The sequence below is a fragment of the Phaenicophaeus curvirostris genome, chromosome 7 (assembly GCF_032191515.1).
Source record: "Phaenicophaeus curvirostris isolate KB17595 chromosome 7, BPBGC_Pcur_1.0, whole genome shotgun sequence".
In the NCBI taxonomy this organism is placed as follows: domain Eukaryota; kingdom Metazoa; phylum Chordata; class Aves; order Cuculiformes; family Cuculidae; genus Phaenicophaeus; species Phaenicophaeus curvirostris.
The window spans coordinates 32,871,251-33,015,429 of NC_091398.1; the positions used below are offsets into that span (position 1 = coordinate 32,871,251).

Here is a 144,179-nt window from a genome sequence, read left to right on the forward strand (position 1 = left end):
TGTGTGTACATAGTTGAGAGCATACAGAATTCTATTTCGCTTCCTTCAACCCTACCTTCCCCTGTGAATGTGCTGCTAATTACAGTTAACTATAATTAGTACCAATTAACTAAAATTCTTAGCAGTTGTATTCCTGCAAACCCATTGATGAAAGGGGCTCTCAGCAGCAAACAGGAAAGTAAGCAGTTAGGATTCGTGTGGACATTGGAAGTGGGGGATTCATGGAAAATTGCAGACCTGGCTGGTGCTTCCTAAGCGAGGGGTTTCAGGAGTGTGCTCAGAGTCTTGGCAGGGAAATGGGAGAGAGAAAATAGCATGAGAGGATTCCTGGCAACACAAAATGCAGGTATTAACTGTGAGGGAGGTTGTGGGGAGAAGAAAGGGTAGGTAGGTTTGATGTCTGCAGGGAGCTGTGGTCCTCACTGAGCCTTTTGAGTGACCAAAGAAAAAAGCCTGGGGCTTCCAGCGGGGAAAATCAAGGTAAAAATCTGAGTGGTTGTATATGGAATGGCTTTTGCATTTTCTACTGTAGTGCTGTAAATCATCCTGAAGCGATGTTAAAATAAGAATAGATTGTATGACATTATCCTCTCCTCAACTTTATATATACCTTTAATACAGGTATTTTAGCAGACTTGTGTACTTTCAGTAACTTGTATAATGGCAACAGTGTTTCCTGAACCACATAATGCACCCATGATTTTGCTATCTAGAAAGCTAAACCAAAATTCCAGTAGCTTGTTCCTTATATTTTCCTCCCTCTGTTCTGTATTGCGTTCAGGTATGGCAAGTAGTTATGCTTCTTTTTCCTATTTTGGTACAAAGCTGTCTCTGCACAGCTGGAGGGCCCCATCTCTTCTCAGCTTGTGACCAAGTGCCATGAAAATGGGGAAAATTGCAGGGAACTGGGAATGGACAGATAAGCAGTTTGTCTCTTCTTCAATTTACCATTTTTTGATATAGCATTCCGCCTCGGTTTTCTCAGTGTTGTCCTCATTTCTGCTTTCTCTCCCTTCATTTTCTGCTGTGCTTAGATATGCCTTTTGATATAAAGGGTGGGGGAAAATAGTGTTGATATTTTGCACTTTGTAAAATACCTGGGACATGGATAGCAAAGAAAACTGTAACAAAGCACAGATGTCAACACATACCATCCCTGCTGGCAGCTGACTGCCATAACTCTCACCTTTCCAGAGAAGTTGTTCTAGGCATCAGCCATCTCCTGTAGAAGGGAAGAGCACCGCAAACGCTTGGGAACAGCGTCCTGTGAATGAATCAGACCTCGTCTGTAACAACGTCAGCTTCTTTGTGGTGTCTGAATTCTGGATACAGAAGATACCGAGGGATGTGGCTGTATCCCTTTCGCAGGGGGCAGAGATGACAACGTTGGTGTCTCCTACAGTTCTTTGAACGATCTTCCTTATCAGGTCACCACAGAGAATTCTTCGTGTCCTGCAAATGTGGAACATCTGAGAATTCATTTCCTGACCCCAGCCTTGTATTACATTTGATGATACAACCCATGTAACAACTTATGCGTAGACAGTTTGATAAGGTTATGCCTTTTACTCAACATATATGTACTTTTTTATCTTTTGTTACATCAAACTGAGAAAGGATAGTGATAGGGTAAGAAGAGAAAAGATTTCCATTCATGTATGATAACTTGCACTTCCTAGCTCATTTGTAAGCATCTTCACAGTTTAACATACAGCTGCTTGGGAGCTCACAGACAGCAACGTGGGGTAAACAGGGAGCAGTGAGATGGGATTGGTGGTAAATTAAAGCAGGAGTTGGTTAGATGCCAACTGCAAGAAAGAATATGCACAAATGTCTGGCTGTTGCCAGAGCAGTCTCCTTTAATCAGCAAAAGGGAAAAAAAAAGGGCAACTTAGTGTGTTATACTAACCCCTTGGCCGTTAAGGCCTATTGGTGCCCTCAAGGTGCTGATGTAAAGTCAGGCAGTGGCAGAGAGGCAAGGGCAGACAGCTGGGAACCACGGAAAATGGGATGGAAAGGTCATTTTCCCCCAGAAGTGTCAAGTGCCAGTCTTCAAGTGGGCCCCAACATTCCTGCTTGATGCCCGTGATGTGACCTGGTGTCAGGGCACACATTTGTCATGTTACTTGACAGGGATCTGTTATGTCAGGTTTCATTGGACGTGAATGTTATAATTATGAATAATGGTATTAATAATGATAATAAGACGCTGGAGCTCCCAAACTCTAGCTATGGATCGGAACAGTATTGTGCTAGGTATAGCAAAACCCTTTCCATCCCCACTGGAACGCGAGATGAATAAAGTCACAAAAGCATGGGAATAGAATGGGAAAATAAAGGATTGTATCTCTTTACTTTTTATTTAGATTTACAAGTACATTTAGAAAAGCTTTTCAGGGTAGAACTTGGCAGAGAGCAGTTGAGAGCCTTTGGAAAAAGAGGATTTAGAGGATAAACATATAGAGCGAGGACCCTGTCTTTCATACAGCTCAGTCCCACAGACGTGAGTGGGCTTTTGATCTGGCTTGGACAGAGCAGATTTTCAGCTGATGATGACAATTGAGAGGATTTGGAATGACAGCAGCAAAGAAACACAAATGGGTGGTTAATTGTGTGACCCAGAGGGAGCACTGGAAGACATTAATGGGTATAAAGAGGCCATATTTCCATAAATGACCATTAGTCTTTTGCAAATGTTCCTTGAAATGTAAAGGAATGATTTTCTCTCTCCAATTAATCATCCTGGAAATCCTCCTTCGAGTAATCTTGAAAACACGAGAGAGGACTTAGTATCGGCAAATGTTGCCAGATGTACAAAATGGCAGAGTAATGTGTTGTATAAAATGATTTTGGGTGGCAGAAACTGGATAGAAAGCCAAGAATACTGCACCAACATTTGAGCTTTTCTGCGAGAGGCGTTCCCAGCCTCAGGAGGGAGCACTGGATAATTTATAGGTTAACATTTTCTTTTTATGTGAATAGCATTTTTTCTCATTTATAGTTAATTAGGTTAAGCATGCATGGGGAGTGAGGGAGGAAAGACTTTCAGAGAGAATCTAAACGATTAGTAATTTGAATGAAGTAAAAGAATCTGCTAAAAGATGTAGCTCTGGAATTAAATATTTTGCTGCAACAAGTATCAGGAATTTTAAAGGTTCTTACATTAATTATAGCAGCAGCATAAAAAGAGGTAGAGCGTATTTACAGGTTTGGCACATGGATTCTTTTCATAAGTAGCTGCTGTTTCATTTTACTAGGGGAGGAGAGGCTATTTGTCCCACCATTTAACAGGTTTATATCTTTTGCACACATTACTTGTCTCGGGGGTTTTGGCTCACAAACAGGGTCAGTTAAGGTGAACTACAAAGTAAAATGAACATTGACTTAACCACCGAGTTTCTTCAAATCTTTTTTTCCTGTATAAAATCCTCTTGACACTTCCTGGTTGGCTGAACATTTTTTTGGCAGATTCTGTGTGTCCAGCTACACGCAGGGAGGGGAACAGTTTCACTAAGACCCATCTACAAATGCTGCACCATAGCTAGACCCGGACAAACTTTTATGCAGACACTCAGAATGGTTCAGAGCATTCAAATCACCTGGGCTGCAGTCAGATCACTGGCATACAGCCTTGTCAAATCCAGTATGTTGGTGGCAAGGCTCACACAGTGTGCTGTCATCTCCCCTCTCCTGCCACAAGGGCTGCACATTGCTCCTTCGCAGCTCCGCACCGTGGGCGTTCTCCCCTCCTGGTGCCCCATCTGCCAGACACAACTGGCTGGTTTACCCCACACGACCTGTTCTTTGCTCCCTGCCGCTGGTGGGTGATCCAGCGCACAGCTGTCACACAGCTATCACATTCCAGGATACCTGTGATGAGCAAGATAGAATTTTACATGAAGGAATTAAAAAATTAATTCAGACGCATTTCCAATTGGAATGACTTCCACTGTATAATTTTTGAAAATGCTTAGAAGAGTTTTTAACTAATTTTCAGTTTCCTTTGCAGATTACCTTCAAGTGTTGGGTGGAGTTTTTAAATGCAGTAAGTTTAAATTTAAGCACAAGGGATCCAATGTGCAAGTTCTCCCAGCTGAAAAGCATACAGTACTTCCAAAAATCAGGCAGGACTTTGAGTTAGATACTAAATATAGATTTAACAATTTATTCTCTGACACCCAAATAATCCAAGAAGTGAATGATTTATGATTTCAAGAAATGAGTGATTACTTATAGGCCGTTTTTATTGCACATGAGCAGTTCCACATGGGGAATTATTCAAAGTAGTTTAATGTTTTTGCTGTGCCCATAAAAGCCAGTTTCTTTTTCTAGACAAAAAATAGCCTAAAGGAATTGAATGCTGAGCCCCAGTGAAAGTCAGGGAGAGATAAGCACCTAAATCCCTTATACCTTTTAGAAAATCCCTGTGTTTATTGGCTTACACCCAGCTGTAAGTTAAGCCCAAATGCTGCACCAGTGGTGCCACAGTGGTAGAGTCTGTAGTCCTGTCTATTAGGTGACTCAAAGGGAAATGCATCCTCCTGGGTTGTTTGGGATTGCACGAGCCGCATGCTTTTGTGTTTTTAAATATAAGAAAAAGCATGTGCCCACATTGTGTGTGGCTGTTTCATGTGTGCGATGTGGTCACAGGATGCCTGATTCCAGCCGTAAGTAGAGTGAAGCTCAGTGGAGCACAAAAAAACAGACCAGGGGATCATGTGCAGAGCCAGCCAGGAACAACTGAGCCCTGTACTGCAGTGCCCTGCGCTGTACTGTGCTGACATAACCACCTCTTAGAAGCAATTTGGGGTTCCTCAGACATGACACGTGGTGCAATGAGTTTAAATGCCTTGCTTTAGGTCACACAGTGAAGCAGTAGCAGATGTGTTAGAACAAGAGGTGCTCGACTCAGATCAGTCAGCTTTTGAACCACAGGGTTCTGTCACAAGCCAAAAGGAATGATTTCACACACACAAGGAGAAATATCTGAGAAAACAACAGTTCATCCAAGCTCTTGCTGAGCGTGGCTACTATTTTGGTAGAACAGCCAGTTCAGGACCAAAGCCCAGAAGTTTGATTTCAGTTCCTGGCTAACTATGTTTGTGCCTCTGGCAACTCCTGCAAGTTTTTCACTTCCCCGCCAGCCTGCAAAGCTGGTGCAGAAATGACTTACAGAGTGATTGTGAGAATTAGCTAATTGATCCTAGACAAAAACTCTGCCAGAGAGCTGCTCTGCCCTCAATGGAAGAGACTGTGGTGTGTGCTCTGTGCGGGGGTTATAGACTGCTCTTGCAGGGTAGGATTTAATTGCACAAGGGCTCATCTGTTCCTGCTGTGAGTATTGGGAGGTACTTTGACCTACCCTCTAACCCGTGTACTTGCCCCAGCAGCCCCACTGAGCAAACATATACTGAAGCTGTGACTTGTGCAGCAGGATGTGAGTTTAGGCATTTTGGGCATCATCCAGCTCCCACAGAGCTGCTCAAAGAAGAAACTATGTAGAACAGTGCTGAAGCAGTGAAGGAGGTCGTTGCTGCTGGCAGATCAGCACCAGATCCGGAGGGGCAGCATGAGCTCTGCCATACCTGATTGTTGCATCTGTACACTATGTCCACAGCTCTCCATGAAAGGATTCCAGCATAGCTTGAAAGCTAATAGGACTTGTCCCTCTGCCCACGTGTTGGTTACCACACATGGCAGGAAGGGCCATAGCAGAAGGATCCATGTGGGAAACCACAAGACAATTCATTTCCTAACATCCCTTCTGCTTAGAGAGTCAGGCCAGTTCACAGTGGGGCAGCTCTGGGTTTAGGCAGGTGGATTGTCTGCAGCTGCTGCTTTGTCTAGGCAGCATCCAAATGTCTTTCTCGGTCTGAGAGAAGGGAGGCGTAATACTTTGTCACTGGTAAACACTGCAATACTCAAGGTGAGGGATGAAGAAGGGGTGAGAAGGTTTGATGTGGCATCTCTTCTTTTCAAGACCAGGACCGTACCATCGTCAGGTGAAACACTTCTCCTTGGATCAGTTGGTTTTTCCCATCTTTGGGAAGGGTGCTTTCTCTTGCTCCTGAGCTGTGTCTTTTCTCCAGTCCTGTACCCAACCATCGGGGCAGTGGGAGCTGCTGGGGTACAGTAACATACTGCGTGGAGAACTGCATAGCTCTGCACAGCTTCAGCTTTTTCCTTGTGGTATCAAGTCTGGAGCCTGTGCCAGTGGATGTACCAGGATTTGGCTCATAGTAATGTTCCCTTGAGAAATAATGATTTCACTGGAAATTGCCAGTACGTTAAAAATGTAAGAAGGACAGCATTTTTCATGCAAACACTTGCTGTCAATATGGATAATGAGCTATCTGCTCCTATTTTCCTTCTTTTTGTGATGGAAGCAAAGAAGGAGAACTGGACTTCGCGCTGAATGGATGGTTGCGAGAAGGTTGTAGTATTCAGTCATTTGCGAGCAGCTTGCGGACACTGGGAGTAAAGGTTTGTTACATCTCTAATTTTTTTCTTCCTTTGGGCAAGTGGCCTGGCAGCCCGGCAGCTGATCCTATTTTTAAATTTAATTTTAATTGAATGCACTGCTAGAGATGCCTTAAATTGACTCTTTTTGTTTGAATTTCCTAAGGGAGTTTGCCCCAAGTCCTCTACTCTTGTGATAACTTATTCTGGCCAATGGAGCCAGTGTATTTATTGTATATCTCTCTGTCCCTTCTCCGGCTTCTGCTACCATGATCACTGCAGTTGCTGATGACTAGAAAATTACTCAAGTGTGAACTGTTTCACTGTCTGTCACTTTCCTCATTAGGCTAGTGAGAAAATGTATCTACGACTCTGTCACACACAGCCCTCATTAGGTTAGCAGCACATTGAGATCATTGCCTTTTTTAAAGATGGATGCAGGAAAATGGCTGGGTAGTTTGATGCTCCTCAGTAATAAGTAGAAGTAGCAAAACTAGGGCTCGGTGCACTGTCCTCTGAAATAATTGCATTGTTTGCAGAGCCTGATCAATAGAATGAAGTGTTACTGCTGGGGAAGTCAGGTGGCAGTGCATAATCCCACTTCTTACTCTGAGCGAAGGGGGCAGAAGATGCTTGAGGTAAGACTAATTCATTGTGCAAAAGAGATTTAAGACAAGAACACTATCCATTTTTGGCATCTGCCTCTTCTTGTGCCTGTTAAACTGCAGGAACTCTGTTGAAGGCGATGTATTTTCTTTTGTGTGTCAATATGAAAAAATTCAGGTCTATCAGCTATATCTCTAGCTGGTAGCAGCGAGGGCTAATTCCTACTTCAGCTCGTTCCCAATTCCTACTTTAAGCAGTTAGCCAAAGTAGCACTGATCAACGTAGACCTGTTTTAGCCATTCCCAGAAGGCTGGATGTAGACACTGTCACTGCCAGATTTCCATGCTGAGTTTCTGCTGGGAAAGATGTGCTAAATAACTGCGTGCCTTCTCTCTAACTACTGCTACTTTCTTTTTCGTTCACTGCTTCTTTTCCTAAGCAAAGAGTCCCTCTGCCTTCCACCTTGGCATTTTCCCTCAAGTTGGTCCTTTAAATCCTCTGTGCTCTAGAAAGACAGGCAGCTATTTTCATGCCTGGATTTCTCTATTTGAAGAAAGAGGGGAAAAAAAAAAAAAAGAGCAATAGTAGCTACTGTTGAGCTGTAATATACTCCAACTACCAGAGCAGCTACAGAATCCTATTTGCAGTAGGGCCAAAGTGTTGCATGGGGCCCCTGTATAGACAGGAACTGCAACTTGCTTTGCTGGAAATGGTGCTTCTGAAAACTGCAGTCCAGCCTAGTCTACTGTGGCTGTTACATGCTTGCTTTGGTGCATTCCACTGCTGCACCAGTTTGTTGCAGACAAATGGCCTCAAGTCCCATCAGAGTAGGTTTAGACTGGATATTAGGAAAAATTTCTTTACTGAAAAGAGTAGTGAAGCATTGGAACAAGCTGCTCAGAGAACTAGGGGCGTCACTGTCCCTGCAGGTGTTCAAAAAACATGTAGGTGTGGCACTTCGGGGCATAATTTTGTAGGCACAGTGGTGTTGGGATGACAGTTGGAGTGGATGATCGTAGAAGTCTTTTCCAACCTTAGTGATTCTATGATTCTATAGTCTAGCTCACCTACTTACTAAATGTTGTTGGTATTGGTAGGTGAAGGTTTGCATGTTATACCATGTATAAAATTGCTCAAAAAAGTCATTTTAGATGAGGAACTCCTTCTGTGCTTTCATTATAATGGATTTCTGCTGATATTTGCTTCTGTATAGTGGTCCCGAAGACCTGAAAGGTAGTTAACACAAGAACTTTTGCAACTGCTGAATCTTTATAGAAATGTGTAGGGCAATGTCGTATCGCCACATCAGACCTGCAGTGCTGATGATGCATCTCTGTTCTGCCACATAAATGTTCATTCATTAGCACTGGCGTAGAGGATCAGTGATGTACTGTAGTTGATTAGGTTCATAGCAGTTATGTATCCCCTAAGGATAAGATGATGAAAAACACGGCCTTTTTGCTTATTTAAAGTTGAAATCCAACTCCAAGTTAAATTGGATATCAAGTACTTGACTCGCTGTGCATATATTCTCTTCAATTCCATATACATATGATTCTTCTCATTATCTGCATTTACAAATTCAAAGGCAATTAGCCCTGAAATAGCTAGAAATGCAGAGAAAGAAATGTTTGAAATTTTATTTCCCAGAAAGTTCATATTTTCTTTTTCATTTAAGTGGAACTTTAATTTCTTTTGAAGAACAGAAGACAAATTAAAAAAACCCCAAAAACACTCCTGGGACTGGAGGCTGAAAAGGACAATTATCGTGAAATAAAATATTTACTTCATAGGCTGGTAATTCAAGTATTTTTTGAGAGGCTGAGTCTATGCTGGTCAGGAGAAAACAGCTGTTGATCTGTCATCCATGTGTCGAGACTGCAAGCATTGGGATGTCTGGGCTGTGGTATTTCGGTTCTTCTTTTCCTCTTAGCAGCTGAAGGTCAGGCTGTGTACAGTGCTGAGTACTTCTAGAAGCTAGTCTGGGTTGTCTGCTCGATATCAGCCTGTAATGTCACTGCAAAGCACCCTCTGGTGGGTCCAGCCCATTTCTGCTGTGGGTTGGTGGGCAGCTGCTTCCCTAGTCAGGGGTACCTGCGCAAGAGCACCTGTGTTCAGGTATGTGCTGAGTGGTTGTTAAGGAACAGGTGAGCTCAAGGGAGGGCTCAAACTCACATTTAAAACACAATCCAATTCCAAAGGAGCAGGTGTCCTCATAGTAAGAATGAGCAGACTGAGAAGAATCGGCTCTCTTAAAATCCAGTCACTGTGGAGCCATAGAATGGAAGCCAATTTCTTGGGTTTTGTTCCTTTATGTCAGAATCGCAGCACGTTGGTTAATAGGAAAGCTTGAGTTGTCACTGCAGTGCCCGGTTAGGAGGACAGCTCTGGGAACCTCTCTCCAGCTCCCTTGGCCATGGAAATATTCAGTGCACACCAGGCTCTACAACTTTACCCCCAAAACCAAGCAGTCTTGTTAGTGGCTCGTCCCTGCTCACCAGTGCAAATAACAGGCTCACTCCCTGTGTTAACTTCATAATTGCCTTCAGTTTGATATTAGCAATTAGATTTCCATTCTGCACAGAACTCTGCTTCAGACACACTAAGTTTTCAGGAAAATAATAGATTTACAACAATATTACTTGCTTCATCCAACTTGCTGGTTGTGCCTTATTAATGCCTAGGTACAAGACTGCGTTTTTTCTTCATTCTGACAGGGACTCCTGGAGCCTCAATGAGCAATTAGTATTAAAAAAAGCCATTCTGGTGAGACAGAATTAATACCAAAAAAAACCAAGCCCAAACCTGTATTATCTTCAACTTGTCTGGAATTTTGCATATTTTCTTATTCATTAAAGGATACATTATTAACTAACAGTCTTCCCCAAGATGCATATCAGCTATTAAAAAGAAAACCACCAAGACTAAGAGCTTTTTCTTAAAGTTTTCACAAGTTAAGTTTAATAATTTTCATTTAAAGTAAAAATATAATGTCATATTCCAAGAGATGAAGCAGCATCCTGTTTAACAGATAATGTTTTAAGAGTTGTTGGGTTTTGTTTGTGTGGATTGGAGGTGTTTTTTTTGTAGAATGACATTTTCATACAGAAATTTCTGAAAACACAGTTATCACAGGAATTTCCAATTGGATTTTCTAGGGACTGTTGGTGGCATCAGTTTGTTCTTCTTTTTATTAGAGCTGATGGGAGCCCAAACTAGATTATTGTTTTTTAACATCTGTAAACTATGCAATACGTTCTGTAATAGGGAAATAAATAACAGCAATGCATAGAGACGATGTAGTTAACATGGCCCAAACTAGTATCTCACTAATATGTATATAACCTGCTTTACAAAACCATACCTTAACGAGGCTAAGGGCTTAATTATTATTGATTAGTTTTGCCCACTGTTCCAATATCAGTCGTTATTGAAATAATCTCCATATCCCTCATTAAACATGCATCTGTTTCCATGGGAATGCAGTTTTAAATAAGAAGCGCTATTTGAATATTATTGGTTTCACTGGTTGTTCAGGCACTTGGTACTGTGGTCGCCCAATCTGTCATAGTTAATCAACTCTCATCTCTTAACACTGGCTGCAGTTATCAATGAGTTGAGGATTAATATTCTGGGCGAAGCAGATGATAAATCATTTGTATATAATTAGTGTACAGCAAGGTTACAGCTGACATGAATTTTTATCTTAATTATGAGAGAAATTTGTTCCATTAATTTAATTTAGTTTGCATGAGTGGCTAGACACCTAACAAAGTTAATCTTACACCTGTCATTACAACATTAAGGAGAGTCTCATTTTCAAGCTGTAGACACAGATACTCTAGCATATAAGGATAATGTTGCTCATTCTGATGTGAAAATAGATGATCGTAGACAGAAGATATAGAGCCGACTCTTTTTAAAGTCTTCCCAAAGGATTTATGTGCGAATATTACAGAGATTCAAATCTGGTTGCCGCTGTACTGAGTAGACTAATTTTCCTCCTATTTTCCTTCTGTACTTCATGAAAGAGGCAGGCAGTGCTTACAAACAAAGGGAAATTTTTTGTCTGCGTTTTTATAGATATATATTTTAATTACTTTAAGTACATACATATAGTTAACATGTGACAGTGCCATAGCACTGGTGTGACATGATATCTGCATTAATGGCAGTGGGTGAGGAAATATGTGATGCCTGCAATCCAGCATTCATAGTTATGTGGAAAAGAATTATTCATAACTTCATCTACTACACAAACGGCAATTATGCAGGCATTTCTGAGGTTTCAGCACACTGAGTAAACCTAAATTCTGTGTTAATTATCCAGGCAATTATCAAGTCGGATAAATCATACATGATTGATAGATAAGGTGGGGCTGTTTGGGTAACAGGATATGGTGTTAGTTATTTTGCTGGTAATTAACCAAGCACCTAAATGAAAGAAGACTATTTGTGGCATCCCTTATAAAAATGTTTATCTTTATAGATTTGTTGATTATAGTTATTTTATTCTGGTAGGATGACTTCAGAAAAAGAAAAGCCAATACCAGAGTCTTTTTACAGCTAATGAGATGAGACTGAATACAGCGGAGACAGAAATATAACTGAAAATTGCATTCTGCACTAGCTCAAGTCCAAATACATATTTGTAATACAAGCCACAGTCTCCTTCCCATTTGCAGCATAAAAATAGCCCTCAAACAGAAACATTAATTGAACAGTAACTCAGATTAATGTTTTGTAATATTAGTTCACAATTATTACGCTCAGCTAGGGTCAAGAAGTATATAGTTGGATATTCACAAAGAAATGACTGATTTAAAAACAAAGAGCTTTAATGGAATTCAATAGTGCTTTTCAGTCATTCCAGTTGGCATCTCTATTACCTGAAATGATTCACAGTCCATTATGGGAGCTTCCATGCTAATAGAATGTCTATCTTCTGTAATACAGACACATCAGGGCACTAACGGAGAATCTGTCACAATGAATTTCATCTAGATTTCACTTCATCTCTTCATGGACTGTAAAATTTGCTCTTGTACAATGCCTAAATTTACTGTGGGTAATTGAGAGAGATCTATAGATGCAGCACACGGTAAAAAGCGGTTTTCCAAAGATCTATTGTAAATTGTGCAGATTTGGTTCAGTTGGGGAAAGATTATGAAGTGCTGAACACCAGACTCTGCTAATTGAATGGTTTTGGTGAGCTCTAAAAATATTTTGAATGGATCACAGTGAATAGAAAAGTGAAAACAGCTGCCTGGTTAAAAGGTCTCTCACAGCTAGAAAGGCAATGAAAAAGCTTTTGAAATTTCAGAAACCCCAGAAAGAGGTGGGCAAACGAGTGAAAGCAGGCTCCATTACCCCTTGTAAGACTTATGGATCATATCAAGTAGATGTATGGTATTTTTGATCTGTCTTGTGTTTACATAGTGCAAACTGGGATATTACCCACTAAATCTGACTTCCTCTAGTTCTTTAGAAAATCCTCCTTAAGCAGCGCAGGCAACTCCATCTTATTTTTGAGACTGAGATTATTCATCCTCACTGAAAATGTTGCTGTTAAGTTCTATGCATGGACCGTTGATAAAAAAATAAAATAATGTTCAATGCTTGGCTCATTCCCCCCTTCCCCCCACAGCTGAGTACTTACTGCTCATGAAATAGATACGCTGAGCATTTTCAACCATTTCTTTCTTTTCTTTTTTTTTTTTTTTTACTTATACTTTTCCCCATTAAAAGTTAAAACAAAGTTATTGGTATCCTTACCGATCACAGACTTTAATATTTGTTAGCCAATTACAATTGTGATATATTCTATAGCTTTTTTCCCAAGCCACAAACAGAATAATAGCATCACGCTCCACTGCAAGTGAAGTGATCTCAGCCTTTACATTAGGAGAAAATCAGAATGGTATGACTGCAGTTCATTACTGAAATAGGTAACTGATGAACTGAAAAGACAAAGGGCATTGTTAAATGAAATGTCATTATTAGAGCTGCTCATGTTTAACAAATGTACTGTAAGTTAATTCAGTGGTGTTTTCTCCAAAGTTCTCTGTAGGATGTTCACCATTCATGCTTATGTTCTTTACATGTTCAGCGTATTTTTATTTTCTTTGTGGAAACAACGCTAACTAAACCTTAATGAAACACGAGTTACACCAACTTTTGTCCCATGTTCACCTCCAGAGCAACTGCTCACTCAGTAATCTCTGAATGATAAGCCTTTTAAAATATTTTTTAATGTTTATTGATATCATGTTTTAATAAATTCCTTGTTTTCTTGAAAGAAAATGGAAGGTAAATTCCCATTTTCATGGGAAAAAGAGTTAGCTTTTAGGCTCCAATTCAGCAATCTATGACTATGCAACAAAGCACTTTGGCACGTGTTTAGTGTCAGGACCTGGAGCGTCTGTTTTAATATGTTGCTGGATTGGGGCCTTAAAGCACAAGCAGAATCTTGGACCTCGTATTTTAAGAGCTGTGTAAAAGTGGTGCTCTTATATTAAATAAAAAACATATCATACTTTCAGCATCTGTGGGAAACTGTTTGCATTGCCCCTGAGGTGATAAAAATAATTTATGGACCTTAGTATTTTTCACAACAAGGAAATGACCTCAGCTTTGGCAATCTGAGGTAGGTAGTGAAGCTTTTCTGCTACACTTATGGATTTATTTGAGCTACATATTCTTCGACGTGTATTTTAGATTTATTGGCAGATACATAAGTCACAGTAAATAACCTAAAAAGCAGTTGATGCTCTGTGCATTTTGTGCATGGACTGATTGACAGATTAAGAAGGGCTGCTTCTTCACAACTGATTGAAACTTGTGCCCTTGCTTGTGATAAATATGTCTACTGGGGTGTAAAGCACATTTTTTAACCAAAAATTCCAATAAAACTGGAAGATTAAAAGCATATTCAGACTACAGTACATGTAAATATGAGGTTGAAAAGAAAATATGTAGTTATGCATGCTATGATAAGGGTAATGAACTGAGCAGCCCCACTGGCTTGATACATCTCTTTGGAACAGGGCTGCAAACTCCAGCTCTGTGTTGCAGAGTGTTAATGGTCTAAAAGAGAGGGACAAGAAGGGTTCCTCTCCTTCTGTTGACAATCAGATCAGCACTGTTAATAGCTGAGGACTTCTGCCAGATCTTGCTAATGTCTTGAAAGGGTTTGGAAAGGAAGATCCGGGCCTTGAGTGCTGTATGCAAGGCACTCTGTGTGCTCTGCATAATCATACAGGATTGAGTAATTACCTTGGTATGTGATGGAAGGAGAGTCATGCTGGGTTTCCTCAGGCAGGTCGAGCGCTGAGCAGTAAGTAAGAAAAATAGATACTGTATTTGATGGTCAAGCATCTGACTGCAAATCACAAACCCTGCAAGCCTGTTTTTTTCATGATACCGCTATGGAACTAAGATATTAGAGACATTAAGTAGACATCCCTAATATCTCTTCATCCCTTTTTAATTTAGGCAAGGAACTTAAAAGTTGCAATCAAGTATCTCTCTTAACATCTCCATCATTTGCTGCTGGAAATTGGAAAAAAAACCCACTATCTCCCATCCTTCCACCAGAGGTGAGATTAATTTAAAGTGTGAGTCAGGACTGTGAAAGTTTACTTTCAATCTCTTTGTTCTTGTGGCTTTAAACCACGATCTTATTAACCCTTTCATGCAGCTTTTTCAAGGTTAAAACAATTGACATTGTAAAAGTTTTTAAGCAAACCGTGGTGATATATCTTCATTCCCTCAGAGGTAGCACAAGATACAAAATAAAGAATAAAAGTTTACTCACTTGAAACTGAGCTTCATCCTCATCCGTTCAGATATGCATAGGTTTTATATATGGATGTAAGAAAGAAATGATAACAGATTCTAACTGTTCTACTGTTTCTATGACCTAAAACATCACAATCAAAATAAACATGGCTTGCATCACAAACAGCTATGGATGAGTTAATATTTTGTGCTGCCTGAATGTGCCACGGGTGATCTGTGCACTGGAAATGAACCTTGCACTGTCTGAATATGCACGGACCTCTATGAGCTCCATGCAGCAACACCAGCCAGCAGGCAAAACACATTTTCTCAATTTATAACCACCCATTTGTTTAACTCCACTGCCATCTGCTGTTAAGGAGAGGGACCTGTGCTGCCAGCCCGGGAATTATCTGTGATGAGCACAGGTAATTGCCATAGCACTTCTAACACTTCCACTATTTAATGTACTGTAAAAGACAGGAGGGGAATACTCGTGCGTAAGCTTTGTGTCCCACGGGACACTATGCTACCACTACCATTGCCAGGAGTTCTACCAGTACAGAAGATGTTGTGTTCCTACCAAACTAAGTGTTAAAATGTCCACTACATTGGAAGCAAACCTGGCCCCCAGCATAAACTGCTGTTGATACTCTCCTGTGCAGGCTTAAACCCTGCCCAAGGGAGCGTTTTATCACACCAAGGCTCCAGCAACACCAGCCCACGTAATGCCATCATTCTTTATACACGTTACCCCTTCAGCATCTTCTACTTTTGCTCTAGAGAAAAAGCCTTCCTCGTGTTCCTTCTCCTAGCACTATTGCCCTATGTTCCTTCAGACAGATCCTGGAAAATCCCATCTTTTTCCACCTAGCTTAAAAGAATCTAGAAGAACAGCTAGAAAAGCAATCAGTAATTATTGCATCTACCATTCTACACAGTGGAAGCATCAGCAGTTTATTAGGCAGAGAGGACTGGACCCACTTGTGATTCAGTGTGTCAGGTATTTCATTCCAGTCTAATTACTTCATGCTGGAATTTTCACTGTATTTAACAAATAGAAGTACACTCAGTATGGGTAATGGGCTGCATTCAGCAAAACAACAGGACTACATGTAAAGACTTTTAATTCAAAAAACAGAGTTTGATTATGGAAAAGATATTAAAAGTAGAAAATATTCTGTCACTGCTGGGTGCAGTTAGAGACAAGAAGACTGTAAAAGCATGACATTTTTTATTCTTTCCTATGTATGCTTATGAAGCTTTGTCTCAATGACTTAATTCTGTGGCCTAATTCAATATAAAGCTACAGAAAACTTTTCTTTGGCCTCACAGGCTTTGGCTTAGGCTGTCAGTAAAACTGTGTAAGCTAAGATGACATCTGAAGACCAACCTAAATATTTTGTTTAGATGGTTAATGTGATGGTCTTGAAAGGCAAATGATGATATGACACAGTTACATGCATTTATTACAAATAGCATTTTATACTCTGCAGTGTCAGGGATACGCTCTTGTAAGGAGCAGGTTACTGCTCTAATATCAACTCTTTTCCCATGGCAACACCTACAATCTCCTTGGTTTTCTGATTTTATTTTTTTTACTTACTAAAAGGCTTGATAATCCATATAGCTGTAGAAAAAAAGCAAGACACAGTCTATCTCCCCTTATGCTTCAGCAATAAAATTGCAGTTCAGTCCTGATCTCAAATTATCTCTTGTTATCAAAGCTAAGTTATGAACTATATGGCAGAAAAAAAATGAAGCGCGATTTTCAGATAGTGTATTAAGTGCAGACCTGGCAGTTAGAAAAATCTTATTTTGCTTTATAAATGGAGTGAATTTGATATGGAATTCAGTGAAAAAGTATCAGAATGGAACACCAACATGACAGTTCTCAAGCAGAACAACATCCTTTGGGGCAACCAGATTTGTATGGAAAAGTATTGGATTATATCTTAGCATCAGAGTGTGTTCACGTGGACAGAATATATTAACAGTCACGTCCAGATCACCTGAAATAACTCTGTATGAGCCATGGAACAAAATACTCTTAAAATGAAAAAGTTAAGTAAGGCACTTTAGCAAGAGGTTGGTCTAGAGTTGAACAAGGTCAAAGGACAAAGAAGCATGGGGTTTTCTTTCTGTTATTTCTCCATAAAATGTTGAAAACCATTGTCCTGATTAAAACTCCTTCACTATGCATTTCTTCTTTCCTTTGGTTTCTCCTATTCGAGCATTCACTCTTTCACACGAGCACCCAGCACATACGCAGGCAGAGTTTCAGTATACCAGAATCTCTTCAGAGCTGGCTTAGTAGCCCTGAAGAGAAGGACTTGGAGGTGATGGTGGATGAGAAGCTCAGCATGACCCAGCAATGTGTGCTTGCAGCCTAGAAAGCCAACCGTATCCTGGGCTGCATCAAAAGGAGTGTGAGTTTCGAGGGATATGATTCTTCCCCTCTACTCTCCTCACCTGGAGCCCTGCGTCCAGCTCTGGAATCATAGAATCATAGAATCATAGAATCATAGAATCATAGAATAACCAGGTTGGAAGAGACCCACCGGATCATCGAGTCCAACCGTTCCTATCAAACACTAAACCATGTCCCTCAGCACCTCGTCCACCCGTCCATTAAACACCTCCAGGGAAGGTGAATCAACCACCTCCCTGGGCAGCCTGTTCCAGTGCCCAATGACCCTTTCTGTAAAGAATTTTTTCCTAATGTCCAGCCTGAACCTCCCCTGGCGGAGCTTGAGGCCATTCCCTCTCATCCTGTCCCCTGTCACTTGGGAGAAGAGGCCAGCACCCTCCTCTCTACAACGTCCTTTCAGGTAGTTGTAGAGAGCAATGAGGTCTCCCCTCAGCCTCCTCTTCTCCAGGCTAAACACCCCCAGCTCTCTCAGCCGCTCCTCGTAAGGCCTGCTCTCCAGCCCCCTCACCAGCTTTGTTGCTCTTCTCTGGACTCGTTCCAGAGAATCCTCAGCACAGGAAGGCCATGGCCTTTCCCATAGCAGGTGGGCTGGAACTGGATGATCTATAAGGTCTCTTCCAACCCAAACCATTCTATGATTCTATGATCATTCAAAATTCTGCCCCTGCTGGCAAGCTTATGGGTAATCCCTGGCACTTTTGACTTAGTGCATGGCATGAAAGCCACTGCTTGACAGTGGACTTTGGAATTCCCTCGTAAGTTTGTCTTACTGAAAGCAGACATGTTTTTTTCTCTCTCTTAGAGGTCAGCACAGACCTGTTTTCTCTGAGCAACTGTGAAACATGCTCTTCACTTCATTTACACCTCCAGAAATAAAGGCAGGCAAATCGTGATGTGATGCGCTGATAGAGCAAATGCAGCTCATTTCCTCCTACTTTCTGAATCAAAAAAAAATTGAAGGATAATTTCTGCTTTACAAAGGTAGAAGTATAGCAGAAGGTTTGACTACAAGGCAGCTAGGGAAGCAGAGATTGATGAAAATGCATTGTCAGATTTTCCTTTAAATCTGTAGTAGAAAGGGAGCCAGGAGAGAGTCTAGCCAGAAGAGATGAAAACAGAGATATGTCTTGCAGCTCAGTAGAACAGCAGTCAAGGTAAAGGGTAATTATTCTCTCCATGGAAGTTACAGTCCCTGAATTAAAGGGAGCAACCAAATTTCCCCCCCTAGAAGCAGTACCTGGTTTGTGGTCATTTCTGCTCCACGTAGACCGCACTGAACTGCCAATTAATAGCACTGCTTATTGCTCAGTGCTCAGCTTCCCTCCAGCCCTAAGCTTCCCAAAGCACAAGGAAGTAACTTCTGCCAAGTCCATCTTCAGGCAATGGATGGTTTTATAGGATGGCATTTTAGTTTACAAAAAGTCTGAATAACAAAAGCAACATGTCTCGACTGTCACGGGTAATCACAGCCAGGCCTGTGGTGCCAAAGGAGTACCAGTAAGTTCTAAGAACAGGGCTGAGACACGGGACACTGGGAGAGGTTAAGTTCCCTACATGAAGACTGATTTAGCAGAGAAGAGATAGTTGCACATCTGCTTCTTATACTAAGCAGAAGTAACACAGATCCCAGGAAAAGGGCAGCAGCAATGGGAAGCAGAGCTCCCAGGTGTTTATGTATCTATAGGAGCTTTTTTCCTAATCATGGAACTTACAAGGCATCCTTTTCCATCTTTGGTTTCCAGAAGGCATAATCACTGATAAGAGGGCATGCTTTGGGGATATGCAGTATAACTCCAAATGTCTTACTTCCAGCCTTTCAAACTCACAAGTATATGAACTACTAGGAGAATTCTACAACAAAAAGACCTCATTAGCCTTGAATTATAAAAAAAAAATATCCAACTCAAGTCACTGGAGTCAGCCAAACTGCTGCTTTTGAGTTGACTGATAAGGAAAATGCTAACAATCCTGGAGGTAAATCATTGTCCTAAGTGGCCCTGCATAAATGATGTAAAGCTGCGTAATAAGGCATTGCCAGTTCTCCCTGTTATGGGCCTTGCAATGTTTGGTGTTTTTTAACAGCTTCCAGAATCAAGAGATTAGGTGAAAGTCTCAGTTTTAATTAAAAAACAAAGAAGAAAGGTTTTCTTCATTTTGTTGTTGCTGGAAAAAAACAAACCCTCTTCAAGGGCTCATAAACCAAAGAAGTAGATAAAAAAACATTCATATTGATACATTATTTAGATATATTAAATCAACTTATTTAAGTCAATTACTTTATTCATGGATACGGAATTTTTAATATTCATTGTTTAGTAACACTGGTGATGCCAAACTCGAGAGAAGGTTTGGTTTTTAAATGACCCATCTTTTAATTAGCAACCAAACAGCTTCAGAGAGATCCAAGCTCAAGTCAGTTAATTCCTTTGTGGTAGCACTCGTGAGGGAAAAAATAAGGCAGGTAGCACTGATAGTTGATGTTACCTGTATGACTGCAACTAAGCAGGACATGCAGTATAAAGATAAAGCATGCATCCATGACTGTTTCCAAACAGAGTTGCCATATGACTGACATGCGATGCATAAAATAATGGTATTAGTATCACTCTGTGGCACACAGAAAAGGAAATAATCTTGCCTGGAACATGTAAATCTGCCAAAGAGGAATCTTCCTTTTCTGGCATGTGACATTAGATCTTTGACAAGACTGAACTGCAGATATCCAATTCCAAAAGTTAACTCACAGTTGTAAAAAATACACACCTTTCTGGCCACAATGGGCATCTGGTCTTGCCATCAGAAAGGACAGAAAGCTGTCATGAATCAGCTTCTTCAAGGCTGCAGAGCAAGCAGAATTTGATTAACTTTTACTGTGAATCTAACACTATGAGGCATCTTTTCATAGAATCATAGAATCACCAGGTTGGAAAAGACCCATTGGATCATCGAGTACAACCATTCCTATCAAACACTTAACCATGCCCCTCGTTTTAACAACTGAGCTAGACCCAGGGTCTTCTGGACTTGGGTCTCTTTTGCCTTCTAGTTTTGACTTCTTGCCCTCTAAGAAGCCTTAGAAGTCTTGTACAAATTGAAAGCTAAAGCTTTTGGAGATGTAACTTTTTCCTCCCTCGTTCTTTTGAGCGATTATGGACCTGTTTTCTAATCTACTGTTTAGTGATTTTCCTCCAACTCATCAAGTACCAACTACTGCAGCCTTCTTCAATATTCCTCACTGCACAAAACCATGGACTGACTTATCAGCTGAGTGTTTCTGCTACAGTGTGGTCAACATGGAAACAAACTCAGCACTTTAAGATGGCATCACAGGCTGAAGATTTATCATCACGTTGCTACGAGATGGTTGGAGCAGGCGTAGCACTTTTCTTTCAGGATAATCATCATATGCTGTGTGCAGACTTATTCAGATGTGCTGCACGGTTATGCTAAGTTACATGCTAATGATTATCTTTATTCTTTGGAGATACGGTGCATTATTATCTTATGAAATAAAAGATTAAATCAATATTATGTGGGCCAGGTTCATATGATAAATAAAATATAATTTGGTGATTATATGACCATGTTTTTCATCAATTTTATACTTTAGTCCTGTGTAACAATTAAGAACTTACAAGGTTCCTACATAATTGACCTTTGTGTAATTTTTGGCAAGATTCTCTGCGGTTTAGGGCTTTTGCACAGGTTTTGAAATGCGAGTTAGTCTGCACAAACCTTAGAAGACTAGTTCTTTGCAGACTAAAATGCCAGAAAGTGTTTTCTAAGCTTATTATACTATCTAACTGCTTTTATTAATTCTTAACTAAACTCACTGTAATGTGCCCTTTAATGAAATGTCTGTGATCATCATTGTGAAAAAGAACTACTCAGAAAAATCAGGTATTTTATTTGTTAGCGTATTCAGGTTCAATTTAAGCTGAAATCAGCTATGATTTGCAAGTAATAGTCAGGTTAAGATCCATGCTTTTTCCATACCTCCAAACAGCTAAATAGCAAAAGGTAATTCATTTTTCTTAATAATTTTATCAGTGGAAAAGAAAATTATTGGAAAAACAGCTAGGCCAAGTTTCTTGAACACTGCAAGAAAATACTTGGATCGCACACAGAAAAACCTTAAAATGTCCAGTGCAATAAAACTTGGGACTGCATTTCATGCTGCCCATATAATCTGCTCCAAAGCCTCCAAAAAGATTGGCTCAGAACAATTCAGAAAATGCTTGATTCAAATTAGAACTTCTCAGTGATTTAAGGGACAGCAGAAACAGAGTCATTGTCAGGTCATATTTGTTTTCAGGAAGTTCGCTCTTCTCCACCTTATGCATAATTAAATAATGGATTAAAATATATTACATAGACAGGCTTTCCAAAATATATCTGTACACCACTGATAGAATTTGTAATGGCAGCAGAATATTGTGGTGTGCCTGGTGTCACCAGGTGGTGCTCTTTCATCATTGTGTGAGCAAGATTTGGTTCTTCACAAAGATATGTTGTTCTAATGGCAGTTTTGGATTGTGCCAGAATTCACTGCTTCGAAGCAGCTGGAAGTTGGAGGGAGTAGACTGAATGGTAGAAAATTTTGCTTTTCACTTAGGATTAAGTCACTGTCAGGCCAAAATTCCTAAAAACCATTAGGACTGTTACAGTTAAGAATGGATACATGTATAAAATAATCAAATCGGTGTCTAACCAGACAGCTAATTTCCTCTACGTGGAAGCTGCATTGTAAAGCATCTTGTAAGTGGCCCTGGATATCTTGAAGGTGTGCTATTAGTATCATAACGAGATATTGGTACAAGAAGAGGATGGAGGATTTGTAAATGTTAACAATTTTCACCCACATTTTTTGATCAAAACAGGCTGTAGATTATATTAGAGTCAACGAAGTGAAAGAATTTTTGCTATTTTTGATGCAATGCTTATAATTCACAGAAAAGGCAAAGTTCTATTCACTTGAATAAAACAGGGATCAGATACATGGGAATGTCTTTGTATAGTACTTCACATGCCTTTCCACTCACTCTTCAGCCTAGTTTCCTTTTTGCTTAGCTCTGTTCATTACACTTAAAGTACTTTTTTCTTTGCTATTTTCTCGCACTACTTCTCTGCCTTTTTCAATTCTCTTTCACAAAAAATTGACATGGAAGAAGAAAAGCCAAAGAAACCCCTCGACCTTAGATTGTCTTTCTTTTGGGAGTGAAGCGTGCTTATGAGGAGTCTGTAACTGTTTCAGACTATCTGACTCCATTGGAGAACATAACTGTTCATTCTTACAACTATTTATGTGAAGGATGTGCCATACTGTTATGACACATAGAAGGTAAAGTCTAAATACATATATTTTGCCTAAGAAAGACACAGTTAAAATATATATTCGTCTGCCCCTTAGTAAGGGTTTTGTTCCAAGATAACCAGTAATCCAACAACCTATATTTTGTTCTTTGAACATCAAATAAATTAAAGCATGATTCTGTTTGGAAAAGTTTTACCTTTTAAAATTGTATTATAAGTTCCCAGACTTTTTGTTTTCCAACAATTCCAAATCAGATTTTCTCAGTCTAAAATATAAAAATTAAACAAAACATTTCTTGTGGGTGCTAGCATCACAGACACAGCTGCGATCTGAAATTTAACATCCCAGCCCAAATTGAGGATTGCGTGACGCACTTACAGTGCAATTGTTCTCATTTTCTTTGTACCTCCTCAGGTAAAGGCTCAATGACTCAGACATAATTAGTTGTTCTGTGGATGATACGTGAGTCACAAAACCAAATGTAATTCTCCCATAGATAAATTTATCTTGATTGTAACTGCCACAGGTGCAATGACTTTCAGAAAAGAAGGTGTGTAACAGCACTGTCCAGAACAAACTTCACTATGGGTAATTACTCTCTGTCAGACTGTACTGTGCCTGTCCTTGCCTGGACTCTGCAATGTGCACCCAGGTAGAAACCAAGAAACTTCTTGTTAGCCTGAATTTCAAAGAGGGCACAGTAGGCACTCTCTGAAAATCAAGCCTCTAATAAAGTTTGTCAAAAATCAAAGTACCCAAAATGAGTAGTTACTTGAATATTCTGACTACAATCTTTGAGTGATGTGACCGAAATTGTGACACTGCAAAAGACAAGTCTGGTAAAAGCTTTAGTATTAATCAGATACTTTGTTATAATGTTCTCTTATTCTCCAGAGACACTGCTGTGAGAGAGCTTCCATGGATGAAATTGTGGAGAGGACCAGCCACCAATTTTATCAACTTCTGTCATGAAGACCATGAGGGAGCTGTGATTTTTAATTACCCAAATATAAACACTTTCACCATTGGACTGTCTTGTCCTCCACAAATTCCACAAGCCATAAAGTCTTTCCTCTTCTTCCTGCTTAAAAAAGGAACTATCATGTGGCCCTTTGCTAGGCACATCAAGAGGGTGACCATAAACATGAGCTTCTTCCATTTTATGATCCATTACTCCCACGTGTTTTACTGGTGTTTGCCTTGGGTTTTGTTGGGATAAATTAACAGCTTGGTAAGTGGGCATGTTAACATTGCCAATCATAATAAAACGATATCAAAAATGGCACAAATATAATTTTAAAGAAAAATGTCTTCCTGATCCCCTGTCTCTCCTCTATGTTTTGCACTACTAAATGCTGAGAACAGGAATTATTCAAAGGAGAGACTAAACAGGATCTCAGGTAGCCTGTACCTTCTAGATGTCACCAATGGATGTGACAGTGGGCATGTTTAAAACATCACTATTTAATGTCATATGCAATTGCTGAAAGGGCTCTATACCTTGCAAAACATATCAGCCTATTTGATGGGTTGCAATGGTCTGCTGCAGCCTCTAATGCAATGGCTACTGTAACAGGTCTGTGACTTTTCATTTCACAGTGCACAGAGTCTCACTTCCACAGATGATAATTGGGAATTTGCAATTGCCTCCTGGATAGTTCCTCATGCCTACTACATCTCAAGTAATAGATGAAGGGAGCTGAATAACTGTAAGGAGGTGGGATACAACCAAGGCAATAAATAAGAAAGAAGAGTAAATGCATACAGATATTGTGCTGTGCCTGGCTGTCTTGCTAATTCCAGGAATTTAGATTGAAACTTTCATGGCAGGAATCATTTCATTATGGATCAGGATCGAAGTGATCTTTGTGTTGGAGCTGCCAGGCAATAAAATGAGTTGAGAACAGAGCTCATTCAGATATGAGCCACAGAAAACAATGCAAAAAATGATATTGACTTCACAAGGCTTGGGTTCAGCCCCCTTCAGTGTCTCCTGTAACTAGGAAGTAGGAATACAACTCATCAGGTGCAGCCATGGTAGACTGAGGTCCGTAGTCCAATGCCATCACTGGAATCCTTTCCATTTACTCCAAGATCTGTCCTCGACACTCTGTTTTCTGGTATACATTATCAAAATATACTGTACAAAGGATCATAATGCAGGGAGTTATACTTTATTTTCTCTTTCATGTAGAATTCGTGGAAACAGATACTTTAGGCCTTCTCAGAACAGAGATCATCAGAAAATTACTTAAGCCTATCTGTTTATTTATCTAATTCTGCCTGCCCAACAAAGAGTGAAGCCCTTGCTGTTGCTTTTGTAACCCCATCTTGCTTTTTAATTCTTGTTATGAGAAAAAACAAATATTGCCACATTTTCAGTGGTGACCAAGTCTAACATTGCCAGAAGTCCAGGCTGAAGAGTGAATTAAATTATGTGGTTATAAAAAGGGAGGAAGCTCTTCTGCTCAGCTTCATGGAGTCAATAATCATAGAATCATAGAATAACCAGGTTGGAAAAGACCCACCGGATCATCGAGTCCAACCGTTCCCATCAAACACTAAACCATGTCCCTCAGCACCTCGTCCACCCATGCCTTAAACCCCTCCAGGGAAGGTGAATCAACCATCTCCCTGCGCAGCCTCTGCCAGTGCCCAATGACCCTTTCTGTGAAAAATATTTTCCTAATGTCCAGCCTAAATCTCCCCTGGCGGAGCTTGAGGCCATTCCCTCTTGTCCTGTCCCCTGTCACTTGGAAGAAGAGGCCAGCTCCCTCCTCTCCACAACCTCCTTTCAGGTATTTGTAGAGAACGATGAGGTCTCCCCTCAGCCTCCTCTTCTCCAGGCTAAACAACCCCAGATCCTTCAGCCGCTCCTCATAAGACCTGTTCTCCAGCCCCTTCACCAGTTTTGTTGCTCTTCTCTGGACTCGCTCCAGAGCCTCAACATCCTTCTTGTGGTGAGGGGCCCAGAACTGAACATAGGATTCGAGGAGCGGTCTCACCAGTGCTGAGTACAGAGGGAGAAGAACCTCCCTGGACCTGCTGGTCACGCCGTTTCTGATACAAGCCAAGATGCCATTGGCCTTCTTGGCCACCTGGGCACACTGCTGGCTCATATTCAGTCGGCTGTCAAACAACACCCCCAGGTCCCTCTCCTCCAGGCAGCTTTCTAGACAGACTTCTCCTAGTCTGTAGCTGCATAGGGTTGTTGTGCCCCAAGTGCAGGACCTGGCATTTGGCCTTGTTAAACCTCATGCCATTGGACTCAGCCCAGCGGTCCAGCCTGTTCAGATCCCTTTGCAGAGCCTCCCGACCCTCCAGCAGATCCACACTTCCACCCAGCTTAGTGTCGTCTGCAAACTTGCTCAGGGTGCACTTGATGCCTTCATCCAGGTCATTGATAAAGACATTGAACAGGGCTGGACCCAGCACTGAGCCCTGGGGAACCCCACTTGTCACTGGCCTCCAGCTGGATTTCACACCATTTCCCACCACTCTCTGGGCCCGGCCATCCAACCAGTTTTCCACCCAGGAGAGTGTGTGCCTGTCCAGGCCAGAGGCTGACAGCTTCTCAAGCAGAATGCTGTGAGAAACTGTGTCAAAGTCTTTACTGAAGTCCAGGAAGATACGTCCACAGCCTTTCCCTCATCCAGCAGCCGAGTCACTTTGTCATAGAAGGCTATCAGGTTAGTCTGGCAAGACCTGCCTTTTGTGAACCCATGTTGACTGGGCCTGATCACCCGGTTCTCTTGCATGTGCTTCATGATAGCACTCAAGGTCACCTGCTCCATGACTTTCCCTGGCACTGAGGTCAGACTGACAGGCCTGTAGTTTCCTGGGTCCTCCCTGTGACCCTTCTTGTAGACGGGCACAATATCAGCGTCCAGTCCAGTGGAACTTCCCCAGTCTTCCAGGACTGTTGGAAGATGATGGAAAGGGGTTTGGCCAGCACATCTGCCAGCTCCTTCAATACCCTTGGATGAATCCCATCCGGCCCCATAGACTTGTGGGTGTCTAGTCGGGCTAGCAAGGCTCTGACCACCTCCTCTTGGATCACGGGAGCCTCATTTTGCTCCTCTAGCTCCTGGGTTTGTACACAGACGGAACAACTTTCTTTACAATTAAAGACTGAGGCAAAGAAGGCATTAAGTACCTCAGCATTTTCCTCATCCCCTGTCACTGTTGTTCCTTCTGCGTCTAATAGGGACTGTATGGTCTCCCTAGTCCTCCTTTTATTATTTATATATTTATAGAAAGATTTTTTGTTATCTTTCACAGACTTTGCCAATCTAATTTCTAGTTGAGCCTTAGCCCTTCTGATTTTTTCTCTACACAATCTCACTTCCCTCCTGTAGTCCACCCAAGAGGCCTGTCCCCTCTTCCAGAGCCCATAAACGTTTCTCTTCTTGATATCACTCAAGATCTCTCTGTTCAACCAAGCTGGTTTTTTCCCCTGCCAACTTTTTTTCTGGAACATGGGGATGGCTTTCTCATGAGCTGGTAGGATTTCCTTTTTGAAGAGCTCCCAGCCCTCATGGGCTCCCTTGCGCTTAAGTACTGTCTCCCATGAGACTTTGCCAACCAGCCTTCTGAAGATTTCAAAGTCTGTCCTCTGGAAATTTAATGCTACTGTCCTACTAACCACCATCTTCACTTCACCTAGAACAGAAAACCCTATCATTTCATGATCACTTAGTCCTAGGTGTCCACCTACTGCCACATCCCCCACAAGGCCTTCTCTGTTCACAAACAGCAGGTCCAGGAGGGCACCTTCCCTTGTTGGTTCATTCACCAGCTGCGCAAGGAAGTTGTCTTCCCCGCACTCCAAGAACCTCCTAGACTGCTTCCTTTCTGCTCTATTGTACTTCCAGCAGATTATCAGGAAGATTGAAGTCTCCCACAACAATGAGAGGCATCGATCTAGAGATTAACCCCAGCTGTTTATAGAAGAGCTCATCAGCTGCTTCTCCTTGGCTGGGTGGTCTGTAACAGACTCCCATCACAAAATCTACCTTCTGGTGGGCTCCTCTGATTTTAACCCATAGGCACTCAATCTCCGTATCGCCACAATCCATCTCAATGGTGTCCAAGTCCTCCCTTACAAAGAGGGCTACCCCACCTCCTCTCCTACCCTTCCTATGTCGCCTGAAGAGTTTGTACCCCACCATAGCTGCACTCCAGTTATTTGAGTTGTCCCACCACATTTCCGTGATGGCAACAACATCATAGGCTCCTTGCCCTACGACAGCTTCCAGCTCTTCCTTCTTATTCCCCATGCTGCGTGCATTAGTGTAAATGCACTTCAGCTGAGCTGCCGAGCCTTCAGCCCTCTTAGAGGGAACAGAGTTCGTTCCCAATTGCCTGCTAACTGGAGTAGCTAGCACCAGAGTGCCTGTATCCCCCTTAGCACCCCTAGGTGTGTTCTCCCCCACTTTCTGTGTGGTGAGGTACTGGTGGTCCTCTCCAGCACACTCTCTCCGAATCACCATTGCCCCACGTCCAGGCTCGTTCCTGTTTAGCCTGGGCTCAACCCCCTCCCCCTTCACATCTAGTTTAAAGCTCAATTTATGAGCTTAGCTAGGTTTTTAGCAAGGGCTTTAGCCCCCCTAGGAGCCACACATGTCCCATCCTTAGCAACAAAGTCTAGGGGGTGCGTGAGCCACCCCATGATCAAAGAAGCTGAAGCCCCTTTGCTCACACCAGGCTCGGAGCCAGGCATTAATTGAATTCTTCTTCCTGACTTCCAGCTCCTCTCTATTTAGCCTTGGGATGGAGCAGAATACTATTTGTGCCCCAGAGCCCTCCATCATTTTCCCAATGACCCTGAAGCCATTCTTGATGGCTTTGGTCTTTCTGTTTACTAGATCATCATTACCAGTTTGGACTACTATCAGAGGATAGTAGTCTGTCTTGTGGACCAGGGAAGGAAGTTTTCTAGCTACCTCCATCACTGATGCCCCCAGTAAGCAGCAGACCTCTCTGTGGAGCAGGTCCGGTCTGCAAATGGGTCCCTCCGTTCCTTTTAGGAGGGAGTCCCCTACAACAATCACCCCCCTCTTCTTCTTAATGGAGGATGTTTTTATCTTCTTCTGAGGATGGTGCGGCCTAGGGAAAGATTCTAGGCTGTGGGAGCTATCATCCTCATCCTCAGGATTGTATTCCACCTGCAGCACATGGTACTTGCTCACCAGGGGTACTTGTTCATCGAGACAGGATTGCTGAAAGCAAGCTGGCACCAAGAGCCAGAATCTGGCTTACCTTCACAGATCAAAACAGAGCAGGGAAAGGGAAAACGAAGACTAAAGCTGAACCTGCTAGAGATTTGCAAGCACAAAATGTAAAGATCTGATGGAAAGGAGGTTTTCCTTTTTTAGATGGTACCCCTCTTGGGACTTTCTTTAAACCTAATTGGTATTTAGAAGATTGATTATCCGAATGTCATAGGGGACAACAGCTCTGTCTGGATAACTAGGTGAATTTGCATCACAATTAGGTATTGGGAAGCAATGCCTTTGTGGAGTATTTTATTGAGGTTCAAGTCATCAAAGATGAGTTGTAATAGAAATAGAGGTATTTTTGTGTATTTTCATGCCTTCCCTTTTCATTTCACAGACATATACCAGGTGAAGGAAAATTCCAGTCATTACTGTAATGGATAAAAATGTTTCTAGCCCTTGTGATTGCCAAGACAAAAGGCAAATTAAAAGAACCTATTACCTTTCTGGTAAATATCATTTTAAGCCAGCTTTGTGATTTTGGGGGCCAGTTGCATTAGTTTTAAAGTCCATAGGAGTTAATTAGCCATGTCTCCCCCTTTCCTTCAGTGTGCTTTAAAAAGCCAGAGGAACAGTTAAGTTTTCCAGGGTGGATTCCACCTCTCCCTTGTCTGATACTCAGCCACCACTTAAGCCCATAGTTTATACTGCCCTTGGCTTTTTATTTCTCTTTTTTCTCTAACGTGTTTCTTTGAAAAGGAATTTTATGACCATATCATGGCTCAGGAAGCTTTTTTCCAAGCTGATGCTTCTTCACAGTAGTTATCTTACAACCTGCACTGGCCGGCACATCTGAAGGTCACATACACCCCTTCCTAACACTCTTCTATTTCAACCTTTCTTTTTGTCCCTGTTTTGTGTTTGTTTTTTTTCAGTCTTCCTCTCCATGACAATCAAATTAGAGCTATGCAATTCCGTGTGAGGAGAAGGCAGACAAAAAGCAGAAAGCCTGTGCTGCTCTGGTGAGCGTGTTTGCTTCTGGGGTTGCACAACAGTTTTCTGCAACTCTAATTAAGATGCGGCTTGTGGTTACACCAGTATGTGGCCTGAGCCAGTCTGGCATATTTTTGCTTTTATTATTATTGTTTTGATCACTCTCCCAGGGCAGCCATCGGTATGGACTGGCTCGTGCATGCCCTGCTGCCCTCTGGCAGAGGAAGATGATGCTCTCACGTGGCTTCTGTGGTTCATTTATCTCCCCGAGATGTCTCTCATTGCAGTTTATTTTTGATAATGCTCTGTGTACAGCAAAAAGCCTAGAAACTGAATGCCCGGGAGAGACTTGAAAAGAGACCACTTGAGTATTTCCGAAGCTGTTGTCAACAAGAGAGGCTGCCTTGCCTGCAAGCTGTGGATTAGTTTACTACCAGGCTGTTATCAGCTAGTAAATCCTTGTGCATGGGTGTAGTTTTGTTCATGAGTCCCAAGCACGTTATTAACCAGCTGGTGCCTGGGCACAGCTTTCCAGCCCATCATGCCACAGGACCTGCCTGGTACTGGCAAATGTGGGATGGGAGGCCAGGCTCTGGCACATCCAGCCCCTGTCTTCCCAGCAGGGCTGTGCTTAGCCACGGACCCCACCGCCAGGAGGCAGGGGTGGCATTGGATTAAAGGGGTGCAGAGGTTCCTGAGCATGGGACTTGTATGCAGGACAGGAAAAACACAGCTGAATCCCCCTCAGCTGTCAGGCCATCCAATGCGATCCACCTGCTAATGGAGTGCCAGCATCCCATGGGGCACAAGAGGATGTGAGGCATCTCTCAGGTCACAGAGCACTGAATAACTTGTCCTCCAGCCAGCAGCATCACTGAAATCAGGGAAAGAAACTTTTTAACAGTGGTTGGACATCTTAGGAAGCAGGCATTCTTTTAATTCAGTATTGGATATACAGCAGGAATGATCCTCCTACTGTAGATACCAATGATTACAAGTAGCATTTTTTTAGAATCATAGAATCACCAGGTTGGAAAAGACCCACTGCATCATTGAGTCCAAACATTCCTATCAAACAGTAAACCATGCCCCTCAATGCCTCGTCCACTCATCCCTTAAACACCTTCAGGGAAGGTGACTCAACTACTTCTCTGGGCAGCCTGTTCCAGTGTTTTGTTTATACACTGAATTTATACATATGTATTATAGTTCTCGTAAAATTTATGCATATTAATCACATTTCCCAATACTAATTGTAATAGGTGTCCTCTTCATGCATGCTACCCACAGTCCTTTATTGAGTCTGAGGTCTGCAGTCTTCATGCAGACTATTCAATTGTTCTATTCCTATATCACAAAAGGAGAGGACTTTGCTCATTAACTCGCATGATTAGATTAGCTATTAGTATGGACACTGTATTCTACATAGCAGCTCGTATTGGTTTGCTCAGGGGTACAACAGCAGGACCAGGGAAGTGCTTCTCCCCCTGTACTCAGCATTGGTGAGGCTGCACCTCGAATCTTGTGTTCAGTTCTGGGCCCCTCACCACAAGAAGGATGTTGAGGCTCTGGAGAGAGTCCAGAGAAGAGCAACAAAGCTGGTGAAAGGGCTGGAGAACAGGCCTTATGAGGAGCGACTGAGAGAGCTGGGGGTGTTTAGCCTGGAGAAGAGGAGGCTGAGGGGAGACCTCATTGCTCTCTACAACTGCCTGAAAGGAGGTTGTGGAGAGGAGGGTGCTGGCCTCTTCTCCCAAGTGACAGGACAAGAGAGAATGGGCTCAAGTTGCACCAGGGGAGGTTTGGTTTGGGCATTAGAGAAAAATTCTTCACCGGCAGGGTTCTCGGGCACTGGCAGAGGTGGTTGAGTCCCCAGGGAGGTGGTTGAGTCCCCATCCCTGGAGGTGTTTAAAAGACGAGCAGATGAAGGGCTTCGGGATACGGTCGAGCAGTGGACAGGTATGGTTGGACTCGATGATCTCAAAGGCCTTTTCCAACCAAACGATTCTGCGGTTCCCTGCTGGCTAGAGGCCTCAGCCCCCTCGCAACAAAGAAGGAAGGGCGACCGCCAGCACACCAGAGGGAAGCGCCCCGCGCCGCGGGAGCTGGCGGGCGGGCGGACCCTGGGGCGCCGCCTGCAGGCACTGGGCTGAGGCCGGGGGGATGGGGGGCGGTGCCGCGCTCCGTGCAGGCGGTCACATGAGCTGCCGGGGAGCCGCGCACCCCCCTTGGGCCGCGAATGGCACGGCCCGGCTGCGCTTGTACGCAAGGAGGGCGCGGGCGAACCATTGCGCGGGGGCGGGGGAACCCGGCAGCCGCCGGCTGGGAAACACCCCCTTCGGCCGGCAGGGCGGGCGGACGTGACAGGCTGGGCGCTGGCTGCCGGCAGCTGCGGGGCGATGGTCGTCCCCAAGGGGCAGGAGCGACAGGGCCCCCCGGAGGTACCGCGGCGGGGTGGGGGGGATACGTGGGGCCTTGCCCTGGGATGATGGGGGTGATGGCCGGGGGGCCGCTGCCCCGGGATATGGCTGAGGGGGGAGATGTGGGGGGTATGTGGGGCCCTGCCCTGGGGTGTGGGGTCGCAGGGAGCCGGTGTGGCTGCCGGCCGAGGTCACCTTCCCTGCCCCACTGCATTTCCCTGTCCCCTCTGCTCGCCAAGGCTTTTCAGGTTTCCGTGGGAGGGAGAGGAGGCATCCCTGGAGCAGATTTTGGGGGACAGAGAGGAGGAGCGGGGTGTGAGGGGGTGCCTGCAGCCCCTGAGGAGACAATGTAGCTGCAGGAGCGTCTCCCCATCCCAGGGATGAGGTGTGCGGGTGCTGTATGCTTCTAGGAATCGTGTGCATTCGTAGGGATGTGGGGGTTCATCCCGTCAGATGGGGTCAAAGCTCCCAAAGGGTGCTGTGCCCTGAGGCTTGGGAGCAGTGGAGCTCTTCGAGCTGCCCCTCTGAGCTCGGTATTTGTTAGTACTGTCCTTTTTGAGTAAAATTGCATTACCCTAAAAGTGAAATTCCGTGTATGTTTCTTCTCCTGCGCTTGTAAAAGCCTTAATGGGAAGTTTAGGATTTTGTAAGCCCTGAAATTGAAAGAAATGTGCAAAATGGAGAGTAAATTAACTGTCTTATGGCAATAGGAGCAATCTGGCTGGCTGGAGGCAAGCAGTGGACCAGGAGCTTGAACAGCAAAAGCAGATTAAAGTATTTAACTGGGTGAAAAGAATGTGATGTTAAATCCATGTAGGAATGCATTACTTATTTCTTTAATGTCTTTAAATGAACAACGAAGTTGCTAATGGAAGTCAGGTTTTTCCCTGATGTGTGATCTGTGTTAAGGTAAAGTTTGGAAAATGCTCTTTTGAAGAACAAAAGAGAAACGCAGAATTCTTATTGCATTGTTTGTCAGGTTGAAACGAGAGAAGATGAAGAACAAAACATAAAATTGACTGAAATTTTGGAACTATTGGTGGCTGCAGGATACTTTCGAGCAAGAATCAAGGGGTTATCACCCTTTGATAAGGTAAGACTAACGCAGTATATTCAAAAGCCTTTTGTATGTATATGAGGATTAAAGATTTTTTGTTTAGTTTAGCAGTTCTGGGTTACTTAAAAAAGCCCCAAAAAACAAACAGTGAAACACTTGCAGCACTTGAGGCTTTCCTATGCAAGTAATTCTGCAAATGACCCAGTTCCAGACAGATAGTACCTCCCCGGTCTTGAAAACCAATTTTGTGCAGCAAGGCCTGTTAGTTAAAGGAGACAATTGGAAGCCGTCTAGTTGATGGTGTGCTTTTTTCGTGGGCTTTACAGCCTGAGTTAAAGTCATATACAGGGAAATTCTCCCCTCTCTCAGCTGCATTTAGAATAGCTGCAAAGATGTGATACTTGGAGATCACATGATGATTTTAAAAAGAAGTAGTCATTAATGAGAAATGAGGAAATATTTGTCTTGAGAGGCTTTGTGTAAGAATAGAAGAGTTAGTACAGCATAATTATTTTTGGACTGTTTTTACATATCTTTAGAATGTCATATGTCTTAACCTTTCATTGTCCTGGAGAGGAAATATACCATGCTGACAGTGAGCAAAGTTCAGGTTGAAAAGAAAATTCTGGTTTGTTTTAGTGCTGACTCTGTGAGAAATCCCTGGGCCAAGGTTTGAAAACACAAAACTATGGCAGTTTTGAAATGGACTTTGCTGCTTACTTGATCATAGCACGGCCCTACCTTGCAATACAGTTTTAGTTTCTTCAGACTATTTGGCCTTAATGACATTACTGCTCAGGAGACAAAAAGTAGTTTAAAGGAGAGTGCCTTAGGATATAATATCGTTACATTTATATGTAGAAATGGGTGCATCAGGTTTATACTTGCCTAAATGTAATTGTAAAGTTACCATTTCATGACAAGGCCCAACCTTTACAGAAATGAGCGTCGCTATTGAGAATTATCTAGCTGCTAGCATAAACGAGATACTGAATAACCTTAAGATATAATATCATTGTGTTTGTCTGTAGAAATGGATACATCAGGTTTATACTTGCCTAAATGTGATTGTAAAGTTACCATTTCATGACAAGGCCCGACCTTTACAGAAATGAGCATTGTTATTGAAAATTATCTAGCTGCTAGCATAAAAGAGATAGTGAATAACCGTGTCTGATGGGAATGTGAGAAGGTAATATATTAGAAAACACTGTATAGAACACCCTAATTTGTTGTGTGATGTTGGTAAATCATTCCACGGTTTTATGCCCTTTTTTCCTATTCTTTGCCCATAGTTTAGGTTATCTCGCATATGTTTGTACAAGGTTGTATTTAAATATTTACATAGTTTATGTAAAGTTGATGAAATAGTGTCAGAATTTATATGCCTAAGTATCTGTAGGAATAGGGCCTGAAACAGACATTTCTACAGAGCTGGGGATTTTCATTACTATGTTGATTCTGCCTGGCATTTGGTGTTGCGTATGTCAGCAAGCGAACAATAATAGTAGCAAAGGTATAGAGAAAAGTAAATACGTGAATACAGAAATTCTGATCCTTGATAATGCTTTAACATGGCCACTTTTTAAAGATGACAACGTTTAATGTACTGTCATGTTTTATCTGTTTTTTTTTAATCTAAGAGCTGTTTCAAAACCTAGGTATAAAGCTAAGAGTGAAATTTCAAACATTACTAACTGCTCTGTGTTTCTTTCTGTTTTCTTGCACGTGTATTTTATGTAGAAGTTCATACATGTACTCTAGCTTTATGTGTTTCAGTCTCTATATAAAGAATGCTGAGGATGGAGAAGATATGAAACTGTAGTTTCTGAAATAAATAAAGCCTTTAAGGCATATTTTGTTTTACCTCTTCAAATTAAAATGAAACTAACCATCTTGTTGCTCTTTCCACTAGGTGGTAGGTGGCATGACGTGGTGTATCACTACTTGCAGCTTTGATATCGATGTTGATTTATTGTTTCAGGAAAACTCTACTATTGGTCAAAAAATGTAAGTTGGTTAAATGGTAAATGTGGTATTGTTTCTTCTTAGAAAAAAAGAAGCTGGGAGGGTGGAGGGTGAAGTTACCTGATATTTGCTTGTTTGTAAGAAGAATGTTTAGTCCAAGTTTCCTGCTTTTCAAGACAACCCTCTTGCAAGCATTGCACTAATTTCTGGGTTTCTTGGACTGTAGTTCCGCAAATTATAAAATTGGAAAGAAGATATTCCAGAAAAGGCAGTTCCCTTCTGGGCTGCCATGTTCTTATATCCCCACTAAGTAGTGAAAGCATTTCTGTGGTTCTCCATTGAACTGGGTTGGGAACTGATCCATATTAAAACCTACCAAAAAAAAAAAAAAAAAAAAGAAAAAAAAAGGAAAATAGTTTTAATGTGAATCAGTTCCTGGATCAGTTGTCTGTGCAGCTGCACAGATGCTTGTGCTGGCACAAAGGGATGGTGCAGAGGCCAAAAGAAAGGGTAGAGGGGGACTGTGCTGCTGGAAACTGGAGTGCAGCATTAGAAGACCTTTCTTAAGTACTCCACGTCTGCAGTTTTGCTATGGAAATAACCTCTGATTCTCCTTTGTGGTTGTGGGTTGGAATTGCAGGCATCAGCAAACAGAATTCAAAGCATGACACTTGTCAAACAGTTACCTGCCCCATTCTGAGGAGGAGTTCCTTCCTAATAGGGGCCCAATGGGACCGTTTTAGTTCGATTCATTTCTTATGCATGGAATTTGCTCATAAACCAAATAATTCCTGTATAGTGGAGGTTGTAAGAATTGTTTCTGATGATAAACTGAATGCATTCTAAACTACACCATTTCTTCATGCGTTTCTGTGATAAGAGAGTCATAATTGAAGTTTGCAGGAAGTAAGGATAACCTGTCCAGTTACAGTTGTATGAAGAGACTTGTTTGCTCAATGTAGTTGAAAACATCTTTCTGTGATGTCTTTCTTTAAAGTAATTTAGCAAGATTGTAACACGTTTAAAAATAATGATTTGTGGTTATTGCCATTAAATTTGGGGACACTCAAATCATCATAGATAACTAATCACAGAAAACATTAAATGCACAGAATTTAAACAGAGACTAGGAATGAAGATGTGGTAGTAGCTTTTGTAATTGCAGGCTTTTTTTTATCCTTAAGAACAGCAGGATAGGAAATAGTTAAGTTGTTCTGTTAGCTTTCCAGCTGCTGGATGCAAAATGGGCAAAACAAAACCAGGCTGCCATCCCAAAACAGCAACAATGATTTATTTATAAATCTAAAGTGTTCAGTCTCACACAAACATGGGCCGTTTTGATATCCATGTAATATTTATATTGGTGGTGGCTCAGTGCTTCTGTGGTGGTCTCAAGATAAAGAAAAGTTAAGTTGCATTTTTTCAGTATTATTCTGAAGACATTTTGATCATGTCCTATTATTTAGTTGCTAAATAGATTTTCTTTTAATTGTGTTTGCTTTGATCGTGCTTAGAGATGCTGGTTTTTTTCATATTGCAGAATATTACTGTCGTACAGTGCTATAGTGGAAATTGCCTTTTAAGAGTTATGTCAAGGTTTTCAGTCCCCTTTAGAAGTATAATTTTTCAGGCTCTGTTCCCAGACGTTGGTGCCTGTCTCGTATCTCTTGCTCTCCTTTTGTTCTTCCAGAATATCATCTGTCCATTTGGGCAGTACTGAATATCACTGAGTACTGGATGGTACTGGACCAGTTAATTTTCCTTTATGGAAAAATAATTTTAGTTTTCCCAGTTTGTCTTCTGTGCTGACAAGTGCTTTAAAAATGTGTTTAACAGCATAGGTGGCAAAAAAAACCCCAACCTTGCCCTAACATAAGGGATTTGGTGGAAGTGGGATGATGTTCTTGTAAATTAATCCTGTATTTTAGGTTAATCCTTTGGAATGAGATGGTTGCCAGGAAATTCAGTTTTATTCACTTCAAAAACATGTCAAGCGCACTGTATGTTTAGCTTGTAGGCGTAATATATACTGAAACTCATAAAGTTTCAGTAGCAGTGCCAAGATATATTTAGAGAATCTTACTAAACATTTTTAAGACCTTACATTTGATTATGGACATGCTTTGAGTGCGAATCTCTTATTTACTATGTTTCAAGCTATTGTTTCCTCATGTGTGTGTATATTGTGGTATGCAAAGGTGTTTGTAGATATATCTTATGTGGACATCTCACCTGAACAGCTGTGCAGATCTTAGGAGGCTGCAAGAGGGGTTTAATCACTTTGGCACAGACTAGTAATATATACGTAGTACAATGTCAAAGCTATTTTATAAGTGATGGTTTGATTACTTTTCCCGGCTGTATATGATAGAAGCCACTAGAGGGAACCTTGTAACAGCTAACTGTTTGCAAAAGTAATTTTTCATTTAAAAAAGAAAATTGTAACGCTTATACATGTGTGTTTGTTGTTTTATAATAGTGCCTTAACTGAAAAAATTGTGTCAGTATTGCCAAAAATGAAGTGTCCTCATCGTTTGGAACCACATCAGATCCAGGGACTGGATTTCATTCATATATTTCCTGTTATACAGGTAATAATTTTGTGGTGTATTGATACTTTACTGAAAAAGGCCATAAAATTTGCATAAAAACTTTAACAAGGATCTGTATTATTGTTTCACTCTGTATTTAACTTTAGAGTGAATAATCACAGAATAGTAGTTTAAATGAATATTTTGAGTGACATTATGGTTGATAGAATTCTGAAGTGTTACTTGATCCATGTTTAAGAACAACATGAAATGAACTCTTTAAATTCTTGGAAATAGAGTCAGAGTCTGCATCTTGTGGAATTCATCTACTTAAAGAAACTGAAGTTTTAAGCTTGTAATAGTATCTGATAATCTGCCAGACTGAGAAGTAGAGCACATATCTTACAGTCTGTGTTTAAGCTTGTGGAGATAGTCACTCAAAAGGAAATGAATAAGGCAAAAGCCAGTTGGGATTATTTCTTTAAGCAAAACCCATCCTTCATTCATATCACTTTAAAACCGTGTGAGTGTAAAAATAAAGTTTTCTGATGTGTGACCCCATCGTTGTGTATTTGTTGAGCAACACTAACTGACCATGTTCATGCTCATAGTTCTCTATTTTATTAAGGCTTAAGCTAACACGTGATGTGTTCCATTTATGTGTGGTATTTTGAGAATCTTTGGTATGTTGTTAGCATTTTTTGATTTTACTTTCATCTACACGCAGAAATGTGTCTCTGATAAATAGGGAAAATGAAGACTGTTAAGCAAGCTTCTTTTTCATTATCATCTTGCCTCCTGACTGTGAAAGAATTTAACAAGCAAGAGTTAGTAATCTCAATTCTAGTCTGTAAGAAATGGGGAAAACTTCCTGTTATCCCTTTCTTGTTATGTCTGAGTAGGAGGCTCCTGAGGAAAACCACACTTAGCTACACTTCCCACAAAAAGTTCTGGTGTGAGCTACTGTTACACAGCTTTCAAGCTGTGATGATGTTTCCTAAGGTGGAAAGTTGGTATCTTTTTAATGTGACTTTTTACTTCTAAACTTGTATTTTCCTACTGGGGTAAAAAAAAAATCCACCCAAGTTAATTCTTGCCCTCACTTCATCATAATGATGATAATGAATGGTTACATTTATCAATATAAGACTCCTCTCAGAAAAAATAATTCCTTTTCTAAAGTGAGAACATAAAACTTTTACACTGTCTGTAAAAACTAGTGTGTAAACACTTTTTATTTCCTCTGACCTGCTTTCTCAAAAATCCTGATTTGAGATATTACCTCTGGAAAGGAGAAAGGTTAGTTTTAAGGAAGGAGGAGGAAATAGTCTTCTAGATTTCTCTTGAAAATGGTGATTCTCAATCACCAAAGCTGGCCAGTAGGTGGTATATCTAATCCATTCTTGATGAAAAAGTCTTTCTTGACGATCTTAGATTTTTCTTTGTAGAGGATTTTTTTTTATTTTTTTTTAGAAATTGTGGCTCTCTGCCAGGTCCTTGTGAAGTTCTGCCAGCTCCAGATGCTGTTGGTTTGTTGGTTCCTCATTTTGTCGTAGCCAGGATAGGCTTTCAGGAAAATTTGATGTCACCAGTACACAGTGTTCTGAAAAAGACCATGCAAGAACTCTTAACAGGCTGACCACACCATGGCACGTCGGGATTATGTATTTCATAATGACACTTTACTTGATGCTCTGTTAAATTGAAGGTTTTGCTTGCTATCTGTAAATCTCAAATCAGTCCCCAAATAACACAGAAGCTTTTTCTCCATGGGGCATTGTGGTCAAATAGCTGTTGCACTGTGCGAGCTTGTCTGGTGAACTTGACGGGTGGAATTTAGATGAATTCTTCCCTACAGGAAGAAATCGGATTGAGTTGGCTCACTGCCATAGACTGTAGCAGAACTTTAAAAAGAAAGAACTTTTAAAAATACTAAAAAACATTGCAGTGGTTAGAAATGGTAAATTCTGCTTATGTTCATAGAAAAGTATGTATACAATTGTGTTGAGATGTGCTTTTTATAATTAATAGTCTGTGTTTTCAATGCTCTTGTTGTCATCATCTTCCCCTCACTTTCCAGGGGTTCATGGTTATAGCACAGGAAAGTGTTGCTCATTCAAACTTGGATCCCTAGATGGATCTGATCTCTTATGTGACCTCCTGCACAGTCTGTCAACAGCCCGCAAGATTTATCTTCTTCTACATTATTTAAAATGTGCTTCAATCTCTTGTGGCTTTTTGTGTGGTCTTATAAATGTCAGAAAAAGTCTTTTGTCTTATACGAGCATGTGGTGATTCTTGAACACTTCATAAGCTGGAAGATGTGTCTCTCCATAGTGTAGCTGTAGTTTCTGAAAACAATGTGATGTGTAGTAGACAAACTTGATGTAAATACTTATAACCTACCTGTAATGGCTTGTACCTGAGCTACAGGCAAGATTCATGAGGTGAGGTCATGATCCAAGTGGTGTCTTCTGTCAGAATATAATGGACTAATTGTAGAAGACAGGTTCACCATTGGGTCCTTGCACTGAGGGCCCAGAACTTTTTCAGCTCATCTCCTGACTGATAGAAAGGGCTGCTATGAAGAATTCAAACTTGCTTTGTGGACTGATAACCATACCCATAGCCCACAGACTGTACAAAAGCCACTGTTTGTTTTAACGTATGCTCCCAAGGGCTTCTTTAGAATAGAGAGGGATGAACATGTTTGCGTGCTGAGTATAATCACATTTCTGTATACGTACCGTACATCCAACACTTCTGAGAACTGAGACATTTATTATTTGTGCAGTATGGCCTGCTCTGTAGGACAGCATTGATAGCTTTTGGAATACAATAGAGATTTGAGTTTTATGAATGTAGTTTGGGATGTGCATAATGTACATAATTTCTTCTGCTAGGATTATGCAACTCAGATTTTGGGAAGGCACTTTAGGGTTTTTTTGGACAGGTATATTTCCCAACACCCCCCCCACCCCCTCAAAAAAGCAAGTTAAAGAATAATGTTTAAAGTGGCCCACATTCCTTTCTGTTCCACAGATGCTCTTTGTTTTCCTTTATGGAATGATTTTATTGAAGATACAAATATTAGGGTTACAGAAATACATATTGGCAAAATTCCAATGAACTTTGCTTGTACAGATTTCATATGTTTCTGTTAGACTTTTCTTTCCATACTTACATTCTAATTAATTTCTTAAACTAAGAGCAACCTAGTATATGAGAAGTTACAGTCCAAGCTAAATAAAGGGGAAATCATGCAACAAAATTACTAATTTTGCAATACACCATTTAAAAATAACATTCAGAAAAGTGGTATTTTGGGATACCAGCCTCTGCTCCAAGGAGCTTATGAGGGAAGGTGGTTTGACCTTTGAACTATTGAATCCCACTGTAGTATGCACAGATTGGCTTGCTGAGGTTTGTGTGGTTCAATGTAGTTTGACAGGATGAATAATATTTAGGATATTATTTGTAAAACTTTGACTATAAGAAAAACCATGTGGTGTTTTAGCTTATTTATTATCTGATTGCACTACTGAGCTCTAGTACATACAGAAGAGCAAATGCGAAGTTTGTAGAAGAGTTAATGCTGAATCATTTTGTTAGGAGTAGGTTCCTGAGTTACCTTGTTTACAAATAAGTGTTCTTGTTTATATGCTTAAAATGTGCTTTTAGCTGTATTAAAATATATGTATTAAAAATAATTATGCAGTAGTTTGATGTTTGCTGCTGTTAATCTTCCCTCTTTCAACTGATGTAAACTTATTTTTTTTCAGTGGCTGGTGAAACGTGCAATAGAAACAAGGGAAGAAATGGGAGACTATATCCGTTCTTACTCTATATCACAGTTTCAAAAAACTCATAGACTACCAGAGGTAAGAGCGAGCCAGTTCTTATATCTGTTATGATATGTCAGATGCTCAGGTGTGGCACCAGGTCAGTCTGGCTTGTCAGGTAGCTCACTTCTGGAGTGGATATGGAGCTCTGTGCATGGAATCCAGGCTAACTGTGACTGGAGCTACATTGCCCTAAAAATGTGTTCAGAAACACCCAGTGCACTGTGGAAAAGCTGATCTGGCTAAATGAGAATTGATAAGCTGTTAAAGCTCTGCAACTTAGGTTTTGATTTAGAGTGCTCAAAGTCAGCTCTTATCTCCCTGAACCCAAACCCAGAAATTTGTTCTTGAAAACTAGACAGTTTAAACGCTACCCACTTGGTAGTTATGTGCCTGGAAGTGTCGTGATCCTTTTTTTTCCTGTTCCACGGTTATGATAAGAAATTTTGTTGGTGTAGGACTGAAACAAGCTTGGATTTGTGCCTGTAGTGCAGAGCCACCAGTTATGTTCATGCATATCCCAAAAGCAACTCTGTATTTAAAACCTAGAACCCAGGTTTTGTCTGTAATTCAGTAGCAGCTGCATTAAAGGTCCATAGTACTGGGAGAGGCAGCCTGATTTTATTAGCTTGGAGTGGTTTGGAATTATTTTTATTTTATTTTTTATTTGATTTAATGCTTAGAAACTGAAATAACAGCTGGGGAAACTTCTCTCTTCCATGCTAAGCCCGTTCCCAGTTTGTTTTTCCATAGTGTAGCAGTGATTGGAGATCCCCCTAGTGGGCTGGGATTGCATTTGTGTCAAATACCGTGTAAGCAGAGAACAGAAAGACTCGTTATCTGTTTTAAAGACCTACCTATCTGAGAGAAGCAAATATTTCTCTGCGTTACAGGAAATCACTGACATTTCACCAAAGAAATGGGCAGCTCGGTTAGAAACTATTTGAATAACTTTGTTTGCTAAACTCATTTCAGTGGTTGAGATTTAATCTCCATTCCTGGTATTTGTAATCACTCCCATTAATGTCTTGCAGGATGATGAATTTATGCAAAGAAAAGAGAAGGCAATCAAAACTGTTACTGATATCTTTGTAAGTATATTAGTTTTTTTATAATCAAGAAGCGAGTGGCTTTAGTAATTAAGTGGTGGTGATGAATTCTGTTTAATGCAGCCATCTGTGGATTTTCTTATGAGAAGATCCTAATTAAGTTGTGTATTGAGCTTCATTCTTAGAACAAATCTCAAATGCCAACATATCAGATTGAGAACCTTTCAGGTGTACACTGTATGAGTAGGTAAATTGTATCAACTGCCTGCACGGGGAGTGTGGAGTTCAGTGCAGTCAAATAAAAGCCACAAGGTAGCTCAGGGGCTCAGCAGGCAATGTGTGATAAAATCATAGGCCAGCATTTGCAGAGTGATGGGAAATTTGGTTTTGCTTTGAATGGGACATTTCCAAGGCACTTCAATATTGAATTTCTGGGAAAATCAATGCCACTTCAGGTAGCTCTAGAAAGGCCCTAAACTCTTTGTCCATGAATAGAGGCGTTAAGTGCCAGTATAATAAGCTTTTTGGTAGCTTGTATGATGGACCTACATAACACTTCAAATCAGGAGAGAATACAAGTCCATGTAAGAAATGTAATTCCAAATGACTGTTGTATCAAGTACCACTTGAAGTTCATTGAACTTCTGCTTATTTTCAATTATCAAGTGTCCTAATATTTCGAGTGTTTCAAATGTGTCTATTTTCTACCTGCATTGTCTTTAAGGGCTGCTAAAGATTCCACATCCAAGTGGCTGATATCAGTCTTGTCACTGAAGAGACAGAAACAAAGCAATCACAATGCTGTTATGAGACACACTACCTAGAATTTTTAATGCTATTTAAAAAACAAACAAACCCAAAAGCTATTTGATTAACAGTGATGAAGGAGATAATTTTGATTGCTGAGGGACAGAGCTGGTTTCAAGGCTTAGTTTTTACATTCTAATAATTTGTTTGGCTTTTTGAAAACAAAATTATTCTGTTCCATTTATACACCTATTTGGCAGGACTTGTCTGAAAAGGAATACAATCTACTTCCAGTATGCAGTTATCTAGTAAATGGCAGGTCCACTCAAGTGCTTTGTCCAGAGTTCCATGGTGCTTGTTTGAATTTCCTTTTCCTATCTACCTTCATGCATTCTAAAATTGATCTTTAGATGCCAGAGAGAATGACAAGGCAAAGGTGAAGGAGGTATGTGAATGTCAGATCAGATATTTCTTTGTAAATTGAAGCCAGGGAGCTGCTTTTCACTTTCCCGCTGTGTTAGGGCTGTTCTTTAAAATTCATAGGTCATGGTCCTGGAATCAGATACGCACGTGTCTGCTTCTGTAGCTAATGGAATAGTTCCATATTCAGGGTCCAAGAATGGACAAGGTAATGGAAAGCAAGGTAAATAAGGTATAGTCTTTAAAGTTTGATAGCATTTTACACCATTCTGCTGGCCTGTCTTAATATCTCTGAATAGTTCTCCTGCCTTTGAGTGTGCTGGCTGCTGCTCTTCCTTGTTTGTATCTGTCTGCAGGGCTGATGGAGGTGTGTTCTATCTTTTCCTCCAGTCACAGATCTCTAGTATTTAGATGCATCTTCATGGTAGATGGTTTTGGCACTTGTTTGTCACTACTGAGGACAAACATCTCTTTCTTAAATGTATGAGCTCTGTCAGGATTATAGTTTCTACAGCTGGCACCAAATCTTCTTAATGGAAGATTAGTTCATGAGAACTCTTAAGCCATCAAGGAATGAGTGCAGTCTAGAAGAATACACAGAATGAATTTTCAGGGGAGAAAACGCACGAGCTTTCTTGTGTGTCTGTAGGAACTGGAAGAAGGTGGCTACAAGATGAAGGCTCTTTCTTGCAGAGCATTTTTAAATTATTATACACTGGAACTGGAAGAGAAATCTACTTTCCCTAAAAGAGGATCAGCAAGTTTTAAAGATTTTTTCTGTTGTCTGGATTCATTACTATAACTCTGGTTTAAATACCTACCCTGGTCATCTCAAGGGGGCAGTACAGTGAGATTTATGGTCATGGTCAGGCCTAGAGGGTAGAAAAGGGAATATTAAATATCAGTAATGGGTTTTGGAATAAGAACTACTGCAGCTGAAAGGTGACTGTCTAGTGAATTGAGATTATCTTGCAGTGGTTTTTTTTCAACTACTCAATTATCTGATGCCAAGACTAATGTTTGTGGTGTGATGCCTACACTTTATATAGCACAGGTGAATAGAAGGACACCATAAAAATTATAATTACTTTTATGACTTAAATTGCTTTTCTGTAGGTGTGAAAGTACATTTTGTGTGAGGTTCTTGATTGTGAAAGACTTTTTCACGTGACAGGCAAGAATGTAACAAGAGGTAATAGCTGGAAACAAAGATGACAGAAATTCAGATCAGAAATAAAGTAAAAATTGCAAAGGGTAACTGAGAAATTCAAGAGAAATTTGCCAAGGAATACTCTATTTTCACTTGTTTGAAATCTCTGCTTCAGGACTACAAGTCTTTGAAAAAGATTGAAAGCTGTTTCAGCAGTGTTATAATGCAGGAATTGCTTGCTGAAAACAATAGTTTGTGATGTACAAAAAGTCAGTTCAAGCAAAAAATAATCTTCCTTTCTCCGTTTGCTTTAGAATCTTTGCAAAAGGAGGTGACATTTCTAGAGACTGGCATTATCAGCTAAGTCATAAGACTTTTTTTTTTGTTTTAATAGATGCCAATTTATGTTATTTTTTTAACTCTTTTCAAATGTGATGGAGGAGGTGGTCGAAGACATCCTCATTATTGTTAAATATTGGTTTATATTTTTTAAAAAATCTGGAAAGACAGGTCCTGTAGCAAATTGTTTAGTAGTTTAGCAAATTCAGTAAGATTTTATCTTGTAATTCCAGTAACAGAAAGTGAAGGATTATTACTGGGGTAAATTCATTGAGTTGGAGAGCAGTCAGTGATATATACCACTCTAGATAGCAATTCTTTCTTTACTTTAGAAAAACCGTTTACAAGCCGTGAATTCATTCATTGTCCTACAGGAGGTTTACAAACCCCAGAGAAAATACAAACGTCAGAAGGGAGCTGAAGAACTGCTAGATGAGGAATCAAAGGTTCATGCTACTCTTCTGGAATATGGCAGGTGAAAGGCTTCATTTAATTGTCTGTGGGTTTTGCATTGTGTGTATTGAAAAGCATTCCATATAAAATTAAGATTGTGGGGATTTTTGCTACTATTTTAAAGTCAAACTTCATCAGATTTACTCCTAATAGTCCATGGAAGTGTAGTGCTCTGCCACATTGTTTGTACCATTAGGCTTTAAAATGCAGAGAGAGCTTGATGGTGGGGAATTCTTTAAAATGCAGAGTTAATGCTGTAACAATGTGGGACTGAATTTACCTGTTCAGTATGAGTGTTAAAATGAGAACTGATGGCAATTCATACTGCTGCTGAGGATCACTTCTAACTTCTAGCCGTAAAAGGCTACAAATAATCCCACTTCTGCAGTAGTTCAGGAATTTAACAGTTGTAGCTGTAATCTATGAGAAACATCACTTCTCTTCATATCTGTGTACATTCTGAGTTTAGCTCTTTGTAATGATTGCTTACTCGTATAAAAAGTCTTTGTTTGCCAAGAGAGAATATAGAACCTGAAGTAAATATGTTGTAGTACCTGGTTATTTACTTTATTTGAAGCATTCCAAAACTAACCTGAACCCATCTGGTTTTATTAAACAAGTAACTTTTTGGTGTATTTGTTACATTGAAAACTAACAGAAACTTAATGTATTTATGGAAGTTGTGAATGACAGTATAATTCTTCCATGTTACTCTTGTCCTTTTAGGAGATATGGATTTAGCAGGCAATCAGGAAAAACAGAACAGGTAAATTTTAAATACTCGAACTGTGAGAATTGTGTTGGTTTTTTTGAAGTTGTTGGTTACTGGAATATCTGAAAGGAATACAGCAAAATAAATAGCTGCATCTTCTGTTATTACCAACTATAAATACTAAAAATCTGCATTCCATGAAAGATGCAATTGAGTACTATCCCCATTTTTTAAAGGATTTCTTTCATATGTACTCAATTTTTTTTTTATTTTTTTTTTGCTTAGAAGAAAGGGGGGTTGTGTGTGACTATCTTTTAATTAAGTGTTCTATAACGTGGAATCGTAGTCTGGGGTAGCCAGAACCCCTGTGAGGTTGGTAGTTCTTTGAAGGTTCTGGAATAAAGGATCTTTGCACCAAATGTGCCCATAGCAAGCCAGAGACAGTTTTGTACTGGTTGAATACTTACAAAATCAATGAGAGTTACACCTCAGTTGGCATTGATTTAGTGTGTCAGGATGTTCCAATAGTTGAAATGTTTTCATAAAAACAGAACAGCTGTATTCCAGTTTTATCCTTATTTTCTTTTGTAATACTTTAGATTACTAGAACTAAATATAATATTCACTTAATTTTTCTTTAAAAGGCTGAAGATAAAAAAATTGCCCTACCTCCAGGGCTTGCAGCAGCAGGAAAAGCTGAGCCTTGTGATGAAGATGACCTTCAGGCTGCTGAAGAGGTGTGCCATATACATAGTAGGCAGAGATGTTACTAACTTGGAGGAGGGGCAGTGGTTATTACTACACAGTCATTCTCTGCAGGAGGGAAAATTTCCATGCTTAGCTGAAGTGGGAGTTGCTTCCCCTGGGAGAACATGGAACCTGAAAATGATGCACAAAATTAAATCTTTTTTGATGTTTAATACCAAAAAATTCAACTTCGGTTTTGGAATCTTAGCATTTTTAAGAGCTGAGCGCTCTGAGTGAGCCTGTACTGTTACGAATTTTCCTTTATTTAGTAACTTTAGCTGCCTCCTTTTTAACTTTCTCCCATCACATGCGTTAAAATACATGTTCTAGGATACTAATTGTATACATCTGTCCCTGTCACTAGGCAGAAATAATACGTTAAATTATAAAAGATAAATTGTTATCTCTAACTCCCCATATTTTACCCCCAGCTTCGCATTAAAACTCTGATGACTGGAATGTCTGCAATGGCAACAGAAGAGGTAAGCAGCATTTAAAACTGATACAGCTTTTTTAAATGATGATTGGTTATGGCATTTGTTCCTAAAATTGGTTTGAGCCTGGCGAGTCTGAAGTCTTGGAATGACTGTGTTAAAATTTTTGTCAAGAGAGTGCAAGAAAAGATGGCTGAATTAGGAAGATTAAATAACCGCCTCTTTCAGATGGTTTCCACAAGGAGATTTTCAGGGGAAAGACATCACAGAGCAGCTATCCAAGATTCAGTATGATCTTACTTTATTCATCTTGTGAAGATACCCAAGGGTAATCATTTTACTGGGGAGAGTGGAGGAAAGCTGTATAAATTTCAAGTTGTTTTTGAAAGGACTGATTAAATATTTATGAACGACACCATTAATCTAAGATACTGAAAATACTGGATGTGTCTCTTGTTTTCTTAATTGGTTGTAGTTAATGTACTTAACTTACAGGCTCTTGTAATTTTGAAAATTCTTATATTTTGATTTCTGAGTGCAAATACTGGGAAAAATTCAGTGGTAAAATATTGTTTCTGTTCATACTGAAGTCACGGAAGAAAGAGTAGTAATTATTCTTGAGGTTGATTGGAGTGCTTTCTGCTGAAATCAACTGTAGAATTCAGTTCTGCTTAAAGATTGGGTTTGTATTTGTGTGCACTTTGCAGGGTGCATTCTTGCACATACCTGCATTGTCAGTGTGGCTCAAAATGTGGTCTAAAAGCGAGTTTTAATACTGCACATGCTGAATTTGGTATACAGAATACAATTTGAAATAAGTATTTGGAAATCTGAATTCAAATTACCACTGTTGTTTGCTAGAAAGTTGTAAGTGAGAAATATCCTTCAGTGAAGTTTTTTTTAGGTATGGAATGTTTCCCGATTTATTTAATTTTTTTACTATTTTTAGACATTTTTACCTTGTGTAAAGGTTTTGTACGTTTCCATTTAAATTAGAAGTTGGTGAAATGGCCATGTAAAAAGCACAGGCATTTCTAAAACTCCAAATGTTTTCTTGACACAATTGCAGGGCAAGTTGACAGCAAGCACAGTTGGCCAGATTGTTGGACTCCAGTCAGATGAGATCAAGCAGATCGTGTCAGAATACGCTGAAAAGGTAAGTGTGTTACCTGATTATGTTTTACTAAGTTGTGTTTGAGAGGTTGTTAATTTATTTGCCACAGTTCTCTTGAAACAACACTTGTTTCTTGTGCACTGTGGGTAGCTGCACAGTCAGGATTCAGGAAAGTTTTTTAATGATATTTAAATATGCACAATATGTGACAGCAGCTATTCCTGAATTGCATTCATGACTAGTTTGTTTAAGCACCTGCTTAAAAGTTTTCATAAATAAAGGCCTGAGTTGATATCTGTTCAAACCAGGGGCCTAAACTCTTAATGCATTTTAAAATATGTTCAGTGTTAAAAGCACAAATACATTTCTGTGGGCCTGCTCAGAGAAAAATCTAGGCCTCTTTCACTCCAGTTTTCAGACACTGGGATCTTAACTTGCATTGGGCTTCAATTATCAGTCATGCCCTGGATCTCTGGTTTTGAATCTAGTGTCATCAAACCCAAACCTTTGTTGCTTTTAGGAGTCAAGGCAATTAACTGTGTATATTAGCTCCATTTATTGTGTTCAACTGTGATTGGTTTTTACAGTAATGTGAAAAGAAAATCTAGTGCTTCAAGCAATTAATACATACAATACATCACTGCCAGATATGAGTTATAGGTCGCTCTTATTTGTCCAATAGCCTTCTCATATTTCTTCCTTTTTGTTGACACATATGAGGTATGGAGCTTTCCCGATTGGGAGAGAAACCCTATAACTCAACAGAGTCTATAGCAAATTCTTGGCCTTTCTTTATTATAAAGGATTGGAAGAATAGAAGTCCAAGGGTCATAATTCAATGTTAGTTTTTTTTTTCCTGCTCTGAGAGGAGGCAGCAGGACCTTGACTATTATAGTAGAAAAATGATTAATACTCTGAAAAGTAAGAACTGATTCAAGTCAAACCAAAAATATATCGCTTTTCAAATCTATTGGATGTGACTAAAAAAATTTGTGTGTGCAAGCTTGCACCAGGGAAAGAGAATTAAGGGTGTTATCAAACAGTTTATTGAAGCATCAGCAATGTTTGGATATAGGTCTAATAGTTTTAACCCCTTGTAACTATAAATAGTCAAAGGAATACAGCAGTGCTTATTTGTCTACCAGCGTCTTAATAGAATCCACATAGCAAACAAAATTCGAGGTCTAATGTTGCCATGTTGCAGGATCTTTCTTACAAGATGGTATTTTTGTGGAAGATCAATGCATACAGTTCCCTGCATTTGCCCCTCCTTTCTGCTGCTGCACTGACTTGCTGGGTAAACTAGAAGGAAGATTGTAGTGTCATTCCTGACTTTCTAAAACTCCAGGCAGAAAATTATTAAAACGGCTTTTGGTTGCCTGTTCATCACCAGCTTTCTAAGGCCAAAGTAGCTTTGATTTTACTGTGTTAGAAGGATTCTTCCTCTGAGAATTTGTAAGTATAGTTATATGTAAGAAGAGGTTTTGCTAGAAGGAGAACAGGAGGAAAAGCTTGTTCCCTGGTAAAATGAGAGTGACTAAAACTAGGAGTGCTGTCTCAGAACTACCCTTCAAAAATGCTTAAAGTGGAATCCTCTTCTGCAGTTTTAAAAGCTGTTAACCAAGTTGCTTCCATCTTAAGATGCTGACTCAATATTTTGGACTTCTACAATCCCTTATCAGAGATTACTCTGCACCCTACACATTCAGCTGAAACAGCATAAAGTAGCACATTAGCCATTTAGTATGGTTAGGGAGTCTCATTCAATGAAGATAATAAATTGGATATTTTTGTATCTTTTCGGGTTGTGCAACCCCTGAAATGTAAGTTGAGATGCAGTAATTTTTATCTTTGGGTTCCTGCCCCTCAGCAAGGTGTCAAAGGAAATTGACAGCAAATTACATTGAAATGACTGCTGAAAATCTAAGTGGAACTTGACTGAAAACAGATTTGAACTCCTAGAGGGCTGGAGATTGCTTTTGTTTTCCCAGGGCTTCAGACGATGGACTTCAGACTGAGGCAAATATCATAGAGTCATAGAATGGTTTGGGTTGGAAGGATCCTTAAAGATCATCCAGTTCCAACCCCCTGCCATGGACAGGGGCATCTTCCACAGCATCAGGTTGCTCAAAGCCGTCTAGCCTGGCCTTGAACACGTCTAGAGATGGGGCATCCAGGACTTCACAAATCTAAACTTCTGAAGTTTGTTTGCTGGTAGGAGTTGGTTGAACCTGAAAGGATAAACAAAATTCACTGCTACAAAGTTTCTGGTTTTGTACAGACTCCCTTTTTTTTTTTTTTTTTTTAAGAATGTGAAGTTCTGTAGGTTATTGATTGGATTCTCTTTCTTTAATTATTGGAAAGTGTATAGCACTGATGTGTGTGAGAGAATCTCATTACAGAGAATACCATTAATTGCATGCATTTCCTTTCTGGTTCCCATTTAGAACTTTTCTATGTGAACAGTGGGAAGCAGACTCTTAAAGTCTAGATTTAGCCATTTGTTTTGGCTGGCAGTTCTTGTACTGCCATAGATTAGAGATCCTCATGCATAATTAATATGGCATTTTAACTTAATGTTAATTCTCTCATAGAAAATGAGGCTACTAACATTTCTTGTTTAACTTGTTTATTTGAATTGGTTACATCTTGTTATTGCAGTTGAGGAGTTGCAGGGAATGGGAAGGAGTGCAGGAATGAGTCTGCCCATCAGTGATGGGGATAATGTGTGTTAACGGGAAAGTTGAAGGATGTATCCACATATCCCTTTTTGTCACATCTAATTGAAGTTCTTGTGAGATAGAATAGCAAATTGATAATGTTGAACAGTCAGAGACGCTAGTGCTCAGATACAGCTTTCTTAGATTATGTTCAGAAGGCAGCAGCTGCTTCAGTATGATAAGAGACCAGGTAACAATAGCAGTGTAAAAGCAAAGTAGCTTCTATACTTTGTGCTTTCTTCCTTCCTCGATAACTTTCAAGTTGTAGTGTTGCTGCAGAGCAAATCCTTAGCCTGCTTAGACAGCATGGGGTGTTTGACCCTAGTGCTTTCATTTGCAGACTAGAAGGATTTTTCTGCAGAAACCTCTATGTTACACTGATGTTTTTTCTCATGTTCACAAAGCAAGCTTTAACAGTCCACTTATTGAGCTGTGGCTTTTTCTTTATGCCAAAGCTATACCGTATGAATTTCTTTCATTTTTGCAAGGTCAGTCTCAGGTGGATCAGCTCATGTTTCTTTCTCTTGTATTTCTAGTTCTATTGATTTGCATTGTTTGCATATTAGATAGGCTAATTATATGGTGAGAAGGTCTTAGAATGTGGGACGTGATGAGGAAATGTGTTTTGGCTAAATGATGAGAGGAGTAAGTAAATCTAAGTGTAGTTTGTTGAATAGTTCAGTGTTACAGGTGTTGCATTTTTTTCTTTCCTAACAAAGTATGTGAATTATTAGGAAAAGTTGTCAGAATTGGTCTTTTCTCACTGTTGATGTAAAAGTATAAGTCATTAAGCTGCTTTTTATTATGAATAACATAGCAAATAGAGAAGAGGAAGACAGGGTTTGCCTCTTATTTTCATTTAAAATTAAGCTGTTAATTATGACTTTTTTCATCTGCCTAGAGAGGATACAAGGAGCAAGTACGAGTGAGGGTTATTTCATACTTCTTGTAATATTTTTGCTGATCATACATTGTGGTGGTGGTCAACATTGGGCAATTATTAAAAAAGCACTTAGCATTGAAGTCTTCGACAGATTCTGCCAATTAGCACCTGAAGTAGTTAAATATTAATTGTTTTTCAAATGAAATATTGGAAAATTAAATACCTGGAAAAAGAAGTTTTAAGTACATGAAACAAATTACCAAATCAGATGGATGTAAGTAGTAAAGTGAGAACCTTTAAAAAGTGCAAATAATGCTTATGTGAATAATCAGCTTGGACATCTAGCTATCACTGATTTTTAATCATTCTTTTGTCTACTGCAAGCACAAATTTGCTATTATAAATGTTATTCCTGGTAAAGAATGTTTCTGGCAGCTTTCTTTCATGATTTGGAGAGAAGAGGAGACTGAATCCAGATTGCTGTCTTTATGTATTTAGGAGACATTTTCTTGGCAATGCCTGCTGGATTGAGGAGTTTTCAAAGGCTGGTATCCATAGACTGCACATACATGAAAAGTGTAGCATGGTAAATATATGTGCCACACTGAGTATGTCATTATCACTCAGTATAAAGGTGCATCAAAGCCTGTATGTCAGAATCTAAATACACAATTGTTCAAGGCCTTTGAAATTTCTAGATCTGCTTATTAGGGTATGGAGCAACTATAATCGCTCAACAATTCAACAAGTTCAGTAACTATCACTGCTTAAGGTATTTTTTTCATGTGTTTGTATTTTATGCATTTAAGAACTCTACCAGGTTTAACTGTAATGTTGGTGCGAAAAAAAAAAAAACACCTCTCTTCCACTATACTATGGTATTTCCCACTTGTCCCAGGATACCTGTCTTTATTTTTTAGCTTGCTTTACCTGTTACCTTTGGGATATAATTCAGTTGTGCAGCTACTTCCTTATCTTGAAAATCAGTAAGTCATTCCTTCTATAATTTGTGAGACACAGCACTTGATAAGACATATCACAGGTCTGTCCCACTTTGGCATTTCCTGAGCATCGAAGAAGCAAAAAGTAATGACAGGATGTCCAACAGGCTGTTGTTATTATTCATTTTAGCAATCTGAGCTTTCTGCTGAGGAGCGACCAGAAAGGCTTGGAGCTGCCCAACAGCATAGAAGGAAGGTGGCATCTCTGAACAAGCAGATTTTGCAGAAAACCAAACTCCTGGAAGAGGCAAGTATTGTGTGTGTAATAAAGAAGAAAACATTGATAAATGTGGTTGATCACAAAGTTTTTGCCGTACAGAAAAGATTTGCAAGCTATCTTCTGCACTGGCAATTTGTCATGCTGAGCATTCATTTCAACATCTCTGAATGTGTTGCTTGCACATTTATTACTAAGACAATGTGACTGGGTTTATATTAAAAAATTTTGTAGCCCTGTCTGGGGGTGGGGCTAGCTAATCAAAATGTGCTGTTCCTTTTTTTTTATTACTTTTTACATACCACGCTTGGAGAAAAACAGAGTATCTCCATTTGACTTCTTAGCTGTGGTGTTGAATGGGCTCTTTTCACAGTCTCAAGAAACAATTTAGGAAGTTACTCTAAAATATGCTACCAATCACTTTTTGTCCCTTTCTGTCCTTTTATATGAACCAGCTTATCTCACCCACTATGATGGCACTTTTCCTTGTTTGTTTGTTTGTGGGTGTTTTTGCACCATCACTGCTTGGTTCACATCTTCACATTTGCTTTAAGGGGGAGAAAAGAGCTCTTGAATTTGACTAATGTTCTATTCATCTATATAAGAAAGAATAAGAACCACTGCTCCTGTATTTCAGCCTACTTAGGCTATTGCCGTTTAAACCCAGAAAATTATAAGTGGAAAAGCCATGCCATTAATGAAATGCTGCTTTTAATTATGAATACTGCTGTAACCAGCACCAAGCATCTTTAGCTTGCAGAATCTGATGAAAACCTATTGCGTCACAGTCAGTAATTTGAAGAGCTTGCCAAAAAAAATAAATAATACTTGAGGAAGAACTGTTGTTGATGACTTCTGTGGTCGATACTCTGTCAAGTAAAGCACTGCTCTAGCAGCCTTCATCTGTTTTTTGGTTTGTTTTGCTCCGCTTTTGTCAGCGACATGTTAACACCTCATATCTTAACTGATTTTACCCGTTAAATGCTATGTGAGCCATCTTAACTGGTTGTACCTATTAAATGTAGGGGTGCAGTGGCTTCAAAAGATAGATGCTTGTATGGTACACTTTATGAGGCAGCAGTGTGTCCTGTCTTACAAACAACAGCTGTAAAAAAAAAAAAAAAATCGCTTTGAAAGCTTTGTCTACTGTGGTATAACTACGGAAGCAGAAGACTTTAAACCTTCCTGCTCAGACTCTTACTGGACCTGCCATTCTTTTTTTTTTTTTTTTAATGAGAATAAAATAAAATATTTTATTATGCAATGCAATATAACAGTGTTATACAGTGCAATAGCATCTTATGTTTTGAAGCAATAAATACCCTTTAAATTAATATCCTTTCGGTAAAACATGTGAACCAGTTTTTGAAGTCTTTGACTGACATTCAAGAAATACTGAATTTAGATAGAGCTGGAAAAATAAAGCATCCATAACAAATGGGAGTAACCAGTTGCCTATACTGTTCTTTGTTTCTTCCTTCTTCTTTTTCCAAGTTTAATGTAAAGCTTTATGAAGAATGAGTACAGGTTCTTCTTAATTTGTTTTTCACAAAAAAGTACTTTCAATGGACACAGTATAACAGTGGCTTAACTTGTAAATGTTAGAATGTATTTCCTCTAGAACATGCCAAACTAGTTTCATTTTTCTTAAACTAATGCATTTCTCTTTCTGTCTGGCATGGCCCATCTGTTAAAAGTAGCATTTTTTTCATAGTCAATAACATTACAATTATTATTTGTGCAGTGTGTTGAGTGCATGCAATGTCTGTCACAATTCCGCTCTGTTCTAGGGTGAAATACTAGTATTATCGTACATTATAATTATGATATACTGAAATGAATTACACTTCTTTTTTACTTGAGTTTGTATTCTTTTAACACTTTGGTAGTATGAATTTTCTTTGGTGCCCTGTCAAATTTATGGCTGTTATTGAAAAAATACTGACAACGCCTAGTATTTAAATGTAGGATGAAGAGTCAGGTTTTCAAAGTCATTATATGGGCTTACAGACGGTTAAATCCTGCCTGAATTCCCATGTTAGTTTGAGGGCTTTTTTCCTGAAGTAGAAACACAAATCACAGAACAAAATCTTTGGAATGGCAGAAGCAGGAGAAAAGGTGAGGATGTTCCCGGTATCCTAAGTCACTGTGTTAGGTGTCTATCACACTTTAGCTCTTCCTTTAAACCACAGAGGCCATAAGACAAATACACATGAAGGGAGTTACAGATACACTCTGTGTGTATGGTAGAATGGAGTCATATGCAGGCTTTCAGCATCCGCTCTGAGCTAATGGCTTGCAAGCCTGCTCCAGATAAGATGCTTTGTTTTCGTGACTAGGAGCATTTTAGCACTGGGGATATTTGCTCAAGTTTAGGGACATTCTAACACAGTTTTACAGGTGTTGAACAGATGTTGACTTATGTTCACCGGCTGACATCTAGCAGCAGTTATTCCTCAGACAATGAGGATACATTCTGGAGGCATGGCCAGTTGAAATATATAGATACTAGAACACAACAGCCATAGCCCTTGCATTGTGAGAACAGTCCGTGTTCTTGGAGGCTGTTAGCTCAAGCTTAATTTTGTGGAGGACATCCTAGGTACAATTGTGTGGTAAGGATGGAATTGGGAAACTGCAACAGCTGGCTCAGGTTTCAAGAAAGACAGTTTCCGATGGCTGGCGTATTGCATAATAGCCAACCACTATTATCAGCTCCATTACATACTCTTCATTACAGGTGTAATTAGTGTGATTATACAATTAAACTCTTTTTCTTTCTCTTTCATAACAGTTGAAAGTGAAATGTGCTGATCTGCAGGCAAAATGTACTGAAGCAAAAAAGACGTTAACCGAGGTAATCTTTCTTTGTTTTTCTGTGCACTGATTCTAGCTGAATTATTTTTGATAAGTTCAGAGTGTGGAGGGATGTATTAAATGGTGAAACTGTTTAACAGCTTAACTCACTGATCCCATGGTGTGGGAAAGCTGTGTACCAGGAATTATTTTGTGTGTTGGAGGTATGTTTCAATTTATTAATTGCAACCCTTAGGTTAAGAGTTACAGTGAAAAGCTGGACAAGGAATTGGCAGCCCTGGAAACAAAAGAATCTCAGGCAGATTCTAGGTAAGAATTCTCCTGTGACTTTTGAAATTCTGAGAAGTGGTGGCTTTAAAATGAATCGTTCAATGTTTTTTGGTTTTGTTCATCTAAACAAATAACTGGAATTTAAAAATTAAACATTTCTCCAGCCCATTTTCCAAAGGCAGGAAAATATTACCATAGTATTCAGTCAGAATGAAAGCTTTCAATCTGTCTGTAGTTGAAAATAATTGTAGGTGTTAAAAGCAGAGGAACCCTAGACACATTTGACAAGTTGAGGCCTTCCTGAATCTTTTTCTTTGTATCTGAAACTTTCACCTTGTATAAATTAAATAGGAGACGCTCTCAAAACTTTCACAACAGTGAGGTCGGAACATAGCAAAATCATCACAATACTGATTGTAAAACTACGTTTTTATTTTTATTTTTGGTTTGATATATCAGTGTTGATATTTGATTTTTTAATTTACACAGATTTTATTGGATATTGATTTAAGAACTAAGCTTGTTCTAATGTCTTCTAGCTATACATCTTAAAATTAGAAACTAAAAATCTAATGTGGTTTACTGGATCTTCAAATTTAGCGTATTACAGAGCCTGCGAGCACTGGTGGCCATGAATGAAAACCTAAAGAGCCAGGAGCAGGAGTTCAAGGCACATTGTAGGGTAAGGTTTATGGTTTCTTATATAAGGATTCATTTAAAACTTGGTAAATAAGCATTGTACTGCTGCCTGATTTGTCATTGTGTTGTGTGTCCCTGTCTGTCATCTGTCCCCTGTCCCATTCCCTGACCCCCATTTACTGCTACTTCCAGATTTATATTGACTATTGCCACTGGCTTGATTTGTGGCAGAATTACGGACAATTGCCCAGTTCTGCAGTGTCATATCTGCAACAAGGCTGATGACTAGGAAGTCTGGAACTGGATTAATCAGAAGGACTCGCTTCCTGCCATGAGGCAGGGAGGTGTAAGGAAGTCTGCCAAGGCATCTGAATTAGCGTGGTATTCTGTTATCTGTTGGGACTGGACTCTTTAATATAGGGCAGTTCTTAGACGTGTAGTGCCAAACCATCCTTGTACTGGTCACATCTGTGGCTCTACTAATTCCCATGACCGTTCTGCTGATAGCAACTTGGGGTGGGTTGACAGAAAGCACCACACTGTAGGTTAAGAGGTTGTGCTGGTCTAGATTCCCACCTGTGCTTTTGACAGCCTGATCTGGATTGTCTCTTCTTGGCTGACGCAGCCAACAGTGACCTGAGGAGAGGTACGGTGCCAAAGAGGAGGGTTCCCTGAAGTCATAGAATCACCAGGTTGGAAAAGACCCATTGGATCATCGAGTCCAACCATTCCTATCAAACACTAAACCATGTCCTTCAGCACTTCATCCATCCGTCTTTTAAACACCTCCAGGGGAAGGTGACTCAACCACCTCCCTGAGCAGCCTGTTCCAGTGCCCAATGACCCTTTCTGTGAAAAATTTTTTTCTGATGTCAAGCCTAAACCTCTCCTGGCGGAGCTTGAGGCCATTCCCTCTCATCCTGTCCCCTGTCACTTCAGAGAAGAGGCCAGCACCCTCCTCTCCACAACCTCCTTTCAGGTAGCTGTAGAGAGCAATGAGGTCTCCCCTCAGCCTCCTCTTCTCCAGGCTAAACCCCAGCTCTCTCAGCTGCTCCTCATAAGGCCCCTGCTTTGGAGCAGCCCACCAAAAGAGACAAGACTGAGATGAAGCTATTTCAGTTTTCAGAGCATATTTCAGTTTTACTGCTTAATTACTGTGTTTTGCTGTGTTGTTTACTGCTGTGTTTATGGATTGCCTAGGAATGTAATCGGAGAGAATTGTTTTCATTCTCTTCTATTTAAACAATAGCAGATGGGATTTAATAGAATGAAAAGAATTAAAAAGAAATAGTGCCCTGAGGTATAGACTGAGTGTAGAAACCTCATTTTCCCATACATACTCCTTTGGAAAACTCTGAAGGACTGTAATGGAAACTATATTGCAAGTAGAGTTTAGGTTTGTTCACTTTTACACATGCTGTGTGTTGCAGACCCGTGTTATCCTATTGCTATTGGAGTTTTCCTTTGCTTCTGAAGTTTAATTTTCCATGTCACACATTAGTTGTCTTAGCTGGATCTAGTTTATTTTCAAGTAAGAAATAAATTTACTCTTGTGTTTGATAAAAGCAGGCAGTTTTATATACCGACTATTAATGCATGTCTTACCCTTAAGCAAGGAACACTGTTTAATCTTACACACTTAGGCATCAAGTATCATAGTTTTGTTAGAGGTGTGTGTTGTCAAGCTTCCTGCTCTCCTCTCTTAAGAGGAAAGGTCTCAGTTACAAGTGACATAAAACTTTTTTTGTTTTAAAGGAAGAAATGGAGAGACTTCAACAAAACATTGAAAATTTGAAAGCTGAGGCAGTGGAAAACGGGGAGGAACAGGTAATAGCAAATGTCTACATTTTTATTTTCAATTTGTGTTTTAAAATGTTGCTTTAGGCCCTTCTGAGTTTTGTGGCATTCTTGTAAGCTTTAAAGTACCTGTTGCAGTCTCGGAAAAATTCTGTTCTCCCCCACTGGTAAGGCCACAGTTCAGGCTAATAATCATAAAAATATATTAGACTGGAAATAGCCACGGTGTTCCTCATTTTTCTTGCAGAATCCGTGTGACAAACTCTCAAAAATTCTCAAAAGAATCTCTGGATGTTGTGCTAAGAGTAATGCAAACCTCTGACAAAACCAGGTCTTCCTCAGAAAGCACATTTCTTTTGGCTGTTTGTTTTTTTTTTTTCTTACAAGTGGAATTATTTGAAGAAAGAAAGCACAAGTTTTCAGTGGCTCAGTGCATTGCATGCCATGAGCAGCTGTCAGAAGTTACACTTTAACACAAGTGCATCCAGGCTGATGGCCATGAATAATGAATGAACAGAAAAGGAAAAGCTTGAATTACTTGTATTTTCAGGAAGTAAACATTTGATACATTTATACTTATGAAATGAGGTAGATCTACAGGTTCCATCATGCTGCTCGCCTCCTGAACACAGCATGAAAAAATTAAAATGTAAACCTAAGTCTTGTTTTTTTCTCATTTAGAAAATTATCTGTCCACAATCCAGGAAATCTAGAATTCATTTCAGAAGGTGTATATCCTGGGCAGCGTTTATCCTTAACCCTGCTACTGAATCCAAGTATAAATGTTCAGGCAAAGAGTGCAGATAATCTTCTAACATACACCTTCATTTAAAGTGTGGCTGTAGTAAGGCAGTGGAAAAACTATCAACATCTTAAAAACTATAATATCAAGGACTTAAAAGCTAGCAAAATGCATTTCTTTGGAGTAAAAGATGTCAGTTTTTTAGTGCAGATTATGAATCATTGATAAAAAAAATAATGGAAATGGTGGTGTTACTGTGGAAGCCATTAAATAGAAGATAGACAATGCAGGAAACAAACCCAACCTGCACATTTTTTGCAACTGCATCTCTCATTTGCTACTATAATACGCAATTGTTTTGGGTTCTCAAATTCTAGGAGTCAAATAAGATTATAGAACAGCAGTACAAAACAGAGAAAGAGAAACTTCAAAAGATCCGGCTGTTATTGGTGAGTAACTCTTTGTAAATTTACTTGTACAAAATGATTGATGGTTTTCTTATCTTGTAACTTATTGTACTTTTTTGTTGTTCTAAGTTTTAAAAGCTTTTCTGTCACAAACCAATTACAAAAAAAAAATGAGCCTCAGCCAACACTTTTTTTTAAAAAAAATAATTATTTAGTAACAAAATATTGCTGGGGGGGCTTCATCCATTTTAAGAAGAGAACAAGAAGCGGCTTTGTTTTCTCCCCCCCTAACTTTCTATTCAGGCACGAAGAAACAGAGAAATAGCCATTTTGCAACGCAAGATTGATGAAGTACCCAGCCGAGCTGAGCTAACACAGTATCAGAAGAGATTTATTGAACTTTACAGTCAGGGTATGTATATCAAGCAGGAATATCCTGCTGAAGGCTAAAGCCCTGAAAGGAGGGCAGTTGCATTTTAAGCATATGGCATGTAACAACAGCACTTGCTAATTTTGTGGTATTGGAAGAGTCTTTTGGTATTTATGTTACACACCCTATTTTTAGGGTTTTATAAGTTGGCTATAAGAATTTTCCTGAGGGTGAAATGATGCCAAAGTCTCTGGAGTAAATTTTGTTTGCATTAAGTTCAGTCATTTAGGTTAATGACCAGTGCATTTAGAAAGTCCTTAATTCACCAGTTACACATGAGGTTGCTATACATTTAAGTCCTGAAAAATGCAGGTGATCTTCAGAGTTGGGAAAACCTTTTTATTTGAACTGTGATCCAAGAGGCATTGGATAAGACAATCTTCAGTGGTGCCTTCTAACCTCAGTGATTCTGTACTAGAATGCTTTTAAGTTCCCATATTCCTTGCTTTATTTTTGACCTAACTGAACCTCTTCCTTTGCTAACATTAAGCTGTGGTTTCAGGAGAATCAATGACCCAGCTGGCTCCTCCTTCCTATTCTTTCTGCACCTGTCTTACCTTGCTCTGCTGTGTGCCCATAAGCCAGTACAACTTTTTAACCCAGTAGATATCCTGAAAGGTTTTCTTCTGAGTTGGTATGTGGAATCCACCCATAAAAGATTTGTGACTGCCAGAGCAAGGAAGGGAAGCACTGCACAAAGGAAATGGTTTGGGAAAGGCCTCTTCACTTTGACAGCAGTTGTGCAAAAAAAGCAAACTCATCAAAAGAGCGCGCCTGAAGGAAGCCTGTTGGTGATCCTTGTGCTCGTGCAGTGTGTCAAGAAGCAGGCTATTTCAGCATTTGGAAAATCTTTGTGGAATATGCTGAACAGCCCTTACTAATTTGTCAACCTATCCCAGACTTTCTGAATTTCTTAGTGCTTTCAGTCTCCCAGGACTCAGTATGTTTCTTGAGGCTACGGCATATGCAGAACATGTGTCACAATTATACTGAGGCAGTGAGAAAGCTCTTTGGTCCTGAACATCTAGCTGCTGCAGGTGTAGCCACTGCTGGATTTCTGCCACTGAAACATTCAGCTTTGAGCTGTGGGTTGCTCTGGGGCTTCAGCTGGAGAATAGCATTGTACAAATCAAAAGTTGGAATTTCTATAAAACTTCAGATGTTCACTGACATTGTAACATGGAAGGGAGCTCTTGCTGTCTGTAAACAGTTCCGTTCAAAAGCTTAGTCCAGCGTATCAGCTCAGTAAAGTTTTTACATAAAGGTGACAACTCATTAGCCTTCAGAGTTAATGAAATGAGCATGATTTCACTCGGGTTTGTCTTTAACCTATACATTTTTTTCCAGCTTCAGGGTTCTAGGCAGTGCTTAATGTTATGAACTATAACAATTTTTGTCAGCTGTCCTTCTCTGTTGGACCCTTTCGCCGGGAATCACAAGTATCTTAATTTTCCTTTGGCATTGAAGAACTAAAGAATAGACAAACACTTAGCAGTTTTGAGTATCAGTTATCATCTTGTAAGGCTTGTCTGAGCCTTACTTTCCCCACCAAGCAATGACCAACATCTACTACAGTCACCTAAATCAGAAAGTGTTATTTGAAACGGAAGTATTACTTGATCCTGTCAACATGAATAAATTGTAAGAGGAGGTAAAAAGGGAAAAAGAAAAAGGATGAACAGACAATGGTGAGGAAGCACAGCTGATAGTGCCAACACATGTTCGCATAAAGGACTGTCAGCAGCTGAGGCTTATTTAAACACTGAGCTGTGGTGTTCCCATAAAACCTGATAGCTGTGAACTCTGATGGAGATCTACATGCAGAGGGAATAGTCTTCCAGAATTTATTAATGTGTGCTCCATTATTGATAGGGGAAAGTATGTTATATCAAGCCTACAAGTATTTTTACAGATTCTGTTTCATTTCATGCTCTTTTATTGTTTTACCCTTTTTTTTTGTTTGCAGTCTCAGCAACTCACAAAGAAACAAAGCAGTTCTTTACTCTTTATAATACACTGGATGATAAGAAAGTATATTTGGAAAAGGAGGTAAGAAAATGCTATTGCTGTTCTCTAAATGTCTGTGGAGAAGGAGAGAAAAAGTTTTTAATTCGCTTTCACCACATTCAGGTCTGTCAGAGCAGAGTTAAGAGTCTTTGTAAGTAAGTTAGTTTAGCGTGAGAGGATGCTGTTTCTAAAAATTATTCTACCTAATGGTCCCTAGATCCTTACTTAGGAATTAGTGGTGTGACTTAAACTGGTTTGGCTCCTGACAGTACCATTAAGAATTTTCCTTGAAAGTTTCTCAAGCATCAGCTTCTTATAAACTAGCAGTGATGATGCCATATAAGGTCTGATATATCCTGAATATTCAGGATGCCTGCTTGTGAAACCTGCATCCCTGTGCGAGAGTGGGTGGTTTAATGGCTGCCAATGGGGCTGGCAAATGTCTTCAGCTAAGTCTGTGAGAACATCATCCCATGCTTTGTTTTTCCATTCTCTTTCATTGTTTTTTTTTTTTTTATTCCAGATGGTAAAATGTATTCATAATATCTGCAACCTGTTGTATTATATAAGTGTACCAGATGTAAAGTACTGTGTTAATTAGCAGCTATGGAATCCATGTTACTTTCAACTTCTCCCCTAGGTTTGCATTTAATACAGAATTTATTTATTTTTTTTTATTAGTTTTAAGGGCAAGCATAAAGAGATTGTTTTTGAAATGGGCACTTAAAAAACAGCCAACAAAACACTGAGCAGATGTATTTCATTGTTTTGTAAATTGGGAGTGCTCTCGTGAAAATTATTCAGTGCCTGCTTTGGAGGTTTTGGTTGTTTATGGGGTTTTTTTTGGTTCCAAGCTTCACTTACATGGATATAATTTCAAAAGGCAAATAAATAGATCAAGTGTTTCTTTTCTCTTGATGTCAGTCACAGGAGAGAGAGGTCTGAATGTCTTCTGAAGCATTCTTAACTTTGTTAAATATGTAATATAGTTGAGGTTCCCTTGAGTTGCTTTTAATATTAGAACCAAGGTTTCAGCAAGTAATTATTGCCAGGTAATGTGCAAAAGGTGGCTTTGGCATCTGTGCCTCACAAAGATTTCTGGAATATGCTTGCGCTTTTTCTTGCCCCCTCCCCTTTTTTTCTCCCCCCAAAATCAACCCTTTCATAAAATACGCTGAGCATAATTGCTGTAAAATAACTATAGCAGACAGCATGGAACTTTTGGCTGTGGAAGTTGTAGTTCTGACATGAAGGTTCTCTGTGAGCATGGTTGATAGTTTTGATCATAATTTGTGAAAGATTCACTTCCAAAATGCTTTTAAACTTTTTTTCACAATGTCTTTTGATTTGTGAGGTTTCTGCACCGTTTTCACTGTCGGTAATGTAACACATTACACCCTCGCCATGCAGTAGTTGTGCAGTACTATTTCTCATGACTTGAATGTTTTGCAGTATACACTGTATTTATGTTCTTACACACATGATTATTGGAAATATTTTGAAGCAAGGATGTGGACTTGGCACATATTGAGGAGTTGTACAGTAATGTCTTTCCTCTAAGTAACAGGAATTCTTAAGTATCTCAGCTGCTTTGGAGTCTGTTCAGAATATGTTTATTTGAATTTTTCGAAGTAAGGTAAGGAACAACTGCAGGTTCTGCCATGCGTGTGCTTATCACTGTCTGGTGGAAGATTTTAGATTTGGGAGAAATCTGTTTAGCTTTCCATAGCAGTGAGGCAGATGATTCTGTTTGCAACACTTAGGTTTGTTTAGTGCAGAATACTTTTAAATATTCATCAAAAGGAGAACTGCTTGGAAGGTTTAACCACAGGAGACTTGCAAGGAGTTATTCAGAGCTGAGACAGAATCACATTAATTTCTACTTGGTGAATTTTAGTGCTCTCAGCAGTATGTGGAAAAAATCAAAGATGCTTGCATAGAAAATATTCAATCCATATAATTCAATTCCCTCAGGGATTTTTAGACAGCAACAAAATATTCCTTTGATGTTGGTATAAATGTGTGTTTCTGTCTTGATTCAGTGCAATGTTAGTATCTCATTTCACCATGAGAACAGTTAAACATTGGAATAATCTCCCCAGGGAAGTGGTAGATTCCTCTACACTGGACACTTCTAAGGCTCAGCTTGACAGGGTGCTGGGCCGTCTCATTTAAACTATCACCTGAAAGGTTGGATCAGGTGATCCCTCAGGGCCCTTCCAACCTGGCATTCTATGATTCCGCGATTGAAGTAGTGCATGTGGAATGCCATTCTGTACTTTTTAGAAGTTCATTTTAACAGCCTGTAAAATACATACAAGACAGCAAGTAACAATGTATTTTTGCTTCATTGCCTTAGTTTTGGAAGTAGCACGCTGGAAAATTCCCAGTGGTGTAATTGGGTGTCAGTGTCATGGTTTAATCCCAGCCCAGTCCATTTTGGCAGCTAAAATTGAGCAGTTGGTCTCTCAGTTCCCTTGACCACCCACAGGGAAAAGGGAAAGGAAAATGCAAGGAAGAGACTTGCACGTTGAAAACTAAAACTATATAGCTTTAATGAAATAATAATAATTATATCCTATCCTATCCCATAATATATATAGATACATGAACTCATGCCCCCACCCCTTGGTAACTGTACATCACTGCAAATGCTGCAGAACAGGCACGAGAGAAAGGACCTGAGGCTAGGAGGTAGCTCAGCTCAGGAGCACACGGATCTGGGATTGGGGGCAAACAGACCGATGGGGTTCTGACTGGAGATGTCAGCCGTTGAAGAAGAGAGAACCTCATGATCTCTCTTTCACACAGAGTATGATGTACATGGGATGGAATACTCTCTTGGTCAGTTTGGGGTCACCTGTCCTGTCTGAGCCCCCCTGCAGGTGAAACCCTTTTTTGCCTCTGACTTATGGCATCCACCAGCTCAAGGATGGCCTTGGTTGCTGTAGGTTTACATATAAGCATTGGCCTTTCTGCGTACCAGTGCCTCATGTTGTCACTTCTAGAGGGAAACCATCTAAAAAGCATGCAGTTAACTTTCAGAGCATGAAGTTACTTAGACGAGACTGAGCTGAAGTTAGAAAACTGATTCTACTTTAGCTCACACCACAGCAATCAGTTAAACTCAAACCCTCAGTTGTGGCCCAAGACTTGCTTCTGCTTTCTGTGGTTCCTCCCTTGGCACAGATGTTACTAATACAGAGAGCTCATGTTTTTTCTTCCAAAAGAAAGCTCATGGTGATTTCCACATAGGTGCTTGTGAGGGCAACATCTATATCGTCTGTTTTTTAACTAATTTCATTTTATTGTCCATGAAAACTCATACCGGAAATGACAAATGTATAATTACTTCTTTTATTTCTTTTTCTTCCAAATTCACAGGTTAACCTACTGAATTCTATTCATGACAACTTTCACCAGTAAGTAATGGTCATTTTTTCTCTTGGTAGTTGAGATGACTGGCATGGTTGGTTGGAAAAGTGGGAATGGGCGCGTGTTATAGAGTCTAAAAAAAGAATTTATTAATGGAAACTATTTTATATAATAGTTTGCTAATTCTGTTTAAGCCAATATTTGGGGAATCAAACACTTGGAATTACCTGACTTTTATAGCCAACATGTTTTTAATATCTGGCCCTTCATTTGCAGTCATGGAAAGAAATCATTTAGTTATCATTTTCCTGGCATTAATGTACATATTTTTTGTACATTTTGTGAAGTTGTAGTTGTTACATTGTGTACAAAACATTAGACTCTGACATCTCAGACATGTTTATTATAGACTAACCACAATTCAGTAGAATTCCAGGGAGCAGATGACAGTTTTAACAGTTTTAAACAATTCTTCCTATTATATGTTTATTTATAATTCTGTTGTGAAATTGCAAGCTTCTGGGTGTTTTCCAATTTATTTATTATGTCTTCACTAACATCTATCACTTGTCTTACTTGTGTTTGGTCAGATATTTTGATTTTTTTTTAAATTAATTCTTTCTCCTGTTGTGATATGTAAAAGTTTTAATTACAACAAACCCCACAAATTAAGTATTTCAGATGCTTTCCTTTCCAGTAGGGACTATTCCTCTGGTTTGCTCAGTGATGAGATCCTTTGATTCATCCAGTCTGTAGAAACCAACGCTGTAATTGACAGCTGGGGTTTGGATTCTGGTTTCTTTGGGTGGGTGTGCAGGGGGGTGGAGTGTTAAATTTGCTTTGTTTTATTTTTCTTAACTGTTTAAGATCTGTTTACAAGTCTAAAATTACTTCTGGGCTTTCCCTATTAAGGCATGAAATCATTTTTTAGATATTTACTGAAGTACTAGTCCTCTACTTGACTTAATATTCACAATAACTGCTTTTCTGAAGTTGGTGCTTTTCATTAGTTAATAGTAATTTATTTCTGTACGACAGATGAGAGGAAGGAACAGACTTGAACTGACAGGGAGAACGTTTGTGATAAGCTCTGTGGTCTCTGTTCCCATCTCTGTGATAGTTTATACCAGCTGAAGAGCTGCGCTGTTACCTGAAATTGGTGATTACAAAGATTGTTTATTTTCCTGTGTAAAACTTAATGTGAACTCTTGGACATAGCTACGTGTGTGAGACAACTGTAGATGAGACACATTGTCCCACATCCCAATCAGTTGTTATCTTTTTCCTTTCCAGAGCAATGGCTTCTTCTGGTTCCCGTGAGCAGTTTTTACGGCAGATGGAGCAGATTGTAGAAGGCATCAAACAGAATCGAATGAAGGTCTGAGACTCTTCTCATTTTCTTTGCTAGAACCCAGGAATTATTTCTGAAAAGCTTCTTGGATAATAAATGTGCATGGAGTAATGCACTTTGTGAGGTGAAAATTAAGCAAGCAACTAACAAGCATTACTTATTTTTACATCCATAAGAAACTGCTCGCCACAGAGTAGAACAGAGGTGTATTACAACACTCCTGTCTGGGTGGGAAGCTTACACCCCTTAACTTCATTATTGGCTCTGTAGCGATGTAGGTGCTTGAGTCAGCCTCAGTCAGTGAAAATTCTTCATTTGGATTGTGTGGGCATAGTCAGACCTGTGTTTCAGGCTTGGTTTCTCAGGCAGCTGGAGCTGGGTGGAACACTTCCAGGACACTTCCACTGGGTGGAAGCGTGGACCTCCTGGAGGGTAGGGAGGCTCCAAAGGGATCTGAACAGGCTGGACCGCTGGGCTGAGACGAATGGGATGAGGTTTAACAAGGCCAAATGCCGGGTCCTGCACTTGGGGCACAACAACCCTGTGCAGCTACAGACTAGGAGAAGTCTGTCTAGAAAGCTGCCTGGAGGAGAGGGACCTGGGGGTGTTGGTTGACAGCGACTGAACATGAGCCAGCAGTGGCCCAGGTGGCCAAGAAGGCCAGTGGCATCTTGGCTTGTATCAGAAACGGCGTGACCAGCAGGTCCAGGGAGGTTATTCTCCCTCTGTACTCGGCACTGGTGAGACCGCTCCTCGAATCCTATGTTCGGTTCTGGGCCCCTCACCACAAGAAGGATGTTGAGGCTCTGGAGCGAGTCCAGAGAAGAGCAACAAAGCTGGTGAAGGGGCTGGAGAACAGGCCTTATGAGGAACGGCTGAGAGAGCTGGGGGTGTTTAGCCTGGAGGAGGCTGAGGGGAGACCTCATTGCTTCTCTGTAACTACCTGAAAGGAGATTGTGAAGAGGAGGGTGCTGGCCTCTTCTCCCAAGTGACAGGGGACAGGATGAGAGGAAATGGCCTCAAGCTCTGCCAGGGGAGATATAGGCTGGACATCAGAAAAAAAATTTTCACGGAAGGGGTCATTGGGCACTGGCAGAGGCTGCCCAGGGAGGTGGTTGATTCACCTTCCCTGGAGGTGTTTAAGGCACAGGTGGATGAGGTGCTGAGGGATGTGGTTTAGTGTTTGATAGGAATGGTTGGACTTGATGATCTGGTGGGTCTCTTCCAACCTGATGATTCTATGATTCTATGACTGTGAATCAATAGATAGTAGAGTATTTGCTGAAAGTGCAGTCTGTCGAGGTATTAGGCTGTTTTATCTCAGTAGCTAAATAGAAACTTCAAGTACAAAATATGATAAGCATGTGTATGTAGAAAAAGCAGAACAGGATGCAACTGGAGCTGTAATAAAGCTCTCTTGCACTAATATACTCCACTATAAAAATTTATGACATCTACTGTAAACTGCTGTGTTGGAAGAGGTGGCTAGGTTGTTGCATTTTTTTGAAATGAGTAATTCTTATTTGCTTGACTTCTTGTTTAATGTCATTTTGTCCTGTCTGAAGAAAGAATAGCGATATTGGACATTGTATGTATGGGTCATCCTTCTGTCTTCAAGGCTGTCGACATAATGAATGACTCAACGTCAAACAGAGATTATGAAAATACTTTAGGGTAACACAATTCTGGCTCATAAAGATTGGTTTAAAGATAATTACATTTCTTTCTTCTGGAAGAATGACATTATTTTAATTGCAGCACATAACTGCTGCAAATTGAAACTGTCCAGGAGTTCAGTGTTTCATTTTCTGTCTTGTCCTCCACTAAACACACAGAAGTGAGTTACAGTAGAGCAAGTGCAAGTAGTGAAAGCAGACCAAGAGGTCTGCTGGGACTTACTTCAGATTCTTGCAATTAAACTGTTAAATTTTGGAAATGCATAAAATCATTCTGGACTCTCGTCCTGTATGCTCAAATGCTTCATGTACACACAAAGAGTAGGCAGTGAATGGGAGCTATCATGTCAGGTGGCTCATTATTTTGGGGGAAAATACAATTTCAGCATCTCTGACAGTTGCTGAAAGCAATGGCAGCTCCCATCACTTGTTCTTTATTCGTGCACCGGCAGTTTGGCCACTGGCATATTGTGAGAGAGTTTAAGTGGCATTTAATTCCTTGGTGTAGGTGTCTGGATCAGCAGGTGGTGGCAGTTACAGCTAACAGAGGAAAATGAGTTTCTGAATGAAAAAGCTTAAGCTTATCTCAAGTGAGAGAAAAAAAATTTAGTGATTTCTCGATGCCAGTGAAGAAGATACGGAAAAGAAACATGTGCTAAGAAAGTTTTAACAATTCACATAGTTCCCTGGGGGACAGCTCTGCAGCAAAAGGGAAGATTTTCTTATTCTTTGCCTAGGAAATGTCTGTTTGACTTTTTTACCAGGCTAGTTGTGTGCCATAAGGGTTATTCATCCCCAGAATGCTTTAGTCTCATCTATTAGACTTCTGTCTGCACTCCTTTAGAATTGCTCACAGTCAGTTTCACAATTCATTCTTAAAGTGCATCCACTTTAACTGTCTTCCATGCAGCCCCAAAGACCTTATACCTGAGGAGAAATTTCAGTTTTCAAAGGCCATTGGGTTGTAACTGCACTGGAAAAGAGGCCTGAGGAGAAATCAGACATACTTAGTATCAAGAACAAGCAACTTGCAAACAAGCATTTTAGTGTGATAACAAGATATTCTGGAGTCTTTCTGAGGACAGAGCTGGCTAGTTTCTGCTGAAAGGAGTATGTCAAGAAATTTCAGTCATTCATAAAGGAAGCAGTTTATCAAAGGTCTTGTGTCTTCACAAGAATGTAGCTCCTAGATGTTTTAGCAATGCTTCTTTTAGCCTCATCCTAAAGGAATGGTACACTTGATAATGTTTTTTTCTGCATTAACACCTTTCATGCTTTTTCTTCCTTAAGCATGACTTAACTTACCAGGGTCAGCAGGTTTTTATAGTACGAGAGATTCACTGATGTTCTGGGCAGCAGCTGGCTTTATAAAGGAGACGTACCTTGTCAGCAGTGTTCATGCCCAGGGAGGTCTGGGATCTGCTCATTTCTTCTAGACATAAGAATTAGTAAGATCTATGTTGATGCATAAATCTAGAAATGCATCAAGCTCTGCTGTGGAGGAATTACCTGCATGTTTAGGCTGCAGGGGATTCCTGCAGTTTGTGCAATTACGTTTTCCCCTGTCACAATTAAGGAGGGGAAAGCCTGTCAGAGAGAATGCAAAAAGAATTTTTAGGGAGAGGAATACCACAGCGCTTTCTTTATGTGGTTGTGCCCTAGCATCAGAGGGAGGGAGGGAAAATTTATTCTCTAGACTAGCAGCAAACTTTTCCGTGATGGAGGAATGACATTAGAAGGTCCCTTGAGAGGAAGGCAGTCTGTTCTTTAATAAGAACCAGTCCTTTTCACATTTAGGATCTTTAAGTTGTGGTTGTCACAACTTCGGCACAAGGAGAAAAGAGAGATTGTGGGTCTTGCTAAAGTACAGTGTGGCACAGGAAGGTAAAGATGTCTCCTTCCCTCCCCATAAGGCACAGCTGACAAACAACCAGATCAAGATCTTGGTGTTGCATCACAACCTTCCCTTTTGGTTTTTTTTCTTTTTGTTAATTAATTTCACTGTGTCATCACTGGGGGAGGATTGTTTGGTGAGCAGGATCCTTGGCTTGCAGAGATGTGAGCCTTAGTTTAATTATGAATGCTAGCTATAGCATCACTGGTACTGAGGCTTCTGCATCAGCTTTTTAATTTTCTTAAGGGCTGACCTAAATGTTCTTTGCATTTAAAGCACAAGCCAGGGGTAACACTTATGAAGCATCTGTCTTGCCTTGCGTATTACAAATAGTTGTTCCTTATGCAGTACATGTGTGTATTCCTTATCCTCTTACCCTTCCTCTTTACCAACAGATGGAAAAGAAGAAGCAAGAAAACAAAATGCGAAGAGACCAGTTAAATGATGAATACCTGGAGCTTCTAGAAAAACAGAGACTTTACTTTAAAACAGTGAAAGAATTTAAAGAGGTAAGAATGATTTTGCTAACGTAAACTGGCAGGTGTTCAGTGACCTATTTTGACTTGGCATATGCACTAATACGTGCACAAGAGTTGCTAATATGATGCTTATTGCACTGTGTTCATGATGTCTCTTGGTGGTTATCACCTCGTGATTCTTGGACTCTGAATTTGATTCTGGAAATAATTTTTTTTTTTCTTTTGATCCAATAGATTAGCACCCGTCCATGGTCCAAGGGAAGGACTAGTTGTTACCAAGCAAGTTGTATATTAGGTGTCTAAATGGAATCTCTCAAAGATCTGTGAGCAGTTAGGTATTGGAGCAAAGAGGGTCGTGGAAATGTGAATAAGGGATGGAATCCAGGATCTCAGTAGTTACAAATACCTTTAGGAACCAGCCTTGTTTTCTAAGCATAGCACTGTGAAAGCACTGCTTAATGCTTCATTGATTTAGCCTTTCCTCAGCTTTTAATCATAATGTGCTTCTGTTAATTTTTGTCTCAATGATAATGAATGACAAAGTAGTGCTGCCAGGCAAAATTGTCATTTGGCTTCAGATGTTAAGCACAAACATCTTTCTGTAATTTGTTCTGCTTTGTTCTGGCACGGTTCCTTCCTATTTCCGACAATGTTCTCTGGGAGAATGACAGGGACTGCTCAGCCGCTTTTCTGACACACAAAATTTTATACTCCAATTGGAATTTGGGTTTTTTTTGGAAGCGTAAATAAGCTGGTTTTTTTCCACTGCCCTGTGAGGGAACTTCTATCCAACCTTGCTATCCTTAAAAATAAATTGTCTTGCTTGTGGTATTGAAAATAGTTGGTGTGTACTTACGTAAATATATTTCTGGTCTTAAGAGTTGTTCCCAGAACACTGACTATTTTGAAAACTATCGAGTTCTGGATTTATACAATTTGTATGTAAAAAGGTGGATTTACTTTAGCTCCTTCTTACAACTTTAGATGAACGGTCAGGCAGCATTCCTTTTGGCTTGAATGTCATAAAGTTTAATGACTATTACCATTAGAATAGCATTATGGATGAATTGGAATCATGTTCCGCTCATCACTCACTCCAGGCTACTTTGGATTTTGGAGATCTTTCAAAATAGGAGGCTTTGGTTTTGCTAATGCAAAGACATAACTAACAGAGGTAAGGGCAGTGGCCTCCTTACCTGTTTGCTTTCTGTTAACAGGAATGCCGTAAGAATGAAATGCTGCTGTCTAAGCTGAAAGCCAGTTCGTCCTGAAGAACTCCAGCCATTGAAGTTTATAGATGATTCTTCAGTCCATTGACTCTTTTGTGAGGTGACAGTTATAACTGCAATGTAGATAGATATATATATATAGATAGATATATATATAAAAATATATATATGCACACAGCTGTAAAAGTCTGTTTTTTTCCAGTATGTATTCAGTTTTACATTTCTTCATCCCGTCTGTATTATTCATTATTGCCTCCACTACATAGTAAAGAGTTAACGCAGTACAGCAAAATAGAAATACTGTCTAATTTTATTTATTTGGGTTTGTGGGTTTTTTCCCCCAGTAAGGACAACAGGGATGTTTTTTATTTGGGTGTTAATACTGAATTAGGTCAAGATTCTGAAATAAGTAGATATTTGCCGTGTAATATGTCCAGCATCACAAGATGAGCACTGTGGAATGCAGTGGTTTGTTGAGTTTTGGCCAAAAAACCCACAGAATGAGATTCTTGAAACTCTCTTCACCAGCTAATAACATCACATTGTTTTAGATTACACTCTAGCCATAGATAAGGTTCCAAAGGATAAAAGTTAATTTTTAATGGATAAGGCATAAGAAGATGGAAATTTACCATGGATAATTCCTGGTGTAAAATTATAGATCTATATTTTTATAAAGTCTAGCTGTTGTATAAATTTCTTCGAAATTTCATTTTTATATATAGTGAGTGTGCTTGTTAAATTAATAGCTCCAGGAAAAAAACACCTTAATTACTAGGACTATCATGTTATCCCTCACTGGGATGAAAATCAAAGTCTGTGTCACCTGTAATATAGGAAGATAAAAACTCAGACATTCTGTTCGAAGGAACTGATGCTCACTTTTGAAGACAATAACCCATTTAACTGCTGAAGATTTGCCCTTCAAAGTTTAGGAACTTTGTGGAATGCTTTCTGAAACATTTTTATATCTGTATATACAGTATTTTATAATTAAAACAGTTGCTTTTTGTACTTAACATCAGGATTTTGGACTGACTTCTTAATGTAAATCACATCTTCAGGAGAAGAAAATCCACGTTCTTTTTTTCTCGATAACACTGATGACCATGCTGTTTGATGACTTTCTATAGCAGCGAATATAAAATAAAGAATGTTTGGAATTCGTTGACTTTCTGCTATTGTGTTTTTAAAGTGGGACTGGCTTTAGAAGCTGTAACATGCTTTGGAATTACAAGTGCATTAAAAGATTATGCCCATATTCACTCACAAGGTTGATTGCATGTGTCAATCTGTAACATTTTGTTTTCTCTTGCTGCTTTTGGTAATCTTGGTGTTTTGGTACTTGGCACAAACTATAAAACCTGGTATAAGGAGGACCATGGAGGGTTATTTTTTTTCTTCACTAAGTATCCACTTAAGATGCTGAACTCTCAGTGGAGACAGTATATGTTCTTGACGCTATGATACCGAATTCCACTCTTTTTTAATACAATGGAATGTTTGATATTATCATGTGAATTTATGGAAACTGTGTAGCATTGAAAATAGAGAAGCATAGGCATTTGTTAAGCCTTGCGTAGGGAAATTGTTGATGTTCTGTCCAGGTAACATGCATTGGGGTACTAAAACTGTGATAGACTAGGTTCAGCGTGGTGTACCTTCTCATAAATGAGACCGTGTTTTTGTGACAACCCCAAACACTTCCAAACGCTATGGAAGTAAAGGCAGTTCTAAATACAAAGCCAATTTAGATTTATCAAAATAAAAACGTGTAACAGAACAAAGGGACAAAACAAGCAGTGAGAAACTGGCCTGCCCAATGCAGGCTTAAACTGGAGTTTACCTGTGGGGTCTGTGGCAGTGGGAGACCTGGTAATACTATAAGCAACACAAGCTTCTGCTGGAAATTCCTGGTTCGGCTGCGAGGTATTAGGCAAGGTTGATCTTCTGCTTCGCTGTGCTGGTGGTCCAACTCTCAAGAAAGCAAAACGTTTAAGAAAGTGTTTGGAATGGATAGAAGCAGGACTCATCATGGATGATGTAAATATTTTACCAAGTCTAAGGTGATGATTTTATTTTGTTTAAACTGGCAATTTATTACCAGAAGGACTAGGTCTTGTGTATCTTGACTCTTCCAATGATTAATGTTAACCATCCCAGTCCCCAGCATACAAACCCAGAGCAAGCAGAGTCTGTCCTAATTCTCCATTGCAGCTGGTTGCATGGGAGGAACTAAGAGTTTCTCAGAATTTTACCTCAGAGTTGCTAGATTTCTTTTGAATGTTTAAAGAGAAAGGTCTTGCTCTGAGTTAATTTGGTGTTATCAGGCTTGTAAATTAACATTTACAGGCCTTGTAGCAAAGCTTTTTCTTAATTTCATAAAGCCTGCTTAGAGCTTTAACTTGCATTTCAATAAATTTAATTATTTTGATATTCTGTGAATAAACTCCTGCAATGTTGGCTTCATAGTTTCAGAAGCTGAGATAGTCTCTGAACGTAAGGCACGTATATTTAGAATGTGACAGCTTTCTTTCAATGCAGTTCCATGAATGCGATTGTGTAATGTCTTTTGAGAGTGACATCGTTGACATACACCTACTCTGAGCGTGGCAAAATCCAGACAATCTTTTTGTTACAGTATGTCAAAATGAATGGAGTGCTGCACCAAGTCACTATTGATCTGAACAAAAGAAAGTCTTTGAAGGTAAGTTAAAACGTGACTGATATTTTATCTAAGGTTTCTCCTTTTCTTCCTCTTTATTTCCTGAAAAATCTTCTTACTGGAGAGTGACCTCAGCGTGTAGGTTCCTGAACCAAACAGTATTTGATGGGGGAGAAATGCATGACATGCAAAATCATGACCAAGTAGCATGATGCGCTCTTTATTCTCCATGGATGCTGTGGTACACGTATACCCAGCTATATAGGAGACATTTCTTTAGAAACATAAAATTACTTGCACAAGAGAAAGGATATTGCTTCTTTTAGGGCCCGTCTTGTATAGCTGCTGGTACTCATGCAAAAGGGAGAACCGGAGACTTGTGCTTGCTGGTACATCCACCTCCTTAGCGCCAGCTTTGCTAAATCAGGCCTGTGAGCAGAACACTTGTACAAGGCGATATACAAATCTTACTCATTCAGGTGGTGGGTGGCAGACTCCTAGAATAGTCCTTTATCTTAAAAAATTATGAATGCAAGCCTGCTTATTCATGCAGTGTCTACAGAACCACGGCTGCCACCTGGGCAACCTCAGTCAGTTAGTGTCGGAACTACTCAGGCTCTTGGCCTTGGAGCCTGAGGCAGGCGATACCTCTTTACCCAGCAGTTGAGGCAGGGTTAGCATCCACTCCACCCCCGGCAGCACATTCCTGTCATCAGCTGCTGCTCATACCCAGTGTCTGGGTGACTGGTGTAGACTAGCTCATGAGGTACAGCCCCCAGGGGTTTGTCAGTGTCTGTTCTCGGGGCCAAGCCCATCATCTCTTGGTGCATCAATCTTCATGGAGGAAGGGCTTGGAAATTCTTATGTAAAACAGCTATTTAGAAGGGGAGATTGCATTATGGCTGAAAGATCAGGAACCCCTGGGTACTATAATAAATTACTGAAGAGCTTTCTTTGTGGAAGCTGTAGCACAGATGCAGGTGTCCCAGAGAGAGGAGCATAAAAGTTATTAGCATTTTCTGTTCACATTCATCCTCCAAGGTGTTTGGATTTCTGCATAATCTGTAGATTTCAGCAGCACAACAAACTATGGCCTTATCTTCAATATAGCTGCAAGGTTCTCTGAGCCTTGCTGCAGGATACAGCAGTGCCTTTCTGCTGAGCGATACTCTCCAGTGAGTTGTTCTAGGAGCAGATTCAGTGTCAGGAAATAAAATTAAAACTAATAGTCCACTGTGTACAATCAGAGATGACTGGTGTGTTCTGAATCAGCAACTTATGTTTGGGGAAATAAATGACCATATGCCTAAGCACTGCCAAATGATGTTTCTTTAGAATAGTTGATTTGGTTTTTTTTCTTTCCCTATTTGGATATTCAAGATGCTGTATCTTTTCTCTAAGTTCACACAAGAGTAGTATTTTCTGTATTTCCTTTAGTCTGTCTAAAGCTAAGAATAAATACACAGCAATAACAAAAGAGCCAAATTCTAATGCTGGAATTGCCAGGAAGAGGAATGCTTGTGTGCTTGATTTTACTCTTTCCTCTTTTTTCCAATTAAAATAAAGTTGCAAGTTTTAATAACAAGAGTAATTAATCACAGAAATAAAGCACCAAGGGAGGTAAAAACTTATCTACTGTTCCGACTTTTTTTAATCAAGGCTGATGACTATCCAGCAGCGATGCTCCCATTGCACCAAGTTACTGAGTTTGGCACACAGATGCGTGGGTAAAAGGCTGTGCTTGCTGTGCAGAAAGCCAGGGGGTGGTAATGCCTTCTCCATCCGTGAGGAGGAGGCAGCATCCAGCACGTTAGGCCATAACTCCAGATAAAGTATTTCTTCTCCCTATGCTAAGCTCAGATTCCATGTGATTAAAATCCAGGATTTTAAATCCTGAATATGTGCTGCTGCTCTTCTAAACGCAGACATGTACATGGCCAGTGTGGGAAGATGATTTTGTTTAGAGCTTTCTAAAACGGTACCAGTGAAATGGAAGCTCTGCCTTGTTTTTTATCACCTCTGGGTGTGTATGAAGCCAGGCGGCTTTCAGCTGCAGCCTGTCATCCTGTAACAACTCTGCTGGCACAGAGGGCGGGCAGGTGGGCAGAGCACTAAGCTAGTTATCTGGCAAACTTCTCACAGGAAAATTACAGAGGCTCAGCTCCACCTCCCAGGGAAGCTAAATTCATCTTTGAGGAGGTGGAGAGCTACACTGTAAGCTATGTCAGGAGCTCTGCTACCAGTTCTCAAGCTAACTGAAGACAGACAGCCCTGCTGCATCTCCAGCAGCTGCAGTAACACTGGCACCTACACCGAACTGCACAGCTCTCTTCCAGCTTTATGGCGTTTCCTCATGTGCCAGATGCCAAGCCATACCAAAATGTACCTTTAAAATCTGTGTCACTAACTGGAAGGGTTCCTGCACCAAAACCAGAGCCTGGTGTTCTTCTAGTTAGTTGGGTACATACAGTTGGAACAAATAGCTCTGCAGACTGTGATGTGCAGCCAGGTTGTCTTAGACCTGCCTGCTGCTAACAGCTTATCTTACAGGCACTAAAATCTGGCAAAAACATGATTATTAGAAGCTTGAGGAGTGGCCACATGCAGGACAGTTGCATGCTTTTCAACAATTAATTTAAGATGACCTCTTCATTTTCTCTTTCCATGGCATTTGTTTGGATTTCAAGGTTTTCAAAGCAATTATTATCTTACATGAAAAAAAATCAATTAACTTGAAAAATTCATCTATGGTTCTGTATAAGGCCCACAGATTTTAGTAACTTTTAGACTCTTAAAAGCATGTTTTCCTTCTAGGTTAATTAACCCTCCGAATACTAGTTTGAACTGTAGCTATTCCATACATTAGTAAATGAGATTCACATGGGAAAGAGTTTTTTTTAAGATGGCATTTAAAAGTCTGAGCCACTATCTAAAAATTTTTAAAATTCTAGGTTATTAAAATTCTTTCATTGAATTGAAACTGAGAGGAAAAGCATCCTGTGTAGGTGCATAAGCTACACAGGTGGCTGTAACTGCAGATCTGCATTAATGAGATGAGCCCAGGCAGTTCCCTTAAGGAACTGGTGGGATGTGCCCTTTGACAGACAGCATTTGTTAAAGTCACTTGTTTAGAAAGGAGCTGGAACTTGCCTCGGTCCAGGCTGCCCATATACCTGACATAAAGCACAAACTGGTATCATCAGATACATGAATCATTTTAGGCCTCATTGCATTAAACTCTGCTTTACAGACAAGCAAGTAAAGGCTGCATCATTTTTCTGTTTTCCACACTACATGATACTTAGTACCAGCGGTATAGATTGCTGGACCTGAAACTGGTGAGTTTTAGTTGTTTTGCGCTGTTTGCCCGAGAGTACACTTGGAATCAAAGGGTTGCTTGAGCTCCAGAAAACACAAAACTGGCAGAGAAAGGCATATAAAAGGTTAAACCGTCAAAAGGAGCTGTGATGTTTTGCCCTTATGGTACCTAAAGAAGCTTAAGGAGGAAATGGGAGACAGTGCTGGGACTGTGTCAGTAAAAAGCTGCCATGCAGAAAATACTCAGAAATACCATCAGCATCCCCCTCCAGGGAAGGGCAAGAACTAAAATGCACTACAGGAACAAATAGAGAGAGAGACACTGGGCAGTATGCATGGGAAGACTTTTAATTTATGTATGTACATATTGTTGGGACAGGAGTGTTTGTTAGATCTTGGAAAAACAATTTAAGGCTTGGGTTTGAGTCACTCTGGAGTTTTTGGAGTCACTCAGACCTGATGGCATCAGTAAATTCCTTACAGTAGAGGAAGGTTGATGCAGGCTGACAAATTGTGCACCTCACTTGGACAGGAGGATGACCACATTTCTGACCCAAGGGCCCCAGACAGCACAGCGCAGGTACCCACCACTGAAAAGCAGCCACGCGTTGCTGCCAGCAAACCTGGTGATTTAATTCAATGTTCGGTGTTTCTAACAGCGAATATACGCCCAGTCTCATGGTAGTATGAAATAACAGACAGCGTACAGCCCTGCTTCACTTGGAGGTATCAGGTGCCGATCTTCACCTCACCCGAGTTTCAGAAAACAGGGAGACTGAGCCCTGAGTGAGGGAGTATAAGCCAGGTGAAAACTTCACACTAGCTCCTCCTCCCATGCAAGCGGGTGCAAACATATTCTCAGTAGCTGCCAATAATTTTACACTTGGCTCTAAAAGCGTCACTTAACCCTAGCAGAGATAACTGACCTGTATTTCACTAACCCTTCCCATCAAAGACTGCTTCTTGCTAGGGAACACGCAGCCCTTCCATCATATTAAGGCATTGTTTTGAGTTGCTTAGTCACCCATTTTAATTTCTCATCAATTCAACAACTGATTGAATATAGCATGTTTATTCCCTTCCAAATAAATCTCAGAAATGAAGCCAGCATCCTGCCAATATCACAAACATTCCAGTATTGCTCAATTAGCAGTTCCCAGTGGTGCCTTTGCTAACGATGAGTGAGCTACAGAATGGCACCTGCAGGCGTTTAGATGAGATCGGTCTGGTTAGATTTGACAGTCATGGTATTAGACACATACAGTGCGCCGCTTGAAGACCTTAACACATGTTCATCTAAAGAACAGACGGGAGGTATTCACCGGCTCAATCTTCTTTGCCAAACGCTGGAGCAGCATATATGTATTTCCAAGGAGGAACGGCAAACTGTCAGTAGATTTGTATCCAAGCATCTTCCACTTTTTCCATTGTTCCAAAATCCCTTTAAGTAGGTCTTGTGTGTGAAAACCATACATATCATAGGCATGTTTCCCTCAAGACATCTTTGTATTATGCAACAAAGTAATCATCTTCTCCTCCGTGTCCCCTTTTATCTCTGCTTTACAAAAAGGCTCTTGAAGGCGTTATTGTAATTTTTGTTAAATGCTGTATAAATGAGAGGATTAAAGAAAGAATTGGAGTAGCCAAGCCAAAGAAAGATGCTTTTCCAGATGGGTGGGATGTTGCAGGAACAGAGGGGACTTATTAATTCTGTGATGAAGAAAGGGATCCAGCACAATACAAAAACTCCAATTAAGATGCCAACCATCAGAGCTGCCTTTTTCTCTTTCTGTTCTCTCCATGTTTCTCCATCTGTCTGGAAAGTGATAGCTGCATGATGAGCTGTAAACACCATCTGTGTTTCATGCGAAGCTTCCTTCACCTCAAAACAAAAGCAAACATGGATTCTTACCAAGACAATTTGTTTGAGTGAAGTATTACTTTTAAATGACAGCACGACATCTGTGCACCTACCACAAATGGCCCCAACTCCGTTCCTTTCATGCTAAAAGAAAGAAAATGCCCCAGAGTGCCAAAATTACCAGACTTCTCATTATGTTGGAAAAGCTGCTGAGTGTGACTGACAAACAAAGCTAAATAAAGAGTAATTGATGCCATGAGTTGTGGGCATTCTTTTTCAGTTTATTTTATTGGATGCCTTGATACCTAGTGGGAAATCAGATTGTTGAGGAAGACTAATAAAGGCACATGCTTTCTGCCTATCCCTAAACCAGACTCTCCTATGCTGCTGCGTGACCTTCAGGGTTTCTGAGGCCTCAATAGCAAATGCATTTCATTCCATCGCAGGCCCTTTGGGTAATTTCCCTAAGGTATTAGGGAGGGACTTGCAACAAATGCCCACTCTTCAAATACAAGATAAATCTATTCTTTTTCAGACTAACTGCCCTGGATGCAAAGCTCAAAATCCCATCCCTGGTGGGTGCAGGAGCTTGGCAGTACCACTTGTTCTGCAGAAGGGACAGAGCACACCTAAAAAAACCTCAGCTAAATCTGCAGGAATATTTTTCCAACAGAACCTTTTTTAATGAAAGAATGGGATTTCAGTCAAAGGGAAGTTTTAAGAAATGTGTTTGATCTTTGAAAAATGCTGGTATTTTATTACCCCGAAAGTAAATTGATTGCATTGGAAATATTTTAGTGGAAAGTAAATCCGTCAAGAAGAGTCCCTTACGAAGACAGAAATTAGGTGCCTTCTGCTCTTTCTTGACAGAGGCTATCTCATCACATATACTTCTCACTCCTGGAGAGGGACAGAGCAGTGATTGCACCACCTGCAGCCTGTTCACATTGCACACACAGTGTATAATGATGGGAGCACCTGAAATGATGCACTGAGGCACTGTGCTACCATTTTGAATTAGCTAATAAAACACTCTGGTAGTAATCAAAAAAATGAGTTTGCTGGAGAAGCACCATTTTCTGTTCCTCATTTTCTCTTTTCTGTCACTGGTCCTTTACTTCACTCAGATCTACTGGGTATTCTTACAAAAAGTACTCTGTTGTCAGAAAACACACCACTTCAATCAGCCTTTAGTTTAAAAGTTACACAAGAGAGGGGAAAGCGTCAGCTGCTCCAGGCTGCTGACAGTACTTCTTGTCTCATCTCTTCCTAAGGGCAAGACATTCAGCTACACAGCGAGTATGGCACAGAGCTCCAGCTGGCAGCAAGACTGTTATGAACTGTTTCTGGGCACAAGTTATTAGTATGTTTAGAGTCTACCCAAAAAAAGATACTCCCTTGTGATTTTAATCTGAAGGTTAAAGTGTCTCTGCGTTTAAAGTTCTTCTAGACACTATTTATGAAGACAGTGCAATAAAATAAACAGTTTAAAGATGCAACCTGAGAGTCTAAAATCTGCCTAAATGATAGTTCACAGGCACTTCAAGACTTTGACACCACTCCAGAGACGGCTTGTTGTTAAATTAGCTTCGTATTCCACATGTGTGTAAGCTTTATAATACATGGAGGGCCGCTGTTTAATATGAGCACAGCAACTCAGAGAGGAAAGAACTAGCAATGGCTAGACAATCACTCTTCAAGATGGATATCCCTGTCTTCACCCTCAGACGTGAGACATGGCTGCAGAATGTAAGAGCAGCAGATTATGGGCACAGGCAAATAATGGAGGAAAATGAAAATCACATCTGTCCTGACAATTAAAATGGGACACCCCTCATGTAGCAAGGATCACACCATTTGTCTGCAGAAGGACTTGTTCTGCACATCCTTAATCACACTCTGCAAAAAGGGATGAATGTATGACATGAGGACAAATTTGTGACAAGCAACCCTGCAAAATTACATCTTAGCCCTGAGGAATAGCTACATAAGTATGCCTCTTGGGAAGAGCCATACAAAGGACATTGTCACTAGCACTGGGCATGGTTTGGTACTATATTTAACCTTCAACTCTTACACAAAAGACAGAGCTCGCAGTGTGCCAAAATCAGAGCCTTTTCAGCACTTAAAGTTTTAGAAGACTTGCAACTGAACTCCAGAATTTACTAGTAGCGACTCATTTATCACTTAATTTCATATTGTGAGAAAAAGTTATTCAGTTTATTTTGATAGATGATACCACAGTCCTCAGGTGTTTTCCCTAATGAAGCATGCATTTACAAGCCTGGTCAAGCTCCTACTGAAAGGAGAGGAGTTTCCACAAACATCAGGCTTCCGAATGCTAAACAGCAAGTGAAAATAGATCATGGTATTTTTTTGTAAATTACAGGACAGCAGCCATATTCCCATCTACTTAATCTCCACTGTATCTGTTGTTACAGCTGTTTTTGCAATTTTTTTTTACTAGTTCTGCCTGGGACTTGTGAATAATGTTGTAATAACAGTAACTGTAATAAAAGTGCAAACAGGAGCCTGGAGCTTTAGGGAAAAATAACAGGATCTCTCACGGAACCTTTGATTAAGTAAACTGTGTAAATATCCATGGCAGACTGGAGATATCTTGCTTCAGTTTGCCATAAGAAATTATTTGGAAAAGATGCACAAAATGATCTTGAAAAGGTAACTAGTATCCCTGATTTAAAAGGGCACTATCCAGCAGTATGTACTGTTTTTTCAAGCACTCTCATTTTTTCAATTGAACTATTTATAGGATTATTACTTACTGTCAACAAAGCATGACAGAGAGCAGCTCTGTCAGTGATGATATGTCACTAGGGTTTTTTTACATGAGTGTCACTGACATCAGTATTGACTGTGATGTTCACTTTTTAAGGAGTTTCATAATTAACAAGTGAATAATTATAAAAGCACCAGCCTAATTTAGGGTCCCAATTCTGCAATTTTTTTGTATCAAGGGAAAACAAGAAGCAAGTTCTCATTAAAACTAAAGCACCTCAGATGTTTCATGTCCCTTTCCCTCACCTTAATTTTTTTCACTTTAAAAAGTTTTTAAAAAACACAAGTAAAATTTTAACCACAAATGACTCAACACAGTTATTTTGTAACTATTCTATTCTGCACCTTTGATAGAATATAGAACATAAGATCTGTAAGCCAGCTCTGAGCTCTGAGACAACTGCTTATTCTATGTGTAAGAGTGTGTGCGTGTCTGTATATGTAAATATACATACAGAGAGGCAACCTGCAAAGCACTCTGGAGCCTGGCTCTGTTTGCTGAAAAACACTATGCAAAACCATCAAGGTACCATTGTAATTGTTCCAGTTGGTTCATTGGTTTCTTCAAGGCATTTCTACTGGCATGTGAGTACTACGACCTCAAATCTTTTCCTCCTTAAATTAACCCGCTAGAATGAACCAGCTCCACTGCTGGGCATACCTCAGGCCATAACCTGCAGCCCTGGCATGCGGTTCCAGCTCAGGGCTACCTGACAGCTAATTCCTGAGTGCAACACAGATGTCTTTCCCAGCAGGGATCACTGCTGTTACTGTTCATCTCCAGCCTAAAGAGCACTGCCAGCCTTTAGCACTGGCTATTGAAAGCCCCTTTTCTGTCACATCAGCCAGTGCAGGGCACATGAGCCAAGAACTGACATAGAAGCAGAGGGCACGTCACAGTCAGAACAACAGTGACAGAAGAAAAATTATGCAAGGTGAGCATGACAGGTGAGCATTCTCAGAGGAGGAAGGGATGAAAGAAAGTAAAGGCAGGAGAGACATTAGATGAGAAAGAGACAGAAAATGAGAGCGAGTTGATAGCAAAACAGGAGAGGTGGAACAGAACTTTCCCCATCAGAAAAAAAGGACAGTGCTGACACTTGCAGCCTAATTACCCCTGAATGGGAAGAAGCAAAGCTGGATCACCTCTCCAGCTTTGCCCCGGTAATGTTATCTTTGTGTTCTACCAAAGGAATAGTAGTGATGTGTGAGAAGATTCTTCTCCAGAATTCACTAGGGAACCACAACTTTTCCTGTGGACAGGATCCTGCTCCTATAAGCTTAAATGGGATCAGGATAAATCTCAAGTGAGTAAGTCAGTCCCTCAACTTAGAAAGAAAACGCAAAAGAAATGCATCCTGAATGTCAGCTCCTTTGATCCATGGGTTTGTTTAATGTATACATGTGCAGCTGAGCATCAGCTCTTCCTTTAAACGATGAGTAAAGCTTTGCACGCCCATCACAGAAGTCATTTTATGTAAGTCAGCAAATGAAAGTGCCGGGATGATGCAGAAGGCTGCCACTACATACCAACTGCAGATTCAAGAATCACTGTTATAAAAGGAGAAGTCAGTGTCGCTGCAAATATATGAAAGACGAAGAACTGCTGGCTTGAGCATTCAGTGGTATTGCATAACAGCTATACTGGCAATCCCTCCAAAACGAGCGTTCAGCTCACACCGACAGGAACTCTTTTGTCAGCCTAGCCTAAACCAGCCCCCAGACACTGCATCAGCAAAAACCACTTACCTGCCAGCCCAGCTGTGCCCACGCAAAGGCTTCTGCAGACAGAGCTATAACAATTAGAAGCCAGACTTTTTTCATGTTAAAACTGACACACCAACAACATGTCTCTGTACAGGCTTAAACTTAAGCAGCAATGCCTCAGTACATTTAGCTTCCCAGAATTTTAGATGCCAAACTAGTCCTGAATAAATATGTATGTATGTAAGAAGATAAAGCGTGCAAAACCACTACAAATATTGAGTTAGCTTTTGTGCTTGGAAGGATTATACATTAACTCCAAGTACTACATTCATCACACAACAATTCAGAAAGAAATTTGGTGCAAACCAGAGGATGAAGGCCACAGGAAAAAAAAAAAATGCCACTAGAGCAGACATTGTCATCTTTTCTAACACAAACACATTTAATTATTTTGCATAGAAGACAGCTTCATAAATCAAATTTATATTAAAAACATCTCCAGGACATTATGATCCAAATATGTAAGTCTGACCACATGTAATTGCCAGTGCTGTCATCTCTCACCAGAATGAGGGAACCCAACCTACAAACTTGTATTTGTGATCATAATAATGTTTCCTACCATGACTCCAAATTAAATTAGAGGGACTTAGCAAAGGAGTGAGGCTTTGTAGGATTAGCCTCAACTGAACAGAAATCTTCCATGTGTCTTAAAGTATTTCTAATATCTACACAACTCATCTTTTGCTGTTTGGAAGGGACTGGACTTAACAAGTACAACATGCAATTACAAAAATGTACCATAAAGATTCAGTTCCACAGGTAGGAGTGAGAGGAAGACTATGTGACAGAAAGCAGAGAAAGTTTACAAAGAGCATTACTAAGCACCTAGGCGACATGGCATGGGTGACAGCATCGTCACGCAGAAAGCCTGACTTAACAGGGCACAAGAGACCAACCTCAACCCTTATGCAGGGACACAGCTTTCCTGTCAGTTAGGTGTATCCCTGAAATGAATGAGCCCTCCCACATGACTAGGGTTTTGTGGGATTGCGGGCAATGTTTGGGATAAGAAGGAGGAGTATGTGGTGTGTAAGACAGCTGGTGAATTTAAAATAGAAACAATTCATTACTCATTGCTTTAATACTACGCAATGCACAATACGCTCCCAGTATTCAAGGTAAAATAGCCCAAGCACATAAATAAAATGTATCATTTATGTATTAAAATCTATTCAGTCATTGATAGATCCCATACTAAGCTGGTTCTGGTAGACAAACGTGCACGCACTTACTCTGTACACAGCCCAGGGATCTGTTTATGTCTTCGTTAACCCCAACAACACTGTATAAAAATAAAGAGGAAAAAACTCCAAGGAATGGCAAATTCAGACTAACAAGACAGTTTTTAAATAGCTCTTCAGACTGGTAGTGGATGTGCCTGTCACATACCCTTATGGCACACTTAAGAAACAAACGAGAATAGAATCATAGAATCACTAGGTTGGAAAGGACCCACTGGATCATTGAGTCCAACCATTCCCATCAATCACTAAACCACGTCCCTGAGCACCTCATCCACCCATCTTTTAAACACCTCCAGGGAAGGTGACTCAACCACCTCCCTGGGCAGCCTCTGCCAGTGCCCAATGACCCTGTCCGTGAATTCTTTTTTCCTGATGTTCAGCCTAAACCTTCCCTGGTGGAGCTTGAGGCCATTCCCTCTTGTCCTGTCCCCTGTCACTTGGGAGAAGAGGCCAGCTCCCTCTTCTCCACAACCTCCTTTCAGGTAGTTGTAGAGAGCAATGAGGTCTCCCCTCAGCCTCCTCTTCTCCAGACTAAACAACCCCAGCTCTCTCAGCTGCTCCAGATAAGACTTGTTCTCCAGCCCCATCACCATCTTCATTGCTCTTCTCTGGACTCGCTCCAAAGCCTCAACATCCTTCTTATGGTGAAGGGCCCAGAACAAAACTCTTCTCCAAGAGTGGTACTTTTTGATGGGCCATGTACTGCTCACACACAGTCTGTAACGGAGCAAAATTCACACCAGAGCTCCAGGGTACATCTCGGTCTTTTCACCGAGCTGAAACCACCACCACAGGGGTGACGGCCGGGAGCAGGTGGAGAAGCAGGAGCAGGTCCCACACTCTTACCTGGGCAGCCTTGGGAAGGGGCCCCACAGCGTTCCTCCTGCGGCCCCCCACGCGGAACTTGGCCGCCTTGTAGATCTTCCAGTAGACGAAGAGCACCACGCAGAGGGGCAGGTAGAATGCCCCGCCGGTGGAGACGATGGCGTAGGACGGCTCCTGGCTGAGCTGGCAGCGCTCCTGCTCGGGGCTGTAGGTCTCCCCCCAGCCGAAGAGGGGGGCGAGGGCGATGGCGGCGGAGAGCAGCCAGGTGAGAGCGATCATGACGTTGGAGACGCGGCGGCGGGTGAGCAGCGTGTACTGCAGGTGGCGGGTGATGGACCAGTAGCGGTCCAGGGCGATGGCGGTGACGTTCCAGATGCTGGCGGTGCAGCACAGCACGTCGAAGCAGACCCACACGAGGCACAGCTCCCGGCCCAGCCGCCACCGCCGCCCCGCCGACAGCTCCTTCACCAGGCTCAGCGGCATCACCAGCGCCGCCACCAGCGCGTCCGACACCGCCGTGGAGGCCACGAGGTTGTGGGGCACCCGGTGGAAAGCCTTCACTCGCAGGATGGTAGCCAGCACCAGCAGGTTCCAGAGGAACGTGGCCACGGTCAGAAGCACCAGCAGGGTCAGGACGAGGACGGTGAAGACGGAGAAAGGCTCCCGGCCCTTCCACGTGCCCACCGAGGAGGCGTTGGCGTCCGCGCCGCCCGACGAGGCGTTGTCGCCCATTGCCGGGGCCGGGGCTCGGCTCCTCGCCGCTCCGACACAGCAGCGCCGCTTCCCCGGCCCCGGCGCCGCCTCCCTCCGCCGCCGCGGGGCCGCTGCGCGCCGAGCCCGCCGGGGGGGGGGCAGCCCCCCGCCTCACGGCACCCCGGGCCCCGCTGAGAGGGGGGCAGCCCCCGCCTCACGGCACCCCGGGCCCCGCTGAGAGGGGGGCAGCCTCCGCCTCACGGCACCCCGGGCCCCGCTGAGAGGGGGGCAGCCTCCGCCTCACGGCACCCCCGGCCCCACAGAGAGAGGGGCAGCCCCCCGCCTCACGGCACCCCCGGCCCCGCTGAGGAGGGGACAGACCCCGCCTCACGTCATCCCCGGCCCCACAGAGAGAGGGGCAGCCCCCCGCCTCACGGCCCCGCCGGCCCCGCAGAGAGGAGGGCAGCCCCCCGCCTCACAGCACCGCTGAGGAGGGGACAGACCCCGCCTCACGTCATCCCCGGCCCCGCAGAGCCCGCCGGGGGGGAGCAGACCCCGCCTCACGGCACCCCTGGTACCGCAGAGCCGGGTCGCTTGGTGTCTCCCCCCGCCCGACCCCGAGAGGCAGTCGGACGCCTCCTTCCCCTAGCAGCCCCCGCCGGGAGGTGGGACAGCCTCGCTTTTCGTGGAACCCGTTAGGGAGACACCCCTTCTCCTCACAGACCCCGTCCGGAGGCGGGACACCCCTCTCGTCATGGTCGCCATCAGACAGAGGAACACCCCTTCTCCTCACAGACCCTGTCAGGAGGCAGGGCAGCCCCCTCCTTACGGTCCCCATTAGACACTCCTCCCACAGACCCTGGGAGGCAGGTGGACGACGACTCCTCCTCACCACCCCCTGCTCATGGTCTCCATTAGGCAGTCAGACACCTCCTTCTCCCACAGACCCTGTGAAGCAGTCGGACACCCCATCCCCTCTCCTCACAGACCCCGTCAGAAGACAGGACACCCCTTGTGTCGTGGTCTCCATCAGACAGAGAGACAATCCCCTCCTGACAGCCCCCGTGAGGCAGCCGGACACCCCTGTCCCCGCAGACCCCATCAAGCAGTGGGTCACTGTCTCCCCACAGACCCGGTGAGGCAGGTGGACACCTCCTCCTCACAGCCCCCCTCCTCATGGTCCCCATTAGGCAATCAGACACCTCCTTCTCCTCACAGACCCTGTCAGGAGTCAGGACAGCCCTCTCCTCATGGTCCCCATCAGACAGTGGGACACTCTTTTCTCCCCACAGACCGCATTAGGCAGCTGGACATCCCCGTTTCCTCCCAGACTTCATCAGGCAGTGGAATACCACCTCTGTAGTCATAGAACTGCTAGGTTGGAAAAGATCTTTGGGATCATTGAGTCCAACCGTACCTGTCCACTGCTAAATCATATCCCTAAACTCTTCATCTGCCTGTCTTTTAAATCCCTCCAGGGCTGGTGACACAACCATCTTCCTGGGCAGCTGGTTCCAGTGCCCTATAACTCTTTTGGTGAAGAAATTTTTCCTAAAGTCTAATCTGAACCTCCCCTGGTGCAAAACTCTCAAACTCTCCACACAAACCCCATCAAGTGGTGGTACAGCCCTTCTCTTCACAGCCCCCATCAAACAACAGGACATTCTGTCTCCCCACAGACCCTGTGAGGCCAGGTTGTTGGCGAGTTTAATACTGAACATGAGTTATTTCTAGGCTTCAGCATTTAAATGGCATTTTTTTCCCAGTTAAAAAAGAAAATCTCTGACATTCACTTACACGGCAGGGAGCATCTCTGTCTTTACATCTGTTTTGGGGCAGGATCATGGCAGGGGTTCTTTACTAAGAGCATGGACCCAGCCTTAGAAAACACGCCCCTTCTCCCAGCCCTTTCCAGTAACTACCCTCAAAACGTTTCAAAAATACTTTTAAACCTGTTACACAACCTCCTTTAAATTCTGCAATAGATGTTAACAGGAGGATACGCGTCTGTTATGCTTTGTTACCTCCTGGGTGATAAATGGTGAGAAATGGCATGACAGGATCCTATAGCAACCTGGGTATTATATTTGAAGGGTGTTTAAGGTATTAGTCTAAGGTCTTTGGGAAGTATCCTTTATCCCAGACTACTTTTATTCCTGGGGTCCTTCACAACCTGTAACCAGCATTTCCACCTGCTTACACCATTACCAGGACAATTTCAGCTAGAGTTACAGTCTCTTTTCCTTTATCAGGTCATACTGTGCTGTCAAGAGCTCTCCAAAGGTGTTTGAAGTTGATCAAAATGTTGGTGGTGAAAACAAGATCAAAGAAGGACAGTGAAGTTTGTTTTCATGTAAATAGCAGCAAACCTATGATCACAGACTGTAACACGGCAGAATTTGGGGACAGGAGGCTGGTTGCTTGTTTTTGAAGTAGAGAAGGAGTATTTTTGGGGCCATTATAATCCTGTCTAAATGCATGCTGCTCAAATCACTGTTTTGCACTAGCATTCACATTTACTGAAGAATCAGAACCACCTGACAAAGCAGAGACCTCTCACAGCACCACAGCTTTACCCACAGCGAGGAGGGGCCAACTTACCTTACTGAGAGAACCCAACTTCAGAAGCTGACACAAGGATGAAATAGTACAGAAGTGGAAGACAATGACTGTACTCTACTCTGACTACAGGCTGTTTTGTTTGGTTAGCTTTTGGATGCCACTTCGCTCACCAGATGAACAATACAGAAAATAAATTCCCAGGCTATTAAGGCAAGCAAGATTTTAGCTTTTCTTTCCTATAGTAATTCTAACAAGTACTCTAGTGTAAGCCATCAGCAAAAAGAAAACTATCTGCATTACTTAGCAGCTCTTATTATTAGAAGAATAGGACTTCTAAATCCTAAATGTCTCACATTATGCTATCTGAGAGCTTCCAATAGGCAGAATCTGACAAAGCTTGTCAAGAAAAGTCTTTTCTCAATACTGCTGCAAATTAAGCCTAAGCAGCATCTGAAACAATTGGACACTGGCAAAAACTCATCAGGGCTGACAAGACTGTTTGTGACTGCTTCGCAAGCAACTTCACACACTTTGTCTTCATATTCTCCTTTCTAACTTGTGTCTTGCTTTTTTATTAAGTGCTGCTTTTAAAATGCCAGCTGAAGAATTACTGAACACTTCATTCCTTTAAAAGGCACCCAGACCTAAATGCACTAAGGGAAACAGATTAAAAAGGCCTTTTAACTTCTACTTGTTTTGACACTTGTCAGTCCACTTTTGCGAACTTAATTAAGGAATAAAAGAATCATCACAATTTGAATAACTCAACTGTTAAAGAAAAACTGCAAACAAACCAACCTTCGACTAACTGCACAAGTTTCACTTTAGAGGCCCAAACAAGCTAGGATGTGGTCCACTGGTTCCTGCTCCTGCAGAAACTGAGGTTGTCTTTCTCTTTTGTAAGTCTACTTTATTTGTGGCTTGTGGACTATGTGTCAGCCACCATTAAAGCAGACCAGATGATCTCAAAATCTTCCTCTCCTAGAAGCCATGTATCCCATCCCTCTGCTCCTATTTATTATGTGTACATTATGTGCCACATCTGGATAGTTACATTCCAGTTCAGACGTCAACTGCATTGAAATCTCCCACTTCTTCCTCCCACTTGGCTGAAATAACCTAGTCCTATGATACAGCGGCTTGAATATAGTCTCAAAGGGATTTATTATTCTTTATAATTAGCCCACTGCTGTCTTGTCCTGTGACTGCAAAGGCTCCTTAAAGATTGCTATGGCAACACATTACAGTGTCTTGGAAACTAGGGTATACTTTGAAAAACAGAGGAGGGAATTTTAAAAAGTGAGGAGACTTGCAAGATTCCTGTATTCTAAATAACAGAAAAGCAAGTAAGTACTGCATGAAATGATAAAAAAAAAACCAACGGCAAGGAGACAAACTCAAATCAAAAAGCACTTTACTACTAGAACTAAAGGAGGACCTAATTTACTTTTATTTACAGTTACATTACCAGAAGTTGCTGTCATGTGGAAGTGCAATGAAAGCAATGAAAACACTTTATTTCCTTCACAGATACTTCTCAATGACTTTGGAAACTACAGTCTGCATCTTCAGTTTCTTCTCTCAATGAAGTATGTCAGTGTATGGACTCAAAAGATAACCTGATAACACCAATTCCTTCATTGCTCTTAAAACAAGCAACTAAATATGTGACTAAGGACTTGGAGCTAAATGATGGAATTAACACTAAATACAAAATAACATCATCTTTCCATCTGGACATTTGGAGTTTTGTGGGCTGAAAAGTCTGAGGGATGCAAAACACAAAATGGTAAAAAATAGTAATCTGCTTATAAGTCTAAGTGTAGAAATCCTTTATATCTATCTTCCTTTGCAACTTTTCTCACTTATCTTGGATGACCTGAGAACTGCTGAGAAAAGGGCTTGCAACAGAGGTGAGAAATTGCAAAACACCTTTCCTAGTCCTTACCACGCCACCTGCAACGCTCACTCTTCTGCCTGCCAGCATTGAAATGAATCTCCTCAGACTCAGTCTTGTCGCAATTTTACTTTTTGCTATCAGTCTGGAAGTTCTTAACTTAGCTTAAGCCTCCCTGCATCCTTAAAATTCCTGTCCGAGCTCCCCTTTGTACAGCTGTGCTGAGGAAGCAGCTGCCTTCACCAGACAGCAGCTACCCAGGCCAACTTCATTATAGCTCTCTGTTTTCAAGCACTTTTAAGGACAGCGTGCTGCGGAGGAACAGCTTTGGAGAATGATGATTCATCCCGATAACAGAATTTAAATGCATTATGTGAACTGTGCTGCATTTTTATAGCAAATATATACAATTGAAATATAGCTACATTTTTCAGAAGTTGGCTTTTATCTAGCAAAATAGCAGATTATTTTCAAACTGTTACAAAGGGACTACACTGAACTTGACTGTTTTGACTCATTTTCCATTTTTTGTTTTAGATACAAAAGTCCTATGCGAGTTTCTAGCGTATGCAGTTTCATTCCATCTTGTCTTCTCTGGTATCTCTTTAATAGAAAACCAGCTTCCTCTGTAAAGCATTTTCCAGAAAACTTAAGTTATATAAATCTTGCAATCAATTTGGTAAATATCTGGAAAAAAATTCGGCTCAAGGGAAAAACAAGCCCTCAAAGCCTTTTTGACAGCTGGCTCTGTATTTTTTATGACTGAAAATGTGAGGGAGGATCTAGATGTCACATAAATGCTCACTAGTATTGATTTTGTCAGTAATAATGAGCAAATCCTTGACAGAATAATTTCCATTCAAATACTAGTTTTATGTAACCTATGAGGATGCTAGCCACTAAAAGCAAGGTTGTCAAACACAAGGGGTAGTTGGCAAAGATCTGTATACCTGCATGGTTTGCCACAGGAACATGTATTAACAATGAGCCCTAATACAGCTAAGCCAACACACGAATACAGAGCGGGTTATATGGCAGCAGATAGGCTAAGATTAGGCTTCCCCTCTGTTAAAGCAGCCACAGAAATCTCCCCCTCAACTAATAATCCGTAACTGAGTAAATCTAATTTGTTTGACCTTGACTATTGGCTTCTGCTACTGCCAATAACCTTGAGAAGGAGCCAGATTTTAACACAGGTTATTATGACTCTGTACAAGACATCGGCTTTCCATTTGTGGATTTTAGTATTTTTAAGTGTCAGATTCAAAGTTATTTGGAGTCCACACCCATTGATATCTATTTTAGTTGGCATCTGACAAAGTTGTGGTGCACCCAAATGCCTTTAATTCTCATTCTAGATCTAGAAGATCTAAATTTTGCAATGAAGTGGAAAATGCAATGCAAATCTTTTAGCACTTCATATAATTTTGTTACAGGTCATCTGCAATTAGGGCTTAGTACAGGTCAAGGATTCTTTTTACCTCTTTTAGTGCTACAATCCATTTGGCTAACTTTTGTTCTACCACAATTAAGAGAGGAATGTAAATATATCCCTGAATGCAATTTCTACGGGGAAAAAAGTTGCTTTAATTTTTTTTTTTTCAAAACAATGTCATTTTAGGATTAGATTTATGCTCTCAAATTACATTTTGTAGGTATTGGTGTTACTATATGCCTCCATAAATTCATTCTCAGATCTCTTAATAACAAGGGAAGGTCCTGGTCAGAACTTACCTGCTACTCAAGTCCATTTTCTCTTCCCATACAGAAAGGGTTTTATTAATTAGAAGTGAAAATATATCAAGAACACTTATCCAGAGCTTAGAAGGAAGACTCAATAGCTCCTACAGATTCACATGATCTGACAGCCGCTGAGGGAACACGTAGGTTTAGTTATGTAGAGTAACACATTTAATATTCCTGTAATTCTCAACATTCATAGGTGATTGCAACCACTCACAAAGGATCTCAGAAAGCCTTGAGTGGCTAAACATCTTCAGATAACAGCCAAAAGCGGGAATAGTGTTTTGAAGATTTTTTTCTCTCTCCCTCATACAAAATTTTGCAGAGCCTATAGTTTTCTTCCTTTTAGTTGTGACCAACTGGTTAAAAACAGTAAAGGGTTGTGTTTTTCAGTATTGTAACTTACATGTGTCTTTGGGAAGATGCACTGCTATTGTAGAGTATGCTCAGACGCTGTTTTGAAAGGTGAATGCAGTTCTTAAGCTGGACAACACCGACATAACAAAGTGAGAGTGTATCTTGGAGAGCACTCCAATATTCCATTTGTTTTCCATTTTCTTAACAGCCTTCTTCCACCACCTCTCCTCAGAACACCATATCAAAAATTTATCGTGGCGGCTACAAGGAGGAAAAAAAATAATTTCTTCCCAACAGCGCTGTGCAATAAAGTGATTTGACACAAGTAACATTATCGTATTTACAAGTTGGATGCAAGCTAGCAAAATTTTTAGAAGCAAAAAGCACTCCAGTTCAAGAGGCTGTATTCTTACTGCCACGGCTCAGCATCTTCTGTAAATCTAGAGGAAACAAAAGCATTGGAAACAGTTGCTTGAATTCTTCTCTCAAGCCAAGCACCTGAAATCCTGGGGAAATCAAGCTAGTAGAGCAAAAGTCAGGATCAGAGACAGATTTTAGTCTGCATGCCTAATCAGTCGATTCTAGGCTTCTTTCAGCATTGTTATTTTAATTTGGAAAACCAAACCAAACCCTCACACCTTTTAAGGGCTAATAACTGGGTCTTTACTAGTTGTTAGGATTTTAGATGTCTCCAAAATCCCTTTTAAGTTTTAGGGGTTGAAGTAACTGGACAACTATCTCCTAAACAGGACAGTAGTAGAACTAAACAAGTCACAGACCTATGCTGTACCCTGCCAGTGCCCAGCCTTTCTTCACAGGGGGAAGAAATTGGTGACTTGTACTCAAAAGTTATTTCTTTTGTAATCACATAGTCCTTTTAAACCTTCCTGTGAGCGCTTGGTTCCTCTGAGCCCCAGATTACTAGCTTGAAGGCAAATCATTGGAGTATCTAAAATTTGTAGTAGTTTACTAAAATTGAGTTATCAACTCACAAATGAAACAAAAAGGCTAATTACTGCCAAAGTATAAACATACTTCTTGTTTACAGCAGACCTAAGTAGATATTATCCAGTTCTCAAGTATTCTTGCTCTACAATATCAATAAACCTGCCTGCTACCTGGGACATTCTCCCTGGAAAATTTGATGGCAACACTTTCTGACTAGTCTTTATGCTTGTCTATAACTTGGTAGTATTACGGCATAGGAAACTCATACCATGACAAGATTTTTCATGATTATAAGCAGTAGCTCAGCAACGGAATTCTCTTTTATTGGCCTGTTCCAAGAACTGTCAAAAAAATCTTCCAGTTCAAGCAGTGCAGTTTTGATCACCCTCCTAAGTGGTTTAAAGAGTCCAATTTCTTTGTCAAGGTTCTCGGAGAAAGAAGGCAATTTCTCAAGGCACACAATATTAGTCCCCATCCTATCAGTCACAGTTATGAGACAAGCCTTGAGAGTCTGATGGCTGAGGTCTATTAACTGCTTGCAAGATTGATAAGAGGACGTTGCAAGTGAAACGTTAGATTTCCAATCAGTCTGACAATCTTTTAAACTTCTTGCAATACCATAGATTAGATTCTACTTGAATCACACAGATATTTCATCAGAAACTATTTTTCATTTATGATTCCATAAACGAAGAGAAAGGTAACTGCATGTGCACAAGCCAGGAAGCCAAAGCCCTTCTCTTTCAGTAACCACTTAGCCTCAGCTCAGGATTCTCCCTTTTGCTTCATCAGGAAATTAGTGTGAAAAAGCAGACTAGTCAGCTCAGACTGTGTAGCCATTACGCACTTATGTTTAATTGTCAACTTTTTTAACGTAAGCTAGTACTACTCTAGAGCAACACCATCCAGTCCTTTCATGTCCTAGATGACATTATTTACAAGATTTCTTTGTATTAGGGTATATAAGAAAATGAAAAGCCAAAATACCAGGGAGTTGTGCAGACTAATTTTCAGTTATCCTCACATCAGACTTGAGAAACTGGCAGTGCCTCAATTCTTCCAAACTAAAAATTAGGTGGAACTGGAAGTTGTCTAGCTGCTATGAAAGCAATCAGCTTTCTGCTCCCAGAATAATGAGTGACAGAAAAAAAACCCCAACAGTTCTCTATGAAGCAGATTTTTGACTACATAGAGAAGCAGCAGGAATTCTGATGTTCTTTTAAGCCCAGCCAGTTCAGTCATATAGCTGGTCACTGCCTGTGCTCATCATCTCGGCTTTTTCCTGGTCAAAACAAATACTCCACGCTACTTCCATTCACCCTGCTTGTGCCCACATAATCACTCTGATCTTTTTGATGGTTTACTGCAGCTTTGCTTTCATCTCATCCCAAGTAATTAATTTTGCAGTTCATCTAATGAGTCCCTCAGTTAATTTCACTATAATGTAACTCCTATACTGTAACTGCACAGCTTGCAGGTGTAGCCAGAACCACTCAACTGTAGGATGTTGTAGATCTCACAGATAACAAGCTATTAATAAACAGGCGTAAAACCTATCTTGACACCTATTATTTATAAACATATAAGCAAACCCAGAATCAAGGATTAAAATGCAATGAGACAGGCATCTTATCCTTCAGAGATTTTGCTTTTTCATTGCAACCCTGGAAGCACAAGACATTCAAATCCTAGTAACAAAATTAATTTACTTAAATATTTTGACGTATCAGAAGTTCTTAATACCTGACCAGTGTTAACTAATTGAGTCTTGAAAAGTCAATTAGCCCTAAAGTTAGCTGTTTTACAAATGAAAAAAAAGGCAACACTCAGTTCTGAATGGTGGAAGCACTAACAGAATTGTCATACTATTTTTCTCTGAAAACATCCTAGTTTCTCTAAGGGTGAAAATAAAAGTTCACTCAGTTTTTCTGCTGTACTTCAATGCATGCCTCATTTTAAATCTGCCCTGCTACTTCAAAAGACCTAAGGAATAGCTACTTTATACTGGGATTGCTACATATGCTTTTGTATTCATAACTGGCCCTGAGTTACATTTTAGATGTAAATTAAAAGCCCTTTTACTGTAATCATAAGCCACCCAGATTTCTGGGTTCTGTAACATTTTGGTCTTTCCCTGCATTGACAGATGTACATTTTTAAATATTATTTCCTACCACCACTGTAGCCTCATAAGAGCACCTACCTATTTCTACAATGGTAGAGATGTGAAAATAATATATGTAATAGTTACTCTAGTTCTGCCCAACTTGTGTCTTTTTTCACTTACTCTACATCTGTTCTGCTTGCAATGTGTATTTCACCCTCTTCCATTTCAGTCTTTTACAGTTCTCCCTCAAAATATCCTTCTAGTATATTTATACTCCATTTCACTTCTTCCCCTCACCGAGTCTCTCCGCCTTCTCGATCGTGTGGTAGCATCTGACTTTGCCCACTGCTAATCTGATAAACCAAGACTAAAAAGCAGTTCACTTTTGTAATTTAAATGATACAATTGCAAAAATTCTCACAGCATCAAGGTTATGAAGCATTTAAAAGAAATTATGGGGGCCGAGTACTTCAGTGTATGTAATCTTTTCTTAATTCCTCTGCATATTCACTAGAGTGCACAAGACATTTCCAGACAGATAAATTCAGATTTCAAGAGAACATGAAGGAAAACCAAACATTTCATTAGAATGGTAGAATTTTATCACAACATTAAAATAAGGAGAATTAAGCATGTTCCAGATGTGGTATAGCAGAATTTGTCTTGGACACTGTACTTGTTATACAGATACCCATGACAGAGACTAACCATAGGCTCTCACAGCCTTAATTATTCATAAGTACCTTCAGTTCTAAAGGAGTCTTCCTATATTCTTCAGCATTTCTGATGGACAGAGCAGAGCTCCGTAGCGCTTAACATCCTTGCAATGATCCATGTGAGCAAATTTCTTTTCCATCTCACGTTATAAGCTGCGTTTACTCCAACAATTTTCAGAAGCGTGCAGAGGAAAAAGGATAACTGTAAAGCAAATTCTTCTAAAAAATCTAAGTGTTTTTTCTTTCTTTAATAAAAAAAGTAGTATTGACTTAAGATAGCTGAATATAATTATCTTCTTCCTCACAATAAGCAAGGCAAAATTAGGTGGCCATAGTCTCCCTTTCTATCTTTAGTCTCCTTTCCAAAGAGTCTTCCTGAACTGAAAGATAAAAGATGATCCCAGAAACAAAACCATAAAGACCCCTAAAACTGTGAACACAGCAATTTAAATTGGAAGGAACTGTCAGATGGTTTTACTCAAGATAGTCTATTCCAATGTCACAAGCCATTTTAATGAAGGCATGATTAACGAGAAAACTGACGGTTGTCTGATTTCTTGCTAATGTGCTTGAAGATTTTGGCTTTGTGGACGCTCTTCGGTTTCTGGTAACCAAATCCGCCACCGCCACCTCGTTTCTGTAGTCTTCTGCCATGGTTGCTGTTCACATCTGGAGTTTTATTGGTTAAAGAACTTAAAAAGGAATAACTTGAAAGGTTGCTTTTTAGGTATGGTAAGAGTTATTAATGTGAGAAAAACATAACAGCATCATACAAAAAGCTGAGTCGCTTCACTACGGTCAAATCTAGAACTTTGTGCCTGTGGTTGTAAATAATGCTGTAATTCCTCCAGTTTTCCAATGAAGTTGCCCAAAGTACTACTGCTTCAAATTCTACCCACAGTCTAGATTCTAGATACAATCTTCTATTTCATGCTCTTGACCCCCTATTTCAACATTCCAAGATTATTAAACTTCAGCATGTATCTTTCAATGGAAATAATTTTGCAGGGAGGAGGACAGTACTCTAGAACATGTACGCATGTGAGCATTTCAGTATCTGCTACCTCACAGCAACTGACGCACGTACAGCATGTGTATGCACTAAAATGTGTGTTTGTAGGCAATTTTTGCAGTTTCAGTACTTGCTATATAACATTTTCTTTGACAAACTATCGTTGGAGCATGATACATTTATGTGATTAATAGCAAAAAATAAATTGGAATTTGAAGTAGCACAAGAACTTCAGTCAGTTGCATTGAACAGCTGTAATGCAGCAATTCAGCTTTGAAACACTGCAGTAAAAGGATACTGAGGTCAACATACGGAGGAACTTTAAAACCAAATGAAAGGCTGACTTTGGTAAGATCCAAGTTATTAACATCATAGATCTGCTTCAGAGAATGGGAGTCATAAGCTCTAATGTAAGCTTTGTAGGCTTCCTGGGCTGACTTGTGCAGGAAGTAGTTCTTCTCAATCAGTTTTTCCAGCTGGTGAGACAAAAAAAGAAGAAACAAAATGAGATATATCCAATTATAGCTGTAACAAGTGTATAATTTATATTCAAGCAGATTATTGATTGTGTGACTTGTAGAGACATTCACTATTCATTTCAGTAAAACTGTCCAGTGACAGTAGAGTGCGCATACATATCAGTGCTTTTATAAACAGAGGGACAAAAAAACCTGAAGTGGGATAACAGTAAAAAGCCTCAGCAATATGAAAACTTTTAGAAATATTAAATTGGGTTGTCCCAAACAAGTTAGTCAAGAAGGAGTATACAACTGCAGCCACATGATGAAACCATGTGTATTGAGAATTAATGGACAACGACAGTATACTTTTAATTCAGACATCTAAAATGCACCACTCTGTGTAATTCTATATGTAATCTTACCTATTATGGTGCAAATGCATTATAAAATAAGCATTATTAATTCTAAGACAAAAATGCAAGTGCTGTAATGCAGATTGAGACTTCTAATTTATTTGTTCTATATTCCAAATCCTCTTTAGATCCAAGCGTCTCATTTGATGGTCAACTTAATGAGTTACACTAGACATCATTACTTCCTAATTATTCTTAACTACCAACATCTTTCTGTAAAGACTGTCTTCACTGCTTCTTGTACTTGCCATTTCAAATGCAAGTTACTTCAGAGAAGCTTTACAGAGCTTCTATCACAGAATCACTAGGTTGGAAAAGACCCACAGGATCATCGAGTCCAACCATTCCTATCAATCACTAAACCACGCCACCCCACCTCAGACAAACAGAAATTCACAGCTACAGAACTGTCTATGCTATTCTCTCCAACTTTGTGTTCCACAGTTATTTTTGTAGCACTGAAACACAAAACAGGTTTAGCTGATGCTGGTCTTTATTAACACCAGCTAGTTAAAAAAACCATCTGAACTATATAGTAACATTTCTAGTAGTTGGTACTGGATCTATTTCTGCACACTGGAGTTTGAGTAAATCATCCTGTAAGACACGTGTGACTTGCAACTAATCTGAACACATAGAACTATTCAATAGAAGCTACCAAAACCGTTGTTGCCATGCCAGACAAGAACATCCTGCTCAAAAGCTGAAGCAGGCTTACATCACTGTGGTTTCCTGATGTAAAGTGAAAAAACAATTCTTACAAGTGAATTCATACCGTAAAATGATCACAAGTTAGTACTAGATACTAAAATTCATGTGTAACTTCAAAACATTTCATTGCTTTACTGTCATCAAGGAACTATAGGGCAGGAGGATTTACTGCACAGTACTCATCTACAGGAAGTTTTCCGAACATGCGTGCATATTTTTAAACTGCAGTCGTTACAGACTAACATGCTCCATGTGAATTATTATACAGATATTCAGAGTAGCTATAGTATGAAGCCATTTAGTACCTGAGACTGGATGTCTGAAATTTTTGACCATGAAAATTCAAATTCACTTAGCGGTACCTTAAAAAAAGAAAAAAAAAAGAAATAAAGTACCAAAATTATTTATACTGTGTAAATAGTAAATGTTTTTAAGACCTAAGACAACTAGAAAAAGACCTGCTACATAACACAAGACTTTTTTTCCACAGCTTTTCCTGCAAGGTGCCTTAATACCAATATGCCAGTATTATCACTTCCTTTAAGCTAGAGTAAGAAAGAGGCTTAGCATGACACTTCGTCCATTTTAGCTTTTGCTGTATAAGTTACACCACTTCAGCTACAAGTAACAAAACTCTGTAGTGTAATAAGTCCATAAGGAGAGCAACCAAGCTCTCCTTATAAGCATTTCTATCATATTAAAATAATTACATTTAGAAGGTGGCTACACTGGTTTTGGAAATGAGCAGCATGCAATTGCCTCTGAATAGAAAATATAAAAACTGCACAAGCAACATCCAGATTTTAATTTCCACTGGATGGTCAAGTGCCCAGTATCCTCCAAGAGAGAATTCACAGGAAACTTATTCTGTTACCAACACAAGTTGCACAGTTGCAAAGCAAATATTAATAAACCAAGCATTTACCTTTGTGCTGTAGACTTGGAAGTCAGATGTCCAGTTAAACACATTCTAAGCAACACGAAATATTTTGCTTAAAAAGTTTAAATATTTGCCTAATCAGTACAGACAGAAGCTTACCCTGGCTTGCTTCAGGTAACGAAGAAAGCCTAGTTCTTCTGGTCTTAAGATGAGCAAAGCATGTCCTCTACCATTTATACCCCTGGCAGTTCTACCAACACGATGAATATATTCCTTTTGGAAATAATAAAAAATAGGAAATACAATCAAGCTTTCAAACATGCAATAATCAAACAGCTTCACAGAACATTCCCAAAGTTAACATTAATATAGTCTGATACATCACCCGTTATTTTTTTAAGACTTTTTCTTAGCACTGACACATGGATGAGGGAAACCAAATCCTGAAGATGCAAGGCATAATTAGGCTAAGACAGACCCTCTGACTACAAACATTTTACCTTTCACTGAAGAAATTAGTCTGCTGTAACTGAAAATAAGACTCTACTTGTGGTATATTTACTCAGTGGATTTGTCAAAACTTCTGAGTTTTCTGAGTTTAGCTTGTTTACACTGGACATTTACTCAAGTAAGAATAATGACTTCTAAAAAAAAATCAAATTTCCACTGGAAAAACTCGCAGAAGACTCAGGGATGCATATACAAACTCACACTCCTCCTGAGAAGTATTTTGTTGTTTAACTCATTAGATTTTTAAATTAACTTAACAGCACAAAGAATAATGTTTTATAAAGAAACTCTTAGAAAAGTCATGAAGGTCTCAGCTAGGTTCAGCATTTCCCAGGAGTCTGTAAAGGGAATTGGAAGAAATCAATGGCTAATTATGAACATGGTTGAATCGTGACTGCTGTCAAGCAGCAGTTTCAGCTTTTCTCTGTAGCTACATTTGCAGTTAGGATTTGATCTGTTGCTGTGAAGTTTCTCTACTTCTTTAACTTACTTTTGGATCATCCGGAGGGTCATACTGGACAATCCAGTCAACTTCAGGAATATCCAGTCCTCTGGCAGCTACGTCCGTGCACAATAGTATTCCAGATTCTGCATTACAGAACTGGAAAAATGTGGTAGTACGTTTGGTTTGTTTCTGCTTGCCCTAAAAGGAAACAAACACATTAAGGATGAAATATCAACTAAAATAAATTAAAAAAAAAATCTGCTTATGAAAAGTAACCCCTTGGAAGAAACCAGAAAGCTTTCTACACTCAGAGCATAAATTAATATCAGTGTTCAACCCTGGTTTGGAAAAGAGTAAGATTAATGATGCTGAAATGTTGTTATTACAGTCTTTGCTTTGTCTCCTTCCTCTACAGACTAATTGAGATCATCATCAGTTTTGTAAGCAGAGTATCTGTTTTAGAAACTGGACAGAAGTAAACAAGGCAAACGTGTGCTCAGTAACAACTTACAGGTACTACGAGATTAATTAATCAGTGAATAAAGCACTTACATGAATGGCCAAAACAGGTAGATCAATGTAGTTCAATAATTCATAGTGGTACTTCACGGACATACACGAAGAAAAAAATACCATTAGTTTCTTCTTCCGGTTTTTCTTGAGGAATGTAAAGAGCAAAAGGAACCTTTTTTCAGACGGACACACTACATAACCCTGGAAAAAAAATTAAATATTGTTAAATAAAGTAATATGGAACAAAATTTAGTTTCAGCAACACGTTGAAATTGGGGAAGTGTTATATTGTGAAACAAACATGCCAGATACTCATGTTGGCTGCACAAACACAGAAACTGCTGTGCAACCCATTGAGGTATTATCTGAAGCAGAAAAAATGAAACAGATCTGAAGTATACATATCTCTACTGAGTAATGTAGAAAATACAGTTAGAAAGAAAACTGCAGCTTAGGTATGTAATTTAGATAGGAATAGACAGGTGTAAGTAACTATTACTATTTCACGAGGTTTTATATCATCTGTCCTGCAAACATGGACTAGATGCACAGAACTGTAGTTAAGTCAGCAGACTGAATAAATCCCTTTAGGCAAATGACTGCTTTTGCCCACTGGGATACTAAACACTCTTTAAGACAGTGTTTAAGACAACTCAGTAAAAATTACATAGGACTTGGAATGTTCACAGATCACACCTCTTTTAATAACATTTGCATTTTACCTGTTCAAGACCATCTACTGTTGCTGTCTCCTTGTTATCATCGACTCCAACATATAGTGGCTCTTTCTTCAGAGAGATCTTTGCCAGATCTTCAACCTTTCTGGTTTGGGTAGCAGAAAAAAGCATTGTCTGTCTGCGCTCTGAAAAAATATTTATTTTGAAAGACGGTATCACTTTTTAAAGGAGAATTCAAATAGTAAGTCCATAAAATCTCTACCTGCAAACTTCCCTGAGCAAGTGTTCTACTTTTTTCCATTAAATTCTAATGCAAACATACTGTTCTGGACAGACAGGCATAGTCGTGTTCTGGATCAAACAGGCTGTTTACTTAGGCTGCCTCCAGCCCCAAAATCCTAATGGTTATCAAAACACAATATTCTTTCTGGGAAAATGTCTGATTTAGACATAAAACAATGATTGAAATAGAGACCAACCTTGTAATTCTAACTATAAATTAATCTAATTCACATGAATATGCACGTTGTTGTTAAAAAAAGACAAAACGCTAGAGAATTTGGCAAGGTTTTTGTTGTGCAAATTAAAGTACATTGTTACTGTTCATCTTGCAAAATTAGTCATTTTCCCACTCTTCCTTCCCTTTCTGTTTTTAGTACTGTTCATTAACATTCTTCTCAGGATGTTATTTGTTAGAGATATATTTGCATTTTATACATGCGGATCTGAAGTTAAATATGTAAGAAACAGAACCTAAAAATAGTTATCACTGACTTTTGTATACTATTTCCATGGAGGCGGAAGATGTCCTGCATTTTTAAAGTTAAATCAAGAGCCTTGTTGACTCTGAGAATGTGCTTAATATATCAATTACAAGGAATAACTAAATGAAAAATTAGGAAAAGAAATTTTTATGGAGAATACTTAAACTTCCTTAAGATACTGTATGAAGAAAATTTGAACTGCAAGTCAGAAGATCTCCTTCCTTATAGGTAAGCCTTATTAGGAAATACTGGACTGTAGGAAATAAACAGGCAGAGGAAGAGGAATGAGGAAACGCAGATGTTAAACTAAAAGGATCTTACATGAACAGAATTATATTCCTAAAGTGCATATAAAAACTCTGTCCTTCAGACAAATGACATTAAAGTAATATATACTAGCTACTTGAAAAAAAGGACAAGCAAGACAATCACTCTGAAGTGCATTTACAGAACTATAAAAATTAATGACTTCTCTTATAATAATCAAGTCACGAAGAGATAATGTTAGTCAAGTGATTTCCAGGAAAGACAGGTGGGTTTTTTTCTTACTTGGTAGCAGTTTTATGATCTGTTTCATTTCCTCTTCAAATCCAACCTCCAAGATACGATCTGCCTCATCAATTACCAAACACTGCAAGTTCTTATACATGAAACCTGGAGTGTTCTAGAAGATTAACAAATTCAGAGTCAGACAGGGTCAAAGAGCTTTATTAAGTTCTGATAACGCAGGTTAGACATAAGTATCTTATCTACCTGCATATGATCCAGAAGTCTTCCCGGTGTTGCTACAATGATGTTGATTCCATTTCCAAGTTTCTGTGCTTCTGCTGATCTGTTGCTGCCCCCCATTATCAGACCGTAGGTGTGAACATGATGATTCATAAGTTCTTTAAGAACTCCATAGGTCTGCATAGCAAGCTCTCGAGTAGGAGAAAGAATAATAACACCCGTTCCTAAAAAAATACAATCAGACAAGAATAGGTTACAACTCGTCCACGTCCCTAAATGGCTGTGCAAGAGTAAAATTCAACTGTGGAATCAAGAACCTTACCATTTCTAGGCATGAATTTGAGCTTGTAGATGAGCTCTACTGCAGGAATAAGAAACGCAAGTGTTTTGCCACTGCCTGTTTTTGCAGCTGCTAAAATATCCCTGTGTGCAGCAAAGTTAGAAAAATAAGTATTTAGCTGATCGTGCAGACAAAAGAACAGTCCTATTTTCAACAATACTGACAATGTGAAAATACAACAAGACTTACAGGAAACCACCAAAGCTGTTGTCAAGAGCTTGGTGGCAGACCCAGCCCACAGCAATTGGCCACCGCGTCTCTAGTGACAGCATAAAACTGTCTTTGAGACATGCAGACAACAAGAACAGTGAAAACAGACTTCCCTGCTTTCAAAGACAAATGCAAAGCAGCTTCCATGAGCTAAAGTATTTGTTCACAGGCAATACAGACAAACTTTGTTAACTTGTTAAACAAAATAAATAAAACATTAGAACTTCCCTTTTTAAAAAAAAGTCACATTTCATATTAGCTTGCCAGCAAAAATTACATGTTTTGGGTCAATGTAGTGATTCAAAATCCTCATTTCTTACCTGCCTTCCAGAAGCGGTTTAATACTTTTATGCTGAATTTCGGTCATGTGTGTAAAACCCATGTCTTTTACGCCTTTCAGCGTATTCTCACTGACAATACTAGCCAGAGAAGTAAAAGAATTGTCTTCAAAGGCACCTGAAGTGGGGGAGGAAATAAAAAATATTCAAACTTATTTCTTCAATTTCATCTGTCCTTTAAGACTACCCAGTTAAAACTGACCTAGATGAAACAAATCAAAGCAAAGGACCTTTTGTTATTCCTTAGTACCTGAAAAGCCAAAGATATTGACAAATTACTCTGTATTAACACATTGTTAAGAATGCTACACAGAGCTGTTAAATGTGAACATAAATGCACTGTTTCCTTTGCCAAATTTACAACTCTACACCCCCATCTTGCTCTCCACTGATTTTTCCCTCTACAGCTAAACATATACGTGTGTATATATATATATTTTAAAACAGATTCTCACTAGTAATTTTAAGACTAATAGAAGTGTGCATACAATGAAAACGTCAAAGAACAGTAACTGAGGAACAGCTGTATGGTTGCCTGTGTCACCATACCTAATCTGAAAACTGCAAGTTGCTCTGGAAGAAAGCATTAAGACTGTGGATTTTTACACACATATGGAAAAGGGAGCACAAGATACCTGTTACACCTAGTGGTAAACTGGGCACTTCATCATCATCCTCCTCCTCCTCCTTCTCCTCCACTTCTTGCTCTCCAGAATCCTGCTTATCTTCATCTTCTACCTCCACGGATTCATCTTCTTCAGTTTTTGCTTTTTTAGTTTCTGTATCTAGAGTGTTATTTTACAGAGGACAAGTCACTCAGAGACATGAAAGATATGATCACCATTAAAAGTTGTGCCACAGAGTGTATTTCTTTAGTCTGTAAATGACTTACACATGTCCCGCTTTTTTCATGGGGTGAGAGAGGAACAGGAGAATGGGAAGAAAAAGTTTCTATGGGACTTTCTTATGTAGAGAGCAAAAAATTTATAAGCTCCTTCCACACAATCCACTCTGCAGAATAAAGAGTGACGTTTATTGTATACTATAAAAAATTTCCCATAGGAATGAGGAACAAGTTACAAAATTCTTTCCAATCTGTAAGGCAGACATCAAGTTTCGAACAAAGCTTGCACTTGGGTCATGTGAAATGTAACGTCTATTCTAAGCACTGGAATCCTTAGAGAACTGCATGAAAATACCTCTTTATATGCATAACCATAACAAGTGCCACAAAGTTCAAACAAATGAAATGGAAGTTTCAAATATATACAGAAATATACCTGTGCGCATACACATACATATATACATACATACATGTATAAAAATCTAGCAATATTTACAGGATGCAATTTTTGGGGTAGTTTCCCAGCATATTTTAGTTTCACAACATAGAGGTGCTGCCAAAAGCTGGATGCATTGCTGAAAGAATGTACTGGCTGCACTTCCAAGCACAGAAATCATGTGTCTGTTACAACTACTTTGAAAAAACAATATATATACTTATAAAATCATAGAATGCTTTGGATTGGAAAGGACCTTGACAGGTCATCTAGTGCAACACCCAAATAATTAACAAGCAAAACATCCAAACTTACTGTTACAAGGCAGAATCCTACGCAACAATTAAACTGGTTATTAAACCTCACTACAAGTTCAGTACGTGTCAGAGTTCAACCATTATAGCTGGAATAAGGAAAGAGGTGATGCTGCAGACCTCCAGAGCTTCATCTGACCTGGCACTTCTCACACCATCCAGCCAACAATTCCATTCCCACAGGAAGGAAAACAAGAGTGGGTGCTTATTGGGCTCCCTGAGAATGAGTCCTGGCAAACCAGCTGTATTTGTCAAGAAAGAATCACAGAATTGTTTGGGTAGAAAGAGACCTTAAAGCCCATCCAGTTCCAACCCCCTGTGATGGGTAGAGACACCTCCCACCAGACCAGGCTGCTCAAAGCCCCATCCAACCTGGCCTTGAACATCTCCAGGGAGGGAACATCCAGAACTTCCCTGTGCCAGTGCCTCACCACCCTCATTATGAAGAACATACCATCTTCAGCAGTAGCCACTGCTTTCCTCTTTTTCTTTTTCTTCTTCTTCTTCTCCTTCCCATCGCCGGGGCAGGCAGCATCTACGCCTTCGGAGGCTGCTCCGGCTGCTGCCTCTGCCTCAGGGGCCACCATCTCCTCCTCCTCCTGCTCCGGGATGCTCTGCGGTGCCGGCTCTCCCGGCAGGGGCACTGCACGGCGGAGAGAATCACAGAATCACTAGGCTGGAAAAGACCTCTTGGATCCTGGATCCCAACCATTCATATCCACCACTAAATCGTGTCCCCATAGCAACTCACCCACCCGTCTTTTAAGCACCTCCAGGGACGGCGACTCAACTACCTCCCTGGGCAGCCTCTGCCAGTGCCCAATGACCCTTTCCGTGAACACTCTTTTCCTGATATGAAGCCTGAACCTCCCCTGGTGGAGTTCGAGGCCATTCCCTCTCGTCCTGTCCCCTGTCATCCCTCTCGTCCTGTCCCCTGTCACTTGGGAGAAGAGGCCAGCTCCCTCCTCTCCACAACCTCCTTTCAGGGAGTTGCAGAGAGCAATGAGGTCTCCCCTCAGCCTCCTCTTCTCCAGGCTGAACACCCCCAGCTCTCTCAGCCGCTCCTCATAAGGCCTGTTCTCCAGCCCCTTCACCAGCTTCGTTGCTCTTCTCTGGACTCGCTCCAGAGTGAGAGAGAGGGGGAAAAAACACACGAAGTCAGCGCCGGCCCTGCGAGCGCCCAGCCCGGGAACGCCTCCGTCCGCCGCCGCCGCACCTGCCCCCTCTGCCGCCCGCAGCTTCAGGTTGCGCTGTCGCAGCTTCAGGTTGCGCTTGTGGATCTTCCTGCGGAGCAGCCGCATGGGCAGGTTCCCCGCAGCCACCGACACCGACATCTCCGCCGCCTCCCCGCGCCCCGGCCGCACGTGGGGTCAGCGAGCCGCGCGGCGCTTCCGGTCCCGCCGGAAGTCCCGCCCCCCCCTCGCGCGCGCGGCCGGCCGGGCGCCACGCAGCTCCCCCTCTGGGCCGGGAGGGGCAGCGCCTCCTGGGATCCCGGGCCTGGCAGGTTGCCCTCAGGTGACCCCTCAAAGGGTCCCCATCCCCTGAGGTAAACCGACCCGGCCCCAAGTTCACTGGAGGTCACCGAACCCGCCACTCTGAGATCACCTGAGGCGAACGGGCCCCACTGAGGTAAGTCGAGGTCATGAGTCCGAATCCAGGGGTCACCTGAGGTCCAGTCGGTCTGAGGGGCAGATGGATTGGGCTCTTTAAGCACTTTAACATCATTAATATCCAGCGTTCAGGTCTGACTCTTTAAAAGATTTTTAAATAAATCTGCTACACATTTCTGTTCCTGGGTTACTGTATTCCCCATCCCCTTACAGGCAGCTCACCTTCTGTCCAGCGGGTAGGTGCACTTACTTTCTTCCTTGTCTTGTTCCTCTCTGATTAGTTTCATGAAACTGTAGTAAATTAGACTCATAATGTCCTTGATAAGCACGTACTTGCCCACTTTGTCCAAGGTGACCCTGGGGTGGTGCCCTTGACCTCAAGTGACCCCAGAGGGTTCCCTTGACCTCGAGTTATGGTTTATGTAAAGCACATTGTATGTAGCTGTTATCAGTTTGCTCTGTATCTTGTCGGGTAGAACATGGAAGGAATCTTTTAATCTGTTTTTTAACAATGGTAATTGACGTTTAGTGGCATAATAACACATATAATTGTATATAATGTCAACCAAGCCTGGCTGTCACACATTGAACTTTCAGTAAACCATCAACGTTTTGTATTTAGGAGTAACTTCTTATTACCCACCCTAAGTGGGATGCTGTAGTTTTGCTCTTAAAAGGGTGGGTCTTGTTCAGAAACATCTGAAGGTAACAGTTGGGTGGGTTCAGCCTGTGCCCTGCCTGCGATCAGCAACGAGGGACAGGAGAAGAGTTTGCCCCTTAAAAGGCCTCTTGATTTAGAGCAGGCTCTGACCTGCGGCTCGAGCGGGCAGGGAAGGAAGGGCTTACAGAAACCTTCCGTTCTTTGCTGGGTGTCCAGCAGTTGTGGGCTTTTCATCGTGGGGCATTTGAACCTCCTGTCGTCGCTTCTGCCGTGAGTTTCAGATAATGGTTTTGCTTGTGCATTTGCTCATTAGTCTTAGAGTAAAAGTGGGGTCACTCGAGGTCAGGGGCACTCCAGGAGGGGTCACCTGCAGTCCACCTGACCAGCCTGTGACCTCAGGTGACCCCGTGTTGGCTGCCCGTGACCTCAAGTGAGTCTAGACTTGATGCCTTTGGCCTCGTGTTGCCCCGGGTGTGGTGCCCGTGCCCATTTGTTACTTCGGGCAGGGTTTCCTTGATCTCCAGTGACCCCAATTCCGGTCAGGATGACTTCGAGTGAACCCGGTGGGGTCTGCCTGTGACCTCAAACCTTCCTGGTGTGGCTCTGCATGACCCCGGGGTGGGTGCCTGTGATCTTGAGTGACCCCAGGGGTGCTACTCATGACTGCAAGTGACCCTAAGGGGTGTGTTTGTGACCTAGAGTGACCCTGGAGGAGCTTACCGTGACCTCGAGTCTTGGGGTGGCTTCCTGTGACCTCTAGTGACCCCGTGGGGAGTCTCTTTCCCTCTAGTGTCTCCTGGAGGGCAGCCCGTGACCTTGAATGACCCCAGATGGGGTGACTCATGACCTCAGTTTACCCCGGGGGAGGGTGTCCTTGTCCTCCAGTGACCCAGGTGCTTGTCAGGATGACATCTAGTGACCCCAGGGTGGTGTTTCAATGACCTCAAGTGACCCTAGGAGGGCTCCCCATTACCTCGAGTGACCACGTGGGGGGTTCCTGTGACCTCAGGTGACCCTGGGAGGGGTGTTCCTGACCTCCAATGACCCCGGTGCCAGTCAGGATGACCTTGGGTGACCCGGGGGGGCTGCCCATGACCTCGAGTGCCCCTGGTTCTGGTCAGGATGAAGTGAGGTGAGCCCAGGGTGGATGTCCATGACCTCGAGTGACCCCAGTGCCAGCCAGGTTGACCTCAGGTGACCCGGGGTCGGGCTGGTTGAGCTCTGGTGACCCCCGAGCTCCCTGTGACCTCAGGTAACCCCGGAGGGGCGGGACAGCCCGTGACATCGAGTGACTGAGCAGGAGAGCTCTTTACCTTGAGTGACCCCGGGGCCAGGCCAGTTAAGCTCAGGTGACCCCAGCGGAGGGTGCCTCAGGTGACCCGTGGGGGGCTCTGACCTTGAGTTACCCCGGCGGGGGTGCCCTGATGTTGAGTGACCCCTGGGCTGGTGGACCTCGAATGACCCCAGGGCCTGATAGGTTGACCTCAAGCCACCTCTACTGCAGGTTTCATAGAATTATAGAATGGTTTAGATTGGAAAGTACCTTAAAGATCATCCAGCTCCAAGCCCCTGCCATGGGCAGGGACACCTCCCTCTGGTCATGTTGCTCCAAGCCTCATCCTACCTGACCTTGAACACCTCCAGGGATGGGGCAGCCACACCTTCCCTGGGCAACCTGGGCCAGTGCCTCACCACTCTCATGGTGAAGAATTTCTTCCTCATGTCTAATCTAAGTCTTCCCCCTTCCAATTCAAGTCGTTAAAGTTTTTTGGACCTCTTTCAGGCAGTACTTTCCAGCTGACCAGCTGGAGCTCCCAGCGGCTCCTCGATTCCAGTGATAGGCAGCACGACCTTTCCTTTGGAAAGGGACGCAGATCCAAGAAGCAAGAGGACCTCCTGCTTCTTGGATCTGCGTCCCTTTCCAAAGAGTGATTTCTGCAAGCTGAAATGCAAGCCTCTACAGATCCTTCTTGACCAGCAGATGGCACGAACACTACAGGAATTCACAGCAGATGCTTTGCCATCTTAGACCAGTAACCACTGTGCTCTTAGAAATCTGAATACCTACAAATGGTGTAAGGCTCAGCCAACAACACCTCGCTGTAACACGGAATATACTGCAGAACTATTTCTATATTATTTTTGAAGCATTCACTGCATATAACCTTTTTTTTTTAAAGTCAGTAATTTTAGAGGTGAAACCAAAGTGATTTTTTACCATCTGTAATTGTTGTCTCACAGAGGTCACATGGATCACTAGGGTGAGAAATAAATCTATTTTGCCAAACTTCAGAATGCGAACTACATCATCTTGTCCAGACTTTCACAGACCAGATAACGGGTCTGGCCACCAGGTTATTAAATTGAAAGGATAAGGACACGTCTATCAGCTGCATTTGGAAAGAAAATGAACCACCCTCAGCAAAAAAAGGCTTTTGGTACAAGACACCAAGGGAAGTCAGTTCAAGGCTGAATTTTAAGCAGGTAAAAATTCCTTGCTGCAACTCAGTGTAATTTATGTTCTGGACATATTTTTTTTCTTGGCTACCTTATATTGTGTCTGCAGAATGCATTTTTATGTAGACAGGGACTTGCTCCTCCTAGTCTGTGCTGATTTACATATACATGACTAGGTTGGCCATTTGGATCTGGATTTATTCCAGACGATGCCCCTTTCTGGAATATGGTCATTGTGCTCATCAAGTGAATTAAAAATCCAGACAGGAGGGAGCTGGCACCACTACTGACACTGAGGCAGGAGAAAATCACGTCCTTTGGGCATGGCATGGTCTACACATTCCTACTTTAACCAGTACTTCCAGGATCACCCTGGCATCACACCCCCAGCTCTACCAAGAATTAGGAAACAGAAACCCTGGTCAGGTAAAACCCTAAATACAGAATTCACCTCAGTGTCCGTGTTGGGTCCTGGCTGGCTTGGCAAGTTTTCTTGAATTTGTATTAGTGTGGCACAAAGCCCAAATTGATAAACTCCCCTGAGAAAGCATGTTAGATCCTGTGGAGCAGGATATATTGTCTGTATCAATTGGCTACTATCAGTGTGGTGCACAAGGAAAGATTTGTTGCATTTGCAGAAAAACAATGATCTTGCATCTGTATAAACAGGTGTGATGGCATTACCAGAGTTCAGAAATTACAGATTACTTTAGGTCGTAAGGTGGCAAAATATCACGTGCTTCAACATTGCTTTGTCTCAATATCTTGTAAAAGATATTGCTTAGAGCTAGCAAAGAAGTGTGTGGCTCTGGAAAGTTCAAAGCATGTTTTATGATCTTCTTTCTTTTTGACTTTTTTATTTTTCTTTTCCTTCAAGACACAACTGTGGAAAGTCACAAAAGAGAAGACTCAGAAAGCAGTAATGATAATTTCATTGTGACAGGTCTAGTCAATAGTTTAAACCACTAACTCACATTAATAGTTTTTCTCTGAAGTTTGGCATTTCTTAGATATCATATGAATTCCCCCAGCATGTGTCTCTTTTCTGTGAAATAGATTTATTCCTAATTGCCTGCTTATCACACAATCATTACTAACAATAGGATTTTCTCCAATAGTTATTGAGATGTTGTCAAGAATTCTCAAATTCTCTACACACGATTTTGCAGGAAGGTTTGTAGGGAGTCATGGTTTGGGTTAGCAAAGCCCTTATACAGCTGAAGAATTCTTTATTAGAGACTCTGAATTTATCTCTGGAGATGAATGTTTTCACTGGTCTGCCAATTCAGTATTTTATTTCCCAGAGTAAATTAATCATTAAAGCTAAATTCAAAATCTTTTCTCCTACTTGCCATTAACTAACTTGTGTTGGTTAACAATGTAACGCAAAAGTAGTCATTGATTTCAGTTATATCATTTCAGGTAAATGGTGATAATTTATACAGAAGGTATGAAAATTCTAGATAGAAAAGATGAAACAAAAGCGTATAGTCCTTTTTTGGATACTGGAGTTGTGGTACAGAGCTGAGTTAAGGCAGACAGGTTTTATTTTCAGAAAGCAGAATGTCTGAAAAGATACCTTTTTGATGTCTTATGTTGGACATGAAACCACCATAAATTATTATGAACATCTGCTGGAAACTTGCTAAAATCTCTTTCCTTGTGTCCTTGTGTGTTTCAAAGGCATTGATAAAGACATTGAACAGGGCTGGACCCAGCACTGAGCCCTGAGGAACCCCACTTGTCACTGGCCTCCAGCTGGATTTCACACCATTTCCCACCACTCTCTGGGCCTGGACATCCGACCAGTTTTCCACCCAGGAGAGTGTGCGCCTGTCCAGGCCAGAGGTGACAGTTTCTGAAGCAGAATGCTGTGAGAAACTGTGTCAAAGGCTTTACTGAAGTCCAGGAAGATACATCCACAGCCTTTCCCTTGTCCAGTAGCTGAGTCATTTTATCATAGAAGGCGATCAGGTTAGTTTCCTACTAATTCCTCCGAAGGTCAATAGTTTGATCCTCATCTTCAAAATACATCATCACTAGGGCCCTGCTTATGTAAAATATTGCTTAAATCTCTCTGAAATGAAGACTATGGTGGAATCAGAGAAGCACAGAATGGTTGAGGTTGCAAGGAAGCTCGAGATTGTCTAGTCCCATTCCCCTGCTAGAGCAGGTTGCTCAGGACTCTCTCTGCTCAGGTTTTGAGTGTCTCCAAGGATGGAAACCCCTTGGAAGTCTCTATCTTCATTACTCCTTTCCATCAGGTATCAGTACACATCGAACCTGCTCTTCTCCAGGCCGAACAGTCCCAGATATCTCATTTTCTCCTTGTATAGCAGATGTTCCAAACCGTTTATCATCTTTGTGACCATTCACTGACCTTGCTGTAGTATGTCCATGTCTTTGTACTGGGGAGCCCAGAGCTGGACACAGTACTCCACGTGTGTCTCACCAGTGCTGAGTAGAAGGAGGGATCACCTCCCTTTTGTTTATCACAGTTGTCACAGTGGGACTTTGTTATAATTGTATAACATTTTTTTCCTAAGAAAACTTTGCCATTTACAAGATAAATATATAGTAGTTTTATATTTAACACCTACACACTGCAAGCAAAAAAAATCCTCTAGGAAAACAAGGTGCTATACACATATTTATCCTCACAGAGGCAATGAGAGAACAAATAATACAAGAGCACTGCGCAATTTGTAATGTACTACTGGCAGGCAGCAGGGTACCATGAGGATAACTGTGGTGTAAAAGCATGTGCGACACAGCTGAATAGCTTGGATTCTATTTTGTTTCATCAATGCAGAACAAGTTGTTTCTGACATTTGTAATTTAATCTTACACAATATTTTGGGGTACTCGGAACCTAATTGCTTTTCTGAACTGGATGAAATAATAATGAGACATTTCCTGTTATATTTTAGGAGGTTATTTACAGCTGTTTGTTTCAGCTATTCCACCATCCCTTTTATTAAGATGACATTTAAATTAATGATATTATTTCTTTACATACAAAGATCCATTTTTAATATTTTTCTGTTTTTATAGAAACTTCCTGAAGGTCTTTCAAAATACTGCAAAGGCTACAAGTAGGATCAAGTGATTAATTAATAGATCAATCAAACTGCAGGTGTAGCAACTTACAGACTGACAGGTTCATAATCTTTAGAATAATAATTTTCTCAGCCATAAAGGGCTTTCCTTTTACAGTGCCCTCATTAATTTAAAGAACCCTAGTCAATACATTACTGTCCCCTTTTCAGAAGGTGTGTGTCTTTTATATTGTCTTATCATTTACGTATCTTCATTTAAAATAGCTTTGTTCAAATAAAGTCACAACTAAAGAGATTATGAAATCTGAGTCAGTAAGTGGAAGACATAGGGTCAGTTAAGATTCTTTACAACTACTTTGAAGATAAAATTTGAAAGGGATGCAATAGATCTGGGTGCGGGGCAGCTGGATAGAGACAAATCTGTGGCATTTTGTGGATGGAGTGAACACAAGATGTCACCCTAGCTGCGAAATAGCTTCAACACAGAAATTCCAGTAGGTGAAGAGGAAAGGGAATGAAAGACTGAGGTTACTTTTCCCCCTCCAATCTGTCTGACGCATGTTCCTATATTTAACTGTCGCAGAACACTGTCTCAGTACAAAATTTTCTACTCGTTGCTAATATTTTTAATACAATTCTATCAAGCCATTTATAATTTTTTAAATTGCTGTTTTAAATGTGCTAGTTTTTAAATTGCTGTTTAAAATCTGAAGTCAGATTTGACTTCCTTGAGTACTAGCCCTATGTTTCTTACACAGCTAGTGAAAAAGATGATAGAGAACACAGTGCATGGCTTTTCTGAGTTTTCGTCAATCTTATTAATTTTTATACAGGTACCTAGAAGTCTAAAAGCTTATAGGAGGGTGCAATGGTAACTACTGTGAAAAAAAATCAGATAACATATAATAACATAGTTAAATAGTTATGTTTTCCCTAAACTGCATAAACATTTTTTTGCTGAAGAGTAGTATATTCTTTATGTAACAATTTGAAATTCCTTTTATCCTTACTCTAAGCAATGCAAAATTATTCCTTCAAGGAAGAAGGGATTGAAAATCTTGAATTAAACAAAGCATTTTATAGGCAATGGTATTAGTATTCTTCTGATTATGGTTGGGGAGCTGATACCTTTAATATTAAACTCAGTGAACTCAGTCCCCTGACTTTAGTAATACTGACAGCATGCCTATGTTCAGAAGGACATATATGTTTGAAATGTTTGTTTCCTTACTCTATGAAATAATAAGAAGGATTCTACAGGTAAGACATCTGTCTGAGGCTTGTAAGGACAGAACTCAATGCCTTTTTACGATGCCCATATTACCTAAAGTGACCATTCTAACTTAATTTATCTCATCCACACAGTGAGACTCTCTTCATCTGTAAGGTAAGGATAGCAGTTTTTCTTGACTCTTACCACTTGCTTGTATTGAGGTAGCCAGCCTTTCAAACAACGAGTAATTTAAGAAATATATTCATGTAGGACCTATATCAAAGAAGGCCTGGGCAATATTGTAATATTAAACAAAAATATATTACTCTTAACCTCTAGGTGTACTACTCTAAACCTACCTTACTCTTGCCGAAGGCTGAGAAAGGGCTTTTTTATCAGGGAGGGCAGCGATAGGATGAGGGCTAATGGTTTTAAGCTGAAAGAGGGGAGATTTAAATTAGGAGGAGATTTTTTACTGTGACAGCGGTGAGGCACTGGCACAGGTTGCCCAGAGAAGTGGTGGCTGCCCTATCCCTGGAGGTGTTCAAGGCCAGGTTGGATGAGGTTTTGAGCAACCTGATCCAGTGGGATGTGTCCCTGCCCATGGCATGTGGGTTGGAACTGGATGATCTGTAAGGTCCCTTCCAGCCCAAACCATTCCATGATTCTATAATTCTATGATTAACCACCAAAATTTAAAATAGTGATAGTAAGATAGTACTTTGTAACAAATTATGCATCTTAGGGGGCAGAGGACCTGGACGGAGGAGGAACCTGCACAGTGAACATACAGCATGTCAAACACTGTGATATCTCTACCCAAGCATGTTTTTAACCCATGGTGAATAACAGATTACCCTCAAGAATATCTCAAGTGAGCTCATTCGCACATTTGGCATTGGGGGAAACAAGGAAGACACTTACTCTTGATTTTCTTGAAGTGGTTTACCCCTCACTTTCTCAATACTATTGTTATGCTCCCACATCCATAGTTTTACACTACTCTTCTGCTTTACATCATTCTCCATGTCCTTAAAACCCCTGTAAGTTTCTTTTAAGACCCTTTCAGACAGCCATGTGAAGGAGTTTTAATGTTCCTGAGAAAAGTTAATTATTAATCTGTTATGTAATATCGCATTTTTTTTTGTTTGAAACTCAGTGGGAGCTCAGACAGTCAGGTCTCAGTGAGTGAATGCTCAATAACTTGTGTTATTGGACTCGGAGCTTTTATGGTTCAAGACTTTATAAACTGTGTCAAGCTGTGATAGTTACAATTATTGCATACGTTGGCTTAACCTATATAGTGTAGTCATAATGCATTAGCCTTTCCAACTTTCAGTTTCCTGCGCTTTATTATCAGTGACATTTTCCCTTAAAGGTTGAGGGCAAGCATGACTTTACTAAACCAACTTTTTTCCCTGGAAAGCTATTGTTGAGGAAACCAGGAGATGGCAGTCTTTCTTAATGGATCGTAGATAAATTCATCTCCTTCTGTTCTTGTGCCCCAGAATAGGCAAAAATTCAAAATTAAGTGAAGGAAGAGGTACATATTTTGTCTTGTTGGCACTGTAAGCCATTGCATGCTTGACCCCTCTGGTATCTTCCAGAGCCTTTTATTTTTCAGTGTCAGACCTTGAAGAATAACCTAAACCTGGGGAGATCATGGTGTTTGTAGTTTTCAGATTGGCCCTAGTGGAGTCTGGCTGTCTCAAGATGTGTGAACTGCAGTTCCCTCTTCTCTGGTAATACCGATAGAAGTCAATGACTAGCCAGCCCTCATAAGACTGTGTACTTCATCTGAAGGCAGGCTATTTCAGAGAAAACTATGTTAGAAACAAATCGTGATTTGTTCATGTATGTTTAATCAGCAAAAATGTAGCCACCTAGAGACTCTATGACCTAGTCTACCTCTCTGTTAGTTTTCTACTTAATGTACCTTTTATCACTCTTGGACAACTCAGATCCTTCACAAGGTATCAAGGTGATTTTAGCTGGCAGTAGTGCTTTTGGCCACTGTTCAGGTAACCTGACAAAAGCTTATAACCCAGTAGAATATCACTGTTCTAAGATAAATTATTGTCTATTCTTATTGGAGAAATAATGCTGCATGGTAGTAGTAGATACCAGTTTCTTTGCATCTGTTGGTTGCAGGCATGAACAAAAACTTCTTACTTTTCTATATGTTTTTCTGTAGAGTAAGCATCAGAAACTCTGAGGCAGGAGACCATGTAAGTGGCATAAAATGACTCTTTGTCCTTATTGTCCCAGTCCAACTCAAACAGAGCTTAGAAAAAACATGATCTGCCTTCAATTATTTACTGGAGCAAAGTGGCAGATTTGATTGTAGCAAACTAATAGTCTTGTATCTCCATAGCCATCAGGGCTTTTTGACTCCCAAAGCTGTTTCTCCCAAAGCTGTTTTTCCCTCCCCTAATCTGCAGTGAAGTGCATGGGAATGGCGTGAAGTGACCAAGAGCACGTATTATTCAGGACCACATCAGGCTTCTACATTATTTGGACTAGCACTTTGTCTTCTGTTTGGGCAAATACTTGCTTTGCACCTTACAAGCATTTTGAACTGTCTTAAAAAACCCCTCACTGACTAATAGCAACGATAGCAATAACAACATGCATAAATTATTTCAGGGAATGCTGAATAAGATGAGCAGATGTAGAAGCTAGCTTACGCTTATGAAGTATTCCAGGTGCTACCTGAGCTTATTGCAGGACCAAGCAAAGAGGTAGCTAATAAACTGTTCCAAATGTTCACCTATATTCTCACTTGTTGTATTTGCCATTATTATAATGGAAATATTTTTGTCTTTTTAATGTAATGATAACAGACCTCCATGTCATGTTTCAATATAAAGGTCCTCAACTTTTCTTCTGCAGCTCACCATGTTCAGTTTGATGCATGTTACTCAATGTCTTCTCACTGTTTTTCTGAGCATTCTTGCCCATAGACATCCTGCAGATGACTGCCTGTCACAGAGGAGCTCTATTTTTCGCTTGGCATGCAGGAAGTCGAGCTGTTTCCATCTAGCAGAAGGCAAGTGATTTTGGACTTGCATGCCACGGTTCTGTAAGTGAGAGTCATGTACATGGTAAAGAGTATCTGGATGTAGGTTTGGAGTTTGGATATATTGAGAATTCAAAACTCCTTGGTGTGGCAAAACTGCTTGATATACAAATGACACTGAATTTATTGACCAAAATTTGTAATTTTGTCCACTTTACAAAGCAATAATGCCCAGATAGTTATAATGGAACTTACCTTGGTTGTGTATATGAAGTTTCAGTTGCAATGCAGCATCATAACATAAGCCTGTGAAAGTTATGTTAAACATTTTGTATGTACTTAATCACCTGCCAGAAATGTATAAAGGCATAATACCTCATTAATAATTTCAAAAAGTTGAGTTATGCAAAGAGGGATGGTCATTTTACTCATGTAATGATAAAATGCAGGTCATTTACCAAGCATGCAACACCACATCAGATATTGGAATGTCCATGTAGGGAATTAACAGGACCTTATTAGAGAATGTGTATTAGTGAAGGAAGGAAGCCTTTGGTGACTGAAACCGTGTTCAGCCATGGCATACAGTGCAGTTTCTACACTGTCTTGTATTCTGACAGCTTAAAACATTCTTGGGTAAATTGGCAGGCGTAAAGAAATGACAACAATATAACAAAAATAAGTGCAGAGTGTCACACTGTTACGAGACTGGGGCTCAGAAAAGTACATGTAGAGCTTCCAGCTCTGCCACAGACATACTGCATGATTGAAATAAATCATTCATGCTCACATTCCTGCCACCTAACTATGGGCATTGAAAGAGGTCCTGGATTAAAGCACTCATTTCAGAAAGTTGTTCAAATGTGATGTGGGCTCCATAGGGGTGTCTGTCTGTCTTCATTGACTGTTGGGAATACAGATTGAATAGGCTCTTAACATTGTCAAGGTCTTCACGTGCAGTTTTGGAAATAGTGCTAGATGTTTATCTGGATTTGTAGGCTCTAAGTATTACCCAATTGAATTGAGGTGTTGTACTTCCCCAGAGGATTCCTCATACACTTTTGTATAGAGTTCAGAAGTTACTTATGCTTTCTTTTCCATGGTAACAATCAATCTTTGCTCCGGGTCCAGAATATGTAGGGAACCAAAGCTACCGATTACTGTCAGACAGAGAGTCTGGCCTAGAGCTCTTCCTGTGTTCTTCTGGTGAGCCTGTACTCCTTCAGCCCTCTCTGCACAAAACATGAAGGAATCCAGTTATTTAGTTTGCTTTGCAACAGATTTTGTGCCTATGCCTTCTTCCTCTTTTGGAGGGTATGAAGTGAAAAATAAATTGAGTAAAGATTGAGTGAAATAGAAAGCATTTTTATTTTTTTCTAATCTCAAAATGATATTGCTTCTATATGAGATATATATATATATATCTTATAATACCCATCCTTAGGATTAATAATGTGTTTTACCCTTTACTATCCATGTCTGTAAGGAATGAAGATAATCAAAGACAAAGAAAAGGAGGGAGAAAATCAGTATAGGTAAGCTCCAGACAGACAGCAAATGTACTCAGTGTGTATGTTTAAAAGGGTAATTTAGGGCTTTAAATGAAGCCTGAATTACTTCAACCTTGAATGGCAAATTGCATTAATCTGTAATTATGTAATTTTGCAAAAGAAAGCAAGAAAAACAAGAGATGCCTACCTGATTTAGATGGCAAGGTGGCAAAAGAAAAATCCTGAGTTGGGATTTGTACATTTCAAGAAAAATAAAGCAAGATATACATGGAGACCTCAAGCATAAGACATATCTATATTTTTACAGTGTGCAGCAGGTTTTGGCAAATGAAGCAGATCTGTGTGACTTAGGCTCTAAGCCTTAACACCCCAGCAAGCGTAAGCATTCAAAAAATGTCTCCTGTCTAGATACCAAACGTGGAGCAAAATTTCTGTTGTAAAAATGCTATTTCAAGTGCCATAGAAATAAACCCTGATTTAAAAAAAATGTCATAGTCAACTTGAACAAAAACATTTGGTTTTGCTATATCCTGGAGACACAGGCGCATTCAGTCACTGACCTTGGCAGTGACCTTGGATAGTTCTTTGATGATGCCAAAATGCAATGTCTCATATCCAAGCACATGCCACATTCACTCACCATCTTCTATATGTGTGAATCTTCAAAGATAAATTGGTGTCATCTCAAGAGCCCTGTTATATCCTGAAATTAATGGCTTCTGGATGATCATCTCACATCAGAAGGACAATGAGCATCTCTGCTGATGGGTGGTGCTTACTAAGAGCAGTGGAGATGTCTTTGTCATAAGGTCAAATGTTTCCTGTGCTTAGAGGCTGCTCATCCTGACCCTTATCTCATGTGAGTTTGGGCAGTGTATTGTCTGGGATAAGCTAGATGCCATATCTCAGCTCTCACAGTCGTTCTCCCTGAATTTCATGACCCTGTTAACAGGATTCTGGCACAGTAAAGCCAGGAAAAATCATGAGGAAGAGTAAGGAGATGGCAGGAGACTTTGTTGGATGTTGTGCTGAGTCATGGAGCTGTGCATGTGCAGGTGAGGTGTTGGGGATGCAGGTATTGGAAGGGCTATATTGGAAGATCAGTAATGGTGGTACAGGTGTTATTTAAAATAATCTCAGCCTCCTCAGAATATATGTGCCCGGTGAAAACAGCATTTTCAGTTGTCTGGCACATTCATGATCTTGCAATGTTCTCACATTGGTTGATGTTGTACAGCTATTTGTTGGTTGCTGTGAGACTTACTCTGAAGTCTGATTGCTTGGGATAAATTTTACCTGCAAAAGTAATGTAAAAGCTGTGCCATAGAATTAGTGTTAGTCACTTTCTTTTTCTGACAGAAGAAGATAAAGCATTGAATGTCTGGCCCTGCAGGTGATGCTGAGGGACACTGGAAGATAGAACAAATTGAATTCCCTGGCCAGCCTGATATTAGTGTAGAATATTTACTGCCTCTAGGGAAGTTAAACCTTACCTCCACTGTGCATTTCTAAACATTTGCACCTTTTACAACTTTACACCTTCAAAGTAGTTGACTAGCTTCAAAAAGGATAAACAAACTAATTGTAAATAGTTTTTTTAAATTACATAATTACCAGCATCATATTATCTTTCCACTAAACAGCACAGCTTCAGCAGAAACAGACCTCTGAGGCAGCAGCTGTGAATCTGTTAAGCTCTTGCTTATTATTAATGTCTTGTTTTCCTTGGTTTTAAGACAGATTCTTTCATGTTTTCAAAACCACCTTGTAGATTTGTACACATGATTCTAAGTGGGAATGATTTGAAAGCTCGCAGTGTCTCTACCTGACTTCTGTGATTTTGCCTTTTTATTTTGCAGTGAACATACTGAAAGAAGAACCAATCCTTTAAAATTATATCTCTATCTTGTTATATTACATGTAATAGGAAAATGTTTATGATTTCAACATGTAATTTTCCAGTATTCTCAGACAGCTTTAGTAGTATAAGCAGTACTGGGGGTGTGTTTGAGAAATCCACTTTGTTTAATAAAGAATAGACTAGTGAGTTACTATGGAGAACTGTGTAAAGATTAAGATTTCCATATACTGTTGGAATGTATGGAGACACTTGGGTAAAATATTTTAGGAAACAAATCCAATAAGGGCCCAATTTAAAGAAAAAAGTCTACTTAGATGCATTAAGTACAGGTGTCTGACATTTTCTGTCTTAAAGAATCGCCCCTGGAGTTACGAAATAAGAATAATTACGTTTAGCAAAATTTTCTGGTCATTTAGTCTACCTGGGTTTTCTAGAGTACATCTTCAGATCATGGATTATAGGTGCATATCTCATTATCACTAATGAGAATTTCAGTGCAGGATATAATTTTACTATGCTATTTTGTCTGACTTGTATTACACCTGTCAGTCTGCTTTCCTCCTGCTATTTCATTAATATTAAGTATTAATATTTAAAGGTCAGACTTGGCCTGCAGTGATATTAAAATATATTATTCAGTTTCATCTGACTTGAGGAGAACATCTTTGGGATAGTGTTCACTAGATAAAGAAAAAGGCAATTGCCATATGCTTTGCTGCCTTTTTAATGCACACTTTTCCTTTTCCTGCAGTGGAAATTGGGCAGTTTCTATCTGAGAGAGGGAAAAGAGAGATTTGTAAAGAAACGAAATGTAAATCATACTGCGGTCAGTGGGAGTGAAGTGGCATACTCTGTACCGGGAGAGTCTTGCACTGAAGCAGTCACAGAACTGAGTCTTCACAGGGCAATGAAGCAAAACTGTTTGTCCACTAGAATTTCTCAGTGGAAGATGTGTCTATCAATTGGGCTCAATGCAGCTGTCATTCAGGTCAGTGGAAGAGGGTGCGTGATAGGTGAACTGTGTTCCATTTATGGGATTCTGCATTTTAAGCAAAATTGAATTATCCCAGAAACTGCTCTCTGTATCCGTTGTGACATCAGAACTGAAGGATATAAGGTCGGGTTTGCAAGGAATTATGAATACAGAATGTAAATTCCATAAAGCAATGTTATTTGACTTGATAGCAAACTAATACTAATGTTTTTCTGTGACTGCATCCTCTTGAAAACACCAAGGTAATTATATGGCCTTCACTTGCTGTGTTCCAGAAAGCAGCCTGGTGCTGCAGAAAAAGAAGATGTCCTACAAGGAATGGAATGGATCTACATAGATAATCTTCAGTGTGTCGAAGCTGCTTCTCTTGTGGATTTAAGGGAGCCTACCATGAAATCACCTGAGAGGAAGGTAAAATTAGAACTGTGCATGTGCTGCATGTGTAAATAGTTGCCTATAGCATGCACCTGCTTGGTGTGCAGACGTCCTTCAATATTTGTTCATGTGCAAGCAAAAGGGTCCCAGGAAAGACCTAATAGATGATAAGACTTAACATCAGCCATATGACACTGCTGCAAGAGCAATTGGGATATGTGGTAGCAGCTACGTTAGATGTACCGTATCTGTCCCGTCCACGATATGCAGATGGATTTATTTATTTGGACTTCTTCCAAGGGACAGGAGAAAGCCAGCTTTTCTCTTTGTCTTGTCTTGACACACATCAAAGGATTATGAAGACTTGAAACAAAACCCAGTGTCCACACAATGTGGACCAGAGTAGTAATTTGGACTGAGCATAAATTTGACCACATGCTGGTTATATAAACATACAGCTTGCTGTTGGGAAGCTGTGCAGCTTGACGTATTTTATTGTAAAAGACTATCAAACAAGACGTAAACTGTTTAGTCAAAATGTCACATCTTTACCATGGATGTGAACAGAAGTGTAATTGTTGACTTCAATAGAAATAAGATAAAACTCTAAGGGAAAAGCTGAGCTGATATCTTAAATCTGCCCTTGTAGTGGTTCTCCACTGCTGGATGCCAGGCTGTATGATTTGCTGTGGCGTATGAGCAGGCACAGACTCAGCTTTAATTTCAAGCTAAGACCAAGTTTATTGTTACAAGCTCATATTTATACCTTAGAGAAGATGTCAACAACAGTCAACAAACCCTTCATAAAAATTTCCACAGCACGTCCTTCTCCTTCCAAGCTCCTTGTGACCACTGTTATTGTTTTCATGCCTTCTTGGTTTTGCCACTGATGTTGATTCTTCTCAGGCCAGAGGCTCGCTGGTTATCAAAGCCCTCTGTGCTCTTGCTCCAGAGGCCCAGAAACACTCGTGGTCATTTTTTGCTCAGCATCTCTTCTGACAGTTTGATATTTTTTTTTTTTCTAACCACAGATCTAAATATCATAAAATCATAGAATCATAGAATCACCAGGTTGGAAGAGACCCACCGGATCATCGAGTCCAACCATTCCTATCAAACACTAAACCACGTCCCTCAGCACCTCATCCACCCGTGCCTTAAACACCTCCAGGGAAGGCGACTCAACCACCTCCCTGGGCAGCCTCTGCCAGTGCCCAATGACCCTTTCTGTGAAAATTTTTTTCCTAATGTTCAGCCTAAACCTCTCCTGGCGGAGCTTGAGGTGTCATTTGAGAGTGTATTAGTCTTCCACAGGTGTTGTAAAGACCACATGGGATCTCTTTGAGTCTTTGAACTTGCCTACTAATGTGTGTCTGTGAGGTGGTAAAATAAAATTGACTGTGTTACTTTTTTCTGCAACGTTTTACCTAACCCAAACATGTTAGAATGGAACTTTCCATATCTGCGCAATGAGTTGGTGATTATGGCTTTTGCTATCAGATATAAAACCAGAAAAATTAAATGCATATGCTTCTAACAGGAGAAATTATCTTCAGCAATAGCTGTTTTCCAAAACCTAATGGCATTCTTATGAAACTAGAGCTACCTGCTTGTAAAAGTCTGATCATAGAACCATAGAATTATTAGGTTGGAAAGGACCCACTGGATCATCAAGTCCAACCATTCCCATCAATCACTAAACCATGTCCCTCAGCACCTCATCCACCTGTCCCTTAAACACCTCCAGGGAAGGTGACTCAACCACCTCCCTGGGCAGCCTGTGCCAGTGCCCAATGACCCTTTCCGTGAAATATTTTTTCCTCATATCTAGCCTGATGTAAAGTTATAATTAATTCTGCGATTCTCCTCACTTAATATCATTGATCAGTGTGATTTTCTGACCTCAGCTGGTGATGAATAATCAAATGCCCTTGCTGTGCTTGTGCCTCTTTTGAAACACAGAAGAGCAATAAGAAAGTACAGATGGAGACATCGAAGGAAATGTTTAAAGTGGGGTGTGATATAAATAGCTGATCTTTTATCACTTTTGGCATATCATCAAAGAAGAAAAAATATTTTTAATAAGGTAAGTGGATCTTCCTAAATTCAATAGTTGAATAGTTCCTCTGGGGGGTGTGTGTATGGGAAAAAAACAAAAACCTTTTCTGCTTTCATAGAAAGCAGCCTTGACCTGGATATTTTCTTCATATTTATGTTGTGTGTTTGTTCCTTTCTAAATATGAAAAATGACACTTAACGTTTCAAATAGGTAGCCTGTTGATCTCATTTTAAATTTGGCTGCATTTTCACAAACAAGCATAAGAAGTAATTTTCTGACTAGGAAATGAAAAATGCACAGACCTTAAAGAGACTGTGGAGGCATCCCCAGTATCACCAGAGACTTATAACGTATGCGGAGTGCATTGGGTGAGAGGAGTCAGAAACTGCATCTTGCCATGAGGGAGAGGCAGCAGCTGTGCACCTCTTCCCTTACTGTGACATCACGCTTTGTATACCCCATCACAGATAGCAGGTTTTCATCATTTCATGTCTTTTTTTTTTTGTAAGAAATCTAGTATCTTGTTAGCATGGGGCAACTGATGGAGCCATTTTCCTGTAGCTCAGTTCTTACCTTAGTAAAACTCATGCTTTCCAAGGAGCTCATTGGTGCTTTGATTGGTCCATCTGGCATCAAAATTTGCTTCAAGAAGGATTAAGTTTCGTTAAAATGTCACAAGTTGAAATGCCAGCACTGACGTAACACATGAAATACTATATCTATAGGCATGGAAATTTTGGCACGCATCAACTACCTCTTGTGGAAAAGAGAGCACACTAGCACATTTTTTCCCATGTCATGTTCAAAATTGCAAAAAAACTTGTTTCGGTTAATGTTACTGTTGAATCTACTTTTTAAATGAAAACCTTTTTTTTTAAAAATGGCTGAGCATGCCTTATATCTTAGTTTTATCCTGCTCTAGCACACTGTTTCTGGTGACAACTTTAAATCATACCGCTTTTATGAACTGAATGAACAGCTAGAAGTATTTTTCCACACATTGTGTGTGTTGCCTTCGTTGTAGTTGTTTTTGGTGCACTATGACATTGCACATTGCGGATTGGGAACTCCAGTGACCTTTGCGTCCTTGACACTGTGGTGCCCCTTCAAGGGAAGTAAGAATGGGCTAAACTGAGAACCTGGCTCTGTAAAACAAAGGTCAATCTGTCTGCTCAGTGTAGCTGTACATTTCCAGCTGTTTTTTCAGTTTCTACATTTAACTTGAGAAAGAATATATTTAATGCCAACATAGGTTAAAAGGCTTTTCACCGCTCACTCCTGCTGTCCCAGGAGGGATGATGGCCTGATTGCTGCGATTCTCTACAATAAGAAGCTGAAATGCTCTTTTTAGTATCTATGAGAGTGAAAGCAAAAGGCAAGGCTGGGTACAGCCCATTCTGCAGACCCACAGGGGCATTCCTACATAGATTTTCTTGTAGACCATGGGAGTACAGCTGCACCGTTGTAATGAAGAGACCTGGCAATAAAACACTCTTAGAAAGGATCCTACACTGTTGTTTGTCTGATGTCAATCACACAGCACTGCCACAAGCATAAACAGATAAGTGAAAGCTGCCAGCTTACAGCCTAGTTAGTTCTACATATTTTACATATATAAAGGAAGAGCAGTCAGCCACCCACAGGCTGGGTAATGAAGGTGACTGTAAGTAGGCACAAAATACTGTGTTTGCTGCAAGAAATGTATAAATATCTGCATTCAAGTCAGGGTGAGACTAGCAGTACTGTGTGTGGAAGTCTGCTGTTCATTTCTGTAGGGTCTGGGTCAGCCCTCAAGGTTTTGTGAAGAGCATGCTGAAGCTGGATATCCATCATAGTCCTGTTTTTTTCACCATTGCTGGTTTCATTCTAGCACATGCTGCATTTCTTTCTTCTCTGACTGGTCTCTGTATTCTCACTTTAGAATATATACCTCTACCTTAAAATGCATTTGAGATCAAAAAGTGTCTATGTAGGTATAGACTCTTCTTTCTCAACAAGACTGCACTCAGAGAATAACACTCACTGACTAGTGTGATGAGAGACAGCTTTGAATGATTTTTTTACTCTGTTAGCAGAGTGCTTGTGAGGTTTGCTCAGCCAGTACCACAAAGAAAAACACTTATTTCTTTGTCTCTCTTCAGTATTAGACCCATCTGCTAAGTCACAGCTGTGTGAATACACTGACAGCGAGGGTGTTATACAGGTGAAACTGGGCACCTCATCTGACCTACACAGCCTTCCTCCTTGATGATAATGTCGTACAAGAAATAAAGAGCCACTGTAAGGCTTAGATCTCTCTGCCTTTCTAGACAGTAAGAATATTCTTTCACAGAAAGGCACGGTTTAGTTCAGGTAAGAATTAAATGAAGTCTCTGGGACTTTGCCAGGTGTTAATGGCTGGGGTGTGGTTTAGGAAGTAGATGCCAGGATATTTGTTCAAGGGCTGTTTCCAGGGAGAAAGCAAAGTCAGGGGTGATGCAAAGGCAACATATGAGGAGGGGGGAGAGAGTTGTTACCATATTATCTCCATGGTAAATGCCTGTTTGACCAAGGGGCTGGGAGTCTGTCAGGGCTCAGGGACACCTTTTGAATCAATAAGTGGCATCAGTCCAATGGAGCCAGGCTCCAAGGTACAGGGCTGTGTGATTAGCAGATGTGTCCAAAGAATGACTGACAAATTGACTATGGAGATCTAAACTTGGGACCAAGTGAAACTAAAACATAAAGTCATGTTATTTATGTTTCTTCCCACTTCAATGTGATGCCTGTCTAGATTAACAGTCTACTTATTTGAAGCAATGCAGTTCATTAAGGAAGTTACTTGGGTTGCAAAATCAAGTATTTTGTGGCTGAAAAATGCCAGATTTATGGTTAGCCAAGCAACATTAACTCTATGTTCGGTGTCTTAAGTGATAATATTCTCCTTTAGTTCTCCACAGGGTACATGCCTTATTCAGTGTGCAGAAAGTATTTTGCAAAGGGAAGGGAATCAGGGCAACTGCACTGGCATTGAATGATTGCTGTATGCTAGAACATTGTTCCTAAAAGCCAAAAAAAAAAAAAAAATTCAATCCTCCAAGAAATACATAGTACAAATATGTTAAAAAATATATATAATCTTCCAACAAATGTGGCCTCATTGCCATGTATAATTATAGGCTGGTAAAACTTGGAGACAATTTTAATAACAAGCATAATAAATACTTAAAAAAATATTTCCCTAGGATGAAACGTACTTTCTAACAGAGACCAGTGATTGTCTGTACAGCATCATTGAAAGGTGTGATTGCAGCACAGAAATGCAAATCAATTTAATGTAGGTATAATGAATGCTGGCAGCAGTGATACTTTAGCACCACAGGCTTCAGTGTAAGCTGCATGCAGTGGTCAAAATTCCAGGTAGATCTTTGCATATAAGGAGTGTCAGATGATATTCACTTATATTGGTCTCCTGACCAAAGGTCTGGCCCTGTGGTGCTGTTAGAACCTCAGCTACCCTATATATTCTTTGTTCAAACAAAAATTGTATTGTTTCAGGAGCACACAGAGAGAAGAGAATAATAGTAGATGTTGTTATGGCTGTAATGGAGGCCTGTTTACAGGTGAATGATTTATCTACGTATCCATCCGGGATAAGGCTGCCAAAAATTCATGCCAAAATTCCTGACAAAATGTATCCACCAAAAGTAGATATAATTATACCAGTGTCTTCACTGCATACTATGCCAATTTCTTTACTTAATAGGAAGTCTGGGAGGGGATAAACACTACCTTGAAAATCTAATTACTGTGTAATTTAAAATATAATATTTCTTAATTCTTTTTTCCTTTTGTTGTAACCCAATCTGGACAGTTCAGGGGTCACTGGGTAAGACCTTGGAACTCCCCATAAAATTTATGGATTCAGTACCCACTGGGCTAAATGAAGGCAAATTGATGCCAAATGATTGATGATGAATTTATTTGTACAGACATTCTTAGGAATGAGATTGCCATTGGCAAGCTAAATCTGTGTTAAGGGATAAGAAAGAAAAAAAGAAAAGGAAGGAGAGAGAGAGAATGAGAGAGAGAGAAGAAAGTGCAAGGATATCAGCTGGGCTCCAGTCCTCCTCTTCTCTCTCCCAGGATGGCAAGCACGCTGCTGCCAATGACATCTCTTTTAATTATTTATAATTTTTTGGTCTAGGAAAGTTCTGGAATTATGTTTGGGGATGCTTAGGGGGGCTCTGGAGTCCAAGGTATCATTCTGCCTGCTTTCCCTACTGGCAAGATTGCAGCATGACCCCTCTGGGCAGAGAGTGCACCTGGTCTGCTCGGTACTGTGAAATAAAGTGTTGAAGGACATTGCCTCTGCTGCAGCCTCAACCATGGTTTAAGGCAGCAAAACAAGTAGTTTAAGGCAGGCAAAAAGAACCAGCCTCTTATACCTTTTATGTCCTCTCCCTCCCTCATTTTGTCTCCTCCCTGCTGCAGTATGATATAGTGCTACTGAATGCTGATGTGACCACGCTGATATGTCCAACCCCAGCCAATCATTCTTAGTTGTCTAAGTTGGCATCATAGCAGCATTTAATACTTTTGACTGGGAGAAAATCCATGGAAGGCTAGTCTTTATATTGAATTCTTTAGGGAAAATGTGATTTTGTTTAATTTTTTGGGTTTTTTTTAAGGTATTTATTGAAGTCTGGCTTGATTACACTCCCTTCTCACCATGTTCATCTCAAAAAAGGCAAAATCTTCCAGTGTTCAATAATCTCAATCTGTTTTCTGGGGATACTCATACAGGGAGAAGCCAAGACCTTCTTCCAGCATGCAGTGAGAGATTTATTGTTTATATTTCCTACCGTTTCTGCCATGGTAGTTCCTGTGTGCTTTGGTTGAAGTCCTTGCTCCAAAGAAATTTGTAGGTGAGACAAGCAGACCCAGAAGGGAAACCAAGTACCAGAATGGACAGTGGTGTTTTGAAAATCAGTACTCATGCTGTTTGAGATATACATACGCTAAATTTAAGTAAGCTCAATCAGTGCAGAATTGCTGTTGAGATTGTACGAAAGGTAAGAGAAAAACTAGAGGCCAGTAATTGGTATTAAGCAGCAACTGACTACAAGTGGGCACCTGTGGGTGAAACTGCTCATCTTCAACTAAAAATATAGATGGATTAGAGAGGATAAAAGGTGATCCTTAGCTCTAAGAAATAAGTTTCTAGACTTAGGAGCTGTATCATCAATAACGTCTTAAGTGCTGGGATCTTTGAATTATGAAAGCTTTAAAATATATATAATATGAGTTACAATTTCTTTGTGCATTACCGAAGGTGCTCGTCTCTTTCACAGACACATTGATTTGGAAAGAGCAATGGCATATATTCTTTCAGATGCCTCCACCTAATTATGGTACTTAGGCAGTAGCAGCAGACACACTAATGCACTGCAATATAAAGTATACTTTAAAACCATTTCTCTAACTGCAGCTGTTAAACACAGCATCAAACATGTCCTGCCTAGTGGACATACATTTTTGAGATTAAATAATATACATCTCCAATTTTACTGAATTACCTCACTGAAAGATATATAGGCAATTAACCAAAATGGTAAATGGCTGAGGCTGGAAGGCATCTCTGGAAACAATTTGGTCCAACTCTGCTTCTGAAAGCAGGGTCTGACACAGCAGATTGCTCAGGATTCTGTCCAATCAGATATGGAATAGTTCCGAGGATGGACATCTACAACCTCTTTGGGAAACCTGTTCCAGAGCATGACTGCCCTCTCTGTGAAAAAAAGTTTTCCTTACATTTACATGGATTTTGCCATATTTCAGTTTGTCTGTTGTTTCTTGTCTGGTCACTGGGCACTGCTTACAAGAGTCTTTCATTTTCTTCACTTCCTCTGTCAGGTATTGATACACTTTGGTAAGATCCCTCTGACCCTTCCCTTCTCCAGCCTGAACCTGAACAGTCCGAGCTCTCTCAGCCTCTACTTGTGCGCTGAAAGCCTAGTTATCCTTGTCATATTTTGCCTGGACTCACTCCAGTATGTGCATGTCTTTCTTGTCCTGGAGAACCCAGAGCTGGATTCAAGACTCCAGATGTCTCTCTTCAGGGCTGAGTAGAAGGGAAACATCACCTCTTTTGACCTGGTGGAAAAGCTGTTTTTAATGCAGGCCAGGATGCCTTTGGTCTTCTTTGCTGCAAGGGCACATTGCATACTCATGCTAAACCTGTTGTCTATCAGGACTCCCAGCTCCTTTTCTGCAAAGCTTTTTTCCAGACAGTTTCTCCCAGACTGAACTGGTATTGGCTATTTTTTCCCAGGTGCATTCCCCTTTGTTGAACTCTCTGCAGTCCAACTTTTTTCTGCTGATTTTTGAGCCCTGCTGGGGTCTGTCCAACCACTATCTACCTCTGTCAACCACTCCTTCTAGTTTTGCATCATCTGCAAACTACCTGGGTATGCCTTCCTGATCTGCCCTATCATCTAGATCATTAATGAAGATTCAAACAATGCTGGCCTTGATATTCACTGTGAAGGTACATCACTAGGAAATGGTTTCCAGTTAGACATTTTGTTGCTGATCACAACTCTTTGAGCCCAGCAACTGAGCCTGTTTTCAGTCCATTTCATTGTCTGCTTATCTGGTCTGTACTGTATCAGTTTGTCAGTGATAATGCTGTGGGAGAAAGTGCTGAAAGTCATAATAAAGTAGAGATAAACAGCTTTTACTGTCATCATTAACCTGGTGTTGTCATTGTAGGGGGCTATCAGGTTGGTCAACCATGATTTCCTTCTATAAGTTCATGCCAATTACTTCAAATCACCTTTCTGACCTATGTAAAAGACCTCTTTGAAGAGGGAGAATTGATTCTATCACCTTCCCTGTGATGGAATTGAGGATGTTTGTCCTATAGGTCCTTGCATCCTCCTTGCCATTCTTGAAGACAGAAGTTATTATCACTCTCTTCCAGTGCTCAGGAACCTCCCCTGACCACCATGATCTTTCATTATTGCAAGTGGTCTTGCAGTGACGTTGACTGTCTCTCTCAGCACTGGTGAATACACACCATGAGGGTGCATGGACTTCCATAACACATGAATCCATTCTGTTTATATTTTTCCTAATCTGATCATCCTCCACAAATGTTATATCTTCATTGTTCCAGACTTTCCTAAAGGTCTTGTGGATCTGGGATTGCTGATGGCAAGCCTTACCAGTGAAAGACCAAGGTGGAGAAGTTATTGAATACCTTCTACATGGCTTTTTCTGTGTCCTTGGCATCAGATCAGAGTTCTAATTCTGAAATACTTAATGTGTGAAGTAACTGCGGCACCACTATGGGAGACTGCATGGAGATGTTTCTGTGTGTTTGATCTCTGCTTTCACACCTGTCTCCCACTGATAAATGTGTCTTTCATTTTCTGATAGAACAATTATTTGATGCAAGTACACTCTGCCCGAAATATCAAGTAGTGCAATCCAGCCTGTCAAGATAATCCAAAATGTAATCTCCTGGTCTGGAAGCGCAAGAATGCGGGTTATATCATTCCATGTTTTGCCTTCCTAGTATCTGTGGTGTGAGTTCCTTTGCAGCTGTAAGTATCTCTGAGCTCAATAGCACATTTCATTATCAGAAATCCAGCCTTCGAATCAAAACTGACACATTTCTTACAGAAAGTTAGAACAGATATACACCTGCTGCCTAATGGTGATGTGCTGCATGGTGTATGTTCTAGCGAGGTGAATTATACTAAATAATTTCTTACCAGAATGAGATCAGCCTACGTGCTCTCTATAAAAAATTTTATGGTAACTTGTGTAGAGTCCCCCCATATTAGAGAATAAGTTACATATGCAGCTTGAATTTCTACCTGTGTGCTCTGCTGAGAGGATAGCACTACAAACCAGGTAAATCTGTATCTTTTTATATTTTCCTGTTGTTTTCCTTTTAAAAGAAAGGTGAAGTGGTGTACATGGTGTGTGTGGTGCGAAGTGCTTTTATTGCTCCTGAATCAAAGCTACATGTATCTCTGGATGAAGCTTGTGAAAAACAGCTTTTAACTCGATCTGTATATACTACTTACTCACCGGTGCTGTGGCAGATGGCTGTTTTGCTTCATGTCAGGTTTCTCACTAGTCCTGTAAGAAATCTATTGTAAATGATTTGCAGGGTTTTCCTTCTAGGTCAGCAGTTTGCACACACTCTTTCAAAACTCAATTAAAATGTTCAATTTTCTCATTGGCATTAGGATAATAAATGGAAGCATTTCAAGGCTTAATATGTCTCTCCTCCAGAAATACTTCAGACTGTACAGCTGTGAACAGAGGTGCTTTATCAGAGATTCGTTTGTTCAGATTTCCTCCATGACTGAATATTGTTAACAAGAATTTGATTGCTGTTGTGGGCAAGTAACCTAGGAAATAAAAGCTATTGCTGGCTATTTGCTGAAGGAATCAGTTAAAGCACTGGTATCAGTTAACAGCAGTTGGTGTTGCTTTAGAAGTTTCTACTAGCTTAATAGCAATCTTTTCTGATGTAGCATGAGGTAAAAATAGAATTGCAATGTGTCCTGCACTCAAAGCTGTTTCTGTCTTGTGCTGTATCTTATGGTTAGTGCCTACAAGGGACATCCAAAATGGGAGAGTGATATTGTTTGTGCTGCTTGCAAAGCTTCTTGATAGCACCTTCCTGTCTGGATGCACACAAGAAGATACTGCTCTGACTTCTGCCAGTCTTGCATTGCTCCACTGAGCACTTTAATACTTTGGAGGTGAAATGCTCACCCTCTCCTCTCTGTCCCACTGTAGTCATGGGCCATGTTTCAGCTCATAACAATCGTGTCCCCAGTAGTCCATACAGCTGAAGTGCATGTATTTTCATCTGCTCATAGGATTTCTGCCAGCAACCATGGCTTCACAGAATCATAGAATCACTAGGTTGGAAAAGACCCACAGATCATCAAGTCCAACCATTCCTACCAGACACTAACCCATGCCCCTCAGCACCTCATCCACCCGTCCCTTAAACACCTCCAGGGAAAGTGACTCAACCACCTCCCTGGGCAGCTTCTGCCAGTGCCCAATGACCCTTTCTGTGAATTTTTTTTTCCTAATGTTCAGTCTGAACCTCCCCTGGCAGAGCTTGAGGCCATTCCCTCATCCTGTCCCCTGTCACTTGGGAGAAGAAGCCAGCACCCTCCCCTCCACAACTTCCTTTCAGGTAGTTATAGAGAGCAATGAGGTCTCCCCTCAGCCTTCTCTTCTCCAGACCAAATAACCCCAGCTCTCTCAGCTCCACCCAGTAGTATTATATTACTCTGTCCAGCTAATTTATGCTTAAGGGCTAAACTTTTCGACAAAGAGTTTTAATCCAGAAGTTGGACTCACTTAGTCACCCTGTCCTTCAGCACACAAACTGTTCGCACTTCTGTTGAAGAAAAGTTAGGTTTGTATTGAGTGGAAAAATATATGTAATTTACTGCTTTCCTCTGCCCCCACTGCAAAATACATCACTGCCTCCTGCTTGCCCCGGCTCTCCTCACCCAGATATCACCAGTTTTCATAAAGCCTTCCTGAGCTTTGACACATCTCACCTCTGGGTGATAGTGCTCACCTCCCACTGGTTGCCCCAGAATTGTTTCCTTCACCAGGACGATTGTCATGCTCATCACCTCTTGCTGCTCATTCTGAACCTTGATTAGCTCTGCCCTGAGGGCTTGTGAGCCTGAGGAGCTCTCCTTTGACAAAAGTGAGTTTGCTTCTAGGTTAAGTGCAGATTTTCTGAGGCTCTTACAGTGCCTATCCTGCTTAGTTTATCTTTGCATTGAGCTCCCCTATCTATAATTAATACATGTCAGAGATGAATATGTGCTATAAAATTTTCTTATGAGGATGAGTTCTTCCATGAAAATATTTATCAAGTTCTGCTCACCTTGACCATAGCAGTGAATTCCTCTGTTCAATTATTCACAGTCTTGTGAAGGACTGTGCTCTAATCTGTCAGGGCTAACAGAACTCAGAACTAATACCTCTTAAGTCTGGATCAAAAGTTCGAATAGCATCTTAATCACAGATTGGGTGGGATGTGCCACCTGTGAATCTGTCTTCAGAGGAACTTGAACCATTTTTTTTCATGGATGTATTTGAAGGCCTTAGTTTTGATTATCTGCGAAGAAGTACAGAGAAAAGTACCCTCCAGGATCCCTCACAATTCACTCTGCCACTTCAGTGAAGACAATTCTAGTGTTTTCATCCCATTCTGTTAAATTGAGAATAATATTTCTATTGGTTCAGAAGGCAGAAGGATTAAACTCTGGTAGGTACTTTGTTCCATTGTGCCAGGGAGTGCCTTATAACCAATTTATAGCATATGCAGCTTTAGTTTACTGAGTGCAGTTCCAATATCTTACTGTCTGTTTACATCAAGGCTGACATCCTGACACAGATAGTTATTTTATGTTGTTATAAGTGATATGGTCTTTCTGGAAATTATTTTTTTTTTTCATTTTTCTTCTGCTGCAGCTGCCTAAGTAGAAGACAATCAATTTACAAGCATCTCTCTGACTCACCTGAGCTGGGTTCAGCTAACAAAGATACCTTCTTTTGCACAGAGGTAGAGAAGAGTCATCATCTGGCATATCCTCTTCCTGGGTAGTCCGTGCTTGGAGAGTTTGTGCTTACCTTTTTCAATATTCTGTTTCAACAGTATGTTGTTCAAAGAGCTACTGTCGAACTGATAGGATTAAAAGCAGTGCTTGTCATTGTGTATTTGTTTATTAGATGAAAAATACTCTGTTGTCTCTCATCTCTGAGTTTCTGCAGGTCTGGCAATCAACTGGGAAGAAGTTGGTCTCATGTATTATTTTTTTAAGGCTGCGGTAAAGGACTTAATCACAATTTGACTATACTTAGAAGTATGTATTTAATCTAAAAAAAATTAAACTAAGATAATGCCCTGAGATGAAGAGGAAACCAGGCTAAATACACTTGGGCACAGAAACATATTGTTCTGTTTGCAAACGTGTTGAAAAAAAGAGGTTTACATGTGTGAACCAGCAGCTGTTTTGGCCATGGATCATCCATCACTGTTACAGAGGTTTTGGAAGTTGCTGTTTCATGCTTGTTCTTTATAGTGCCTGGACTCCTTAGTCCTATGGGTGTAGGATCCCAGAGAGCTGATAGTCTAGGTTGTGGAGATGAAGGTTGGTGTTCAGCAGAGGCAGGATTAAAACTGAGACCAGTCGTGCAAGGGCCACATGTAGAGATGTCATTGAGCTATTCTCTTGAGGCCTAGAGATGATGGTGCTTTAATGCTGCTGCCGTATGTGCTGTAACTCTGCTGTGGGCTTATCATGAAAGTAGTGATGCAGGATAAGACCATGTCTCCAGCTAATGATCCTTTGCTGACATAACAATGGAATTGCAGGCATGGGACTGCGGGGTCAGAATTGGTTACCATTTCCTTATAGATAACAGAACTATTTCTTTGGGAGTCCCTCAGTTCAGCGCCTATTAGAATATCTTGTACCCAAGCAAGAGCTGCCAGTTTTCCTGGCTTGGCATGGGGCTGTTTCATCTGTGTTTTCCCAAAATATGTGCCTTTGAAGGCTGCCTCCTCCCAGGCATGTTCCTGTGCGCGTTGTCTGCAGAAATAGCTCCGATTGCAGGACTCCTCCTTGCTCCTGGGTGTGACTGAGGCCGCCAGCTCAGTTGGCCCGCTGATGTCAGTCTAAATGAGAAGGCATTGCTGCTGCCATGGTTTAGATGACATATGGTGGCAATGTTGCAAAGACTTGACTTTATGGGCTATCAGTTGCCTGCAGGCTCATTACACCTGTAAGTATATTTCTGACTACAGATATTGAACACACAGTCTGTATATATCGAGCATATGATGGAAAGATGTTACCCTTTATTGAAGGCTGTGCTTGAAAAACAAGTAGTTAACATGGGAAGCATGTAGGATAAAATGACAAAGATTGGTACTTTGCTGTGCTGTAAACTCAGTTTGGAAAAGAGATATTTATCTCAGTTTTGAAATCTGTTTAGTTCATTGCTTCCCTTCTGCATGTTACATTAGGAGAAGAAAATGGGAAAATGATCAGAAAAGTTGCCTGAATACATTTTAATAATAATTTTAACATAAAAAGAGAAAAGTCATAGTTTTATTTCAGTAGTTCATCTCCATTCAGACAATACAGAGGTTACTGCAGAACTCATGCCTTTGATTTCTTACTTTACTTTGGCTTGTGTACCAACCAATTCTTGTTAAATATTTATGGACAAGATTAAAGACTTTATAAAACTTAGCAGCTGGCAGCTGTCCTCGCTTAAAGGATAATGCAGAGTTTTCATTTTAATTTGATCACTATGTGACCGAAATATGCAAACCCCAAGGGAAATACAAGAATTGAAATATGTAAAGTATCTTTTTAAAGAAAACACCCTTTTACATTCTGTACTTTCTTTCTCCCTTAGTAACTTTTATCTGAAGCTGAAATTGCCATTTCTTTTTCACTTCTTTCTTTTTAAACTTTCATATCAAGTTGTCTGTTTTTTTTTTTTTTTTCCCCCAGGAGTTAAACTTTTGAGATGAGGCTCCTTCTGTTACAAGCCATGAATTAACATGCCTGTTTTCTTCCCTCTCTATTCTTCTTTATCTTCCTGCACTATTTCAGGTTTTTGTGATCTTAATTGCTGCTATTATTATGTTAATGGAAATCTTTGTATTCCACCCTTTGAAGATTAGTCCATCAACACAATCTTGTAGGTTAGGGTCTTCCACATTAGCTGCCTATATAAACATTCTCCTTCTGTATGTCAATGCTTTACACACACCTTGCAGACCAACTAAAATAAGGAGCAGCTGTAGCTGAGCAAAGACATGGCCTTTTTTCTTGCTAGACCCTGGTTTTACCTTTCTAACATTGTTTTCCCCACCATGTTAAGCTGTGTTGTGACTACTGAAATCAGTAAAACCATGGCCTGAATGTCTGTAGTGAGTGGTAATAAAGCAACAACAGTTTATTTCTTCACTCATTCAGCATCTCACAGATCAGGGGTCCATGTAGTGAAATGATACGGTTCCTGACCCCTCATTTGCTCTGTGCGTGGATGCTCATACCGTAAACCCATTCTATGATTAGATCCATTTTCTTTAATTCCGTTCCTTAAGATATTTTCAGATTTACGTTAGCTGGGCTATACAATCTAGTTTGTTACTGCATCAATAGTTTAAGCTAATCAACATACTTCTATGAATTTTAGAGTCATACATGCCTATGTCCTGAGTAGTATTTGCCTAACCGGGCATGTACTGCTATGCTTAGTTTAGCATTGACTTTGCAGTAAGTTTAAAGTTACTATTAATCACTTCATCCAGGATGTTGGTCTAAGCTAAAGCAAGTATCTACTGTCTCCATTACAAGTATGGGGGAAGCCAGACACTTCCTTGCAGAGCTCTGCAAGTGAAGAACACACAGAGCACTTTGTGTTGCCTTTATTATTTCCCAAGAAGAAGAAGAAGGGTTGAGAAGGACTCTAGAAGATGCCAGAGGTCAATGAGAAGACAGCTCTTTCTGCTTGAGGATCACAGCCTTGCTCCTGGAATAGAGCTACAAAAACTGAGCTGAAGTCCTTCAAAATGCAGTTGGAGAAGGTGCCTTCTGCTTAGTCAGTAGCTAGCTGGTTAGAAAGGTGACCTCGATTCTAGGAACTGTTCACACCTCCATTGACTCTTTCACCATCTGAAGGGACAATATGTCTTAGAGGTCAAGTTGCTGGGGGAACTGGGGGTGAAGAAGAAAATCGCTGTCAGCTGCGAGTTTATGTTACATGGTAAAATTAAAGCTACACTGCACTAGAGAGAGAAAATGATGTTGATCTCCAGCCCTCTGGTGCTTTTACAGAGGAAGGAAAGCTGTATTCTACTGCTTTTTTTTCTTGCCTATGTATACTATTTATTTATCTGTGCAAAAACTCTGTAGACAGTGGTTTAGAGGAGGCCAAGCTTAAGTAGATTGTTCCTGAGCTCTCCCAGGAAATGAAATTTTAAATAGGTTGTTTATCTTTGGTAAAAAGCATTTCAGTGTAAAAAGGTTAAACATCTGGAGTGGCAGCTGAGTGGTGATTCTGAGGACTGTAATTTGGATTTACTTTTCTTATATGGAAATTAGGCAGGACTTTAGAACTGAAGTCCTTCTTCAGATATATCTTACAATGACTTACCAAAGATTGCAAGTGAAGCCCTTATAAGAGAAGAAAAGCCCAAATTGGCTTTGTAAAGAATAAATCCACATATCCATATGGGCCCTTTTTTTTTTTAGTTCCAATATTACTTCTCCTTTCACTGTTGGCATTTCAAACCAGTGGCAGGAGGTTGTGGAGTTGGATAGGAGCAGCTGAATTTCTGTGTATTTTTTGTGTGTTTTATCACCTTCCAGTGGAAAGCAAAGGACAAGTTGTTTTTTAAATTTTAAGGATGTAATTATTTCTGAGACTTACCTTATAAAACTATATAGTTGTCTTGCATTTGTTAATAAATGAATACTGATTAGAACATTATAGTGGAGAGACATCTAATGAAAATGACTTTTTATATTTGTTTCTTCATTGTAACAGCAAGAATCAACAGATGATATAATACTAATTATTATTTATTTTAATAAATGATATAATGAATGTATAATATCTCCCCTAGTTTGATTTCTACTGAGACAGTAAGGGGCATAAGGGACCAATGAGAGTACATGTGAGACTCATGAGAAGATGCAAGCGAGATGAGTTGTTTGTTTTGGAATTATATACATCTTATACAGTGCTGTGTTATTAATGTATCTTGTTTCTGCTCTTAAGTCGTGGAGTAGAATAGGTAATATCAAAATTCTTCATTGGATATAAGAATTTTCAATAGCTGTAGAGCCCAGGTCAGTCAGTGTTTCTGTAAACAGTGGTCAAAGTGCACCAGAGGATGGTTATACGCCAGATACAAAGAGGAATACTGAGATCAAGGTTTAGTGGCATGCTGGGATTTTGTCTTTTCCTTCTAGAGCAGAACATTTAATTATTTGAAGCGGTGCTTAAGTTCCCTTTCTGTCATTCTGTTTGATGTGATCTAGTAATTTGCACTTTCACTGATCTTTGCTTTAACCCTCCTTGATAACTTTCACTCTGCTTGGAAGTTGTTGGAGATCCAAGCACAGAAAATTCTCATTTAACTTCTGCAAGGACTTCATATCAGCCATAGGGACTTTTGGCATATAGAGTTAATGGCCGTTATAAATACACATTAGATGCATTAATTAGTGCACCATTTCTTGTGCACTTCAAATAATCTCTATGACAGAATCTCCAATAAGTGTGTTGTTATCACCATTTCTCTACTTTGCTGCAAAAACACTGCTAAAAAGCACACTCATTATTTGTTTTTCTTCCTTTTCTGGTGGAATTTCCATGATTAAAAAATATGTATTGCAAGAAAGCAAGGTATGTTAGCCCTATACTTAATCTTGTAATCATGTTAGAGCCACACATAGCAAGAGTCCAGTAAGAGTCACGGCTGTCTATCACATTTTTACTCCTCCAATACACTTTCTGTGACAAGTCCATAAGGAGGATAAGGGAATTATTCTTAAAGAAGTGAGTTTTCCATTAGCTTTTCTGGTTGGTGTTCTGGATATATGATAGTTTGCAGTTTTAGTCCTATCTCTTTTCACATGATGGAAAGTGTTGTATATAGCATCTGAAACCTCTTATATGCTGGACATCTAATCTAGATGTGACAAAGTGATGAGAAAAGTCTGTTTATTAGAAATGAATCCAAGCACCAAAGCTGTTACGATATACCATTCTGGTTTTGTTCTGCCATTCAGAGTTCTTAGGTTATGTGTCTGTGTATGGAATTGCAGGAGTATAAGGTACTTGGTAAGACAGAAATCCTTCCCGTTGCATTTTGAGAGACTTCGTCACTGGACTGCATGGACTAGAGAATTGTGCATCTTATCGATACCTAAGCCATTGGAACATGCTTATATATTTTTTTCTCTTTGTGTTCAGTAGTGGTTTTGGTGGAGTTTTGAACAGAAAAGGAAGGAAAATTTTGAAAACCGTTATTAAAAGAGATTAAAACATTAATATTTCCCCCCACTTCTTCTCAACTGTAGTTTTGCCTGCACAATTAAGTATTTCAATACTGTAACGTGGAGGAGAGGAAATCTGCAAGACCAAGAGAACTAGGGAAAGAAGAATGTTTGGTTACTTGGCAATACTATAATAACAATTGACTTGGTATAAGCCTTACATCAATTAAGAAAGAGATTTAGTATTTATTTTGTTGCTGTTAACAGAATCTCTGTTTTACTTAGACTCACATGTTGCAGAAATGGCTGTAACCCCCTGATAAGCTGAAAATAGTGTTGTAATTAAGAACTTCATAGAGTAATATGTTTTGCTTGAATATGCTTGAGAAAGGTATGCTTTTAAAGATCTCTGATGTATGTAGTTCATAAAATGCAATGGCCAAATAGTCAGAAATGATCCACTTTTGCATGCAGTTTGCAGGAAGAAGGTGTTAAGTGATGCTGACTACCTTGACTCCTCGATTCCTCTTGACTCAGCCTCTCCTAGACTCAGTTCTCCATATCTCTGGTTCAGTCTCTGAAAAGTATCCTTTTTATTCTGAAGGATGTCTTAGTTCATGTTCTATGCTCATGACTCATTAACTCAGCAGCCTGTAGGACTTGATGCCAGCTTGTCAAAATCTAATAGCAGAATGCTCATCTTCTGCACTGCCATTGCCTTTAAGCTGGCATCTGTATCTGTATCTTGGCTGAACCTCACCTTTGCAAATAAGACCTTGTGTCTCAGACTTATTGAACAATATACAAAACTGAAAAGAAATCTCTAGTACATAGCTTTTCACCCTCCTTTCACAAGTTGTTGGGACAGGCTAAGTACAAACAGGTTTTCAGAGATCAGTTGTCTGTGCAAGAAATGTCATCTCTGAGGATATCTTTTCACAGCTAAGCAGTTCTCAAAAGTGCCACGAGGAAACCAGGACTATTGCAAGGAAGCTCCGAATGTGAGTTGTATGGTAGAATGTACTTTGAGAAGAAAAATGCCAGCATTGATGGGGGGTGGCTTGCATACAACAGGGAATTGAGAAAGAAAGATGTGACCAAAGGAAGAAGTAATAAAGTGTAAGGGAGAATCCTCAGGGAAGGAAACAAAAAGAAAAGCAGGATGCCACTGAAAAAAACAGCTGGAGGGGTGAGGTTGCCAGAGTTGGCAGAAACATAAGACAGTCTCATAAAGAAAAGCAAAATACAGAAGCAAAAAGGAATCAATGAGATTGGAAAGCCCCCACATCTTGGGGAAGCCTCTTCATCTGCCATAAGGGCCTCAGCCTAAAAGGAAGATCCTTACTGCTTAAAGGAGTGCTATAGAAGCTTACATGACCTGCAGCAAGATTTAAATGAAATTGATAATAAGTCAGTCAAAGGGAAGAAAAGAAGGGAGATTTCCTTCTGTCATTAAAATCCACTTTATTTTCCCCAT

At 40.5% G+C, this 144,179-nt stretch overlaps 3 protein-coding genes across 4 annotated transcripts; 1 reads left to right on the forward strand and 2 right to left on the reverse strand.

The window, feature by feature from the left end:
* The first annotated feature begins 32,026 nt into the window (after window positions 1-32,026).
* On the forward strand, window positions 32,027-73,883 carry CCDC93 (coiled-coil domain containing 93). Its single transcript, XM_069861510.1, has 23 exons — window positions 32,027-32,238; window positions 33,197-33,310; window positions 35,190-35,284; window positions 37,722-37,833; window positions 41,556-41,654; window positions 42,650-42,706; window positions 45,695-45,795; window positions 46,500-46,539; window positions 47,130-47,222; window positions 47,664-47,714; window positions 48,736-48,822; window positions 53,515-53,631; window positions 56,396-56,458; window positions 56,654-56,727; window positions 57,289-57,370; window positions 59,083-59,154; window positions 60,244-60,315; window positions 60,577-60,685; window positions 62,670-62,752; window positions 66,095-66,132; window positions 67,379-67,463; window positions 71,402-71,515; window positions 72,703-73,883. The coding sequence occupies exons 1-23, from the start codon at window positions 32,197-32,199 to the stop codon at window positions 72,754-72,756; spliced, it is 1,854 nt and encodes a 617-aa protein (XP_069717611.1). The 5' UTR covers window positions 32,027-32,196; the 3' UTR covers window positions 72,757-73,883.
* Window positions 73,884-79,595: 5,712 nt separating this feature from the next.
* On the reverse strand, window positions 79,596-87,925 carry LOC138722924 (5-hydroxytryptamine receptor 5B-like). The gene is made up of 2 exons (XM_069861754.1): window positions 87,215-87,925; window positions 79,596-80,579 (listed from the first exon to the last, which is right to left on the reverse strand). The coding sequence occupies exons 1-2, from the start codon at window positions 87,923-87,925 to the stop codon at window positions 80,247-80,249; spliced, it is 1,044 nt and encodes a 347-aa protein (XP_069717855.1). The 3' UTR covers window positions 79,596-80,246.
* Window positions 87,926-98,700: 10,775 nt separating this feature from the next.
* Window positions 98,701-109,183, reverse strand: DDX18 (DEAD-box helicase 18). Of its 2 annotated transcripts, none has more exons than XM_069861511.1 (14): window positions 109,030-109,183; window positions 108,268-108,456; window positions 106,855-106,998; window positions 106,202-106,337; window positions 105,654-105,754; window positions 105,356-105,555; window positions 105,152-105,266; window positions 103,884-104,023; window positions 103,201-103,362; window positions 102,694-102,846; window positions 101,853-101,966; window positions 101,119-101,175; window positions 99,527-99,704; window positions 98,701-98,885 (listed from the first exon to the last, which is right to left on the reverse strand). In XM_069861511.1, the coding sequence occupies exons 1-14, from the start codon at window positions 109,145-109,147 to the stop codon at window positions 98,743-98,745; spliced, it is 1,950 nt and encodes a 649-aa protein (XP_069717612.1). In that variant the 5' UTR covers window positions 109,148-109,183; the 3' UTR covers window positions 98,701-98,742. The 2 variants fall into 2 exon arrangements, with proteins under 2 accessions (XP_069717612.1, XP_069717613.1); XM_069861512.1 differs by having other exon boundaries at window positions 106,855-107,004; window positions 109,030-109,174.
* Window positions 109,184-144,179: the final 34,996 nt, after the last annotated feature.

Excerpts from the sequence above, each read along its gene's own strand:
- CCDC93 (XM_069861510.1), top strand. The coding sequence starts at position 32,197 with ATGGTCGTCCCCAAGGGGCAGGAGCGACAGGGCCCCCCGGAG. Across the intron at positions 33,311-35,189 it reads GGTTATCACCCTTTGATAAG|GTGGTAGGTGGCATGACGTG; the intron begins GTAAGACTAACG and ends TCTTTCCACTAG. Across the intron at positions 60,316-60,576 it reads AAAAGATCCGGCTGTTATTG|GCACGAAGAAACAGAGAAAT; the intron begins GTGAGTAACTCT and ends CTTTCTATTCAG.
- LOC138722924 (XM_069861754.1), bottom strand. The coding sequence starts at position 87,925 with ATGGGCGACAACGCCTCGTCGGGCGGCGCGGACGCCAACGCCTCCTCG. Across the intron at positions 80,580-87,214 it reads CCCTTCCCAAGGCTGCCCAG|GTGAAGGAAGCTTCGCATGA; the intron begins GTAAGAGTGTGG and ends TTTTGTTTTGAG.
- DDX18 (XM_069861512.1), bottom strand. The coding sequence starts at position 109,147 with ATGTCGGTGTCGGTGGCTGCGGGGAACCTGCCCATGCGGCTGCTCCGC. Across the intron at positions 105,755-106,201 it reads AAACCGCTTCTGGAAGGCAG|GGATATTTTAGCAGCTGCAA; the intron begins GTAAGAAATGAG and ends TGCTGCACACAG. Across the intron at positions 103,363-103,883 it reads CAGTAGATGGTCTTGAACAG|GGTTATGTAGTGTGTCCGTC; the intron begins GTAAAATGCAAA and ends TTTTTTTTCCAG.